The sequence below is a fragment of the Pteronotus mesoamericanus genome, unplaced genomic scaffold (assembly GCF_021234165.1).
Source record: "Pteronotus mesoamericanus isolate MK-2021 breed Mesoamerican mustached bat unplaced genomic scaffold, CSHL_Meso_final contig_317, whole genome shotgun sequence".
Taxonomy (NCBI): Eukaryota; Metazoa; Chordata; class Mammalia; order Chiroptera; family Mormoopidae; genus Pteronotus; species Pteronotus mesoamericanus.
In genome coordinates, this window is record NW_026555133.1 from 1,320,192 (window position 1) to 1,458,476 (window position 138,285).

Here is a 138,285-nt window from a genome sequence, read left to right on the forward strand (position 1 = left end):
CTCCTTCTCTACTCACATGTTAAGTCTGCGTCTCCTGAAGGAGACTGCCTGGCATACTGTGAACACTCAATAAGTATTTGTTGAGAGGGGGCTTAAATGCATGTGTGAGCAAACTGAGAAACATACCCTGTTCTCTGTGGCAACGATTCGACACTGCAAAGTGGTGGATTGTGCCCAAGTTAACGTGGGAGCACAATGCAGTACTGCGTTCAGCACAGAGAGAAGCTACCCAGATACCCTCCCTTTCAGGAAGGCCACGGTGCCCAGTGAGGGGAGTGTGGCCCGTGCAGACACCCTGGTGGGGTGACCCCATCTGGTGACTGAGCGACGTGGCTATTAAAGGCCCAGGTTCAGCCCAGTGCGGGCTGGCACTTCCGACAGGCACTGCTGTGGGAACCCGCTGCTGGCTTGGCCGAGGTCTGCGGGGTCCTCACAGCTGACTGCCTTCTCCCTCTGCCCACCCTGCCTTCTTCCCCTTCCTTTCACAGGGGCTGGTCCCCAAGGAATAGCTTGCACCCCAACTTCAGACAAAAACTAATCAGAATACCAAATGCCACGTAAAAGCAGAACAGGAAAACAATGTCCATCAATAGTGAACTCTTAGCAAACAAGTTACCGTGAACACTATGAAGTGAAATGGAGACGAGAAATCAATACAGGATGTATTATAAACTGATGCTAAGAAATGGTCCCCATACACTGTTAACGAATTAGAAAAGCAGGTACCACAGTCCCATTTATATAGAAAATATAATGTAAAATTGATTTGCTTCCTTCTCTGCGTTTAAGACACCAAAGTTCCTTCCTGTAGAAAGGATAGCGTGTATGAGAGATCTGCAGAGTGTCCGGGATGAAAGCGAACCCCTTTCACGAAGACAGTGCACGTGCAGAGAGCCCAGAGCAAGGTATCGGGCAGCAGCAGGCGTGAAGCCCGGCTCTTCTGCTTACCAGGCGAGTGATCTGGAGCAGGTCAGGCAACGGCCGCGAGCCTCAGTCCATCATCCAAAACGCGTCCCGTGGTTCTTGTGGGAACCGAATGGTCACTGTACAGCAAGTGCCTGGCAAAATCCTGATCCCAGATGTGGTGCTCATTAAAGTAGGTTCCTGTCCCCAGCTCCTCCCATCCCAGTCTGGCCAGGACGAAGCTCCTTCACCCTCTTCTATCCTACCGGGTAGTGACGAGAGCTAGGCCAGAGCCAGGGGTGCCTAGTGTCTGAGGCCCCAGAGGACGCTCAGGTGCCAGGGGACTCAGGTCGCAATCGAGCAAGACCAGAGAAAAAGGCTCCTCTGGATCTGGGTGTGGAGTGGTAGAGACACCATTAGTTCTGAGAAATTCTCATGTAGGAAGCGAAAGGGGAGTGGGGCAGAGAAGAAAGAACAAACTCCATCTGCGGGCCCTTTGGAGCAAACTCCCCCCTCCTAACGGTAACAATGAGGAAGTCAAGGGAGCGCCACAGAAGCTGAGAAGGATGAGACACACCCTGGAGGAGGAGAGCAGAGCTGGCCCCGTATATAACATCCTCACACGACAGTCGCCGCCGGTGCTCCTGTTATCATTTACTGCCCTATGTCAAGGACGCGGGGGATCCCAGATTATAGCTCCTGACCTTTCAGGCAGTGACCAGCAGGACTCCAGGCACTTACGCGACTCCTCCCTCGGCCTCCTCTAGCCCACTCTCCAGGATTTCGTTTCATCCGACGCTACTCACTGCTGCCCAACAAACCGCAGAATCACAGCCTCCAGATTTTGCACAGGTAACTGGGCTGGGGACGCAGGTGAGACCAAGGGGGCAGGGCGGGAGTCAGAGAGAGCAGGAAAGGGGGCTGTGGGTCTCAAGTGGGACAAATAGGAAAAGATGTAAAATGGCAGTTGGGAGATGTAATGACCAAGCGGAGTTTCTATTCACTTGCCTGGATTTGGATTGAAGTATGGCAGCCAAACCTGAGTCTCACACTGAGATTCACACTCAGCCCCACCTCCAGCCCTGTCTTCAGCCCCCTGAGTATCCACACCGCTAACTCTAATATTACACCAGCTTCGTCCCTTAACCTCCAACCAGAGCTTCAACCCCAGAGTCAACTTGAATCTTAACACCAGCCCCAACCCAAAGATGATCCTCAAGCCTCTTCTATTTCCAACTTCAAGGCAAAGTGTAGGCCCCACTCTATCTATGGCATCAACAGGAGGACTGACCCCGGTGCTAAGGGGAAATGCAACCTCGACTGCAACTCCAGTGTTGGATCCAGTCCTTGTAGTACATGTGGCTGCAACTTCACCTCCACCTCCTATCCCACACGCAACCCTACCACGGCCCAAAGGCCAGTCCTGACCCCACTTCTGACCCCAGCTGCAAACCCAGGCCCAATCCCATTCCTAGTCCTAACCCTGGCCTCACACTCAACCTGAATTTCTGCTCTTACCTCAACTCCAGCCCTGACCTCACCTCCAACCTAGTCCCAGCCTCCCCTGTCCCCTAATTCCAGGCCCACCCTGGTCTCTGGCCCTGCCTCCATTTCAGCTCTGAGAGCCTCGGAGTTAGTCCAAGCATGGCAATGAAGTACGAAGACCTCCAGTCCTTGGAGAGAGAGGAGAAAAGCCAGGGGCTTAAAAATGGTAAGAAGGAGAAAGGTGTCTCCAAAAACACCCTCATAATATGTTGAAAGGACCTGCTCTCACGCATATCTGCACAGCATGTGCGCTGCTGGGGTCCCCACTCTGAAGGGTCAGGCACCGGCCCCCGGGGCTCCAGCATGAAGAGCGTTCAAGGTCTTCAGGTGACAGGATCAGGGAGGCCCACAGAGGGCCTGCTGGCCCATTCTCTGGGGCAGGGCTGAGTGTCTGCCCTGGGGGACTGAACAGTCGCGTCTGGGAAGGAAACATTGGCTAAGCTGACGATACAGGTGAGCAGGGGCCTACAGAGAGCCTGGCTGTCCCGACTCTCTCCTCCTGCTCCCCTCCCAGCCCTGATGAGAAGACCTTACGTATCATCACCATCACGCGTCACGGGGGGTGAGGGGCCCCGTGTCCGAGGACTGTGGTGGTCCCTGAGCGGTCAGAGGCCTGGGCATCCCCGGCACCTCAGCCTCCCCCAGCTCCACCTGCACCAGCCTTCCTCCCTGACAGGTCCCTGCGGCCTCGCCCCTGCGCTGGCTCTCTCCCGTCCTGGTCCCCCTTGTCCTGAAGTCTCCCCTCTTGCAGGGCTGCCTGCGCCCCAGGTCCTCCTGCAGCATCTCTGCTCTGGACCCCGCCCCCTCCTGCTCTCCCTGGGCCTCAGCCTCCTCCTGCTGGTTGGCATCTGTGTGATCGGATCCAAAAGTGAGGGTCGCAGGGCGGGCGGGGGCAGGGGCAATAGTGGGGCTCAGTGACGCGGGCACTGATGATGATTGTGATGGATAATGGGCAATACAGTCAAATTACCTAACCTTCTCAGCCTTAGTTTCCTCCTCTGCAAGCTTGGGCAACAACAGTGCCTGTCCCTTTGGTTTGGGTGGCAGTGAGGACCCAATGAGACCATGCACGTCAAGTGCCCTGCTCCGTGCCAGCACGGAGGGCACCTGCTGACGCGTAGCGCTCAGTGTCCTGTCTGCCTGATCAGGTTCCAAGATTCAGAGGGACCTGGAGACTCTGAGAGCAACTTGCAGCAACGTCACTTCGCACACTGTGGCGGAGGTCCAGGCACTGCACGCCCAGGGTGAGCCTGGCAGGAGGGGGCTCTGGACGCGGATGGGTGGTGGGCGGAGGAGGTGGGAGCTGAACCCTCAGCAAAGCCCCAGTGTCCTCCAGGTGGCCGTTTGCGAGAAACGATAACATCCCTGCAAGTGGAGGTGGAAAAGCAGGGGCAGCAGCTGCAGGCAGGTGGGAGACTCTCCAGCAGCGTGGGCGCGAGGGTGGGGGCCGGGCTCTGAGCACAGAGGTGGGGCGGGAGCAGCCTGGGGTGCTGAGTGCCCTCCCTCCAGCCCGCAGCTTGAATGACACGGTGTTCTCCCTGGAGAGCCAGCTGGAGAAAGGGCAGCAGGAACTCAAAGCAGGTCAGGCCCCTTCTCCCCTCCACGGGGCCTGATGTGGAGGGAGGGCGGGAGGGTCTGGGCTGGGCCCCTGGACTGTCCCACTGACCTTCGGTGGGTGTCCCAGGCTATTCTGACTTGGTCCTGCGTGTCCAGGAGGTGGTCAAATACCAGAACTCTCTGAACAGCCAGGTGGCCTCACTCAAGAGCAATGGTGAGTGGTGTGCAGGGAGTGCCTCGCCTTATATCCAGCCCTAGTCCCACTGGGCAGCATCTCACACCCTCCCCACACCCTCCCTGCAGGCTCCCAGAAGACCTGCTGCCCCGTCAACTGGCTGGAGCATGAAGGCAGCTGCTACTTGTTCTCTGGGACTAAGAAGCCCTGGCCCGAGGCTGAGGAGTCCTGCCAGCTGCAGAACGCGCACCTGGTGGTGGTCGGCTCCTGGGAGGAACAGGTGAGGGCTGGGAGGGCTTGTCTGGGAGGCTGTTTTGTGTACAAAGAGGCTACCACCCTCCTCTTTTCTCCCCAGAAGTTTCTCGAAGAACACACATCCTATGTGAACACCTGGATTGGCCTCACTGACCAACATGGTCCCTGGACGTGGGTGGACGGGACAGACTACGAGACGGGCTTCAAGTGAGTGTGCCCTCTGCCCTCTGTGCCTCTAACTGGGTCCTGTTGTCTCTGCTGGGCGTGTTCAAGGGCAAAATGGGCTGCTCGGGTTGGCTGACGGTTTGGCTTCCTGGGCCCACATCTGTTTGATATCCTTAGTTTCTGGAGTCCGGAACAGCCAGACAATTGGCGTGGACATCAGTCCGGGGAAAGCGAGGACTGTGCCCACTTCACCGATAGTGGCCGCTGGAATGATAATGACTGCACAAAGCCCTTCCGCTGGGTCTGTGAGATAAAGCTGGACACAGCCAGCTAGAAGCCTCCTCTACCCTAATTTACAGTATTTCCTGAATGCCTTCACCTGCTAAGGAAACCTGGGATGGCGATTCTTCTTTCTGCGTGTCCTGCATCTGCTCATGGATTTTCATCCAGGATTTTAAGGGAAGGGGGGAGGATGGGGTCCGATGAATGAAAATGATGTCTGATGGGGTGGGTAGATGGAGACCATGCCCCTTTCTGCAGTTTGTAGATTATTATTGTCAATTGTATTAGAGTAAAAAGAAGAGAAATATACAAAACACTCTGAGCTGTCTGGTTTATTGCGGATTAGGAAGAGGAATGTGGTGTTGTCACTACAAAGCTGTGGGCGTGCATTGGGGTATCCGGAGAATTGTATGGGCTTTGGACCAGATAGCAGATTCATTATGTACAGGTGTATGGTTTAGGGCAAGTTACTCCGCTCTCTCTCAGCCAGAAAACAGCGTTGTAACGAGGACCATCCCTCGTCCAGCGACCCCCCAGGAAGAGAACCACCCCCATGTGTCGAGCGCTTCCAAAGCTTCAGATGAAACTCCTTGGTGTCTGTGCATGCGTTACAGTGAAGAGAAGCAACATCCACAGGCAACAAACACAATGAATCATAGCTGAGCCCCAAGCAGGAGTCACCAAAGACATGATAAAACCAGTTCATGGAGGGGAAAACTCCAGGTAAATAAAATCCACATCCCAGCGTAGGAGTTAATAGCACAAACAGATCAAGACTTACAGACACTTACGAGTATATCAGCAAAAAGTTGAGAATTAGCCACAAATAAGCCTCCAACTGTTTCTGAAAAGGAGGAATGCTCAGACCACAATAAAACACAGACATGAAGACAAAGGTAGAGCCAATAAGGATCTACAGCATCTACTTTTCCCACCATCTTCCTAGGTAAGTTTAAGAGAAAATGAAAGTAAACTCAAGTGAATTGGAAATGAACAAGGAGAGCTCCACAAACTGAGGTTGTGGGACGGTCTAAAGCAGCTCTCTTGGGAACTGTACAAGCCGTTAGCACATTTATAAAAACAAAATGGAGGAATTGAAATAAGCTAAGTTTTAACTCAGGAAACTTGAAAAGGAATAACAGAATAAATCCCCACAATAGAAGGAAGGATATGTTTTATAAAGCAGAAATGTGTGTGTGTGTGTAAAAGCTAGATATGACCAATAAAAGAAAAACCTATTTTTTGAAAAGGTGAATATAATAAACAAATATGAAGGAGAGAAAAGGAAACATAGACACATGATGTAGGTAAGGAGAAAGGTTAGAGAAGTACAGAGAGAGGATGTAATCAAAACACTTCCAGGTCTGAAATAGGAGAGTAAAGACAGCGTTTCTCCACCATTGTTGTCATTTTAGGTTAATCCCTTAGATGCACAACTTTTACCTTCCAAACTTATTAAGGGAGAAAATGGGGGGGGAAAAAAACCCAGTTAATTTAAAGGAAGGTAGGAAAAAAGAGGAAAAGAAATAAAACTGATAGATAAGGAAAGCCACAAAGTAAAAGGTTGGTGCTGAATCCAAATATGTTGTTGATTATATTAAATGCAAAAGACTAAATTATCTTGTTAAAAGATAAGAACCTCCAGACAATATAAGAAGTAAAGTTCATCCCTGGCTGGTATGGCTCAGTGGATTGAGTACCAGCCTGCGAATCAAAGGGTTGTCGGTTCAATTCCCAGTCAGGGCACCTGCCTGGGTTGTGGCCAGGATCCCAATAGAGGGGGCACATGAGAGGCACCCACACACTGATGTTTCTCTCCTTCTCTTTCTCCCTCCTTTCTCCTCTCTAAAAATAAATAAATAAAATCTTAAAAAAAAAAAAGAAAGAAAAGCAATAAAGTTCAGCCAATACCCAAGAGATACATCTAAAACAGAGAGTTTGAAAGCAAAAACATGAAAAGGATATGTTAGGCAAATTCTAGCCAAAATGATTATCCTATAAAGTACGGTTTATAACAAAAAGTGTTATCAAAGATAAAAGGTGCACTTCCTAATGATAAAAGTTTTAATTCAACAGGAAGATACACCAGTATGAACTGTATGTGCACGGAATAGCATGGCCCCAAAATATATTAAATAAATGTTTTGGAAGTACAAAAACAAATAGTTCTATAATTATAGTAGGAGCTCACAATACATCTCTCTACTAATTGATAGATTGAGCAGCCAAAATAGTTACCAAGGAAACATGTTTTGAACTCCAGGTTGTACTATTATGATCCAATGGACGTATTGAATACACCGCACTCATTACTACAGGGTGTGCATTCTTTTCAAGTTCACTGAGGCATTATTTTAAAAATGGAGCAAATACTGAGGCCCCAGAGGAAGCTCAGATGTCAGGGACTTGGATGATAACTGAGCAAGAGCAGAGAAAAAGGCTTCTCTGGCCCTGAGTGTGCAGTGATGGAGACATGAACAATTCTGGGAGACTCTGATGCAGGAAATGAAAGGGGGTGTGGAGCAGAGGAGAAACAACAGACTGCGCGGAGGGTCTTCCGGAGAAACTCCTCCCTCTCAAATGGTAGCAATGAGGAACGAAGGGGAGCTGAAAAGCAGCAGCAAGGGCAGGGACACACCGTGGAGTCTGACCACAAAACCACTGCCACCTACATAGTTCTCTGCCTGTGTCTAGTCCTAATCAATTCCCCTTTTAGTTTACTTTTTTAAAAATATTTTTTAAATTTATTTTTAGAGAGAGGAGAAGGGAGGGAGAAAGAGTGGGAGAGAAACAGCGATGTGAGAGACAAATATAAATCGGTTGCCTCTTGCACCCAACCCGACCTGGACCAAATCCACAACCCAGGCACATATGTGCCCTGACTGGGTATAGAATCAGTGACCTTTCATTTTGCAGGGCAACACCCAACCAACCAAACCACACTGGTCATACCTAATTCTCCTTTTAATTTACTGTGTAAAGTCTGGGAACAGAAGATCTAGGTTACAGAATTCTGGATTTCAGAAGCTCAGACATGAGGGACTCCGGTCATTTTTACTGACTCTCCCTCACCTTCTTTTGCTCTACTGCAGGGAATGGAGAGAGGATACAGGTGGAAAAGCAAGGGGGTTAGAGAAGCAGGAGGGTCAGGGGGGTAGGACTTTGAGTTTTAGGTGTAAACTAAAGGGTGAGAGATATTGGGATAAAGGGCTGAATTACTATATGGACTATCTCTCCACATACCTCTAGATGGGCTTGGGCAGCCCCAACTCCAGGCAGGAATTTAGCACCAAATTCAGCATTAGGCTCAGCCTCAAATCCCACCTCGAACTTTTATCTCAGGCCCCATCTAAGCCACAACCCTACTCCAAACTTAAACTCCAAACCTCAGCCTCAGACTAAGCCCCCTGATCAGCCCGACCACAGCCCCCAATTCAGTCCCACTTACCTGTGTGCACACTGGCAACTCTTTCAGCTCTCTGAGAATCACAGGTGGTTGGGACATTTCAGTAAGATCTGAGAGGCATTGTTCCAGCTGCAAAAATCAGCTCAGAGCTAAAGGTGCTTAACGAGAGGCCAACAGGGCTCATTCTTCTGTGGATCTGTAGCCAGGGAACTGCCTGGCTCAGCTGACTTAACAGCCAAGTGCGAAAGGTCCACACGTCCTCAGAAGGTCTCAGTTCTGCCTAGGGTACCATATCCGAATGAAAGGAGATTGCAGTAAAATTTTCTCTGCCATCACAGTCAATAATCTGTAGTTGGTATTGGGTGAGGATTTGTAAAGACAAGGAATACTGCATGAGGAAACTTTCTTAGCCTGGAGACCTGAGCTACTATCGTTACCAAGTGCTGTCCGTTCTTTAGGTTGAGCAGCAGGCACAGTAACACAGCCGCGAGCCCACAGTCAAAACGACCTGGGCTACGGTGCTGTGTGACCTCTGGCAAGTTACATGGCTTCCCTGAACCATGGTTCTTCACCCAGAAATGGAAACAACACTTGAGTACACACATTTTCTCTTACTCTGATCAGATCTCTTTTTCTTCATCTCCTTTCTCTCCTTTAAAATATGCTCATCCTTCAAATATCAATTTAAAGATCACTTCCTCAGGGTAGGCTGCCCTGACCCTTATAGAATAAGAAACCCCCTCCCCGACAAGTTACACATCTCTCTGTAACTCTGGATTTCCCCCTTTGGCCTGCCAGCTATTTGCAATTACTAGTTAAGCGTGTCGTACCTCATGGACAGAGCCCCAGGAGGGAGGGACCCACCTGCCCCTTCACTGAGGTGGTCTCAGCTCCTGAGGTGGAGTGGAGGGTGGAGGAAGGAGGTTCCCCAAGGAGCCGATATGACATTTCACAGTCACAGGAATCAGACATCTAAAATTAAATTTTACTCAGTTCTCTATAACCAACCCTGGCAACACTCTGGAGCACGCTATGATTCTATAACATGATATATGATTTTTTAACGTCATGCATTGGCATTTGGAAAATACTGGTTCACTGTATTATGCCAATCTTTCCAATTGCTGACTTATGAATAACAGCAATTAATCTGACCAATTTTCTTTCAAGTGGAAATGGCATTCTGTGAAATAGAAATTCAGCTTACAAGGCTTCCAGTCCAGATGGTGATATAGACAGACATGGCTTATCTCTTTGCACAAATTTGCCACATCAAAATTACAACTAAAATAAAGAAAACCATCACTCAGGAATGTCAGAAATCAAGTTTAATGGGAGTCTGACAACTACAGAATTGAAGAAACCACATCTATTTGGACTGGTAGGAGGGGCATGGACGGGGAGCAGGCTGGCCCCATACCCATGTGGATAAAAATTCAGGAGGGATATCTCAGGAGCAAGGAGTCCTAGACCCACACCAGTCCCCACAGCCCAGGATTCCAGTGCGAGGAAGATAAATACCCACAACTTCTGGCTGCGAAAACCAGCAGGGACTGAGTCGGTGGAGGAGGCTGCCGGAGCCCTAGGCTATTCTTCTTAAGGAACCCACACATGGGCTCACCTACTCAGTCTTGCTCCCTCTGAGCTCCAGCACTAGGGTGGCAACCTGAAGGGCACCAGTGGTATGCAGGGAGAGACAGAAGTGTCTGGCAGTGGGGTGAACAGAGGCCATTATTGCTTTGTTGAGCCCTTTCCCCACAGAGTCAGTATCTGAGACTCCATCAACCTGGCTAACCCTGTGTGACCCACCTTGGAGATCCACAGAGACTCTATTCCACCCAACTTATGGGCCCACCCAAGCAGCTTTTCCATAAGAATGGGTGGTTGTGGCTCCTGAATCCTATAAAACAAGCAACAGCTGGCCTCAGTGAGCAGCCAGCTTAGAGTCACAGCTTGACTTTGGGCATCTCCAAGCCCGGCACAAGCACCAGCCATCTCAGATTGCTTTACAGCTCAGGCAGGGTGCCCTGGGCAAAACACGGGCTGGGGCTGACCTTGGCCTGTACCACCCAGGAAACCCCAGGGCTTGGACACCCAGTGGGCAGCTACAGACCATGTTGGAGCCCCACCACCCTCCCCCTGCACAGCTGATCCTCCATGGATGGCAGAGGTTGGTGATCAGTGGTCACAGCCAGTTCTTGCAACTGACTGGCCTGAGTAAATCCCTCCCATTGATCTGCCAATAGCAACCAAGGCTCAACTACAAGAGGAGGGTGTACTTAGCCTACACAAATGGTACACCTCGATTACCCAGCTTGGGTGATAGGGGAGGCTGTGCCACTGGACCCTACAGGACACCTACCACATTAGGCTACACTAACAAAACACGGAGTCAAAGCAGCTCTACCTAATACATAGAAACAAACACAGGAAGGCTGCCAAAATGAAGAGATAAGGAAACATTGCCCAAATGAAAGAACAGATCAAAACTGCAGAAAAAGAGCTAAACAAAATGGAGATAAACAATCTATCAGATGCAGAGTTCAAGACACTGTTCATAAGGATGCTCAAGGAACTTAGTAAGGACCTCAGCAGCATAAAAAAATACCCAGTCAGAAATGAAGGATACACTAATTGAAATAAAGAATAATTTGTAGAGGAACAACAGTAAAGTGGATGAAGCTGAGAATCAAATCAATGATTTGGAACATAAGGAAGCAAAAAACAACCACACAGAACAACAAGAAGAAGAAAGAATAAAAAAAAAAATGAGGATAGTATAGAGCCTTAGGGACAACTTTTAAGAGGTCCAACATTTGCCTCATAGTGGTGCCAGAAGAAGAGAAAGAAGAAATTGGAAATCTATCTGAAAAAATAGTGAAAGGAAACTTCCCTAATTTGGTGAAGGAAATGGACATGCAAGTCCAGGGAGCACAGAGAGTCCCAATTATGATGGATGCAAAGAGGCCCACTACAAGACACATCATTATTAAAAGGCCAAAGGTTAAAGAAAAAGAGAGACTCTGAAAAGCAAAAGAAAAGAACCAAAAGGTTGCCAGATGGGAGGGGAGAGGGGAGAAATGGGTGAAGAGGTGAGGGGATTAGGAAATACAAATAGGTATTCACAGAATAACCAGGGGGATGTAAAGTACATACAGTATAGGAAATAGAGGAGCAAGGAAGTTATATGCATGACCCATGGACATGAGCAATGGTGGTGGGATTGCCTGAGTGAGTTAGGGGTGCTGGGTTGATGGGGGCAAAAGGGGAAAAATCAAGATAACTGTAATAGCATGATCAATAAAATTTGGCTTACAACTCAATTGCACAAATGCTTTTCTTAAAAAAAATTTTTACTGTATTTTTTCTATCACCACTTAACTCCTTTATACTCAGCTTCTCCCACCTGCAATCACCACACTGTTGTCCATGCCCATGAGTCCTTTTTCCTTTTTCCTCAATCCCTCCACCTCCTAACCCCACCAAGGCTGTCATCCTGCTCTCTATCCATGAGTCTGTCTCTATTATGCTTGTTGGTTCAGTTTGTTCATTAGATTCCACATATGAGTGAAATCATATGGTATTTGTCTTTCTCTGACTGTCTTATTTCACTTAGCATAATGTTCTCCAGGTTCACCCATACTGTTGCATAGGGTAAAATTTTCCTTTCTTTTCTTTTTTTCTTTCTTTTATAGCTGAGTAGCATTCCATTGTGTAAATGTCCCATAGTTGTTTTATCCACTCATCTATAATGAGCACTTGGGCTGCTTCCAAGTCTTGGCGATTGTAAATGATGCTGCAATGAACATGGGGGTGCTTAGGTCCTTTTGAATTAGTTTGGGTTTCTTCAGATATATTCCCAGAAGTGGGATCCCTGGGTCAAAAAGCAGACCCATTTTTAATTTTTTCAGCTATCTCCATACTGTTTTCCATAGCGTCTGCACCAATTTGTATTCCCACCAACAGTGCAAAAGGGTTCCCTTTTCTCCACAACCTCACCAGCCCTTGCTGTTTGTTGATTTATTGATGTTAGTCATTTTGACAAGCGTGAGGTGATATCTCATGGTGATTTTAATTTGCATTTCTCTGATGATTAGCGACATCGAGCATCTTTTCATATGTCTATTGGCCATCTGTATATCCTCTTTGGAGAAGTGTCTGTTCAGGTCCTTTGACCATTTTTAATTGGATTTTTTGTCTTTTTTTGGTGTTGAGCTTTGTAAATTCTTTATAAATTTTGGTTATTAACCCTTTATCAGCTGTATTGGCAAATGTGTCCTTCCATTCTGTGGGTTGTCTTTTTATTTTGTTGATGGTTTCCTTGCCATGCAAAAACTTTTTAGTTTGATGTAGTCCCATTTGTTTATTTATTTATTTATTTTGGTCTCCCTTGACTGAGGGGATATATCAAATAAAATACTGCTATGAGTAATGTCCAAGATTTTACTGCCTATGTTTTCTTCTAGCATTTTTATAGTTTTGGGTCTAATATTTAAGTCTTTAATCATTTTGAATTTATTTTTGTGTGTGGTGTAAGAAGGTGGTCTAGTTTCATTTTCTGCACCAATTTTCCCAACACCATTTACTGAACAAACTATCTTGAGTCCATTGTATATTCTTGCTTCCTTTGTCAAATATTAATTGACTATGAAGTTGTGGGTTTATTTCTGGGCTTCCTTTTCTATTCTATTGATCTACTTGTCTGTTTTTATGCCAGTACCATGCTGTTTTGACTACAATGGGCTTATAGTATAGTTTGATATTAGGTAACATGATTCCTCCAACTATGTTCTTCTTTCTCAGGATCACTATTGCTATGTGGGGCCTTTTGTGTTTCCATATAAACAAGATTGACAAACCTCTAACCAGACTCATCAAGAAAAAGAAGAGAGAGGACCCAAATAAATAAAATCAGAAATGAAAGAGGAGAAATAACAACTGAAACTAAACCTCTAACCAGACTCATCAAGAAAAGGAAGAGGACCCAAATAAATAAAATCAGAAATGAAAGAGGAGAAATAACAACTGAAACTAAACCTCTAACCAGACTCATCAAGAAAAAGAAGAGAGAGGACCCAAATAAATAAAATCAGAAATGAAAGAGGAGAAATAACAACTGAAATCCTTTCATTTCAGTTGTTATTTCATACAAAGGATTTCAGTTGTTATTTACATACAAAGGATTTACATACAAAGGATTGTAAGAAAATATTATGAACAACTCTATGCCAACAAATTGGACAACCTGGACAAAATGGATAAATTCCTAGTAACATACAATCCTCCAAAACTAAAACAGGAAGAATCAGAAAATCTGAATAGACAGATTATACCTAGTGAAGTTGAAGCAGTAATAAAAAAAACTCTCAACAAACAAAAGTCCTGGACCGGATGGCTTCAGTGGTGAATTTTAACAAACATTCCAAGAAGAATTAACTCCTTTCCTTCTCAAACTATTTCAAAAAATTCAAGAGGAGGGGAGGCTCCCAAGCTCATTTTACGAGGCCAGAATTATCCTAATTTCAAAATCAGACAAAGACACCGAAAAAAAAATTATAGGCCCATATCCATGATGAACAAAAATGCTAAAATCCTCAACAAAATATTAGCTAACCAAATATAACAATACATCAAAAAGATCATACACCATGATTGAATGGGATTTATTTCAGGAATGCAAGGTAAGTATTACATTCACAAATCAATAAATGTGATTCACCACTTAAAGAAAATGAAGAAAAAACCCCCGCATGATCATATCAATAGATGTAGAAAAAACATTTGATAAAATTTGGCCCCCACTTGTGATCAATATTTGCTACTTTAACAAGAACACATATAATTGAAACTGGTATGCTTTGTCCTGTGTGTACATGGCATGCAAGTATACAATGACCACTATTATAGTTTAATGCCACTGTCTGGATTAATGCTAATATGTAAGCTGTTTCAGACACCATGCCTTTTGCGCCATCTGTGTCAATTTTTTAAAAAATATTTTTTAAGACTATTTATCTATTCATTTATTTTTAGACAGAAGGGAAGGGAGGGAGAAAGAGGGGGAGAGAAACATCAATGTGTGGTTGCCTCTCGCATGCCCCCTACTGGGGACCTGGCCTGCAACCCAGGCATGTGCCCTGATTGGGAATCGAACCGATGACCCTTTGATTTGCAGGCTGGCGCTCAATCCACTGAGCCACACCAGCCATGGTTATCTGTGTCAATTTTAACACAGTGAAAAAGCAAATGACATTTTTGTATTATGATGAAAATAGTTTTCTTAGAAAGGTCTCAGGATGTTAAGTATTCCATGAGCTGTATATTGAGAACACTTGATGTAATGTAATTCTTTTATATTATTATCTTGCTTCCAGACACATTAACAAATTCTCATTAGAGTAACCCCTCTTATCCACAGTTTCACTTTCCATATGTTTAAAATCTACCTGCATTTTATATAAACTCTTAACCTGTGTTGTTCATTTTTTCCTCCATATTTCATACCAGATTTAATAGACTCTTTACTGATTCTTTATACTGAGAAAGAGTATTTTCATTGTTCCCTCATTCTTAAGACTAACAACAGAATTTTTGTAATCCTCAATTTCTTTCATACCCAGGAGCTCTTCTTAATTTACTTCCAGGTTTTGCTCTGCAGCTTTAATTGGAACAGTGTTTCCACAATATTTTGTTCTGAGGGGCTATTTTTCCATATATAATCTTCCATGTCTGCTTCGGTCTTATTTTTCTCCCATTTTTCAGTTTTCCAAGACTTGGTATAAAATTTTTAGCAGATACATTGTATAATCATAATTCTGTCTCTTTAAAGGGCACCTACCTGTTTCAATGGTAAGCACATCTGTGGTCTCACAGTATCACTTTCCTACAAGTTTAATAAGTTTCTTCTTTGCATGATCACCTAAATTCAAACTGGCAAGTTTTACCCTTAAGGTGACTACTCGTGCTTTGGGGCTTCGAATAAGTGCCCGATGAGGAACATAATCAGCTGTGTTAATTTTAATTAGAAAATGCTTCTTGCATTTTTCATCACTGGTGCAGATGGCCCCTCAGTGCAGAAATCTTTAAGAACTTCACAGTGCTTTTTAATTGGGGCTCTTTAAAAGTTCTAGATTTCAATTCTGGTCAAGGTGGTAAACATGTCTCGCCTTCTTGCACAACTGCAGCAAAAATTACAACTAGACTACAAGACAAATAATATCCAGAATCATCAGAAAAATGAGCTGTGTGGAAGTCCCACCAAGGAATTAAAGAAGCCACTTTCATTCAGACGGGTAGGAAGGGGAGAGACGGAGAGGCACATGGAGAGGGGCTGAGAGGCGTGGAGAGGCGTGGAGATGCGGAATGGGCAGTCCCACATCCACGTGTGGTAGAAAAAAACCAGCAGGGACACCTCGGGAGTCAGGTATCCCAGCCCCAGACCAGACCATTGAGCCCAGGGTTCCAGCACCAGGAAGATAAGTCCACATAACTTCTGGCTGTAAAAGTCAGTGAGGGTTGTGAGAGCAGAAGAAACTGCAGGAATTTCAGGAGTCTCATCTTAAAGGGCCAACAACAGACTTAGGACTTAAGCAGACTCACTCCCTCTGGGATATAGCACCAGCTGGAAGGGCACCGGTGAAATATAGGGAGAAATTGAAGTGGCTGGCATCAGGGCGATTGCCAGAAGACAGCTTCCACCTGGGCAAAGCTCCAGGGGCCAGGCAGCAGCGCTGTCCCTTCTTTGAGATCTCGCCCACACAGAGACACAAAGCAGACATGGGTTGCCCTGCCATGGTGATTACCCAGGCTCTGCCACATACACCTTACAGGTGTGCTTTTCTGCAATAGGCCACACTACTAAGACATGGAGTCAAACCAGCTCTACTTAGTACACAGAAACAGAGCGAGGCTGTCAAAATGAGGAGACCAAAACCAAAACAAACAAACAAACAAAAAACATGGCCCAAATGAAAGAACAGAACTCTAAAAAAAGAACTAAACAAAATGGAGATAAGCAACTTATCAGATGTAGAGTTCAAAACATTGGCTATGAGGATGCTCCAGGAACTATCAGGTGCTTCAACAGCATAAAAAAGACCCAGGGAGAAATGAAGGCTGCATTAAGTGAAATAAAGTAAAATCTACAGGCAACCATCAGTGGAGGGGATGAAGCCAAGAATCAAATTAATGTTTTGGAACATAAGGAAGAAAAAAACATTCAACCAGAACAGCAAGAAGAAAAAAGAATTAAAAAATATGATGTTAGGCTAAGGAGCCTCTAGGACAACTGTACTAACATCTGAATCGTTGGGGTGCTTGATGGAGAAGAGGAAGAACAAGAAATTGAAAACTTATTTGAAAAATTGATGAAAAAAAACCCTTCCCTAATTTGGTGAAGGAAATAGACATACAAGTCCAGGCTGCACAAACAAGTTCGACCCAAAGAGGACCGCACCAAGACACATCATAATTAAAATGCCAAAGGTTAAAGATAGAGAATCTTAAAAGCAGCAAGAGAGAAGCAGATAGTTACCTACAAAAGCATTCCCAAAAGACTGTCAGCTGATTTCTCAAAAGAAACTTTGCAGGCTAGAAGGGACTGGCAAGAAGTATTCAAAGTGATGAAAAATAAGGACGTATGACTTAGATTACTCTATCCAGCAAAGCTATCATTTAGAATTGAAGAGCATATAAAGTTCTTCCCAGACAAGGTAAAACTAAAGAAGTTCATCATCCCCAAAACTTTATTATATGAAATATTAAAGGAAATTATAAAAGAAAAAGAAGATCAAGACTATGAACATTAAAGTGACAACAAATTCACAACTATCAACAATAGAATGTAAAAAAAAAAAAACTAAGCAAACACACAGAAGAGAAACAGAATCATAGATATGGAGATCATTTGGAGGGTTATTAGTTGGGAGGGAAAAAGGGGAAAATAGGGGAAAAGTTTGCAGGGATTAAGAAGTACAAAGTGCTAGGTACAAAATAGACAGGGGGACGTTAAGAACAGTATATGAAATGGAGTAGCCAAAGAACTTCCATGCACGACCCATGAACGTGAACTACTGGGGGGATTGCTGGAGCAATGAGGTTACTGAGTGGAGGGCATGGGGGGAAATTGGGGCAACTGTAATAGCATAATCAATAAAATATATTTTTTTAAAAGTCCTAGCTTTCCCTGTTTTGCCATGTGCACCCCCTTTTTTACTGGACAACCTATTTGGACAGGAAGAGGCTCTGCAGAGGGTTTAAGCGCTGCTGCTACAGGGTAGCACTGGACCAGCCCTCTTCTGTGACCTGCCTGTTTATATCCCTTGCTACTTCTCTAATGCATTTCCTATGTGTTTCTCTGTCTCTAGGCTCTTTCTGTGCTGGATGCCTTCCACTTGTCCCTCCACATCCAGTGGCCTTGAAGTCAAAGCTGTATGGCTGCATCAAATTACCCCTTGCCATCTGGTTTCTAAAGGGGTTCAAAACATGTTTCCTTAGTGATATTATTTTGTCTGTGCCATCTATCAATTACTAGGGAGATGTATTACAATCTCCTACTATAAATACAGATTTGTAGATTTGTTCTTCCCAATTTTTTGTTTCATGTATTTCCCAGTTCATCTTATTCCATGCACATATATTTAATACTGGTGTATCTTCCTATTGAATTAAATCATTGACATTAGGAAGTGGCCCTTTTTATCTTTAATAATACTTTTTTGTTATACTCTGTATTTTATATGATAATTATTTTGGTTAGCATTTGCCTAACGTATCTTTTTTATGATTTTGCTTTCAAACTCTGTTTTAGTTGTGTCTTTTGGGCATATGGTTGGACTTTATTTCTTATTCTGTCTTGTCCTTTAGCAAGATAATTTAATCTTTTGCATTAATGTAACCAGCAAGATATTTGGATTCAGAACTAACCTTTTAGTTTCTGCTTATTTTTATCTACCAGTTTTATTTCTTTTACTCTCCTGCCTTCCTTTAGATTATCATTTTTTCTTCATTTTTTCCCCTTACTAAGTTATAAGCTCTGTTTCTAGGAGATAAACCTAAAAATTACAACAATGATGGGAAGCATTGTCTTCACTTTGCTGTTTCAGATCTGGAAGTGTTATATGATTATATCCTTTGTATCTGTACTTCTCTAACCTTTCTCCATTTTAACACCATGTGTCTACGTTTCCTTTTCTCTTCTTCATATTTATTTTGCTCACTTTTCCCAAGAATTAGATTTTTCTCTTATTTGTCGTATCTACGTTTTTACATTTTAGTTCATTAATTCTTGCCTTATTAAAAATAAATTCCTTCATTCTATTTTGGGGGTTTATTTTGTTATTTTTTTTCAAGTTTCTCAAGTTAAAACCTATCTTAATTCAATTCAGCCTTTCTTATTTTTTTAATCTTCACCTGATGATATTTTTCAGTGATGAGAGAGAGGTAAATATTGATGTGAGAGAAAAACATTGACTGCTTGCCTGTCATACATGCCATGACTGGGGATCGAACCCATAACCTCAGTATGTGCCCTGACTGGGAATCGAACCAGCAACATTTCAGTGCATGGGACAATGTTCCCACCAAATGAGCCACAGAAGTCAGGGCTTTTTTTTTTTTTTAATAAATGTGCCAAAGCCTATTTACAGTTCCCCCTGACCACTGCTTTAGACCATCCCACAACCTCAGTATGTGGTGCCCTCTTTGTTCATTTCTAATTCACTTGCATTTACTTTGATTTTCTCTTAATGGTATTTAGAAAGATGGTGAGAAAGGTATATGTTGTGGTTCCCTTTTGACTCTACTTTTGTGTTCATGGCTAACTGTGTTTTATTGTGGTCAGAGCATTAATTCTTTTTGGAATTAGGTGGGGACTTATTTGTGGCTAATACTTTGTCAATTTTTGTTGATAAACCCTTAAGTGTCTGTAGTCTCCATCTGTTTGTCCTATTAACTCATGTCCTGGATTGTGGATTCTATTTACTTGGGGTCTTTCCTTCCATGGGACTGGCTTTCCTCATGTATTTGGTTACTCTTGATTGTAGGCTCAGCTTTTTTGTATTTTATTCTTTTCCATTACAGCTTACATACAACATTATTTTAGTTTTAGGTGTACAACCTAGTGAATAGACATTTATGCAACTTATGAAGTGATCATCCTGATAAATTTAGTACCCATCTCAAACCATGCATAGTTACTGCAATATTATTGACTATATTCTCTATGCTGTACTTTACATCCCTGTGACTATTTTTTAGCTACCAGTTTGTACTTTTTAGTCCCTTTCCCTTTTTTACCCATTCCCCCAATACATTTGATAACCATCAAAATGTTCTCTGTATTTATGAGTTTGTTTCTGTTTCATTTGTTTATTTTATGTTTTAGATTCAGCATGAAAGTAAAATCATGTGACCTTTGTCTTTCTCTGTCTGACTTACTTCACTAAGCACAATATCCTCTAGGTCTATCCATATTGTTGCCGATGGCAACATTTCATTCCTTTTTATTGCTGGGCCATATTTTTTGTCTATATGACCATCTCTTCTTCGCCCTTTCATCTTTTGATGAACGCTTAGATTGCTTTCATATCTTGGCTATTGTAAATAATGCTGCAATGAACATAAGCATGCAGATGTCTTTTCAAATTAGTGTTATGGGCTTCTATGGATAAATACACAAAGGTGCAATTGCTGGGCCCTTCTTTGTCTCTTTTTACAGCCTTTGTTTTAAAGTCTATTATGTCTGATATAAGTTAATACTTATACTACCCCACGTTACTTTTCTTTTGCATTTCATGAAATATATTTTTCCATCTTTTTACTTCCAGTCTGTGTGTGTCTTTTGATCTGAAGTGAATGTAGACTGTATATGTAAGGGTCTCATTTTCTTATTCATTTAGCTACCTTATTTCATTTCTTTTTTTTGTCATATTACTGTCCAATGACGCTGCATAAAACTTTTTATTTGATGATCTCTTTTATTTATTTACATTTTTTAATTTAAAAAAATTTTTAAAAGTCATGTTTATTCTATTACGGTTGTCTCAGTTTTTCCCCCATTGCCCTCCTCCACCCATCCCAGCCCATTCCCACTCCCACAGTCAATTCCCACTCTGTTGTCCATGTCCACGGGTCATTCATACATGTTCTTCGTTTAGTCCCTTCTCCTTCTTTCCACCATTGTCCTCTTTCCCCATCCCCTCTGGTCACTTTCAGTCTGCGCCATGATTCCATGATTGTGGTTTATTTTGTCCGTTAGTTTATTTTGTTGAATAGATTCCACTTATGGGTGTGATCATATGGTATTTGTCTTTCACTGACTGGCTTATTTCACATAGCATAATGTTCTCCAGTCCAGCCATGTTGTTGCCAAAGGTAGGAGTTCCTTCTTTCTTTTCTTTAAATGAAGATTTTACTTATTTATTTATTTAAATGTTAAAATCCATTATAAAATATGAAAAAATTTAAATCCACTGTAAAGTCTCAGCAATTAAACCGACATGACAGCAGCACAGAAATAGTCAAGTAGATCAATGAAATAAAATGAGCATTCTAGAAACAAACATATATATTTGTCTAACAATGTAATATGTGATTAAATTGATATTTTAAATCAATGGGGAAAATAAGGCTTATTCAACAAATAAGGTGCATGGACCACTATTACTTGAAATAAAACAAATATAGAGCCCTATTTCACACATTATACAAAAAATATTCAGGTGGGTTAAAAATCAATATGTAAAATCTTCTAAGGAGTTTTAGGATAAAATACAAAATAATTTTTTTTACCCTCAAGTGAAATATTCAAACCCAGGAGCTATAAAGTAAAATATTGACAATATGATCATATTAAACATTTAAGACTATATAGTAATATACATATAAAAATGTTAAAAGACAAATAATAGAATAGGAAAGTATTGGCAACACATCTAAAAAAAAGGGTTAATAGGGTTTTTTTTAGGGAAAAAATTCTTCAAACATTTAATGAAAAAATGGATAAAGAATACCAAAACGTCATTTAAAGCTTCTTAAAAATAATAGAAAGAGGCAAGAAATCTACAAAAACAGGTTTAGTTTCAACAAATAATAAAGTAACAATTAAAATAACATCATTGTCACAATCAGATTAATAAGTATTAAAAAACATTGGTAATATCGAGTATAGGTGACTGTGAAAGGAACTGGGTATTCATAGACTCTTTTTCTTCATCTTCTTAAAGCAGTCCCTTTAGCATATTTTGCAGTGCTGGTTTGTGGAGGTGTATTCTTTTAGCCTTCCTTTGTCTGCGAAAATCTTTATTTTGCCTTCCATGTTAATTGAGAGCCTTGCTGGGTAGAGCAGTCTTGGTTGCAGGCCTTTGCTTTTCATGACTTGGAATATTCCTTGCCATTTCCTACTGGCTTGTAGTGTTCCGTTGAGAAGTCAGCTGCTAGCCATATCAAGGCTCCCTTGTATGTGACTACCTGTTTCTCCCTTGCTGCCTTTAGGATTCTCTCTCTTTGATATTTGCCATTTTAATGATGATGTGCCTTGGAGTGGGCTTCACTAGGTTCCTCTTGAATGGGACCCTCTGTGCTTCCTGGACTTGTGTGACTTTTTCTCTCCTCAAATTAGGGAAGTTTTCCATCATCATCTTTTCAAACAGGCTCTCCATCCCTTCCTCCTCCTCCTCCTCTCCTTCTGGTATCCCTGTTACATGGATATGATTATGTTTCGGGCTGTCCTGCATTTCCCTCAATGCCTCTTCATTCTTTTGGGGTCTTTTTTCATTTTCTTGCTCTTTCTGGGAGCTTTTTTCTACCTTATCCTCCAGCTCACTGATTCGATCCTCTGCTTCATCTAGCCTGCTTTTGATTCCTTCTACTGTGTTGTTCAACTCAGAAACTGTATTCTTCATTTCCTCTTGCCTCTTATTGATAGTTTATATGTCCTTTTTTCATGGTGATATAGTTTACAGTAAGTTCCTTGTAGTTTCCCTGTAGCTTTTTGTAATTCTCTCTGAGCTCACTGAGCTCATTGAGCTTCCTTAGAACCATTGTTTTGACCTCAATATCTCACAGTTTACTTGCCTCTATTTAATTTTGCTCTCTTTCTGGGGATCCCTCCTTTCCTTTTGATTGGGGGATGTTTCTTTGTCTTCCCATTATTTGTGAGACTCTTCTTTTTTGCTTCTGATTCTTAGATTGATCTGTCTTGATTTCCTGACTTTATGGTGTGGAGCCACCCTATTTCTTTTCAATGAAGATTTAATACATTTACATTTAAACTAATTGTTAATAATTATGTTTCAGGCATTACATTATTCATATTTTTACTTTTTTCTTTCTTTTTAACATTTAATTGAATTTATGGGTTCATAAAATTATATAGGTTTCAGGGGTTCAAGTTAAATCTCCTTCCTATAAGCTATAAGCTTGGTGCTGTTCCACAGGTATTTTTTATTTTTATTTTTATTTTTTGGTTGTTCTGACCAGGTCTTTTCTGCGATCTTGTCTTCTAAATTTCTTCCAAATCCCCTGCTTCATCTAATCTACTGTTGATTCCCGCTAATGAATTCTTCATTTCAGTTATTGTATTCTTCATTTATGACTGGTCCTTTTTTATGTTTCTACCTCTATTTTTATGTTTCCTATTTCTTTGTTGAAATTCTCACTGAGATCACTGAGCATCCTTATAACCAGTGTTTTGAACTCTGCATCTGGAAGATTGCTTATCTTTGTTTAGTTTAGCTCTTTTTCTAAAGTTTTGTTCTTTAATTTGAGGCAGATTTTTATGTCTCCTCATTTTAGCCTCCTGTGTTTGTTTCTATGAATTAGGTAGAGCTGTTACATCTCCCAGTCTAGGTAGAGTGGCCTTATATAGCAGATGTCCTGTGGGGCGCAGTGGTGCAGCCGCCCAGGACACCCAAGCCCAGTTGTCCAGGGGTACGCCCCAAGCATGTGAGCTGTGTGTGCCCTTATTTGTACTTGAACTTTGACTGCTGATAGTACATCTGTGGGAGGGATTTACCCCCAGGCTGACCAGCTGCCAGTACTGGCCACAGCTACAGAGGAGAACTTGTTGTACAGGGAGCAAACCCTACAGAGCAAGACTTGCTCTAGAGGGGTCTGGTACCTGCTGAATCTTCCCCTTGAGTGTGCTGCTCATGGAGGTGGTTGGTGGTGCTCCAGTGTGGTCTGAAGCTGGACACCAGGTGATCTGGCTCAGGGGCCTCCCTAGAGGTGCAGGCAGAGGTAAGTCGCCACATATGCCCTGCTCAGGGCCAATTAGCCTAGGCACAAATTGACCTGCAAATGAGTGCCACTTGTACGAGGCTTGCAGGTCTCTGGGAGAGGCGAAGCTGCCCACCAAGGCTTGCTGCTGCTAATGCCACACCTGGGGCTGCCTAGCAAGAGGTACAGGACATGCCAAGGCCATATGTGGTGTGTGCGTGTTTGTGAGCCTTTGAGAGATTTTAGGAAAGTCCATAGCATGAGCCAAGATTGACTTCAGCTTTGATTCATTGTGTTCGTTGCCTGTGGATGCTGCTTCTTCTCTTAACTGTAATACATGCAGCAGACACCAAGGAGTTTCATCTGAAGCTTCGGAAGCACTCGACACATGGGGGTGGTTCTCTTCTAGGGGGGTCGCTGGAAGGGGGATGGTCCCTGTAACAATGCTCTTTTCAGGCTGAGAGAGAGCGGAGTAACTTGCCCTAAACCATACACCTGTACATAATGAATCTGCTATCTGGTCCAAAGCCCATACAATTCTCCGGATACCCCAATGCACGCCCACAGCTTTGTAGTGACAACACCACATTCCTCTTCCTAATCCGCAATAAACCAGACAGCTCAGAGTGTTTTGTATATTTCTCTTCTTTTTACTCTAATACAATTGACAATAATAATCTACAAACTGCAGAAAGGGGCATGGTCTCCATCTACCCACCCCATCAGACATCATTTTCATTCATCGGACCCCATCCTCCCCCCTTCCCTTAAAATCCTGGATGAAAATCCATGAGCAGATGCAGGACACGCAGAAAGAAGAATCGCCATCCCAGGTTTCCTTAGCAGGTGAAGGCATTCAGGAAATACTGTAAATTAGGGTAGAGGAGGCTTCTAGCTGGCTGTGTCCAGCTTTATCTCACAGACCCAGCGGAAGGGCTTTGTGCAGTCATTATCATTCCAGCGGCCACTATCGGTGAAGTGGGCACAGTCCTCGCTTTCCCCGGACTGATGTCCACGCCAATTGTCTGGCTGTTCCGGACTCCAGAAACTAAGGATATCAAACAGATGTGGGCCCAGGAAGCCAAACCGTCAGCCAACCCGAGCAGCCCATTTTGCCCTTGAACGCGCCCAGCAGAGACAACAGGACCCAGTTAGAGGCACAGAGGGCAGAGGGCACACTCACTTGAAGCCCGTCTCGTAGTCTGTCCCGTCCACCCACGTCCAGGGACCATGTTGGTCAGTGAGGCCAATCCAGGTGTTCACATAGGATGTGTGTTCTTCGAGAAACTTCTGGGGAGAAAAGAGGAGGGTGGTAGCCTCTTTGTACACAAAACAGCCTCCCAGACAAGCCCTCCCAGCCCTCACCTGTTCCTCCCAGGAGCCGACCACCACCAGGTGCGCGTTCTGCAGCTGGCAGGACTCCTCAGCCTCGGGCCAGGGCTTCTTAGTCCCAGAGAACAAGTAGCAGCTGCCTTCATGCTCCAGCCAGTTGACGGGGCAGCAGGTCTTCTGGGAGCCTGCAGGGAGGGTGTGGGGAGGGTGTGAGATGCTGCCCAGTGGGACTAGGGCTGGGTACGGGGCGAGGCACTCCCTGCACACCACTCACCATTGCTCTTGAGCTCAGCCATCTGACTGTTCAGAGAGTTCTGGTATTTGGCCACCTCCTGGACACGCAGGACCAAGTCAGAATAGCCTGAGATACACAACGAAGGTCAGTGGGACAGTCCAGGGGCCCAGCCCAGACCCTCCCGCCCTCCCTCCACATCAGGCCCCGTGGAGGGGAGAAGGGGCCTGACCTGCTTTGAGTTCCTGCTGCCCTTTCTCCAGCTGGCTCTCCAGGGAGAACACCGTGTCATTCAAGCTGCGGGCTGGAGGGAGGGCACTCAGCACCCCAGGCTGCTCCCGCCCCACCTCTGTGCTCAGAGCCCGGCCCCCACCCTCGCGCCCACGCTGCTGGAGAGTCTCCCACCTGCCTGCAGCTGCTGCCCCTGCTTTTCCACCTCCACTTGCAGGGATGTTATCGTTTCTCGCAAACGGCCACCTGGAGGACACTGGGGCTTTGCTGAGGGTTCAGCTCCCACCTCCTCCGCCCACCACCCATCCGCGTCCAGAGCCCCCCTCCTGCCAGGCTCACCCTGGGCGTGCAGTGCCTGGACCTCCGCCACAGTGTGCGAAGTGACGTTGCTGCAAGTTGCTCTCAGAGTCTCCAGGTCCCTCTGAATCTTGGAACCTGATCAGGCAGACAGGACACTGAGCGCTACGCGTCAGCAGGTGCCCTCCGTGCTGGCACGGAGCAGGGCACTTGACATGCATGGTCTCATTGGGTCCTCACTGCCACCCAAACCAAAGGGACAGGCACTGTTGTTGCCCAAGCTTGCAGAGGAGGAAACTAAGGCTGAGAAGGTTAGGTAATTTGACTGTATTGCCCATTATCCATCACAATCATCATCAGTGCCCGCGTCACTGAGCCCCACTATTGCCCCTGCCCCCGCCCGCCCTGCGACCCTCACTTTTGGATCCGATCACACAGATGCCAACCAGCAGGAGGAGGCTGAGGCCCAGGGAGAGCAGGAGGGGGCGGGGTCCAGAGCAGAGATGCTGCAGGAGGACCTGGGGCGCAGGCAGCCCTGCAAGAGGGGAGACTTCAGGACAAGGGGGACCAGGACGGGAGAGAGCCAGCGCAGGGGCGAGGCCGCAGGGACCTGTCAGGGAGGAAGGCTGGTGCAGGTGGAGCTGGGGGAGGCTGAGGTGCCGGGGATGCCCAGGCCTCTGACCGCTCAGGGACCACCACAGTCCTCGGACACGGGGCCCCTCACCCCCCGTGACGCGTGATGGTGATGATACGTAAGGTCTTCTCATCAGGGCTGGGAGGGGAGCAGGAGGAGAGAGTCGGGACAGCCAGGCTCTCTGTAGGCCCCTGCTCACCTGTATCGTCAGCTTAGCCAATGTTTCCTTCCCAGACGCGACTGTTCAGTCCCCCAGGGCAGACACTCAGCCCTGCCCCAGAGAATGGGCCAGCAGGCCCTCTGTGGGCCTCCCTGATCCTGTCACCTGAAGACCTTGAACGCTCTTCATGCTGGAGCCCCGGGGGTCGGTGCTTGACCCTTCAGAGTGGGGACCCCAGCAGCGCACATGCTGTGCAGATATGCGTGAGAGCAGGTCCTTTCAACATATTATGAGGGTGTTTTGGAGACACCTTTCTCCTTCTTACCATTTTTAAGCCCCTGGCTTTTCTCCTCTCTCTCCAAGGACTGGAGGTCTTCGTACTTCATTGCCATGCTTGGACCCACTCCGAGGCTCTCAGAGCTGAAATGGAGGCAGGGCCAGAGAGCAGGGTGGGCCTGGAATTAGGGGACAGGGGAGGCTGGGACTAGGTTGGAGGTGAGGTCAGGGCTGGAGTTGAGGTAAGAGCAGAAATTCAGGTTGAGTGTGAGGCCAGGGTTAGGACTAGGAATGGGATTGGGCCTGGGTTTGCAGCTGGGGTCAGAAGTGGGGTCAGGACTGGCCTTTGGGCCGTGGTAGGGTTGCGTGTGGGATAGGAGGTGGAGGTGAAGTTGCAGCCACATGTACTACAAGGACTGGATCCAACACTGGAGTTGCAGTCGAGGTTGCATTTCCCCTTAGCACCGGGGTCAGTCCTCCTGTTGATGCCATAGATAGAGTGGGGCCTACACTTTGCCTTGAAGTTGGAAATAGAAGAGGCTTGAGGATCATCTTTGGGTTGGGGCTGGTGTTAAGATTCAAGTTGACTCTGGGGTTGAAGCTCTGGTTGGAGATTAAGGGACGAAGCTGGTGTAATATTAGAGTTAGCGGTGTGGATACTCAGGGGGCTGAAGACAGGGCTGGAGGTGGGGCTGAGTGTGAATCTCAGTGTGAGACTCAGGTTTGGCTGCCATACTTCAATCCAAATCCAGGCAAGTGAATAGAAACTCCGCTTGGTCATTACATCTCCCAACTGCCATTTTACATCTTTTCCTATTTGTCCCACTTGAGACCCACAGCCCCCTTTCCTGCTCTCTCTGACTCCCGCCCTGCCCCCTTGGTCTCACCTGCGTCCCCAGCCCAGTTACCTGTGCAAAATCTGGAGGCTGTGATTCTGCGGTTTGTTGGGCAGCAGTGAGTAGCGTCGGATGAAACGAAATCCTGGAGAGTGGGCTAGAGGAGGCCGAGGGAGGAGTCGCGTAAGTGCCTGGAGTCCTGCTGGTCACTGCCTGAAAGGTCAGGAGCTATAATCTGGGATCCCCCGCGTCCTTGACATAGGGCAGTAAATGATAACAGGAGCACCGGCGATGACTGTCGTGTGAGGATGTTATATACGGGGCCAGCTCTGCTCTCCTCCTCCAGGGTGTGTCTCATCCTTCTCAGCTTCTGTGGCGCTCCCTTGACTTCCTCATTGTTACCGTTAGGAGGGGGGAGTTTGCTCCAAAGGGCCCACAGATGGAGTTTGTTCTTTCTTCTCTGCCCCACTCCCCTTTCGCTTCCTACATGAGAATTTCTCAGAACTAATGGTGTCTCTACCACTCCACACCCAGATCCAGAGGAGCCTTTTTCTCTGGTCTTGCTCGATTGCGACCTGAGTCCCCTGGCCCCTGAGCGTCCTCTGGGGCCTCAGACACTAGGCACCCCTGGCTCTGGCCTAGCTCTCGTCACTACCCGGTAGGATAGAAGAGGGTGAAGGAGCTTCGTCCTGGCCAGACTGGGATGGGAGGAGCTGGGGACAGGAACCTACTTTAATGAGCACCACATCTGGGATCAGGATTTTGCCAGGCACTTGCTGTACAGTGACCATTCGGTTCCCACAAGAACCACGGGACACGTTTTGGATGATGGACTGAGGCTCGCGGCCGTTGCCTGACCTGCTCCAGATCACTCGCCTGGTAAGCAGAAGAGCCGGGCTTCACGCCTGCTGCTTCCCGATACATAATATCACATGGTGATAAGTGCTACCTTGCTCTGGGCTCTCTGCACGTGCACTGTCTTCGTGAAAGGGGTTCGCTTTCATCCCGGACACTCTGCAGATCTCTCATACACGCTATCCTTTCTACAGGAAGGAACTTTGGTGTCTTAAACGCAGAGAAGGAAGCAAATCAATTTTACATTATATTTTCTATATAAATGGGACTGTGGTACCTGCTTTTCTAATTCGTTAACAGTGTATGGGGACCATTTCTTAGCATCAGTTTATAATACATCCTGTATTGATTTCTCGTCTCCATTTCACTTCATAGTGTTCACGGTAACTTGTTTGCTAAGAGTTCACTATTGATGGACATTGTTTTCCTGTTCTGCTTTTACGTGGCATTTGGTATTCTGATTAGTTTTTGTCTGAAGTTGGGGTGCAAGCTATTCCTTGGGGACCAGCCCCTGTGAAAGGAAGGGGAAGAAGGCAGGGTGGGCAGAGGGAGAAGGCAGTCAGCTGTGAGGACCCCGCAGACCTCGGCCAAGCCAGCAGCGGGTTCCCACAGCAGTGCCTGTCGGAAGTGCCAGCCCGCACTGGGCTGAACCTGGGCCTTTAATAGCCACGTCGCTCAGTCACCAGATGGGGTCACCCCACCAGGGTGTCTGCACGGGCCACACTCCCCTCACTGGGCACCGTGGCCTTCCTGGAAGGGAGGGTATCTGGGTAGCTTCTCTCTGTGCTGAACGCAGTACTGCATTGTGCTCCCACGTTAACTTGGGCACAATCCACCACTTTGCAGTGTCGAATCGTTGCCACAGAGAACAGGATATGTTTCTCAGTTTGCTCACACATGCATTTAAGCCCCCTCTCAACAAATACTTATTGAGCGTTTACAGTATGCCAGGCAGTCTCCTTCAGGAGATGCAGATTTAAGATGTGAACAGACAGACAAACAAGGCCCTGCTCCCATAGAATTTACATTCCAGTCAGTGACAGACACAATATTGAGTAAATATATACATAATATCACATGGTGATAAGTGCTATGGAAGAAAAATATAACAGTGAAGTTAGTGGGGTCAGTTTTTAAGGGGCCATGAAGAAGAGAGTGTCAAAGGGGTCCTCCAAGCAATTACCAGAATAGAGAGAGGGAGGGAATGAGGGATTGGAGAACGCTCCAGAAGGCCAGGCCTAGCAGAACCTATCCTATCACAGGCCACCGTACCCACCTTGTTACGTGTGGAGACCCTGTGGGCATTGACCGCAGCGTTCAGATCCGCCTGTACAGGGAGAAGTGATGGAGGGTGCTCACAACCGGGGTGCAGGAGAACGAGGTTGACCAATGAGACAGAACATGTATCAGGGCTATAGCCCGCAATTCCCTAGGGGCCTTCCTCCCGAAAGACAGTCTACAGAGGACAGCAATGAAGAAGATAAGGAAAATTAAGAGCTGAAACCCAAGGTCAGCAGCCACTTCAACGCTGGTATCACTGCAACTTCAATTACCAACACAGATGCTCAGTAAACCATAAACCACAGGATAGGAAGGAGACCAAAGCAGCTGATGCACCAGCTGAGGATTTGTCGGAGTCCCAAGGCTGAGCAGGGGGACAGCTGAGTGAATACTGTCTTACCATCTCTACTATCATCCATTTAAGTTATACAACAAGAAGAAATGAATTCAAAACTTCAGCAATCAGCAATGAACAAAAGTTTGGAATTGAAAATCTTAAGCTCTTGCTTCTTGATTGGTGACCAGATAATTAGAACTATCTGTATTATGTATATAGCATGGGGCTTTTATTATTTTTACTTAAAGATATATCTTTTGGGTAATGACAAATGTGTTTTTTTAAGCCTGGTTTTTCCTCAATACATCTTTAAAGGTTTTTAAGTTGTTTCCTATTTGGTCAGGTTGAGATTTTTAAGAACCTCAAAAGGTTATTTATTCTTAAAGATAGGGCAAGGGAGAGAGAAGTGAGGGAGAGAAACCACAGTGTGTGTTTGCCTCTCGCACGCCCCCAACTGGGGAACGCGGCCCGCAACTCAGCCATGCACTCTGACTGGGAATCGAACTGGTGACCCTTTGGCTCTCTGGCCAGCACTCAACCCACTGCGCCACACCAGCCAGGTCAGTTTAGCCGTAGTTTTGAGGAGGTCGTGCCAGGAGGTGAGCCGTGTTTACCTACGCCGCCATCCTGACCAGGAGTCCTCAAGCATTTCCCATAAACTGCTGACTCCCTAGGAAATACAACTTATTCCCAATTTTTGTAATGCCAATTTCTAAAGATATGTCATTACACTGTGTGACTATAGTGATCATGGAGGAGAAGTTCTGTTTTGCCCTCATGATTTCATGGATAAAAACTTGCCAACACTGGCAATCTCGGGGATTTAAAAAAATTTTTTTTTGAGTACCCAGTGTGGTTTGTTCGGTAAGCCTGTCCCCACAAGGTCTGCTTCCCTTGTAACTTCTTTGCAAGTAACCTTCTTTTCTCTCCCTGATGCTTTTGGCTCTGACACTTCTTTCATGGTCGGCAACCCTGGCTTCCTCCTTCCACCGCATTTTCCATGGTTTCTTACACTCTCCCAGCACCTCAGCTGGTCAGGATTTGTTACCTGGTGATGTGACCCAAAATTTCATTTCTATAGCATCCAAGTCTTTAGTGGTCCTATCTCTACAGGGTCACCATGACTGGCCATAGATCACGATACCACTGCACACGGGGGTGCGTTAAGCACCCCAGGGATCTCATGGACTTCAGGTTCGGTCCTCTTTCCCCCATCATGAAGCAGCAGGCCCATTTCCTTTCTTAACCACAATCAATCACTCCCAAGAGTGCAATTAACCCTACCCCTTACCTGGTGTTTTATGAGGAGCCCAAACATACCAGCAATCTGTCTCACCTTCAAACTTAAACAAAGCCAAGGCCGTCTCCCCGCCCCCGCCCCTCCGCGGTGGCTGGGTTCTTCCTTGAGCACTAAAACTTCCAATATCCAGTGATTCCAGATTGTGCAGATGAAGAGCTAAACTTCCATGCATTGATCTAGCCATTGACTGAGAGGAGACACTACCTTGCTCTGTTATTCGGTTGTGCATATGGCTGTGAGAAAGATGGCATCGTATTGGCCACTGATTAAGATGTGTACCCACTGATAACTCAGGCAGGAGAGGATTGGAAAAAATTTAAAATGAGAAAGTTACCCATTTTCATACCCAAGCCCAGAGATAACAATGTGTTATGTGTCTTTTCAGATATATTTCTGTGCATAGTTATATACCTGTAAGCATGCACACATATGTAGTGGATTTTTACACAAAATTTTCTCTGTAACATGCTTCTTCCTGAAAACGGTTCTTGAGGACTTTCCCGTGTTGCTGCCCACCTCCTTCTGCTTAAAGGCTGCACGGTGGCCCAGAGCTCAAATGCGCCAGACCTCAGTTACTGATGCCCCCAGTGATGCATTTTTGAGAAGCTTCATCTTTTGCTTTTATAAGTAGTGCTGAAGTGAATAATATTAGATAAACGCATTGATACTAAGAAGCACACATTTCCCTAGGTTGGTTATTTAGCAGTAAAATGGCTGAGTGCAAATATTAATCTTAAAATTCAGAATTGTATAGACACTGCCAAATTGCTCTGAAAAGACATTACCAATTTATCTCTCCCCCAGCCATGCATAAGGTTATTCATTTATCCCCACCTTCACCAAAAACCTGTAAATTCTTGACAACATGATGTTTTAGAGGTATCTTCTCTGATATTATTTCAATTAGCCCTTAACTGGTTGATTACTGGTTTGGAAAGAATAAAGATTTGCTTTACGTTTTAGGTTTAGAAAGGGTCAGAAGTTCCTTTATTTAATAAAGTTAACAGGAAACAGCTGCAGTTGGAGACAGACATGTATAACAGCTACTTCAGAAGAGCAGACCTGTGTTTTATATTGAACTAAGTATATATTTTTTTCTTTTTAAAATCCTCACTGGAGGACATTTTTTCATTGCTTTGAGAGAGAGAGAGAAGCATTTAGGTGAGAGAGAAACAGCGATCACTGTCCTCTCATCGGTGCCCTCACTGAGGACCAAACCCGTAACCTTTTGGAGCACAGGAGGACACTCCAACCACTCCAACTGAGCCACACCAGCCAGGACTACTTTGTGCTTTGTTTTTAGAGTATGTGAAACAAGGGATTAAGTTTTAAGTGCTTAAATGAAAATGTTTAAACAGTGAATTCATTTTAAATTCAGTTACATCTACAGGGATTAACAGTAAGTACACTTCAAGGAGATGACTAGTTCCCACATCAGCAATGCTATGTGACTTTCCACCGCTATCTAAATAGTTCTCACAAAGCTTGATGCCCATATACACAGAGATTTGCACTTCATAAAGGAAAAGGAGGGCTCCTGAGTTAAATGAGTTGACAAAAGAATCCTTATCTTTTCATCAAATGGCTAAAAAAGAAGAAATCTGTCACAATAGAATGTGAAGATGAGTTGAATAGAATCTCATTTGGTGTCTTTTGCTCTGACCTGAGTTTTCACAAATAATTTGTTTAGCTCCCTAGGTTGTAACAGCTAGGCTCTCAGAAAAGGGCATTTGTACTTGAAGCATAGCATCAGTACTGGAAGCCCAAGTGAATTGCGTTCTAGTTCACCTTTATTCAAGCAGGTTCCCTTTCTAAAGGAAGACTTCTATTTCTGACCTCAGATCCTCCTTCTCCAAGATGGGGGTTTAACTTGATCTGTTTCCAAAAAATGTGACTTCCTCCGTAGTGAGATGTAACTTTCTTGGTTCCTCCTACAACATTTCCATGAACTTTTGCTCTCTGTGATTTAGATCTGCTCTTCTGAATACATAATAAACCATGACTCTTTGGTTGCATTTTACCTTCTATCAATCAATATGTGAGAAAAACATCTACTCCTTTTTTTGTTTTTTGTTGTTTTTTTTTAAACCTCTGCAATTATTAGTTTATTAGTATCATCCAGGACTCAGATGTTCAGTATTCTTCCTGAAATTACATAAACAAATGCAAATGGAAAGGCCCAAGTCAAATTACATAACAAAACAGCACTCCATCACAAACGCGTGTAAAATTACAAGAACGCTATTTTAAAACACTGGCACTGTAAGAGAATGATGTCAAAAACCACAAAAATCGCCAAATTGTTTCCTAAATGGCTAAGTGGATAAACATATGACCCTAATGAGTTTTGAGTTTATATTATAAAGAAAAACCAAGTTCAAATATGTTGGACAGTTCATACTGTGATACAAAGTTTAAGTATCCTCTTCCCTCCTATTTGACTTACAAAGGGGCAAAGTACAATTTGGGAAATATACCTGATTTTAAATGTGGCATACAATTTAAAGTTGGCCCAATTACTCCTTTTAATGCTTTTCATTAAAAAGTCTCTTTTGTCTTATAAAGTTTCACCTGCTCTGTTTTTATTAGCATTTTTCTAAAATATATTTCCCTTTTTTTAATTTAACATTTGGTGTTTTTATAAAATATTATGTATGACCATGGCTTATAAATATCATGTAACTGGATTTTTAAAAACCCAATCTAAGAGTAAGTTTCTATTATTTATTAGTAGATTTATTTATTTACATTTATAAAAATGTAAATAGAAAAAGTTTGGATTTATTCCCGCCATATAATTCCATGTTTTCAATCTCCTCTATTTTCTTGCCCTTTTTTCCTCTCTGATTTCTAACAGCTTTATTGTTGTGTTTTATTTCTTGCATTTTCTTTTCTGTGATTGTATAGAAATTATCTTGTTTCTGTTCTTTCAGTGATTACCTTTGAATTTTCCTCTCTAGAACTCCTATTATTTTATTGCCCTACAGGATATTCTGAAATTCATAGTAATGGCACTAAGTAATGGCCTTTTGTCATTCACTGTGCAGAGAATTTGCTGGCTCTTTTCCATTTGACATTTAAGTCATTCAGCTCTGGGGAATGTTCTTCTGATGTTTTTAAAGATTGTTCTATGCCTGATTGGTGTGGCTAAGTTGCCTGAGCATCATCCTGAAAACTGAAAGGTCGCTGGTTCGATTCTACATCACGATGCATGCCTGGGCTGCAGGTTCTGTTTCTGGTCAGGGCAGGTACAACAGGCAACGGAGAAATGCATATCTTTCACATTGACGTTTCTCTCCCTCTTGTCCCCTCTCTCTAAAAATAAATAAATGAAAAATCTTTAAAAATTGTTTTATATTATCAAAGTACATACATATAAATACACTAGGGGAAAGTAAAAAAAAAATTATAACCTAAGTGGCTGACTTGATGGAAGAACTGGAATATAAAAGTTGAGGAAGTTTCCCTGAAGTAAAATAAAAGGAAACATTTCTTTAAGCTAGGAAGAAAATAAAGCATGTTCATTGTCACCAATTCTTTGTGAGATTGTGCTAGACAGTGCAGAGAAACAGGACAAATCCATGCAACATATGAGGACCAAAAGAGAAAGAAAGTGGTCATTATTGGTACATGATGTGACTGTTTACATGAAAAGTTCCCAGAGAGTCAGTACCAAGGTTTATATCTTTTATTTTCAAATATTTGCTTTTCAGAGTTTATGTCAGATACTTGAAAACCTTTCCAGTTTGGATGTTACTGGAGTAACTGTGGCTGTTTGTACCAGTGGTAATGGTTGTGACTTTGCTCATTTCACTGGGCACCAGAAAAAATAGATTGTAGGATTGTCCTTTACTTTGCCTCATTCCCCAGGTAGTTTCAATAGTATATGAAGAAGAGCACAATGTCTTTTGGCATTCTGCCTCCACCTTCTGCCATTTTTATGTAATCCAAAAGGACTGGCATTTTTTTTTAAAGATGTTCTTTATTTTTAGAGAGAGGGAAAGGGAGGGACAAAAAGAGGGAAAGAAATGTTGTTGTGTGAGAGAGCAACTGTTGCCTCTCGCACACCCCGAACTGGGGGCCTGGCCCACAACACAGGCATGAGCCCTGACTAGGAATCGAACTGGTGACCTTTTGGTTTGCAGGCCGGCACGCAATCCGCTGAGCCACACCAGCCAGGGGGGGAATGGTTTTTTTTTTAATGGCTCCTGGTTTTCTAGTCTTGCTTACAAGGAGCTCCCCATCCTAATTTTATACACTTACCTAAATTTTGTTCCAATATTTTTTAAAGGCAATGCTTAAATTTAAATAATTAACCCACTTTAAGTTTATTATGTCTGTATCAGGTATGAGATAACTGTCAGGGTTGGTTTTATTCCAAATGAATAACTGATTTATGGACTATATTATATTTTTATGTTTTCTCCCAGTGGAGCGAAATAAGAATTTTGTCACATGTTGAGTTCCTAACTGTATCTGTATATATTTCTGAATATATTCATATATATAGCTCCTAACTATATCAGTGTATAGTCTGTTCCACTTATTTAATTTTTCTTCTTGTGCTAATTTCATACTAATTTGATTTCAGCTGATTTACAGTAAGTTATCTCAAATTTCTTGAACAAAATTTTATACATATTTAGGCTTTTATTCTTCTATATAAATATTAAGTCATTTTATCTTGTTCCCAAAAATGTTCATTGGCATTTAGATCAAAACTGCATTATGCTTATATATAATTTCTCTGGTTGATATTTATAGACCACTCCACCCAACAACAACAGAATAGACATTATGTTCAAGGACACATGGAATTTCACCAATATATACCATATCATGGATCATAAAAAAAACCTTTACCACATTTAAACAAATAGAAATTCTAAAACACATGTTCTCAGAACATAATGGAATTAAACCAGCAATCAATGACAAGAAGATAATTTAAAAATTAAGCAACATGGAGTCAAAGAGGAAGTCCCAAAAATTAAAAACAAACCCAAAAATTAAGCAACATAGAGTCAAAGAGGAAGCCTCAAGGGAAATTAGAAACTGTTTCAATCTTCTTAAATTTATCGAGACTTTCCTTGTGGCCTAAATGTGGTCTATCCTAGAGAATGTTCCACGTGCATTTGAAAAAAGTATATATTCTGCTGCTTTGGGGTGAAAAGCTCTGAAAATATCAATTAAATCCATCTGCTCTACTGTGACATTTAAGGCTGTTTTTTCCCTGTTGATTTTCTGTCTGGGAGATCTATTCAGCGATGTCAATGGGGTGTTAAAACCACCTACTATGACTGTGTTACTGTCGATCTGTCACTTTATGTCTATTGAAATTTGTTTTACGTGTTTGGGTGCTCTTATGTTGGGTGCATAAATGCTTACGAGGGTTATAGCCCCTTGTTCGATTGTTCCCTTTATCATTATATAATGTCTTTATTTGTCCCTTACTATAGACTTTGTTTTAAAGTCGATTTTGCATGATATAAATATTGCTACCCCAGCAGGTCCATTTAACTACCTGACACCTTTTGATTGGAGCATTTAAGCCTTTAACACTTAAAATGATTATTGATAGTTATGTATTTATTGCCATTTTATTCTTTATAACTATGTTCCCTTTTTTTCTTTATTCTCCTTAAAGAAGTCCAATTTTCACTTCTTGTAATGCTGGTCTGGTGGTAATAAACTCCTTTAGCTTTTTATTGCCAGGGAAGCTCTTTATTTTTCCCTCAATTTTTTTTTTTACTGTTTTACAGGGGTTTTTTTGTTTCTTTATTTTTAAATCATGTTTACTCTATTACAGTTGTCTCAGTTTTTCCCCCATGCCCTCCTCCACCCATCCCACCCCCACCCCCAGCTCCCACAGTCAATTCCCACTCTGTTGTCCATGTCCATGGGTCATTCATATGTGCTCTTTGTTTAGTCCCTTCTCCTGCTTTCCACCATTGTCCTCCTTCCCCATCCCCTCTGGTCACTTTCAGTCTGCGCCATGTTCCCATGCCTGTGGTTTATTTTGTTCATTAGTTTATTTTGTTGAATAGATTCCACTTATAGGTGAGATCATATGGTATTTGTCTTTCACCAACTGGCTTATTTCACTTAGCATAATCTCCAGTTCCACCCATGTTGTTGCAAAAGGTAGGAGTTCCTTCTTTCTTCTTTTTTTAAAATACAGGTTGATTTTATTTATTTTTTTAAATGTCAAAATCCATTATAAAATATGGAAAAAATTTAAATCCATTATAAATCTCAGCAATTAAAACAACATGACACCAGCACAGAAATAATCAAGTAGATCAGTGAAATAAAAATGAGCATTCTAGAAACAAATGTAAATATCTGTATAACAATGTAATATATGATTAAATTGATATTTCAAATCAATGGGGAAAATAAGGCTTATTCAACAAATAAGGTGCATGGACCACTGTTACTTGAAATAAATACAGAGCTCTATTTCACACATTATACAAAATTCAGGTGGGTTAAAAATCAATATGTAAAATCTAAGGAGTTTTAGGAGAAAATACAAAACACTATTTTTCTTACCCTGAAGTAAAACATTCAAACCCAGAAGCTATAAATTAAAATATTGACAATATGACTATATTAAACTTTTAAGACTATATAGTAATATACATATAAAAAAGTTAAAAGACAAGTAATAGAACAGGAAAATATTGGCAACACATCTAAAAAAGGGTTAGTAGTTTTTCTTTTTTTATGTAAAGAATACAAAAAAAATAGTTTATTGTACAAAAATTAAGGCCCTCACATTTCACTAGTAGGCTAAAGAAAGACTAGGTAATTTTTTAAAACCTACACAAAAATTTAACTTTCACTTCCTCCCACCCCCAACTAGTAAAATAGTCTGACCAAATGTTTTCAGAACAAACACTATAAATAACACAAGTCCTTGAAAGACAACTATCCCAAGTGTTATTTCTTGGCATAGGCAGTCTTCATGGCACGGGACGGCGTGATCTTAAATCCTTGTAAAGCATCCCTGGCGGCTCCCGCCTGCCCATCATTTTCAAATTCAACAAATGCAATGTCATGCCTCCCAGGTACCAAACATACTTCCTTGAAACCAGGGAACTGTTTAAACAACATGGATAACATCATCTCATTAGTCTCTTCTGGTAAATTATTAAGGAATAAAATATAGTTTAGAGAGTAATCAGGAACCTGAGGATTTGGCATTGCATTTCCTTGGCTATTAGCTGAATTTGGTGCTCCCTGACCAGGTTTCTTATTAGCAATAATTGCTGGCTGTTCTACAGTTTTGGGTTTTTTCTTTTCTTGTTTCTTTTCTTTGTCAGCAAAGGTGCCACGCATTTTAGATATTATATCATAATCTGTTTTTGCATACTGGATTCACATTGGTTTACCTTAAAATGGAAATCCTTGTAACTGTCTCAAGGCATTTGTGGATGAGCCCAGTTCTTTAAATATAACAAAGGCTTGACCTCTCATCTTCATGGTCTTTAAAGCCACAATATCTACCACATGCCCAAATTGAGAAAACAGGGCATATAGGGATCTCTTCAATTCTTCTTTTTTAATTTTGTCATTCATATTTTTGATATAAATTGAATGGTTTGGTCTGGTATCCATCTTTTGGGTTAAACTGTTCAAATACCCTGAGGATGGCGCAGTGTCCCTTCTAGTTTTTCTTTTTTTAGGGAAAAAATTCTACAAACATTTAATGAAAAAATGAATAAAGAATACTAAAAATCATTTAAAGTTTCTTAAAAATAATAGAAAGAGGCAAGAAATCTACAAAAACAGGTTTAGTTTCAACAAATAATAAAGTAACAATTAAAATAACATCATTGTCACAATCAGATTAATAAGTATTAAAAAACATTGGTAATATCGAGTATAGGTGACTGTGAAAGGAACTGGGTATTCATAGACTCTTTTTCTTCATCTTCTTAAAGCAGTCCCTTTAGCATATTTTGCAGTGCTGGTTTGTGGAGGTGTATTCTTTTAGCCTTCCTTTGTCTGCGAAAATCTTTATTTTGCCTTCCATGTTAATTGAGAGCCTTGCTGGGTAGAGCAGTCTTGGTTGCAGGCCTTTGCTTTTCATGACTTGGAATATTCCTTGCCATTTCCTACTGGCTTGTAGTGTTCCGTTGAGAAGTCAGCTGCTAGCCATATCAAGGCTCCCTTGTATGTGACTACCTGTTTCTCCCTTGCTGCCTTTAGGATTCTCTCTCTTTGATATTTGCCATTTTAATGATGATGTGCCTTGGAGTGGGCTTCACTAGGTTCCTCTTGAATGGGACCCTCTGTGCTTCCTGGACTTGTGTGACTTTTTCTCTCCTCAAATTAGGGAAGTTTTCCATCATTACTTTTTTGAACAGGTTCTCTATCCCTTCCTCATCCTCTTCTCCTTCTGGTATCCCTATTTTATGGGTCTTATTATGTTTCAGGTTGTCCTGCATTTCCCTCAATGCCTCTTCATTCTTTTTGAGTCTTTTTTCATTTTCTTGCTCTTTCTGGGAGCTTTTTTTCTACCTTATCCTCCAGCTCACTGATTTGATCCTCTGCTTCATCGATCCTGCCTTTGATTCCTTCTACTGTGTTGTTCAACTCAGAAACTGTATTCTTCATTTCCTCTTGCCTCTTATTGATAGTTTCTATGTCCTTTTTTTATGCTGATATAGTTTGCAGTAAGTTCCTCGTAGTTTCCCTGTAGTTTTTGGTAATTCTCTATGAGCTCACTGAGCTCCCTTAGAACTGTTGTTTTGACCACAGTATCTGAAAGTTTATGTGCCTCTAGTTCTTTAGTTATTTTCCTGGAGATCCCTCCTTTCCCTTCTATTAGGGGGTGTTTCTTTGTCTTCCCATTATTTGCGAGGCACTTCTTTTTTGCTTCTTCTTCTTAAATTGATCTGCCTTGATTTCCTGACTTTGTGGTGTCAGGAAATCAAGACACCACAAAGTGGTATGGTAGGAAACTGCTGTTTTTTCTTTCTGGATCTGCCTCTGATGATGTCAGATGTTGACCCTGTCTGAACTTAGGCAGTCTGTTTGAGACTTCCAGGATTCTACTGTCTGTGGCTGTCTCCTTCAGCTGTTAATCTAGTCACTCTGCACTCAGCAGGTTGCCTTAGACACCACAGGGCTGGGCAGAGTTCCTCCTGGGGGCAGGGTTATTTGGTCCTCTCATGCTGTTGTCACTTAGTGGGGTGGTCTTCCTGAGAAAGACGGCTGCTGCCGTATGAGGGAGGAGTCAGCTCTGGGATCCCTCTGGCTACTCTCAGTTCTCTCCCCAAAGCCTCCTTCCCCAGTGTCTCCTCAGGCATCTCTAGTCCACTCTGCCCCTGCCTCTGCCAGAGACCAGGGTAAGTGGCTGTAAATAAAAATTTATGTGTTGGCCCTTTAAATGGCTCTTTGAATCTCTAGACGCCTGCTCTGGCAGAGAGTAACCCTGCTGCTTTTCACTGCTGGCTGTTATCTGTGTACTTTTTGGGTTCTGGTGCTGTAGGCTGGAGATCCCCACTTATGGTTTAGACCCCGCTCATCTCAGGGGGATCCAACTAGCCATTTCAATATCCTTCTGGTGCTGCCACCTTTGGGAGCCCCTTCCACCTTCTCGAGTCTCTATTGCACTCCTTACTAGTTAGGTTGTGATAAAGCTGATTCTTCTGTCTGTCCGAGGTTATAAGGCTCCTCTTTTGCTATTGTTCAGTTGTTTGTTCCAGGTGATTTCTCCACGGTTTAGTTGTAATTCCAGATAGGTCTTGGGAGGAGGTCAGTGTGACTTCCACTCACTCCTCCACCATCTTGATTCTCCTCTCCCTCAATTTTAAATAATAGCCTTGCTGGATAGAATAGTTCTGCTTGTAAGTCCATGCTTATCATGACTTTGAATATTTCACACCAATTCCTTCTGGCCTGAGAGATTTCTGTTGAGGAATCAGCTGACAGTCTTATAGGATCTTGTTTTTAGGTAACTAACTATCTTTCTATTGCTGCCTTTAAGATTCTCTCTTTGTCTTTAACCTTTGCATTTTAATTATGATGTGTCTTGGTGTGGGCCTATTTGGGTTCCTCTTACTTGGACTCTCTGTGCTTCCTGGACTTGTGTGTGTTTTTCCTTCACCAGGTTAGGGAATTTTTCCGTCATTATCTCTTCAAGTGGGTTCTTCATTCCTTGCTCTCTGTCTTCTCCTTCTAGTACCCTTATGATGCAGGTATTTTTACATTTCATTTAATACCAGGGGTCACTTAGACTATTCTAATTTTTTTAAATTCTTTTTTCTTTTTGCTGCTCTGATTGTCTGTCTTCCTGTTACCTTGTCTTCCAAATTAGTGATTCTGTCCTCTGCCTCATCTAACCTACTGATGATTCTTTCTAGTGTATTCTTCATTTCAGATATTGTAATCTTCATTTCTGCCTGGTTATTTTTTATAGTTTCTATATGTCCCCTTTTATGCTTACTATCTTTTTGTTTATGCCCTGAGTTCATCCATTATTTCCCTAAGTTCATTGAGTACCCTTATAACCATTTTCTTTTTAGCTTTGTATCTGGTAGATTGCTTGCCTCCATTTCATTTAGTTCTTTTTTTCTGAGGATTACTCCTGTTCTTCTATTTGGGGCCTGTTTCCTGTCTCCCCATTTTTGCTGTCTCTCTGTATTTGTTTCTATATATTAGGTAGTTCTGCTATGACTCCCAGTCTTGGTAGGGGGGCCTTATGTGGTAGGTATCCTGGGGGGCTCAGTCAAATAGTTGCCCTTATCACTTAAGCAAGTTGCTCTAGAAATTTTCCTTGTGTGGGTTATGTGAGCCTCCCAACTATAGTTGAGTCTTGATTGCTGTTGCCTCCTACATGTGTGTGGTCAACCTTCAGGCTGGTTGACAGTGAGGATCAACCCCAATCACAGTGCATGAGGTGCTGTGTGAGTGCTGACCACATAAAGCAGAATTTGCCTTAGAGATTTAAGCTGGGTCTGGTGCCTGTTTAAATCTCCCTGTAGATGCGCTACTTGTGGAGTTAATTGGGTTCCATCCTGATGTGGTCTAAAACCCAGCATTGGGTGTCTTTGTTCTGGAGCATCTTGAGAGGGCTCCAGTGCAGTCAATGTCAGATGCTGCCTGTGTCTGGCCCTGGGCTACCTGTATAGAGCTAAAAGCAACCCACAGTTTATGGCTGCCTCTGCTTGCCTGGGTGTGTGTGGAAGGGCCAAGGTGGGCACCAAAGCTGGCTTCTACCAGCACAGAGTTTGAGAACAGATCAGCAAAGGGCCCAAGGCACCCCGAGATTCACTTCTACCTGCCTCAGCATGATGGCTGCCTGTTAGGCTCAGCCATTGAAAGCTCCTCTTGTGGTACACAATTGCATGAGACAGGTTCTCAGGGAGTCAAGCAGATATCTAGTCTGATTATTGTCATATGATGCAGGTAGGCAGGGGGAAGTGAAGGTGGGCTGCCTCCAAGGAGACAATTTTGTCCTTCTCATACTTTCCTACTAACATCACCCTCTTTATTTTTAATTAACACTAATTGACACCCCCCCTATATGCCAGGTACTTGTGTGGGTACAAGTAATACAGCAACGCATGGGTCCTGGCCTCTCTTAATGAGAACCCTTAGCTCTGGGGTGGTTCTTTACAGCTGAGATGCTTCCTCTGGTATGCCAGATTGATTGAACAACATAGCAATCTCCACCATTCCCTCTATCCATTCTCTACACAATATGGCTTTATAGCTCCTCCCATCAAAAGGTGGAGTCTATTTCCCGCCTCCTTGAAGTGGGGCTGCCTTGTTATCTACATTGGCGAACAAGATTTAGCTTGTTCCAAAAGTAAGACTCCAGAGTCATTGCATTTTTCTAGTTACTCTTTTAGAACCCTGCCCAAACAGTATGTGAATAAGCCAAGGCTAGCCTAGAACGACCCAGCCATCCCATTGTCCCAGCCCAGAGTCAGCCAAATGTCAGACACGAGAGTGTGACTGTTCTAAACCAGCCAGCTCCCAGCCAAACCACCAGCTGACCTCAAACACATGAACGAGCACAGCTTAGATGAGCCAAGCCTGGCTAGACCTAAAGAAAAAAACAAAAAACAAAAAACTCCCTGCTGACCTATAGATTCATTAGCTATAATAGATGCTTATTGTTGTAAGCCACTGAGCACTAAGGTATTTATTACACAATAGCTAACCAATGCACCTGGGGATGTTACCTACTTTTCCCAACAACTCTAGGATCTTCAAATAAATTAAACAATCACTTTTCCTTATCATACTAAGTATACATATCTTTTAAGTGACAGAAAAAAATAGAATTCAGTGTACGTGGAAGAAAATGCTCTTTTTGCTATAACTCAGGACTGGCAACGGCCTCACCAGCTTCTCCATTCTATTTCATGGTTGCTAAAATCAGTCTACGTGAAATGCATAAGGTTTCACAAAAGAGTATATACGGTGTGATTTCATTTATATGAAATTCTAGAATAGGCAAAACCAATAAATAGTGAAAGAAAGCAGATGTTGAGCTGTCTGGGGACAAGACAGTGGCTTAGACTGCAAAGGGGCACTAGAGCAATTTTGGGGGCGTGGAAATGCTCAATGCATTGTTGGAGTCATAGTTATCTAGGTATTTACATTTTTTTCAAAAGTCATCTCTACTCTTTAAGTGGATGCATTTTATTGTGTAAGAATTATACATTGATAAAGTTAATTTTTTAAGTTAAAAAAACTTAGGCTGGTTAAGGGTTCTCTGGAAAGGGAACCCTTATGCACTTCTGGTGGGAATGTAAACTGGTGCAGCCACTGTGGAAAACAGTATAAAGGTTTCCTTATAAATTGAAACTAGAGCTACTGTATGATCCAGCAATCCCACTTCTGGCTCTAAATCCAAAGGAAACGGAAACGGGAAAGCAAAAGGGTACCTGCACCCCCATGTTCACTGTGGCATTATTAACAATGTGCAATGCATTACTATTCATTCATGAGGCAGAGATAAATCCTGCCATTTACCACAACATGCATGGTACTTGAGGGCATCCTGCCAAATGGGATAAGTCAGACTGAGAAAGATAAGTACCACATGGTATCACTTATATGTGGAATCGAAAACAACTTAAGTTCGTAGAAACAGAGTAGAAAAGTGGTTGTCTGGGAGTGGGGAAAATAGAGAGATGTTGGTAAAAGAGTACAAATTACAGTTATAAAATGAATAAGGTCTGAGGATCCAATGCAAAACACGGTGACTATAGTTGATAAAACTGTATAGTATAGTATAATTGAAATTTGCTAAGAGAGTAAAACGTGTTTGCTCACATAAAAAAGATAACTATGTGATGTTATGGATGTGTTAATTAAGGAGATGGGGGAATTCTTTTACAATGTGTACATATATAAATCACAATGAGGTACACTTTGAGTAATTTAAAATTTTATATGTCAGTTATACCTCAATAGAGCTGAAATTTAATTTTAAAAAACACCTTAGGAGCTCTATACAGTCTTTTGAAAATTGAGGAGAAAAATTTCAACAAGATGGCAGTGCTCCGATCTCCTGGGACTTATTCCTCTCCCTCAGAGGGCTTGTTGGCAGTGTCTTGGAAGAATCCCTCTCCCCTACCCCTGCCGCTTCCATGGCTGAGGGGTCCACAGGAAGCAGCTCTAAGACTCTCCTATCTGGGCTCGCCCAGGCTGGCCTCACAGATCCAGTGGTAGGGCCTCTGGCAGACGTCATCATTCCATCTGCCATCAGGGTGGAAGTGGGCACAGTCCTCACCGCCACCCAGCCCGTGCCCTTGCCAGTCGTCTGGCTGGCCTGGCTTCCAGTTCCTGAGGGGGAGGACAACGGCAAGCTAGAAAGTTCAGGTGGGACAGAATCCAGGGCTGGGAAGAAGGGGCGGTAGGTCAGACCCTCAAGGGGCAGGGCTGAAAGAGGGAGAAGGGCATGGAGAGCATGTGTACTCACTTGAAGTTGGTCTCATAGTCTGTCCCATCCACCCACTTCCAGGTGCCTTCAGGATCACTGAGGCCCATCCAGGTGTAGAAGGAGCCTAGATGTTTCTGGACAAAATTCTGGGACGACAGAATGACAATAGTGACCTCTCCCCATCCCAGCCAACTCCTTGGACTGGGAGTTTTAAATTTTACATTTACATTAAATCAGTTGAGGGGATTTGGGATGTTTATCCCAATGCACAGGCCAATTACTGCCACACACTGCTTAACAAACGGAAAAGGCAACTTTGTCATTGTGTGAACATCATAGAGTGCGCTTAGCAAACCTGGATGATACAGCCTGCTGAACACATGGGTGGTGTGCGGTAGCCTACTGTTCCTAGCCTATAAGCCCACGTGGGCGTGCTGCCGTACAACCCACACGAGATGAACTCTAACACAAGAGCAAAGGATGCACTCAAGAGACACAATAAACACAAGATGTATATAGCTGCTGCCAGCAAAACATGGCATACTGTTTCACATCTCTCCTAAGCAGAAAGAGCGCACTCTAAAATAACAATAAAAAGTATAGTGTCATAATACACAAATCAGTAGCATCGTTATTTATTATCACTTTCAAGTATATTGCACTTTCTATAATTGTAAGTACTGCATTTTACACGTAACAGTGGACAGCACAGCAGGTGTGTTTACACCGGTGCCATCACAAACACATGAGTACTGCGCTGCACTGTATGACATCTCGAAGGCTACTGCTCCCTAGAGAGAGGAATTTTTCAGCTCTATTATAATCTTATGAGACAATTCTTCAATATTTGGGAGGCCATTGACAGAAACGTCATTATGTGGTCCATGACTATACATCTGTGAGGGTAGGCTCAGATGGCAGTGTTTTTAAAAGTCCCCTGCTGATGCCAATGTGCAGCCCCAGCTGAGAAGCATTTCCTTAATTGCACCATGTCTTAGGACCCAAGCACCAGAGCCCTCACCTGTTCCTCCCAGGAGCCGACCACCACCAGGTGCGCGTTCTGCAGCTGGCAGTACCTCTCAGCTTCGGGCCAGGGCTTCCCAGTACGAGAGAACCAATAGCAGCTGCCTTCATGCTCCAGCCAGTTGACGGGGCAGCAGGTCTTCTGGGAGCCTGCAGGGAGGGTGTGGGGAGGGTGTGAGATGCTGCCCAGTGGGACTAGGGCTGGATATAAGGCGAGGCACTCCCTGCACACCACTCACCATTGTTCTTGAGTGAGGCCACCTGGCAAATCAGGGAGTTCAGGTCTTTAACCACCTCCTGGACTCGCAGGACCATGTCAGAATAACCTGGGACACCCACCGAAGGACAGTGGGACAGTCCAGGGGCCCAGCCCAGACCCTCCCGCCCTCCCTCCACATCAGGCCCCGTGGAGGGGAGAAGGGGCCTGACCTGCTTTGAGTTCCTGCTGCCCTTTCTCCAGCTGGCTCTCCAGGGAGAACACCGTGTCATTCAAGCTGCGGGCTGGAGGGAGGGCACTCAGCACCCCAGGCTGCTCCCGCCCCACCTCTGTGCTCAGAGCCCGGCCCCCACCCTCGCGCCCACGCTGCTGGAGAGTCTCCCACCTGCCTGCAGCTGCTGCCCCTGCTTTTCCACCTCCGCTTGCAGGGATGTTATCGTTTCTCGCAAACGGCCACCTGGAGGACACTGGGGCTTTGCTGAGGGTTCAGCTCCCACCTCCTCCGCCCACCACCCATCCGCGTCCAGAGCCCCCTCCTGCCAGGCTCACCCTGGGCGTGCAGTGCCTGGACCTCCGCCACAGTGTGCGAAGTGACGTTGCTGCAAGTTGCTCTCAGAGTCTCCAGGTCCCTCTGAATCTTGGAACCTGATCAGGCAGACAGGACACTGAGCGCTACGCGTCAGCAGGTGCCCTCCGTGCTGGCACGGAGCAGGGCACTTGACGTGCATGGTCTCATTGGGTCCTCACTGCCACCCAAACCAAAGGGACAGGCACTGTTGTTGCCCAAGCTTGCAGAGGAGGAAACTAAGGCTGAGAAGGTTAGGTAATTTGACTGTATTGCCCATTATCCATCACAATCATCATCAGTGCCCGCGTCACTGAGCCCCACTATTGCCCCTGCCCCCGCCCGCCCTGCGACCCTCACTTTTGGATCCGATCACACAGATGCCAACCAGCAGGAGGAGGCTGAGGCCCAGGGAGAGCAGGAGGGGGCGGGGTCCAGAGCAGAGATGCTGCAGGAGGACCTGGGGCGCAGGCAGCCCTGCAAGAGGGGAGACTTCAGGACAAGGGGGACCAGGACAGGAGAGAGCCAGCGCAGGGGCGAGGCCGCAGGGACCTGTCAGGGAGGAAGGCTGGTGCAGGTGGAGCTGGGGGAGGCTGAGGTGCCGGGGATGCCCAGGCCTCTGACCGCTCAGGGACCACCACAGTCCTCGGACACGGGGCCCCTCACCCCCCGTGACGCGTGATGGTGATGATACGTAAGGTCTTCTCATCAGGGCTGGGAGGGGAGCAGGAGGAGAGAGTCGGGACAGCCAGGCTCTCTGTAGGCCCCTGCTCACCTGTATCGTCAGCTTAGCCAATGTTTCCTTCCCAGACACGACTGTTCAGTCCCCCAGGGCAGACACTCAGCCCTGCCCCAGAGAATGGGCCAGCAGGCCCTCTGTGGTCCTCCCTGATCCTGTCACCTGAAGACCTTGAACGCTCTTCGTGCTGGAGCCCCGGGGGTCGGTGCCTGACCCTTCAGAGTGGGGACCCCAGCAGCGCACATGCTGTGCAGATATGCGTGAGAGCAGGTCCTTTCAACATATTATGAGGGTGTTTTTGGAGACACCTTTCTCCTTCTTACCATTTTTAAGCCCCTGGCTTTTCTCCTCACTCTCCAAGGTCTGGAGGTCTTCGTACTTCATTGCCATGCTTGGACTAACTCCGAGGCTCTCAGAACTGAAATGGAGGCAGGGCCAGAGACCAGGGTGGGCCTGGAATTAGGGGACAGGGGAGGCTGGGACTAGGTTGGAGGTGAGGTCAGGGCTGAAGTTGAGGTAAGAGCAGAAATTCAGGTTGAGTGTGAAGCCGGGGTTAGGACTAGGAATGGGATTGGGCCTGGGTTTGCAGCTGGGGTCAGAAGTGGGGTCAGGACTGGCCTTTGGGCTGTGGTAGGGTTGCGTGTGGGATAGGAGGTGGAGGTGAAATTGGAGCTAAATGTATTACTAGGACTGGATCTAACATTGGGGCTACAGTCGAGGTTGCATTTCCTCATAGGACAGTCCTCCTGTTGATGCCATGGATAGTGTGGGGCCTCAACTTTGCCCTGAAGTTGGAAATAGAAGAGGCTTGAGGGTCAACTTTGGGTTGGGCCTAGTGTTGAGATTCAAGTGGACTCTGGGATTGAAGCTCTGGTTGGGGGGTTAAAGGACAAGCTGAGGTCAGTGTTAGAGTTAGAGTTAGTGGCCTGGCTGAGGGATGAAGGTAGGGCTGGAATTGGGATGGAGATGAAAGTGAGTATGAGTCAGTGTGTGACTGCGGTTTGGCTGCCATACTTAAAGCCGAATCCAGGGTAGTGAATAGAGTCTCCACTCGGTCATTAAATCTCCCAACTGCCTTTTTGTATCTCTTCGTATGCGTCCCACTTAAAACCCACAGTCCCCTCTTCCTGCTCTGACTCCCGCCCTGCCCCCTTGGTCTCACCTGCGTCCCCAGCCCAGTTACCTGTGCAAAATCTGGAGGCTGTGATTCTGGGGTTTGTTGAGCAGCAGTGAGTAGCGTTGGATAAAACGAAATCCTGGAGAGTGGGCTAGAGGAGGCCGAGGGAGGAGTCACGTAAGTGCCTGGAGTCCTGCTGGTCTCTGAGTCTGAAAGCTCAGGAGTCTACAATCTGGGATCTCCTGTGTCCTCGACTTTGGGCAGTAAATAATAATTGGAACACAGGCGGAGATTGCATGTGTGAAGATGTTATATACGGGGCCAGCTTTTCCCTCCTCCTCCAGGGTGTGTCTCTTCCCTTTTCACTTCTTTTCAGTTTTTCTGACTTCCTCATTTCTATTATTTGGGAGGTGTATCTGGATCAGAAGAGATCAGAGATGCAGCGTGTTCTTTTGTCTCTGCCCCACACCCCCTTTCACTTCCTGCATCTGAATTTCCCGGAATCATTCATGTCTCCATCCCTGCACACTCAGGTCTCCCCCTGTTCAGTCTTGTCCCGAGTCCCTGGCATCTGACCCTCATCTGGAGCTTCAGCCATCACACTGCTCCCGCTCTGGCCTAGTTCCCCTCACTCCACTCAAAGGGAGACGAGAGGGCAAGGAGAGTAGGATTCATGGCCATGTTGGAAAGGGAGGAGCTCAGGACAGGAACACAATTTATTGAGTATCAAATTTATGATGGGATTGTGCCAGACACTTGCTGAAAATTAACCTTTTAGTCCCTCCCAGGATCATGGGAGGCTCTTTGAATTCTTAGCACAATTGCAAAAATAATTTTGACCTTGTAGACCCCTGACGAGTTCCCATGGACCTTAATGAATCATGGCCACAGAATGAGTGCCTTGGTGTAAAATAACTAATATTTTATAATGACTTTTATGCAGGCACACTGACAAATTATTTTGTTAGCTCTAGAAGCTTTTGTTATACTAGCTTCTTGCATTTTAAGGTGTCATTATGGCACCAGTGATCAGAGAAAATTATGTCAAGACATTTTACTGTATATTTCCCTCCATGTATATATTCTGATTTACACATTATATTTTTAAAGTCAGTTAAATGCATTTACCTCATTAATGAGGGCATCAATGGCATGATAAAGCTAATAAAGTGGAATGTACCATAAACAGAAATATTGTTAGAAATAGAAAAAAAGATTACTGGGATACCATTCCTAAACTCGATGCAAAACTTACTTGCTCTACTGGGCAATAAACCCATAATCTTTGGGTTATTTTCCTACCAAACAGAAGTCATTTGCATTGCTATTGGACAAGAATAATTTGCCTTGCTATCAGCTTTATTAGAGTTTTAACATATGCTAATCCATATAACGTATAAGTTAAGCAAAGGTATATTTCCCCTAAAGAGTTAGATAATTCTTGAGTGAGTCTCTTAAACAATATTGTCGTATGACAATTATAGACACACATATTCTGTTTTGCCTATCTTTAAGTGTTGGATACCTTTTCTAAAGAGTCTCCCTTGTAATAATAAATAATCTTGAAACATTTTCCTTGATCACTAAAGAAAGGCTGACTTGTCCTGATTCATTTAAATAGGTGCAACATGAAGTAGCAATGGATGTAATAAGCCTCCTGTAGCATGGCCGGCAAATCTGGAGACGTGTAGTGTTAAACTACCAAAGTCTAGGAAAATCGTGCCCAAGGAAAATTATAGAACTTGACTAAGTTGTGATACAATTGTAAATAAGTTTCAAGATAAATGATCTTTACTGAAACAATTCCACACATTCACTGGTACCTAAGACTCATGTATTTACTTATCAAATGCTTGGTAAAAAAAATTCTATTAACAAAGATAATGAGAAACAATTTTCCTTCACAGCAAAACACAGCAGTGCACATTCACTGTCTTGCTTGTGTCAAAGCTACTGTTCTCTATCATAATATATGAGCTATGTCAACTCCACTGTTCAACACTGTGCTGACTCCACTGCTCTTTAACATGATATAGTCTGGAGGGCATCTGGGACCTGCATCACCTTGCTGTTGCACAAAATATCATGGTACTATTATATATTAATAACATCATACTGGTTTCACCAGGCCAGGAGGAAAGAGCGAGTACCCTTTATGTCTTTGTCAGACATACGCATGCTGGAGGAAAGCGATAAACTCTGCTGATACTCCAGTGGTCTTGGACTTGTCAGGCTGCCCTTCAAATATTAGGGCCAAAAACCATCTTCAAACAAGGGCCCCTCACGGTGAAGGAGGCAAGATGCTTTGAAAGTCTTTGAATTTTTGAGAAAATATATAGCACATGTGTGCTTATTGCTGTGAGCCATTAACTGAATAACCTATAAAGCTACAGTGTTACGATAGGCCTAGAGCAAGAAAAGGCTTTGTACCGGATCCAGACTGAAGGGTAAGATTTTCTATTATTTAGGCCTTACAACTGAGCAGACCCAACAGTATTGGAATTTTCTAAGTTAAGTAAGGGTACTATATTGAGTCTCTGGCAAATCCCAGTGTGGGAATCACAGTATAGACCTCTAAGATTTTGGAATAAAATGGTGCCCTCTTTTGTTTACCACTGTTTTCCATTGGAAAAGCAACTCCCGGGCTTGCTCCTAGGGCTTGGTAGAGGTCCAATAACTAACTACAATTTAAGCGACTAAGCAACCCAAAATCTCCTTCACAATCTGGGTTTTCCTTGAAGATCAAATCCATGGATTAAATATGGGTTGCAATAAATTATGAAGTAAAAATGTTTCATACATACAGGATGAGTCCAGAGGACACAATTGTGTTGGTAGGCAGCTGACATTTCCATTGTACCTGTTTGTGATGCTTTGCTGCAACTTCTTCAGTTCACACCTAGGACCTCATGGAGAGCTCCATACAATCAGTTCACAAAAGGATGAAAACCTTGGTCCTTGTTTGAAGATGGTTTTTCAAGCTGTACTAGCAACTATAAACAAGTGTATGGCTGCTACAGCACAGCCTTATATAGGGGATGCCCTGAAAAGCAACGGTGAATGAAATTCTTCTCCAAAGGCAGATCTCTGGGCAGTGTATTTGGCTGTCTATTTTAGGTGGAAGGAGATACGGCCTGAAGTATGGATCCATACTGATTTATGAGTAGTGTTTTAATGAGTTCACTTGCAGGTCAGTGCCTTGGGAAGAACAACATTGGAAAATTGTTGAATTTGGGTGGGGGGACAGATGTAAGGCTTCAGAACAGCAGAAAAGGTGAAGATATCCGTAACCCCTGTAAATGCCCACCAAAAGACAGCCACAGATGAAGTGGCTCTCGATAACCAGTGAGTCACATGACCTCTTTGGGGATGCCAGTCCACTATACCTGGTGCTTACTCAACTGACTCACGTAAAAAGTTACCATGAGTTACCAGGGATGGAGGCTATATGTTACTATCTCAGCAACATGACTGTTGCTACTGCTGAGCGCCCAACCTGCCCAAAGCAGAGGCCAACACTGAGTCCCTGATATGGTGTCATTTACCCTATGGCAGGCTAGTGATTGTACAGTGGACCCCTCACAACATGAAGGGAACAGCAATAAATCCTCAGAGGAATAAGCACGTTCTCTGAATGTGGATATGACTTCCTTCCCCACAATGCTTCTGTCAGCATCTCCACTCATGGACACATATGTAGCATGCTATTCTTCATGCTATCATCCCCAACTAAGGAATTCAGTTAATAATGAAGGAAGTAGAGCAGTGGACTCATCCCATGGTATATCCAGGTGTCTGGCACTCAATGGATAGCTTGACTAAGTGGTGGGATAGCTCTGCAAAAGCTCAGTTACAGCACCAGCTAGGAGATAATACCTTACAAGGTTGAGGGTGCTGTTCTACAGAATATGGAATATGCCTTAGACGATATATGATGCCATCTCTCTTGGAGGCAATGCAAAGTCTGGGAACCAAGGTTGGGGGTCAGAGTGTGCCCTCTCACTAAAATACCTAATACTCCATTTATGGATTTTTTGCTTCCTATCTTGCAATCTTGGGCTTGGTGAGTTTGGAGAACAGAGTGCCCAAATAAAGAATGTTCCCATGAGGAAGTAGCCATTGTTCCATAAACTTGACATCTACAAATAATTCCTGTTCACTTAGGCTCATTATGCCACTGAATCACAACAGGCAGAGGACAGGGTTCTTATTCTGGTGGAAGAGATTGATCCTAATGACCAAGGGAAAAATGGGAGGTTGATACATTTTGGGGGAAAGAGGCCTATATCTGAAACCCAGGGGAGTTACTGGAGTGGCTTTAGTACTTCTATGACCAGTAATAATGGTCAGTGGTAAATAGTGGCAACCAAGACAAGGCAGGAATTCTAAGGACTTGCATTGTGTGAGAAGGAAAGTTTGGTCAGCCCACCAAGCAAAAGACAACCCTGCTAAACTGAGGTTCTAGCAGAGGATAAAAAGACCATGGAGAAGAAGATGGAGGAAAGAAACTATGTATACCATGTTATGTCTCATGACCAGCTACTGAAAGAGACAGTAAAACTGTAGTTCATGTTAATTAATCCCCATTCCCCCCCTGCTAACCTATATGAAATGTACTTATCAAGACTAATATTATATTAAGTGAAATAAAGAAAAATATACAGGGAACCAACAGTGAAGGGAAGGAAACCAGGACTCAAATCAATGATTTGGAGCAGAAGGAAGAGATAAACATTCACCCAGAACAGAATGAAGAAACAAGAATTCAGAAACATGAGGAGAGGCCTAGGAACCTCCAGGACAACTTTAAATGTTTCAACATCCACATCATGGGGATGCCAGAAGGAGAAGAAGAAGAGCAAGACATTGAAAACTTATTTGAAAAAATAATGGAGAACTTCCCCAGTGTGGCCAAGGAAACAGACGTCCAGGAGATCCAGGAAGCTCAGAGAGTCCCAAAGAAGTTGGACCCAAGGAAGCACACACCAAGGCACATCCTAATTACATTACCCAAGATTAAAGATAAGGAGAGAATCTTAAAAACAGCAAGAGAAAAGGAGGCAGTTACCTACAAAGGAGTTCCCGAAAGACTATCAGCTGATTTCTCCAAAGGAACCTTGCAGGCAAGAAGGGGCGGCCAAGACGTACTCAAAGTCATGAAAGACGAGGACTTACATCCAAGATGACCCAATCCAGCAAAGCTATCATTTAGAATGGAAGGGCAGATACAGTGCTTCCCAGATAAGGTCAAGTTAAAGGAGTTCATCATCACCAAGCCCTTATTATATGAAATGTTAAAGGGACTTACCTAAGAAAAAGAAGATCAAAACTATGAACGGTAAAGTGAGAACAAACTCACAGCTATCCAACTGAACCTAAAAAATCAAAAACAAAAACAAACTCAGCAAACAACTAGAACAGGAACAGAATCAGAGAAATGGAGATCACATGGAGGGTTATCAGCGGGGAGGGGGAGAGGGGAAAAGAGGGGGAAAGTTCCAGCGAATAAGAAGCATAAATGGTAGGTACAAAACGATAGGGGAAGGTTAAGAATAGTATGGGAAATGGAGAAACCAAAGAACTTAGACGTATGACCCATGGACATAAACTAAGGGAGGGGGAATGCTGGTGGAAGAGAGGATGCAGGGCAGAGGGGAATAAAAGGGAGAAAAAATGGGACAACTGTAATAGCGTAATCAATAAAATATATTTAAAAAAAGACAAATATTACATTCAGATTCCAGCTGAAAATGTGACTGATTAATCATCACCGCTTAATGACACATAAACCATGTGTTTATCCCCTGTTGTTGGGGACATGAATTTCTTCAGCCAAGCGAAGAACAAGAACAAATGCTGAGTGGTGAAAATAGAGAGCTGTGCTGATATTCTGTGGGTCTCTGTCCAGAACCATCCTCCGGGCTGTGCTGCCCTGCTGCGCTCCGGGAAGCTGATGGTCTACATCGTGAAAACTCCCTTGCCACGTGACTTCCTTTTGGGGTCCTTCCGATGGAAGGCAGGCACTGGGTGGAGCCCAGAGGGCAGGAAAAGAGAACTGCTGTGGACCGGTTCCCCTGCTCTCCTCCAGCTGGTTCGGCTCTGGTGGAACCGCCCTCCAAAGCTCCCTCCAGGCGGCCTGCTGCCAGGCTGCAGGGCCTCTCGGGCTCCGGTGTCATGGCCCTTCCTCCTCTGCCTTCCTCCCAGGTGCAGTAGCAGCGTTGCTGCTCCCACTCACAGGAGGCGTCAGGCACCTTTGCTGGGTGCTCCCACTCTGTAAATGTCCCTTCATTAAACTCTTCGGTGCTGTGCTGAATTTTTCTGTCTGCCCTCTGTATCTTGCTGGGGCTGACTAAACCTTTTTGAAGAAATTATCAATGTTCACCGAAGAACCCAGGGAGAAAAAAGAATACATCTTCACTGGGAAGTTCACAGGCTGTTCAAATTCAACACGCCCAAAACAAGGCTTCCGTCCCCATCCCACGCACAGAGCCCGCTTCTCTCACCCCCCCCCCCCCCCCCCCCCGTCCTCGTCTCAGTCAGCAGGGACTCCAGCCTTCCGGTTTCTCAAGCCGCAAATCTCAAACTACCCTTGGCTCTGTCATCCTCTCAAACCCCTCGCTCAGTCCATCAGCAAATCCTGGCAGCTCCACCTTAAAAATACGTCCAGAATGTGAGGGCTTTTCCCCGTCCCGTTCTCATTACCCTGGCCAAGCCATCACGGCATGTCTCCTGGAATATTGCACTGGCCCCACCTCGACGCTCTCAGACTTGCCGCCCTTCCTACAAGTCACATACAACCCAGCAGGCAGAACGGTCCTGTTATAGTGTGAGCTCATCATATGATTCCTGTGTCAAAACTTTCCAAAACTTTCCAAAACTTCCTGTTGGACTGAGGTTAAAAGCTAGTCCTTTCCAGCGGCCTTCAAAGTCCAGGCACGGTACACCCCTGGACCCTCCCAGCTCATCTGCGGCTCCTTTCCCCTGCTCAGTCCACTCCGGCCACACCGGCCTCCTTGCCGTTCTCTGAACACGGCAGTCATTTCCCTGCTGAAGAGAGAACAAATGAGACACGATACAGATGCTAAAATGAGTGGAATATATTCTTATTTCTGATATGGAGGGAAGTTTATGCAATATTGTTCATTTTAAAAAGGCAAGGTGCACCCTGGCTAGTGTGACTCAATGGACTGAGTGCCAGCCTGTGAGCCCAGAGGTTACCAGTTCAATTCCTGGTCGGGGCACATGCCTGGATTGTGTGCTGGGTCCCCAGCTAGGGGCATGTGAGAGGCAACCAATCAATGTATCCCTCTCACATGGATGTTCCTCTTCTCTCTCTCTTCCTTCTTTCCTCTAAAAATTAAAAAATAAAATCTTTTTTAAAAAAGAGGCAAGGTGCAACCCTGACCAGTGTGGCTCAGTTGGTTGCTGCGTCATCCCGCAAAGTGGAAGGCTGCCAGTTCAATTCCCAGTCAGGGCACCTTATGGTTCAGTTGTGGTTCAGTGGTTCGGTGCCCAGTCAGGGCGTGTATGAGCGGCAACTGACTGATCTTTCACTCTCACATTGATGTTTCTCTCTCACACTGATGTTTCTCTCCCTTTCCTTTTTCCTTCCTTCCCCTCTCTCTAAAAATAAAATAATTTTGAAAAAGGTGAGACGTGGAAGCAGGGGCTTTAAGGGGACTAAATGGTAATGGGAAAAATACAATAGAGATTAAATTTAAAAATAAAATAAAAAGGCAAGGCACAGATGATCTTATTAATATGTAATATATAAGCCACAACATATTTGCTTTTCTTCTTCACTTCTCAAGACACTTAAGTTCCCTCCTGTTGAAAGGGATGTGTGTATGGACTCAAGGAAGCCCTCTTAGCAGGGCTTGCAGGGGTCTCCGGTGGGAACAGGATCCCTTCGTGAGGACAGCCCAGGCCAGGATGGTGGGCGACGCTGTGCCTGACTCCCGGCTCTCCCCTTTTTGGGAGTTTGAGCACACCACTCGATGAACCCACATCCTCCAAAATGCCTCCCAAGGTTCCTGTGGGAATTAAATGGTTAAGGGACAGCAAGTGCTTGGCTCAATCCCAATTAGAGACCCGACGCTCAGTAATAGTTTGCTCCTATCCTGGGCTTCTCCCCTCCTGGCCCAGCCAGGAGATCCTGTTCTCTGTCACCCTCTCCTCCTTCCCCATGGTCTTGAGCTCCCAGTTGGCTTTTACTTCTGAGTGGAGGAAAGCCCAGAGCTGGGCGCCCTGAGGGCTGGGCCACCTAATGAAGCTGGATCAGAGGTTCAGATTCTAGAAGCCCAGGTTTGCTCTCGGCAAGAGAAGAGGAATGGGTTCCTTTGGACTCGAGTCAAAAGTATCTGAAGCTGTCAACAATTTAGGGGAATTCAGAAGCAGGAAGTGAAAAAGGATGTGGCAGAAGGAAAAACCAAACTTCACCCTTGGCCTCTTTTGGTCCTGTTCCCCGACACAAACAGTAAAAATGAGGAAGCTGGGGAGCTGGAAAGAAGGGGAAAGGAGAAGAAATACACCCTGGAGGAGCGGTGCTAAGTAGGGCTCATCCCCCACTGCCACCTACATAACCCTTTTTCTGTGTTCCACTCCCTTCTGGTTTCACTGTCCACAGCTAGGGCCCGGGAGACCTCAGGGTGCAGGATGCCAGGCCCCTCCTCACACAGGCAGGAGGGACCCAGTCACTTGAGTGGAGTCTCAGTTAACGATCCTGCATGCAGAATTTCCTGACCCTGGGTCCTTGCTGCCCGAGGAATCCAAGAACCATGTTCCCCAACGTTCTGCAGGTAACTGGACTGAGGAGGCAGGGAGGAGGTGAAGGAAAGGAGGAGAGGGAGACTTTGTGTTTGAGGTGGAAATAAATGGGAATGTAGACCACAGAGTGAATTCCTAATTGGAGATGATTGAGACTCTGTCTCTCTACTAACCTGTAGACCGGGTTAGACAGCCCCAAATCAGCGCAGTTGCAGCTCCATCTACTGCTCCAGACTCAGCTCCAGCCTGAACCCAACCCCCAGCCCAAACTTCGTCACAGCCTTAGCTCTGAATTCATCAGTAAATTTAAGCTCAGCCCTAAATGCAACTCCACCCTGGTCCTACCCCCACGCTCAACCCCAAACTCAGTCCCAGGCCCAACATGAGCCCTCTCAGCAATTTTAGCCTGAGACTTAATCTCACTTTTGGCTTCAAACATCAAATCTAATCCTACCCCCATCTTAAGTCTAACTTCAGTCCCAACCCCACGCCAACCTTGGATCTAACTCCAATCCTGATCCCGGCTTCAACCTCAGCTCCAAATCCAGCCCCATCCCTGTTTCTAGTCCCAACATCCAGGCTTAGTCTCCACCAGATCTCATTTCCTACCTCAGAACCTGTTCTAGACCCACCTCCAGCACTCGGCTCCGGCTCCTCCCAGGGGGCCCTAACACCTGCCCTGGCCAGCCCCTCTCTGCCTCCGCCTCATCTCCAACAGCCTCGGAGGCCACTTTGGCCCAAGGATGCCAATGAATTATGAAGACCTGAAGTGCTTAGACAGTGAGAAGGAACAGAGATTTAGGAAAGATAGGAAGACACCCTGGCTGACGTGGATCAGTTGGTTGCAGCGTCATCCGTAACGGAAAGGTTGCCTGTTTGATTCCCGGTCAAGGCACATGCCCAGGTTGAGGCTCAATCCTCCATCGGGGTATGAGAAGGAGGCAGCCGATCAGCATTTCTCACATCGATGTTTCTCTCTCTCTCCCTGCTCCTTTCCCCTGTATCTCAAATGAGAATAAAATAAACCTAAAAAAAAAAAAGCCTTGATGGTGTGGCTCAGTTGGTTGGAGTGTCCTCCCGCGAAGTGAAAGGCTGCCTGCCAGCTGATCCCCGTCAGAACACATGCTCAGGTTGCAGGTTCAGTCCCTGGTTGGGGGCATTTGAGACACAACTGATCGATGTTTCTCTTTCACATCGATGTTCCTCTCCCTCTCTTTCTCCCTCCCTTCCCCTCTCTCTAGAAATAAATTAAGTATTTTTTAAAAAGAAAGAAAAGACAAGCAGAAGATCTCAGAGGCAGGCCCAACCCTAAAAGTTGTCAGGGCGTCCGTTAGTCCCTCTTAAGCCTACCCACCCCCCACACTCATCTCCTCTGGCTCCATCCTGCCCCTTGAGGAACCTGGGGGCACATGTAAGGACATCCCCAGCACACGGTGCACACCCCACTCCCCTTGCAACTGCTTCCCACGCTGCCTTGCGGGGGCTCAGGGTGTGCACACCAGCAGCACCAGCAGCCCAAGAACACAGACCCTGGGAGCTGATGCCCACAGTCCCTTGAAACAGGCTCAGGGTGTTTGAGGCAGGTGATCCAGACTTCCAGGTATCGTGGTCCAGAAGGGCAGCATGGCTCAGGGTGAGCACGCCATGCCCCCTTGGCCCTGCAGATTTCTCTGTCCATAGGAAGGGATGGAGCAGGAGGAGGGCCATTGAGGTTCCCCCTAAAATGTGAAGTCCAGAGGTTCTTTTTTTAAAATATATTTTATTGATTATGCTATTACGGTTGTCCCATTTTTTTTCTCCCCTTTATCCCCCTCCACCCTGCCATCCCCCTTCCCACTAGCATTCCCCCCTCCTTAGTTTATGTCCGTGGGTCATACATATAAGTTCTTTGGCTTCTCCATTTCCCATATTATTCTTAACCTGCCCCTATTTTGTACCTACAAGTTATGCTTCTTATTCTCTGTACCTTTGCTCCCATTCTCCCCCGCCCCCTCCACTCTGATAACCCTTCATGAGATCTCCATTTCTGTGGTTCTGCTCCTGTTCTAGTTGTTTGCTTAGTTTGTTTTTGTTTTTGATTTTTTAGGTTCAGTCAGTGATAGCTGCGAGTTTGTTCTCACTTTACCGTTCATAGTGTTGATCTTCTTTTTCTTAGGTAAGTCCCTTTAACAGTTCATTATAATAAGGGCTTGGTGATGATGAACTCCCTTAACTTGACCTTATCTGGGAAGCACTGTATCTGCCCTTCCATTCTAAATGATAGCTTTGCTGGATTGGGTCATCTTGGATGTAAGTCCTCGTCTTTCATGACTTTGAGTACGTCTTGGCCGCCCCTTCTTGCCTGCAAGGTTCCTTTGGAGAAATCAGCTGATAGTCTTTCGGGAACTCCTTTGTAGGTAACTGCCTCCTATTCTCTTGCTGTTTTTAAGATTCTCTCCTTATCTTTAATCTTGGGTAATGTAATTAGGATGTGCCTTGGTGTGTGCTTCCTTGGGTCCAACTTCTTTGGGACTCTCTGAGCTTCCTGGATCTCCTGGATGTCTGTTTCCTTGGCCACACTGGGGAAGTTCTCCATTATTTTTTCAAATAAGTTTTCAATGTCTTGCTCTTCCTCTTCTCCTTCTGGCATCCCTATGATGTGGATGCTGAAACATTTAAAGTTGTCCTGGAGGTTCCTAGGCCTCTCCTCATGTTTTTGAATTCTTGTTTCTTCATTCTGTTCTGGGTGAATGTTTATCTCTTCCTTCTGCTCCAAATCATTGATTTGAGTCCTGGTTTCCTTCCCTTCACTGTTGGTTCCCTGTATATTTTTCTTTATTTCACTTTGCATAGCCTTCATTTTTTTTCCTGTATTTTGCAACCATACTCAACCATTTCCATGAGCACCCTAATTAACAGTTTTGAACTCTACATCTGATTGGTTGGCTATCTCCCTGTCCTTTAGGGGTTTTTTTTTGGTTTTTTTTTTTGAGTTTTGATCTGTTCTTTCATTTGGGCCATATTTCTTTGTGTCAGCACTCCTGTTATGTTGTAAGGAGCAGAGCCTAGGGTATTCACCAGAGCAGGGCAGGGCAACCTGCTTCACTGGGTTGTGGTGCTGGATGTGGGAGAGGGGTCAGAGAGGGAACAATGTCTCTTGCTCAGCTCTCACTCCACTTTCAGTCATAATGTCCAGAGGTTCTGACTGGCAGTTTCAGGATGGTCTTGCTCTAAAACAGGATATCTTTCCCTATATGCATGAAGGGTTCCTCATGTCGAGTCTTCACTGGAGTGCATCTCTGGTGTCCTGGTTTTGTTCCTTCATGTGACTTTGGCTGTTGTTATTGAAAGTCAAACTTTTGGAATTCAAAAAATCTTCCTCAACACCCTGGCTCTTGCAAATCCAGAATCACCTTCCTCTTCAGAATGTTGTTTCTGTTGAGAGTTTTAAAAATCCATTCAGAAATCCAGTGGGATCTTTTGTCTTTGTGTATGTGCCTACCTGCTCCCAACTCTGGGCAGAGACTGGAGAGCACAGGTGCTGTGCCTGAGCGGTGGCAAGACCATGGTTATACCAAGGTTTGATGCCGGGAACCACATCTACTGCAGATACTGTTATTACATGCTTTCCATGAAATATCATTCTGTACTCTTAAATTTTCTAACTGCATAAAGTATTTTTAATTTAAAAACAAACAAGTAAGTGACATGAAAACTATCTAATTAGCAATTTCACCAATTGCACAAGGTCTGAAAGTTTGGAATAAGTGAGTCAATTTGACACTGTAATTTTCACCCCCTCCCCGCCTCCCACAGCAAAGAAAAAATCAAACAATTCTGGCCCAGTCAGGGTGTCACAGTGTCACAGGCACTGCAAAGGGGGGGCTCCATCAAGTCAGAATGCTTCCAGTGGGTCAGGTCAGGCGAGGGCGTGCGGCTGGCGACCAGCTCTGCGTATTAAGAATAGCAACATCCCGAAAGAGGGGCAGGGGCTGGGAGGAAGCACGACGAATCCGGCACACCAGGAAGCCTGCAAACTGAACAAAAATTGTTATTTAAAAGCTACCTTTTCACAAATTAAAACAACCATGGCCACCCTGAATTTTCTGCTGTCAGAAAAGAATACATTTTAAAAAAAGACCGTTCCTTAGTTTTAGGAAACTTCCAGTGCTGGTTCTTATGCAGACAAAACCATTTGTTTTTCGAAGTTATTCTAGACCCTCTTCTGTAAAAGGAATTTGGTTCAAAGGAGATAAAACTGCTCTTGGACAATCATATAAAGTTTTCCAAGTTGCTTCTGGAAACCAAGAGTCTTAAGTAAGGCGGGAATGAGCCAGAGGAAGGGATGATGCGACGTTTGTTTATTCGCACTAGTTTGGATGCTTCTTAGAGTCCTATGAGTCCTATATTAGATGGACTTTTTGGTTATAAACTACAGAAGATCTCTGGCTTTAGGTAATGTAAAAAGACCTCTTCTTCTCACACAGTCTGTTATAGGTTGAACTGTGTCCTCTACAAAGATGTGTTGAAGTCCTTACCCCCAGTACTTGTGGATGTGACCTTCTTCAAAAATAGGGTGGTTGGAGATGTAATGACTTGAGGTCACTAGAAAAGGGTGGGCCTTTACTCTCTCCCACATGACTGGGGTCCACATAAGAAGAGAGGAGACATGGACCCACACGGGAGACGGCCATGTGGCCATGGAGGCAGACTGAAACACTGCAGCTTGCAAACCAAGGAATGCCAAAGATTACCCCAAACCACTGGAAGCCGGCAAGACGCAAGGAGGGGTTCTCCCCTGTGGGTTTCAGAGGAAGCGTAGCCTCCTGATTTCAGACTTCTGGCTTCCAGAAATATGAGATGGTACATTTGTGTTGTTTTTGTGGAACTTTGTTAAGGCAGCCCTAGAAAACCCACAGGTGACTCAAGGGCAGAGAAGTGGCTGAAGCCCTGAGACAGACTGGAAAGGGGACCTGGAACCCCAAGGGTCTCTTTCATTTCCCCACCACCTGCTTTATTCCTCTTTGTCACTGCAGATCATCATCCTGGGCTCTTTGGCCAACACTCTCCCTGGGCATTTCCAATTCCTTCCTGGCAGGTCTGGGACAGGAACTAGTCCCAGGTGGTCCCTTCCCCTCTTTATCACTGACGGCTGAGTTATGATTATTTTAGACCTATTAGGGAACTCCCACTCTCTTTTGCTGTATTGGTTTAGGGAAAGACATATGACTCAGTTTTGGCCAATGACACTTGAGGATCTGGAAATCTACTGGGGCTTCTGTGAAAGATTTCCTTCCCTGATGAAAAAAGAAAGATATGAAAGAGGAACCCTGCTTGTTGCTGTCTTGCTGAGGCTGTTTCTTTGTTGAGGTCATGATGTTTAGAGCTGTGGCAGCTGTCTCATGTTTCTGAGGGAAAAGCCAAGAGTATGGAGCCTACTTCACTACTGTGGCCCTTTGGGGGAATGCAGAGAGCTGGGTGTTTAGAGGATCCAGTACTGGCTTAATAACTCTATGAGTCAAGTACTGTGCTCTGTACATCCTGCTTCTCATGGAATGAAAATATGCACTGTTCTTAGAGTTCATCTACTTGTGGGTTTGGAGAAAAAGAAGGACAAGAATCTGAACACATATGAATCATTGGCTAGAAGAAAAGACGAATGCCTCTATTCATGCCTCCAGAATTACTAGGATTTGAAATGTCAGAATGAGTCATTGCTGGTCATGTTTTATAAGTGAAAAGCAATTCCATTGTGCATTATTATTCAGGTGGTCATGATTATTTCAGGGGGTGGATGGAACGGGGTATAGTCATTTAGCAGAAAGGTTTCACACTGAGAAAAGAAAGTCATTAAATAAATCAGGATCAGCAGTGTACAATCCTCCAGATTCCATCAGTTTTCCACTGGTTGATTTGCAGTCCCCAAGAATAAGGGGCAAGACACTATCCTTTCTATACACGTAGGCATAGCCCCTACCACTTACAATTAGCCAATTCAGAAATTTACACCTGAACTCTCCAGTTTCATACCTTGACCACGGTGAACTGCAACTAGGAATAGAGTGATTCTGTCCTAGAAGATCATAAAGAATGCTGTTTGTAAACTAGACTGCCTTAGACGTCTGTAAGATTGTACAGATGACAGTTGCAAAAAAGACTAAAAAAGATTGCTCCCTTTTGTCAGCAAAACTGTTTTTTGAGCTATGCTCTGCCGGAGTCCTCACTGAGTCCTGTGGATCCAGCAGGTGGACATCAGTGAACAGGAAGTAACCTCATGTGCATTACACTTCCCTGCCATCTTACCACTCACATTAATCCTGAGACCTTTACCAGTTCACTGACCACCATTTGGAGCTGATCCTGAGACGGACGTATGTCTATATTTTTCAACATAAGGGACTGGGACTAACACCCTCTTGTTTTTGCTATTATCATTGCACCACGGTTCTTCAGGCTTTTCCTGGATTCTCAGGGTGTCTCCTTTCTTAAAGGCGAGATCTACATCACATTCAGGAAAGTCAAAGAGGGGTTGGGTCACACAGCCTTTGAGAATTATCCCACTTCCCGGCCTGGCCCTGGAAGCTGCTTCTATCGACATTGTAGTGTCCAAACAATGCATTTTGTAGAATTCCAATAAAGTAGGCCATTAATCAAACTCCTGATCTTCTGTTTGGAATCTGAGGGGACCCAACCCAGCTACTCCACCCCTCCGAGTGGGAGTCGTCCAACTTGGCCGACTTCCACACCAATGTTCTGAGACACCGTTACCATGCGCAGCCCCCTGGCCCCAGGACTTCCCGCTCAGTGGACCAGCTCAGGTCTTGGCCTCACTGTTGTGTCTGAAATGGCAGTGGCAGCTGTAGGCACTCCTCGTTGGAAACCTCTCTAGTTCTTTCGATAGTTTCTTTTTTATTATTAATTTTTTAAGCTCTCTTCTATTTCTTAGATATGCTTATTTTGTATTTTCCCAATAACTCCAACATCTGAACTCCACACAGTTCCATTTTGCTGTTTGTTATTTTCGCTGACTTCCATTTCTGCTCTCCCGTTTTATATTGTGTTTTGAGGTTTTTTTTGTTTTGTTTTGACACTATAGGCTCTTTGTTTTTGGAATTTTATCTTCTAAAATTCTTTCTGGTCTGGTCTGGTCTATTCTTATAGAGAAAATTTGTGTTGCTTTCTGCTAAAGTACGTAAGATCCTTCCAAGCTGAGTCTGCTAAATTTAAATAAATCACTCAGCAGGACATTTCTTAGACCTCAGATGACTGTGTGTCTGTGCCCCTGGATTCCGCTTAAGGGCAGGCTGCGGTTATGAATTTTTACGGGATCTTTCCTTCTCTGGAAGATCAGATTCCTTCCTGTCTTTTTTTGTCATTCTTCTGGAAGCTGCTATTGTCTGACTCCACACCTCCTGTGGGCTGACCACACCAGCATTCAGTTTGAAACCCTAAATTATTCAGCAGCCCAGGTGGCTCTCTGCTTTAGCCTGGCTCACATCTCTAGGTTTATGCCTCAGCTGTAAGAATCTGACTTTTTGTTTCCCTAGCTAAACTACTATTTAAAAGAAAAAAAAATTAATCAAGTACTTCTAGGCATTTTGTCCTAGTGCTAGAAAAATAACTTACAGCTACTGTTTTACATTTATACAGTCACCTTGCCAAATTTTCTTATTAAATCTGATTTTTCTTTTTTTTGTAATAGAGCCTCTTGTGTTTTCCAGGTATTCAGTCTTACAGTGTGTACTTTCATTTTTGTACTTGCTAGAACCTCTGGGTGCTGTTGGGTAATAATGGTGATAATCCCTGCTTTTTAATGAAGTCGATTTTCTCTTTAGACTATTTGCCTTTTTTGAGAAAAGGCCTTTATAAAATGTAAGACTTTTCCTTATATTTCTATTTTATTTAGAACATTTAAGTCAGAAAATGACTGCTGAAGTATATACCCAATGCCCGCTCAGAATTTATTGGTGAAACTGATGTGAGCTCACTTTCAGCCACACAGCTGAAGTGGAGGGAGAGCAAGCTCTGAAGACAAGGTTTTCAGGCTGGATTCAAAAGCTGAAGAGCCTTGTGCTCCTGGCTTAAGGAGTCTGGAGTTTGTCCTGAGGGCGGTGGGAAGCTTTTGTGAATAGATCAGATCTCAATTTTGAAAAACACATCACTCTGTTGCAGTAAGCAGAAAGGGTGGCTGGGAGCAGCTGGAGTCAGGGAGATCCCTTAGGATGGGGGTACGGTCCCCTAGACTGGGCGGGGGAGAAAGAAATGCACGCATTTACTTATTTATTTAGTTGCTGTTATATTGATGCTCACTTCGTCCCAGGCATTACATCAGGTCCCTCACACAGAGCATGGGTGTTTCTTCCCACTCCTTGCGTACCAGTGTGGTGGAAGAGGGAGGCGTTTGTGGTAAAAATTAGAGGGAACAAATCACAGTAAGAGTAATAAACAAAAAGTCCCCACCAGAGTCCCAGGAATGGACGCCCCCAGAGCAATCTTTGGTTTTCCAGCCTCTCCAGGTTCCTTTGGGCGTCACTGGGGAGTTCATCGATGGTTTAGGCCACATGTTCGGCTTCCTATGCAGCCCTGATTCTTTTTCCTGCTTCCTTACTGACCCTACATGGCATTTAGAAATCCACCCTATTCCATACAGCCGTCTGCTTCAGCTGCAGGTGGCCCCAGCCCCGTCCCGGAGGTCATGGCGGTCCCACCCTCCTTGTCAGTGGCTGGTTTAATGGGATATAAATCTGGCTGTGGGTGATGGACTACCTGCTGGCAGCTGTAGGCAAAGATTTCCTTACTGCTAAGGGGGACACCCTGGAAGAACATACACCTTCTCTTCTGTACATTGTCATACCTGGATGCTGTATCTGAACCTGCTGTAGCCACGGTGCAGGCTTACAAGGAAAAAGGCTAAGACACTGAGGCAGCAGACCGAAAACAAGGGAAGGACCCGATTCCTTGATAATGTTACTAAGCCACCGTTAGTTAGTCTTGGGTATTCCTACCTCCAGTTTTAGTGATACATGAAATATTATGCTTTGTTATTGTTCAAGCCAAATTAAGTTGGACTCTTTTGTTACTTCGTAGTAACTTCGAAGTTTAGAAACTTCGTAACTAATAGAGATAGTTTATTTATTTATAGCCTACACTGCCTGTGCTCTTCAGAAGGGCCTGTGACTCACAGCCAACACAATCTTCCTTTCCTCCTGTGCTGATGTTACCAGAAACTGGCATCCACTGAGCTTCCTGGACACTGTACTTCTCATCACCATCCTCAAAACTGAATGGCATCGCGGGAAGTTAAACTCATAACAGGAGACAAACACAAACGTGAAAGTGAGAGAGACCCTCGGATATTGGAGGGGTAACAGGTAGAGTCAAGGAGGCGTACGTGTGACATGGGGTGGGGTGGTCAGCAGAACCAAATGCTGTTCAAGGGTCCAGCAAGTCAGTGCCAAAATGGGTACTTAGATTTGGGGTGAGTTAAAAAGATAGCTTCCTTAATTAAATCGAACTGGAAACTCCATGGGTTAGCCCAGGTAGAAGCACAAAATCTGGGCAGCAACTCTCTGGCCTGCGTTTTCCCTTCTCCTTGGGGCCCTTTGTGCTCTGCCTCCATCCTGAAGGCCCAAGTGTACACGGGCCCTCTCGTGGCTGTGACCTAAAGCTGCACACAGAGCTCGTTAGCTTCACTAGCCTAGGTGAGATGGGATGGAAGTTTTTAAACACTTGTGCAAATACTCAGGGATCAAAGCTCACTACAAGTTTAACAAGTTGTGCTGATAATAACATGGCGCTATTATCATCTTCATCACGTTTTTTTCCTCAGGAGTAGATGCTATTTTATCATCATCTGATTTATGAGCAAGGGAACCATAGCAGAGATAGGTTAAGTGATTGGGTTTAGGCCATGAGGCTGATAATGCAGCAAAGCAGAATTCAAACCCAGGTAGTCTGCTTCCGGGGTCAATGCTCCTACCCTTATGCAATATTACCTCTCAGTCCTGAGTGTATTAAACACACTCACATTTCACACTAAATAAATCTTTGCTGTTAAGATTTTTGAAAGCATTTTGTTTTTTACAATTGTCTACAAGGAACTCAGTTGAGTCTATGACTGGCTCTGATTTCTCAGCATTCATCATGAATATTGAGTAAATTCTGAGAAGTGAGGAAAAACTAATTTGCAAATTGTTTTCAAATGTAATGAAATTTTAAGAATAAAAAGTTTAACAAGGAAGTTGATTAACTAATATTATGTTTTGCAGAACTTTATTTAAAAATTTAAACATTCATTATTTTAGGTTTTTTTCCCATTGGTCATTTTTTAAATTTATTTTTTATAGTTTTTTTAAATTTATAAATCATGTTTATTCTATTACAGTTGTCTCTATTTTTTCCCCTTTACCCCCCTCCACCCATCCTTCCCCATCCCCCACTCCCACAGTCAATTCCCACTCCGTTGTCCATGTCCATGGGTCATTCATACATGTTCTTTGTCTAGTCCCTTCCCCTTCTTTCCACCATTGTCCTCTTTCCCCATCCCCTCTGGTAACTTTCAGTGGCATGTTTCCATGCCTGTGGTTTATTTTGTTTGTTAGTTTATTTTGTTGAATAAAGTCCACTTATAGGTGAGATCATATGGTATTTGTCTTTCATCAACTGGCTTATTTCACTTAGCTTAATATTCTCCAATTCCATTCATGTTGTCACAAAAAATAGAAGTTCCATCTCTCTCTCTTTCTCTTTCTTTCTTAAATGCAGACTGATTTTATCTATTTTTTGGTGTCAAAGTTAATTATAAAATATTAAAAAATTTAAAACCATTATAAAGTCTCAGTAATTAAACCGACATGACACCAGCACAGAAATAATCAAGTAGATCAATGAAATATAATGAGCATTCTAGAGACAAATGTATATATCTATCTAACAATGTAATATATGATTAAGTTGATATTTCAAATCAATGAGTAAAATAAGGCTTATTCAACCAATAAGGCACATGGACCACTATTACTTGAAATAAAATAAATATAGAGCCCTATTTCACAAATTATACAAGAAATACTCAGGTGAGTTAAAAATCAATATGTAGAATCTAAGGAGTTTTAGGAGAAAATACAAAATAATATTTTTCTTACCCTGAAGTAAAATATTCAACCCCAGAAGCTATAAAGTAAAATATTGACAATATGACTATATTATACATTTAAGACTGTGCAGTAATATACATATACAAAAAGTTAAAGGACAAGTAATAGAATAGGAAAGTATTTGCAACACATCTAAAAAAGGGTTAATGATTTGTTTGTTTTTTTTAGGGAAAGAATTCTACATACATTTAATGAAAAAATGGGTAAAGAATACCAAAAAGTAATTTAAAGCTTTTTAAAAATAATAGAAATGGGCAAGAAATCTACAAAAACAGGTTTAGTTTCAACAAATAATAAAGCAATAATTAAAATAACATATCATGTCACAATCAGATTAATACATTTTTTAAAATATTGGTAATATCAAGTACTGGCAACTGTGAAAGGAACTGGGTATTCAGACTCTTTTTCTTCATCTTCTCAAAGCAGCCCCTTTAGCATATTTTGCATTGCTGGTTTGGTGGAGGTGTATTCTTTTAGCTTTCTTTTGTCTGGGATACTCCTTATTTCACCTTCCATTTTAACTGAGAGCCTTGCTGGGTAGAGCAGTCTTGACTGTAGGCCTTTGCTTTTCATGACTTGGAATATTCCTTGCCATTCCCTCCTGGCTTGCAGTGTTTCTGCGGAGAAGTCAGCTGCTAGCCGTATTGGGGCTCCCTTAGATTTTACTACCTCTTTCTCCCTTGCTTCCTTTAGGAGTCTCTGTTTGTCTTTGATATTAGCCATTTTAATGATGATGTGTCTTGGAGTGGACCTCTTTGGGTTCCTCTTGAATGGGATCCTCTGTGCTTCCTGGACTTGTGTGACTTTTTCTCTCCTCAAATTAGGGAAGTTTTCCATCATTACTTTTTTGAACAGGTTCTCTATCCCTTCCTCATCCTCTTCTTCTGGTATCCCTATTTTATGGATCTTATTATGTTTCAGGTTGTCCTGCATTTCCCTCAATGCCTCTTCATTCTTTTTGAGTCTTTTTTCATTTTCTTGCTCTTTCTGGGAGCTTTTTTTCTACCTTGTCCTTCAGCTCACTGATTCGATCCTCAGCTTCATCGATCCTGCTTTTGATTCCTTCTACTGTGTTCTTCAACTCAGAAATTGTATTCTTCATTTCCTCTTGTCTCTTATTGATAGTTTCTATGTCCTTTTTCATGCTGATATAGTTTGCAGTAAGTTCCTCGTAGTTTCCCTGTAGTTTTCTGTAATTCTCTCTGAGCTCACTGAGCTCATTGAGCTTCCTTAGAATCGTTGTTTGGAACTCAATATCTGATAGTTTACTTGTCTCTATTTCATTTAGTTCTCTTTCTGGGGATCCCTCCTTTCCTTTTGATTGGGGGATGTTTCTTTGTCTTCCCATTATTTATGAGACTCTTCTTTTTTGCTTCTGATTTTTAAATTGATCTGTCTTGATTTCCTGACTTTGTGGTGTGAACTTCTGTGGAAGGAGACTGTTGTTTTTACTTTCTGGATCTGCCTCTGATGATGTCAGATGTCGTCCCTGTCTGACCTTAGGCAGTCTGTTCAAGACTTCCAGTAACCTACTGTTTTTGGCTGTCTCCTTCAGCTGTTAATCTAGTCAGTCTGCACTCAGCAGGGTGCCTTAGACAGCTCAGGGTAGGGCAGAATCTTGCCTGGGGGCGGGGCTATGGGGTCCTCTGACATTGGTGCTGCTCAATGGGAGTGGTCTCTGCCTGAGCAAGATGGCTGCTGCCACATGGGGGATGAGTCAGCATCAAGATCCGGCTGGCTACTCTCTCAGTTCTCTCCCCAAAGACTCCTTCCCCAGTCTCTCCTCTGGCATCTCTAGCCCACTCTGCCCCTACCTTTGCCAGAGACCAGGATAAGTGGCTGCAAATAAAAATTTTGTGTTGGCCCTTTAGAAGGCTCTTTGTGTCTCCAGCCCCATCTCTGGCAGAGAGCAACCCTGCTACTTTTCGCAGCTGGCTGTTTTCTGTGTACTTTTTGGGCTCTGGTGCTGTAGGCTAGAGATCCCCACTTTTGGCTTAGACCATGTTCTTCTCAGGGTGATCCAACTGGCCATTTCAATGTCCTTCTGGTGCTGCCGCCCATGGGCGCCCTGCCTGCCTTTTGGAGTCTGTACCGCACTCCTTCCCAGTTAGATTGCGCTAAAGCCGATTCTTCTGTCTCTGGGGTTACAAGGGTCCTCTCTCACTATTGTTCAGTTGTTTGTTCCAGGTGATTTCTCCACAATTTAGTTGTTATTCCAGGTTGTTCCTGGGGGCGGGGGGGGGTCAGTGTGACTTCCACTCACTCCTCTGCCGTCTTGATTCTCTCAATTTTAGATTTTTATAGGTTTTGTATTTTGGAGTCAATTAACTTTATTAGGCCTATTAACATTGCTATAAGCACACAGAAATCTTTAACCCTAAGTGTTGTGTACTCAGGATAAATCAGCTCTCTTCAAGGAAAACAGGGAATAAACCAAGAAACCAGAAGCCACCTAAGAATAGCCAAGCTTTATATATTGTGGGGCTCAGGCTCTGATATTACCCCACCTTGCAGCTCACTGGCCTCTGTCCTGGAACATTTACACCTGAGACTTTGAGTAAATTCATGATACATAAATCAGGATGCCACTCCCAGGCAGCTGGTTGACCAGATGCTCAAGGCCTTGCCCTCACTCCTCTGTGGGCTTATGCAGTTGTGACCTCCCGCCAGGCCAGATCCTGCCACCACACTCTTCAAACTAGGCAATAGGTATCAGGCTCAAAATGTGCTTTAAATTAGGATTAGTCACACTGCAAGACTCCTTGTTGTGAAATCAAGAAAGAGATGTGGCCAGAGCTTGAGGCAGAGATGGATAAAGCCTGGAAACTCTTTGAATGGGATAGACAACTAAGGGGTCAGGTTGCCCACGATTTAAACTGCTTTGAAAGTAAGGTAAAGGCAGGGAGAAGGCTTTGCAAAGGAAATGGCATTGAAGTGTAGGGAGGGGTAGAAGAGATTCGAGGCAGACAAGAGGAACTCTGTTCAGAAGAAAGGGCACTGAAAGGAAAAGACCCACTTTGTGCATGGACAAGAGGCTCGTGCGATGTTAGCAGCAGCAACCATGAAACATCCCTACAGCTGCAGGAAAACCCGTCTTCCTTCCACCTTGGCTTTCAGTCCTGGTTAACATTTTTCAGCTGAGAAGCAGATTCTGGACACCCAGGGCCACTGCAGCCCTGGGGCAGAACTGGGGGTGGTCAACAAAGTCCTCAAAGAGGCTGAGTCTCTTTAAGTCAGATGTGAGTTCTCAGGCTGAGGCTAGAAAGGCAGACAATGTGCCCAGAAAATTCAGAGGTAGCTAAGAGGTTGGGTACTGCCAAGGAGAAAAGACAGGCATCATCCCTTGCCCCTTCTGGTTTGAATCCTGCTCTCAAATCAAGACATGAGGAGCACAGGGAACTGGAGTAGAGATTGGACTGAAGGAGAAATGAAGGGGTGACTACCTGTGGCCAGAGAATGGGAAGAAATGAAATGGAAGGGAAACTCCATTTGCAGAGCGCCTACCATGTGCCTGGAATTGAGCTGGTCCTTTCCAAGCCTTATTTCACTGAAGCCTCACCAACAGATTAAATGCCTCAAAAATGTTGGCATTAAGAATCAAGAACTATGCTTTTAACTAATTTACCATGTCCGAGTTGCTTTTGCAGGATGAGGTGAATTCACACTGCTGTCTCAGTTCAAATCCCATTCCCATCCTGACAACCTGTTTTTAGTGGACATTGTGGGATGTCTTACATCTGAAATTCTTCCTTTTTCTGAGAAAGTATTATTATATTTATTTCACTTTATTGACTTGTGATTGACATGCCCCGCCTTATTATTTCTGATGGGAGGCAGAACCCATCCTACTTGTACACACTGAAAACACCAGGTGCTCAGCCTCCTGGCGTCCCTACCAGCTAGGATGAGAGCACATGACCAAGGTACAGGTGTTCGGGATACTGACCCTGGACTTGGATTTAGAGCTAATGGTGAGAAGCAGCAGTTTCTAGGCCCTGTGAATGCAGAGGGCCAGCAGTGACATCTAGTGTCTCTGATGGGGACAACGGCATTGTTGGAAACCCATTCAGCCCTGTGGCAGTCTGTGTTCCTGCCAAACCTAGTTCTGTAGCTTTCTTGATAATTCTGAGAAGTATCCAGTATGTCCTGTAATCAATCAGCTCTCTCTTTAAATAATTACTTGGACAGAGTGCCTATGGCTTACAACAAAGAACTTTGACACAGATATCAGCCAAAGTTCCAGAAACAGAAACTGCCAGAGAAGACACATTTGGATATTTAGACACAGACCAGGCTCAAAAACTTAAGGTAGGCACTCCCCCAACTGTTCTGACCCCATGTGCTGGGGACTGTGCTGTCCAGAGAGATCCAGGAGCCAGAAGCTCCGTATCTTCAGAACTTAAAAGGTCTAGAGAGGTGGGGATGCGTGACAGAGGGAAGGAATAGAGACTGAACGGGAAGAGGCACTGGAGACAGACTTGGTAGAGGGGGTAAGAGAAAAGTAATGTGGGGTGGGACTCCCATCCCACCCCAGGTCGTGGATCCAGCCTAGCTCTAGCCTCAGCTGTATCGTCTGTGCCAACTTCAACCTGACCATGGCCTCCCCAGCCCCAAGCTCAGCACACCGCTTACCTGTCTCAGCTCCAACACAGGTCCAGGAGACCCAGCTCAGCCCTCTGTTCACATGCGGTCATCCAAGCAGACTTGTCCCCTGCACACACTGAGCCCCACTGTTCTGAGTGGGTGCCTGTACCCTCTCGCTCCATTACCCACCCCTGTTTCAGGCCATCTCAACAAATGTGCTCCCCTGGCCCCAAAGCACAAACCCTGAACTTGTGACCTCATTCCGTTTCTGGTTCATGTTTTCCTTCCACTTTTCCAGATTCTGAATCTGGGCTTTGAGGTCTACGTCGACTCCCCATGGCCTGGTCCCTGGGTGATCTGGGGAAGGAGAGGATTCTGGGGGGTGAGGGGAGGTAGGCAGCTCTGTTAGGCACTTAGAAGCCCCAGATCAGCTGAACCAAACACCGGAAGTCTCATATTTTTGTGCACTTCAAGTAGAGCCGTGTTTCCTATGGGTAAGGCCATCCATCCTTGCCTGTCCCCTTCCATCCCTGTACAGAGGGAAAGCCCAGTGGATGTACCCAAGGAATGGCTGGGTTCAGTTCAGGGCTTCCGCAATGTTGCAGATCCCTGAGGCCCCCAACTCCTTCCACTGGGGCTCCCATGAGAAAACCCCAGAGCAGTTTGAGTTCACATACACAGATACACTCCCAGATCCTGTGGTCCCCAAAGCAAATTATTTACAGACCTTGATGTCTCTTTTGACCTCCCTAAAACCTGACCTCGCTCAGTATCTACCTCTGGGGCTTTCTCCATGGGGACAAGCATTACCAGTTTGGTCCATCAGCAGCCCCTTCTTGTGACACTGCCACACCCCGTGGAGCAGTAGACTCTGAGTCCACTCATGCAATGAGTCCCTTGTTCAGCGTTCCTCTCATTCAGTCATTTGTCATTCACATTTGGCACCATAGGATGTCAAAGATCCAGAATCAATAATACAAGGTTCCACCTCCAGGGCAGTGTGGTGTACGGGGAAGAAGACAAAAACGGATGATTGTACCACAGACTAAGAAGTTCTCTGATGAGGGTTGATTAGAAAGAGGGGGAGGTATCTAATGTCCTTTACGAGTTGGTGTGGTCAGGCAACTTTGTCAGTAGAGACAACTTGGGGTGTAAATCTTATCCTGTCACATAAAGCATTATTTTACTATGAAAACAAGCATCACAGCCCTGAGCAGAGTGGCTCAGTTGGTTGAACATTGTTCTGCAAAGCAAAAGGTCACCGGCTCAACTGCCAGTCAGGACACATGCCTAAGTTACATGTTCGATTCCCAGTCAGAGTGTGTAGGAAAGGCAACCAATCGATGTTTCTCCCTCACATCAATGTTTCTCTTCCTCTCTTTCTCCCCCCCTTTCCCCTCTCTCTAAAATTAAATAAATAAAATCTTTTAAGAAAATAAAATACATATCACAGATTATGAGGTAGGATGCAAATTTCCGCATACATTTTTGATGTAAAACGAGACACTTCAGAGAAATTTCCTACACATAAAAGGTCTATAACCTCAGACTCTACTGCCCCTCTGACTGCGGTATCAGGCCTCTTTCCTCTGTGCTCAGCTCCCAGTATCAGTGAATATTAGTGAATGCTACATGAGTAGAAATTTTTGAGAAGCATCATTCTCCGGGGAAACATCTAAATTCCTTAGCCTGGTCTTCAAGACCTTCCATGATGGGACCCTCTGCCCCAGAAGTTTCATTCTATGTTATTCTACACGCTCTCTGTTCTCCACACAACAGCTATGCATGGCTCCCCAAGCTATAAACAACATGCCAAGCTGGTTCATGCCTTTGTGATTTTTCCACAAGCTGCTCCCTTTGCCTGGAATGCCCCTGCCCACACATCCATCTTGCAAACTCCCACTCACTCTTCAAGACCCAGCTCTAAGGGCTCCTCTTCCATGAAGCCACCCCAGCAGAACGAGTCAGTTCCTCCCTTGCACCACTTCATGGTGTCTCTCTCCTTGTGGTGCTGGGATTTCTTTATTTCACTTTTTTCTCTAATTTGATTATGAGAGCTTGGAGGGGAACTATTGTATCATCCACATTTGTATCCCCAGCCCTAAGCATTGCACTGGCATGGTAGGTATCTATAAGTAGTTTCTATGAAGGAGCAAAGGAACAAATACTTTGACTCTTATCTTCTCTTTTATTTTTAGAGTCAAGATGGGGAGACCAGCATTTTCTTATAAACCTTGGGAAATGCTAAGAAAAACACTCACCACATAGAAAAAAAATCCCATTTAACCTTTTTTTTGGAGCATTCACATCTTATAACTGGTGTAGTTCTACTGAGAACTCACCAGACCAAGAAGTCCTTTGACCTTGAGGCATTTAAATATAGCCAGGTGGCAAAAGCGCAGTGGTGCTGAAGGGTCTAGTCAGGTTCCTCCAAGTCACAATAGTAGCGATAAGGACTGACACATGTCATGTTCCATGTACCATTCGAGGTCCCTTATTAACATATGTATATGTGGTGACTCATTTAATCCTCACCAAAACCCTATCATGTAGCTACTATTATCTCTATTTTAGAGATGAGGAAACTGAGGCACAGAGAGATTGAGTAACTTACAATAACACAGCTAAGTGGCTGAGATGAGATTCAAACTAAGGAAGTCTTGCTTGGGACTCCATTCTCCCAGACTCAATACGATATTAGCTCCACGAAGAAACCTTTAATGGTGCTCAGCGTAACTGCACAGAACTCCCAGACCCGGAGGGCCCAGTCTCCTCTTTGACGGCCCCTCACGTTGGCTTCACCACGGAACGGGAGAGACTTGTCTCAGCTGACTACATTCAGCCTGGAACAGGATCTCCACCACCTGTCTCAAAAGGTGAGCTGGCTTGCTGCCCTCCTGGGAGGCCGGTGCCTTTCACAACAGCAACCCAGGGTAGGAGAAGCAGCGAGACCACTTTTCTAGGGCGTATTTGGCAGCACTTTAAACCTACCCAGGGTAAGCAGAGGGTGTGACATGGGCACGAATTCAGGAGTGAGAAAAAGACAGGCTTATCCACGGAGAGGGTGAGACTCTGGCTGATGGAAGGGCGTGTGAGAGAGGGGAGGGGAAGGAACGGAAAAGCATCCTGGGTCTACTTTTGGTTGTGAAAGGCCTTATACCCAAAGCAGGGAAAGTTGATTCTTCTTCTCCTATAGACAGTGGAGAGCCATCAAAGGTCATGCTGTATTTGTTAGGTTTACAGTTTCTCACACCGAAAAAGCTGGTTTTTTCTTTAGTTGCAGACACTTCTCAACTATTAGGAAATACTGCCATCATGTGGCTTTTGGTGAGGCATGCTCTGAACAGTAATGTGCCAAATTTTCTAATACTGTTTAACACTGAAACCAAAGAACAGATCTCTTGATTCAAATGGTTGAAGTTAAAGCAATGGTGACCTTAATTCTAATGTAAAAAGGATACCCTTTTTAAAAAAAGATTTTATTGATTTATTTTCAGAGAGCAAGGAAGGGAGGGAGAAAGAGAGGGAGAGAAACATTGAAGTACAGGAGAAGCATTAATCAGTTGCCTCTCACACGCCCCCAACTGGGGACCTGGCCTGCAATGCAGGCATGTGCCCTGACTGGGAATTGAACCTGTGACCTTTTGGTTCTCAGGCTGGCACTCAACCTACTGAGCCACACCAGCCAGGCCAAAAGGATACTTTTACTAAAAAGTTTTTGCACAGCAAAGGAAGCCATAAACAAAATAAAAAGACAACCCATAGAATGGGAGAACATACTCCCAATGATACATCCGATAAAGGGTTAATGCCCAAAATTTATAAAGAACTCATGCAACTTAACACCAAGAAAACAGACAGTTCAACTAAAAAATGGGCAGAGAACCTGATTAACATTTCTCTAAAGAGGACGCACAGATGGCCAATAGACATATGAAAAGATGTTCAATGTCAACAATCATCAGAGAAATGCAAATTAAAACCATGATGTGCTGTCACTTCACACCTGTTAGAATGGCTGTCATCAATAAATCAACAAACAAGTTTTGGTGAGGATGTGGAGAAAGGGAACCCTTGTGCACTGTTGGTGGGAATGCAGACTGGTAGAGCCAATGAAAAACAGCATGGACTTTCCTCAGAAAATTAAAAATGGAACTGCCTTTTGACCCAGCAATCCTACTTCTGAGAATATATCCGAAGAAACCCAAAACACTAATCTGAAAGAATATATGCACCCCTATGTTCACAGCAGCATTATTTAAAATAGCCAAGATCTGAAAACAGCCCAAGTGCCCATCAGTAGATGAGTGGATAAAAAAGCCGTGGTACATTTACACAGTGGAATACCATTGGCCATTTAAAAAAAAAAAATGGAAATCTGATCCTGTCCATCTCGGTCGTAGGTCAGCCTCCTGCGGTCTCCTGTGCAAATGGGCTCCGTGGCCTAGCGCCCCCATTCCCGCCACTCGTGATCGTGCACCGAGGTCCGCGAGGGGTCGCCTCCGAGGTATCCACCAGCGCATAAGCAAGAGCATGGCAGCCATCCCCTCCAGCGGCTCGCTCATGGCTACCCACGACTACTACCAGCGTAGCCTGGGCTCCTCTTTCAGTAACAGCTCCTGCGGAAGTGCCCAGTGCCCCGCGGAAGCCATCCCCCACCACCCTGGTCTTCCCAAGGCCTCCCGGGTCACTGGTGGGCAAGCTTCTTTTTTGGGAAGTCCACTATCCCGTTCATGGCCACCGTGTTGGAATCCCCAGAGCCCTCGAAATCTTCCCAGGCCTCCAGCAACATGATCGCCTGTGACCTGGCTCAGGAAGCCAGGAGGAAGCCACCTGGCGGCCAGCCCGGCAAAGGCAACGTCGGGCCTCCCTCCTGAGCGACCCCTGGCTGCAGCCAGGCTTCCGAGGCGCTAGGCTCTTTTGAGCCTCTCCTCCACCTATCCTGCCCCCCCTCCCCCTCATCGTCCCTCTCCCCATAGACTAGTCAGGCTGCAGCAACAGAGGCAGCTGGGTTATGTCAAAACTGCAAAACACCAAATAGGAAGCTGCAAGAGCCCTGCTGTTTACCACCGCAGCCCTACCTGAGCCTCCCAGACGCCCCATAACCGCCTGCCTTGCACCAAATGGAAAATAAATAAGCAGCCAAATCCCCGAAAAAAAAAGAAATAGAAATCTTATCTTTTGTGACAGCACAGATGGTCCTAGAAATTATCATGCTCAGTGAAATAAGCCTGTCAGAGAAAGACAAATAGTATATGATCTCATTCATATGTGGAATCTAATGAACAAAATAAACTGATGAACAAAATAGAAACAGAGGCATGGATACATGGGACAGACTGACAGCTGGCAGAGGGGAGGGGGTTGGAGAGCTGGATGAAAGACAGTACAGGGATTATATATATATAATCTCACATAGACACAGGCAACAGTGTGGTGATAGCCAGAGGGAAAGAAGAGTGGCAGCAGGTAGAGGCAGGCAATGGGGGGATAAATGGGGACAAAAAGAGACTGTGCTTTGGGTGATGGGTGCACGATGTTGAATTATACACTTGAAACCTGTCTGGTTTTGCGAATCGATGTTACACCAATAAATTCAATTTTTAAAAAAGATGTGGTACATATATACAATGGCATATTACTTGGCCATAAAAAAGAATGAAATATTACCAGTTCTCATATGATCTCATATAGTATTTGTCATAAGCCAGTCAGAGAAAGACAAATACCGTATGATTTCACTTATACATGAAATTTAAAGAATAATATAACCAAACAAAGCCAAAACAAAAACAAAATAGGAACAGACTCAGAAACAGAGACCAGACTGATGGTTGACGAGGGAAGGGGGTGGGAGACTGGGTAGAAAAGGTGAAGGGATTGAGATGCACAGATTGGTGCTTACAGGACAGCCACAGGGATGTCAAGTACAGCATAGGGAATATACTCAATAATACTGTACTATGTACAGTGTCAAGGGGGTACTGGAAATATCATAAAGAACACTTTGTAAAGTACAATATGTGATTGTTTAACCACTAAGCTGTATACCTGAAACTAATACAAAATGATATGGAATGTAAAAAATATATTTTGATTAAATGAAGAAAGTCTATACATTGCTTAAAATTGCCCAAATTACATCAAAGTTAATCAAACTTAAAAACATTAAAAAATGTAAAGGATACTTTTAATAAAGTTTTTCAAGAAACAAATACCTGGGTTCAATTCTCAGGTTTCTTTGTTTTTTAGTATCCTAATCTCTAAATCTTTAGCAATTCTGATCGCAAAGATCCTTTCTATTCTTCCCGTGCCTCCTATCTTAGAATCATAAATTCTCTGGCTCTGAAAAGACTCCAGCATTTCCAGGCCGGCTTGGCGGCGACTCTCCCGGGCCATGCCCCTCCACTGCGGCAGATTCTGTTTCAGTCCCGGTCTGTTCTCCGTGTATGATCCCACAGTTGGGCAGATCCAAAATTCAAATACGTATATCCACCATCTTCTAGCTGAGTGATTTTGGGCAAGTCACCGAACCTCCGGAAGCTTCAATTACTTCATCTGTAAAATGAGGACGACACTGTCTTCACAGGGGGTCACGGTGAGGGTGAAAAGAGGACATGTGTGAAGAGTGCCTGGCACATCACAGCTCCTCAGAGCAAGGGAGTCCCTCCTCCTTCCCCTAAGTCCTTGAGGACAGATTATTGTTGAGCACAGAACAAGAACTCGGTGGAGGTCCGTGATTCGATAGGCAAGATTTACCCCTGGTCTTCTAGCAACGTTTTCTGAAAAGGAAACGACTCATCCCCTGAGCTCTTGGGGGACCCACCCCTGTTTCAGCTCACTGCTACCGACCTTGGACTCGCTGGGGATTGCAACCCACCCAGCTCCTCCGTGAGCAGCAGGCAGCAGGTGCGTGGCTGTGGGCAGGCGCCTATGGCATTCATTCCTAGCCTGGCCCTTTTCGGGGGGGTTGGCGTGGCTGCACTTGTGTGCACGCGCGTGTGCGCGTGTGTGTATAATTTAATCCCTGTGGGACTCAGTGTCTGGTCTCACCCTCGGCTCGGCTGATTGGCTGTCTCAGCTAGCCCCCGCCCTCCCCACCACAGCGTCCCAGGTGGCTCAGGCCCCCGCGGTGATCTCTGTTTACCGAGAAAGCCTGTCCAAGTGGCGCTCCATCGCTGCGCTCTCTCCCCTCTGGGGTTCCCGCCCGCCTAGGAAGCAGGGAGAAACCAGGCCGAGCCATTCCTCGCCCTTTTCCCCACCGCCTGGAGAGGTCGGGTAAGGGGTGTGGGGGGAGAGAGGGAGTCCCAAGCCAGGGGGATCCCCTGCCACCCCGTCCCAGTATCTCGCAGGTAACTCGCGCCCACCCAGAAATTCCCTGCCTGGGCCCAATCCCGCTCCCTCTGCTCCCGCACTATCGTGCTCAGGGTGGTGTGCCCTCCCTCCCTGGGAAGGCAGCCAGAAGCTGGCTCTCTGGTCCCCAGAGGAGGCACAGACATGGAGACTTCACTCACAGATGTTCCTTTCTCCCTCAGACGCCGATGACCCCTAAGCCTGCCCGAACCCCAGACGGGGGCTGGGGCTGGGTGGTGGCAGCTGCAACCTTCACGGTGAATGGGCTCTCCTACGGGCTGTTACGTTCCCTGGGCCTCGCCCTCCCCGATCTCGCGGAGCACTTTGACCGAACCTCTCAGGACACAGCGTGGGTCAGCGCCCTGGCTCTAGCCGTGCAGCAGGCAGCCAGTGAGGGGCCCCCACCCCGAGGCGAGGGGGGGCGCTGGGGCGGGAAGCAGGGTGGAGGGGCCCTTGGTTTAGTGGTGGGGGACCTACCTGCTTACCAGATAACCTGAACAAGGACGACGGGTATCATCAAGTTCTAGGAAAGAACGGTTTGAAGTTAAAAAGAGAAGCTATCAGGCTGGGGAAGAAGTTTAGGGCCAGGCAAACAGCCAACGAGAAGCACTGGAGGGAGTTGGGGCAGGGGCGTGTCTTCTATTGACTCCGCCTCCTTCTAGGCCCAGTGGGCAGCGCCCTGAGCACCCGCTGGGGGGCGCGCCCAGTGGTGATGATTGGGGGCATTCTCACCTCACTTGGTTTCGTCTGCTCGGCTTTCTCTGGCAGTCTGCTGCACCTCTACCTTGGCCTGGGCGTCCTCTCTGGTGAGGGGAGAGGACATCTCAGTCCTAAAGGGGTGATGGTGGAGATGGGAGCTTGTTGGGGGCTGGAGGCCAATCGGGCGGGGGATGGGGTGGGGGCTGGGGCCCTCTCCCCACAAGCAGGTCTGGGATTTCTGGGCCAGGCCTTCCCGGTCCCTGTCCTCACCGGGTCTTATCCATTTGAAGGCTCCGGCTGGGCCTTGGTGTTCGCCCCTGCCCTCGGAACCCTCTCTCATTACTTCTCCCGCCGTCGAGTCTTGGCCGTGGGACTGGCACTTACCGGCAACGGAGCTTCCTCGCTGCTCCTGGCGCCTACCTTGCAGCTCCTCCTGGATACTTTCGGCTGGCGGGGCGCCCTGCTCCTCCTTGGCGCCATTACCCTCCACCTCACCCCCTGCGGTGCCCTGCTGCGACCCCTGGAGCTCCCTGGCGACCTCCCAGCCCCACCCCGCGGGCCCCTCGCTGCCCTAGGCCTGGGTCTCTTCACGCGCCGAGCCTTCTTAATTTTTGCTCTGGGTACCGCCCTGGTTGGGGGCGGGTACTTCGTCCCCTACGTGCATTTGGCCCCTCACGCTTTAGACCAGGGCCTGCGCGGGTACAGCGCCGCACTGGTGGTGGCGGTGGCTGCGGTGGCAGATGCGGGCGCCCGGCTAGTCAGCGGGTGGCTGGCAGACCAGGGCTGGGTGCCCCTCCCACGGCTGCTGGCGGTGTTTGGGGCTCTGACAGGTCTGGGGCTGCTGGCCTTGGGGCTGGTGCCGGTGGTGGGGAGCGAGGAAAGCTGGGGGGGCTCTCTACTAGCTGCAGCGGGGGCCTACGGGCTGAGCGCTGGCAGCCTCGCCCCGCTGGTTTTCGGAGTGCTCCCGGGGCTAGTGGGCCTCGGAGGTGTCGTACAGGCCACGGGGCTGGTGATGATGCTGATGAGCCTCGGTGGGCTTCTGGGCCCTCCGCTGTCAGGTAAGGGCCTGAGCCAGCAGATGGGCCGGCCGCCATTCTCTGCCCCTGGGGTTCGAGGCATCTAAAGTCCTGTCCTCTTCCTTTCAGGCTTCCTAAGGGATGAAACAGGAGATTTCACCGCCTCCTTCCTCGTGTGCGGCTCCTTGGTCCTGTCCGGCAGCTTCATCTACTCGGGGCTGCCTGGGGCGCTGCCCGCCTGCAGCCCAGCCTCCGGAGGAGCCACTCCTCCCCCTGAGAGCGGCGAGTTGCTCCCAGTTCCTCAAGTTGCCCTGCTCTCCCCAGCAGCCCCTCTTGCCACTCGGGAGACTACTTGTTGACCATTTTCTTTTGGTTTAAGCCTACCCCCCAATAAAAAAAATTCCCAATTTTCCTGCAAGATCCCATTGTTAGCCAATCTAAGACACTGACAACTTTCTACTTAAGATATTCAAAAGGCTACTGAAAAGAAACAGGATCCCACTAAGCCCTGGGAGATGGGGAGTGTATCTACCTGTCAAATCAGTCCAATTCTCTTTGCCCAAGGTGCTGCCATTGTAACAGGACTCTTTAAGAAGTTGTCTGCCTGTCAGCTTGTTTGTCTGGGGGAGAGGGAGACCCATGAGTGCTATGTGCCCCATCCTCGTTTCCTTTACTCAATCAAACTCTCCCTGTACCTCAATCTCCTTCTACTGGCCCAAGGTACATACGAGAATCCCAGTCCCAGACTTAAGCTCTCTCAGCTTCAGCTTCCCCTATCAAACTACGCCCTTCCCCCATACCATGTCCCCACCATTGTCTTTATTTCTTTCTAGGTCACAGGGGATGGTAAAAAAAAGGAGGTCAGTGGGCAAACAGGAGGAACTGTGGTCTGGAGTGTAGAAACTGGAGTTAAAACGCGGGGTCACCAGAGCGGCTGGACACCTCCCCATCATCCCCCAACCATGACCCCGTTTGGCCAACCCAAGCATGTGGGCTCCGGCTCTTTTTGAGGTTCTGATTATTACCCAGCCTTCAGATTCGGTTTTATTTCAAAGGGGCACCCCCCGCCCCGCCCCGTTCCCAAACATCAGTCTTCAGAGAAGAAATGAACTGGGCAACACTAGAGATCACGTGTAAAACAGAGTAAGTCTCTTGGCCTTTGATTTTCACAGTTTGATTCACAGCTCAGCTGTGCAGGGCGAACTCCTGGATCCTGCAGAAAAGGCTGTGGAAGCACAGCAGAGAGAGGAGTCCTCAGCTAAATACCAAGGATTGGCACACACACATCACAGGAGCCCTGGGTCTGCTGTGGTGGAAAATAAACCAAGATGCTTAAGGCACTGTGGTTCTGTGGGCACCAACATGAGGCAGGAGGAGAAGACCTGGAGCTGCCAACCTTGGCTTTCTGTGTCTAACAGCCAGCCTCTTTCTGGAGTTCAGTCCTCCCCCAGCCCTTCCTTGGGCAGGGGGACTTTGGTATTCAGTGCCTCTGTGGCAAGGCTCTGGGGCTTGGAGGTAGGAGCTGAGAAGCCAAAGAAGTGGGGCAGGGTGATGAGAACTGCGCTCCCTGCAAGGAGGAAGGCCCCGGCCACCACAAAAGAAGCTGTGTAGTTGCCTGTCACATCCCGGAGGTAGCCTATGTCCAAGAGAGAAAAAGAATACACGTGAGTGATGTGTTTTCTGGGACTGATGGCTCAGGCGTATTTTTGGGTGGGGGAAGAAAATAATCTTTATCTCATCATCTTGGAAGAGTTAGAACTCCCCAGGTAGGGCTGGATGAGCGTGAGAACTCTGGTTTCCCAAGGGCTTCAAATGGTCATTTCCATCACCTTCCTGCCTTCAGAAAGGACCTCCTACTCAGCCAGCAGGAATGTGGGGATCCAGAGCTAGTCGGGCACGCCCGTGCCTTTCTTTCTGGCACCTGCAGCCCTCCCATCGACACTTTCAGTTAATAGTTAAGAAAAAGTGTGAAGGGTCTAAAGGTCCTGGCATGTGGAGGCTGGAGAGCTTTGACCCCATGGCTCAGACACCTGAACTGGGGCCAACTGGGCCAAGGGAAACGGCGAACAGTGACATGTTATGTCTGGCCAGGTCCAGCCAAGTTCTCTGAAAACCCAAGCTGCGGGTATCCTGCCAAGGCCCCACGGCCTGAGCTTCTTTGCCCCATGGACCCACCTCGGGGCGGCTGCGCCTGGCCGCACAGGCCGTGTAGTATACCCTACTAGAGGACAACATTTACATCAACTGTAATGTGAATAGTCCCCTCCCCGAATGGTACCCGATGGCATCCCTGGCCCGCCTGGAAACCTCATTCCCCCCTTACCTGACAGAGGAGCCCCCAGCAGTCCCCCGATGCTTTCTACCATCTGCACCAGTCCCAGGCCGCAGTATATCCTTCCAGTCCCCACCAGTTCAGGCAGCATGGAGAAGGCCACTGGGGTCAGGGCCCCTGAGGCAAAGCCGTAGGCCAAGGCCAGAGCCACCACGGCTGTGGGAGCTTGAGCCACAGGAAACAGGGCCAGTGACAACCCAGTCAGGGTGGTCCAGAGCATCAGGAGTCGTGCCACCGGCCCTGGGACAGCATCCCCTAGCCACCCAGAAACTACACGCCCCACAAGGTCAGAAATAGCAACCACTGAAAGTAGGAAGGCAGCCGGCAGTGGATCCCAGTCTAGGTCCTGGAGATGGGCCACCAAGTGCACGTAGGGGATGAAGTAGCCAGTGTTGATCAAGGTGAGGGCAACAGTGTAACGGAGGAAGGGGCCATGATGGAGGAGGGAGGTGAGCTGGGCGCCAGGGCCACCCGTGGCAGGGTCCTCAGTCAGGGCGAGTGGGCGGAGGAGAGCACCACAGGCCACCAGGTGGAGGGAGAGCGCAGACACCAGCAGTAGGGCCCCCCGCCATGCATAGCGGCTAATCAGCCATTGGAAGAGTGGGGCAAAGGCAAAGGAGGAGAGGCCCACGCCAGTCAGTGCCAGCCCCGTGGCCAGGGATCGCAGGCGATCAAAGTACCGTGACAGGCAGGCCAGGGTTGGAGTGAAGGTCAAGGCCCAGCCAGAGCCTGCCCAAAAGAAAAAGAAGAAGAAATGGTGGTTGGGGAATCTTATGAATGTCCGGGCATTCAGTAATCACAGCACAGTCGGGCAGCAGAATGTAGCACAGGCCTGGTTACAATCCTTACTTTGATACTCTGTACATTCTGGCTTTTTGGCTTTACTTAATCCCCCAGCCTCAATCTCCTCATCTGCAAAATGGGAGTAATATACTTTATGGTACTGTAAGAAGTGTAGAGATAATGTTTTTTAAAGTAACTAGCACAGAATTTTGGAGTTAGACCTGGGCTCTACCATTTCTGGCTGTGTAATTTTCATTTGCCAAGTTCCGTAAGCTTCTAAAGACTTGCTTCATCTTAAACAGGATCTCTATTTCATAATCACGGTACCGGACACAACTTCATAGTATGTAATTCTTCCTCTTACGCTCCAGTCCTACTAGCCCTGGGTTTGCATATTCTGGACACATGATCTCTGAATGTCCTAATTGCCCAGCCAAGTTTATCTGTTTAGTCATCCCTCTTCATTTTCTTCAGGGTACATGTGCTATTCAAAAGTTTCCCTCAGCTTCGCCCTAAGTCTTTTGGAAGGATCAGGAGGAAGGTGATAGCCCAGAGGCCAAAACCTCAGGCATTTGACTCTCCTGCCCCTGCTCAGGGTCTCACCTGAGAGCAGCCCAATACTCAGGTACAGGTGAGTCAAGGAGGTAGCAAAGGAAGCGAGCAGCATCCCCAGCGCTGCCAAGATGCCCCCAGCCATCACCACGGGCCTTGGCCCGAACTTCGTGCTCAGGGCACTGCCCACCGGGCCTGGGGAAGAGGAAGGAGTTCTGTGAGATGACCTCGGTCATCCTTTCCCAGCATCTTTCCCCATCCCCGTCCCCATCCTTCCCCTTTACTGTCGCGCATTCCTCCCTCCCTTCCGAGCATCTCGGGACACCAGACCCAGGCGCAGCACTCACTCCCTAACTGCTGCACCGCGATTCCGAGGGAGGCGATCCAAGAGACACGCGCTGCCTGCTCCTCAAACGCCTCCACAAACTCCACAAAGAAGACGCCAAAGGAGCGGAGCACCCCGAACACCAGTGCCGACTGGAAGAACGCTGAGAGCACCACCATCCACCCCCAGCCCCCGTCGGGGGACACGGCCCCACGTGCCATCTGGGAGGCAACAGAACCCCGTCCACCGAGAGCCCCAGTGGGAGCCAGGCTCAGGACGCTCCACCTCTGCCCACTCGGTCAGCCAGCCTGACCGCTGCGGCCCCGCGAGGGCAGGAAAGGGTGGTAAAGAGGTGGGTATTGACTAGGGCTTGAAAGCTGCAGAGAGGCTGCGTGAGGCGCCTGCGCCTTTCTCCCAGGCTGGGGTACGGGGGCGGGGGCGGACATTGGTGGGGACAGTCCGCCCGCGTTTGCCTGGGCGATTAGCGCCCGGGGGCGGGGCTCCGCGGGCAGCCAGTCAAGAATCCAGGCCTGGGCAGGGTGGGCCAAAGTTCAGTGGTGGAGCCAGGAAGCGGCGCTGTGTTTGGGTGCTAGCCTTGAGGCACATCATTTTCCGTGGGGATTATCTGTTTTGTCATTGCAAGGGACAGCACCTGGTCTCCCTGGCCAGGGCCGACATCCCTGCCGATGGCTCGCGGGACTCCAGACCAGGGACGGAGCGAGAAAGGCAGGGCGGGGCTTAGAGCATTGTTCTGGACCCCGGCAGGGAGTGGGGAGCATGCGTAAAGAGGGCACTTTAGGGAGACCGAATGGACTGGGCCCCAGGTGACGCAGGGACCTAACAAGAGGCTGCTTCCGTCTCCTGTCTACCTAACTGGCCAGTTCGTCCAGATTCCAGCACCAAGACCTGCACGTAAGGAGTACACAAGGGTTGGCGGCGGGTAAACTGGTTCTGGAGAGGAAAACTTTTGTTCAATGAGGAGCCCAGGAGTTGCAAGGCCAGGTGGGGACTAGTGAAGGGATTGTGAGATTCAAACAAAACACTCCAAGCTCCTGAGGTCACTACGGTCTAGATGCCTGGATCCCTGAGGAGTTCAAAGGCCAAAGAAAGAGACAAGGGGAATGGGTTGTTGGACTCCTGGTCTCAACTAACAGGAAACCTACAGGTCACAGAGACCAAAACAGCTGGGGGGAGGAAGCACGGGCCCTACCAGCATCACCTACCCCTTCTTCAGCCGGGCTAAAACCCCTTCCTCTGTCCCTGTAGTAAAAACCCGCTTCCTAATCAGGTTTTAATCTCAGGATTAGATAGACTAAAGAGACACACCTTGACCACAGGAACAAGGAACAATCTGCCCCTCCTACCCAGTCCCTCCACCTCCTATTGCACCCATGGCTTGGCTTCCTGTTACTTTTATAATTCAAGCTCCCTGGGACCCTGACCTTGAAACTTGGACTCAAGGAATTATACCCAGACTCATGGGGGATGGGGAGGGAGAATTTGTCATTTTAAAAAGCATATTGAGTCTTATAATTCTATACATGGGAAATAAAAAGTCATACTCCAAAAAACTGGGGGTTTTTTTGCAAGTGGAGTCTAAATTTTGGGTGGTGGGGGAATATGCCAATGATGTAGAAATTCACTGCTACATCATCTCTCCGGTTCCAAGGCTGACAAAGTCCCCACACCCATGGCCCTGGAAGGCGTTTATTATCTCTACTTCAGGTGCGCCATAAAGGCTCCCATAACCCATGAAGAACAGAGGAAAGCCTATCCAGTTCTAGCCTGCTAGAGAGTGTATAATATCCAGAACACCAGAGAGGGTTCCTGACCCAATTCCACACACCCACACGTTCCCAGGGCTGCCCTAGATGGTGTGGCGGTCTAACAGTAGTTAAGAGCGCAGTCTTTAGAATCATGGCTCCAACCTTGGCTTCATCACTTATTAACTTGGCTGGGATATTGAATCTTAGTTCATTTCCCTATCTGTAAATTGAGGATAATAATAGCACCTACTTTCTAAGGTTCTCAGGGGAATTGAATTAGAAAACCTCTGCACTAAAATGTTTAGTTTAAGGCCTGACATGTACCAGGAGTAATATTAGCTGGTCTCATTTTCAACAGGGAATAAGCTATAGTGGGAGGAGAAGGAAGGTTTTAGTTTCTTTCTTTCTTTCTTTCTTTCTTTCTTTCTTTCTTTCTTTCTTTCTTTCTTTCTTTCTTTCTTTCTCTTCCTTCCTTCCTTCCTTCCTTCCTTTCTTTCTCCTTTTTTTTTTCTTTTTGCTTTGTAAAAATCTAATCCAGGTCATGAGTTTTAAAAGACTGAGAAACACAACCACAAACTGTAAGTGTTGGAAGGAACTGCAGAGACCCTGTTAATGGACCTATTTCACAGATGAGTAATTCAAGTCCAAAGGGAGGTAACTTACCAGAATTAGTGACCTGCTACCCTCTGCCCACAGGGTAGAACAGAGCTGTGCACCCAGGACACACACAGGACAGGGGATAGGGTGGGAGAGAAGCACACACTGGGCAATAGATACTGGGGGAGGGTAGAGTTGGCATGTTGGCTCTGACCTCGCAGCTGTCTTACTGCCACCTCCAGCTCCTATTGTCCTCAAGGGACCCAAGCTCTATGCATTTTTTTTTTTTTTTTTTTTTTTGGTAGTGATGATGGTGGCAGGAGATATCCCAGTACGGATGCATCCCCCAGTCCCTTGGTATTATTAGTGGCTTCCTGGTTTCTCCCTGCCGCCTCCACACTTCATGCAGGAAGTGACTTCAGAGCAGCAGGATGCAGGTGGCTCCGGAGAAACTTCATGAAGTCACTGGTTCCTACACAATGAACCAGAAGGCAAGGGCAGGGAAGGGGAGAATGTCTGGTGGAATGGGCACAAAATCCAAGATGGTATCCAGGAGGGAAGAACGCCCTTTCCCCAGCCCCCAGACCCCCCCCCCCCCCCCCAGGTAAGAACCCAGGACACAGCATGCAGCACAGAGAGGCTTCTTTATTCCATGATTCTAATCTTGCAAGACCTAACATCTCCACCCCTAGGCACTCTCCACCTGCGCATCCAATCTGCTTTAAAAAAAAAAAAAAAAATCATGGTTCCTTCTCACGTCTCTCTTCTGCTTTCCCTTCCTCCTTCAAGTCTGCAGTGGAAGCAGTAGCTTTCTCGCCAGTTCCTAACTGACAGCCACTAGTACTGACCTATCTTGAGGAAGTTCCCCACAAACTCAAAGTGCTTCTTACCCTCTTCCCCATGCCCCATAAAGAAACAGGCTCCAGGGCAAACAAGAAAGGACTGTAAATCAAGACTTCAGGGTATCATCTCACATTCCAGACCTTCCATCAGTTAAGAGGCAACTGCATTCCTAACATTCTACCTACTAGGCCTACACCAGAGACTGCATCCCTCAACCAGCCTTTTAATTTTAGTATATTTGGTTCACCGGATATTTGGTTCACTAGAAGGTCCGCCAGTCAGTCAGTCTCCTAAATCTTCTAAACCTCTAATCTCAACAGTGATCCCAATCATAATCCCAAACTCTAGCAAACCCCAAATGGAACTCAGCCCCTTTACTTTCCCTGTGGAAGGGTCTAATGCATTCACTGGTTCTAGACAGGAATGCAGTGATGGGAAGACCAGGTCACAGACCCAGCTTTTCTAAAGTAAGAGAGCTACCAAGCACCTGTGACTCCTAGAGGCGAAGAAGTTCCTGGAATCTGGACATGTGCCAGAACATGTCCAAAAACCCACTGAGGGAAGAGGAGTTTGTCTCAGGCAAAGAAAACTGCAAGGAACATTCAAGCCCAGATGGCTCTGCAGCAAAGAACTAACTGGTCATGACATGCTTAGTCCAGGTTGAGTTTCGTAATTCTCCCCAGGTCATAACATTCTTAGAGACTGGGCAGAATCAGAAAAGGTAGCATCACCTCTAGCAAGGAATTTCCGATCTCTCCCCCATGGAGGGATCAACTCAGTGCTAAGAGCAGGCCCTACTGGGAGAGTTGTGGGCTCTATCATGACAGACACAGCTGAGCCAAACCTAGCGGAACACATGGATGAGACAGTGAGAGGTATAAGAAAAGCCTCTCCAATCATCTCTCCAGTTCGAAGACTGACGAAGTCCCCACACCCATGGCCCTGGAAGGCGTTTATTATCTCTACTTCAGGTGCGCCATAAAGGCTCCCATAACCCATGAAGAACAGAGGAAAGCCTATCCAGTTCTAGCCTGCTAGAGAGTGTATAATATCCAGAACACCAGAGAGGGTTCCTGACCCAATTCCACACACCCACACGTTCCCAGGGCTGCCCTAGAACAAATAAAGGTTCCAGACCTAGAATTGGAGAGGGCAGGACACAGGGAACCCCTTTCTCCACTTTAAACAAACCAACGAGCACGCAAATAGGAGAAAGAACAAGTCTAAAGAAGTTATGGCAATAATAACAAAAAACACTCAAGCCAAAGGAGACAGCGAAGTGCTAATCTCTGCCCGCAGAGCTGTGACCTCACAATCTGTTTCAGGTCACTTTGATCCCACTGTGGAAGAGGGAGGTGGGAAATGCAAAAGAAGGAAGGCCCTGGTGCTACCCAGAGGCCTAAATAAATTATATTTACAGATAAACCAAATGAGATGGGAGCTCCAACCTCTTCTCTCCCCCAGCTCCTAGCTTGCTCTCTCCTCAGAAATAATTTTGATTGTGGGGAAGAGGTTTTGACCAGCAAAACAGAGGCAGATCAAGTCGGGATCTGCCACCCCTGCTCTCCCCAGTAAGGAATTAAGGTGGTGGCAGTTTCTGACGACGGTGGGACCTTGCACCCCTCCATGCCCAAATCTGGCAGCGAAGCCAGGCAAGGGCCAGCAGCTTTCCTGACTTCCAGGAAGTGACTGGGGTCTGGGTCGTCGCTCAGCTAGGGCCCCCCCAGAATGTGGTAGTGCACTTTGGTGTTGGTAGCAGCTCCGTGTTTCTGGCGCAGATGCAGCCGTAGTTGACTCTTGTGCCGGAAATGCAGGCCGCAGGGGTCGCACTGAGGGGGAAGGTTGGGGGGAGGGTGTTGAGGCAGCCAGGTCAGGTCCCTCCCCATCCACAACCACCTTTTAAGTGTTGAGTGAGGAAGAATTGTTAGTTCTCGCTGGAGAGAAGCTCTTTAATCTTCATGTCCTCCCAAATCCTTAGGGAGAGGCCAAGGAGAGAGGCGCCCTGCTCTTCACCAAAGGTATTTCCATCTCTTAGTTCCTCTTCAGGAGGTAGCGTCCAGTCCAGGAACCTAACTTCCCATACCTGCCCGTCGCAGCCGCCTCTCCGCCCTTCTGCCCCTCATTCACATTCCTATCCCAGGCCCCGCCCCTTGCGCACTTGGACTTTCCCGGACCCCGCCCATTTGGAAGAGACCCAGAATCCCCGGGCAGCTCCTCTCCGAGCCCCAACCCTAAGTATAGGGGAGGTAAGTCTAAGGTTTGGGTCAGGCCAGGTCCAGTACTCACGTGGTAAGGCTTCTCCCCCGTGTGGATGCGAACGTGGCTTTTGAGGGTCTGTAGGTGGCGGAAGCGAGTCCCACAGGTGGGGCAAGGATAGGGCTTTTCCCCAGTGTGGATCAGCACGTGCGCTCGCAAATGCGCTACCTGGGAAGGGAGGGGACCTCAGACAGCGCCTCTGAGAAAGACAGAACCCCCGCAAAGCGGTCCACTCTGCCCTCTTGCAAATTCGCCTTTGAACCACTTCTGAGACTGGCTCCATACCTGCACGAAGCGGGAGCCACACGTCTCACACTTGTAGGGCTTCTCTCCCGAATGGATGCGGCTATGCGTTTTCAGGTTAGCCGGCCGGTTAAAGCGGGCTCCGCAGATGGAGCAGTGGTAGGGCTTTTCCCCTGGAGGCAAGGAGGAAGCGAAGTCAGACACTCTGTCTTAGGACCCCTGTGAGCAGGAAGGTCAGGGCCCTTTCCTCCCTGCTCCTCCCCTACCTGTGTGCACCGTGCGGTGACTGGCCAGGTTGCCCTTGTAGCGGAAGGCAGACCGGCAGAGCTGACACTTGTAGGGCTTGTCCTCATCCCCAGGAGCTAAGGGGTCCAGCCCCGATGAGCACCCAGCCACAGACTCGCAGTTTTGGCAGCTGAAAAATTCACTTCCTGGGAAGGGGGGTGGGTAATGACAACAATACCAGGGAATCCTCAGATCAGACAGTAGCAGGTTTTCTTTTTTCCCAATTTACTGTTAAGACTTCTGGGGCTCGTTTTATCTGCTCATGGTCACATGATTAGTAAGAAGGGAAGCCAAGATCTGACTCCATGTTTGTCTGTCTGTCTCCAGAGTACTCTGCTAATCTCTTCAATAGTGGTGGTGGTAGGTGGGGGTCCCTAGTAGTAGGTGGGGGTTTCTGTTTCCCTCTCCTCTCTTGCAGCACTCTGACAGCTTGTCAGAGAAGACCTGCCGAGCTCTGGGCTGACCACACAGCCCTGGACTGGGATGGGCCAGAAGTTTCCAAACACTGCTGCTCACTGGAAGCTTTAAAAAATACTGATGCCTTCCCAATACACCAAGGTTGCGGGTTTGATCCCCAGTCAGGGCACATACAAGAACCAGCCAATAAATACATAAACAAATGGAACAACAAATTGATCTCTCTCTCTCAAATAAATTTTTTAAAAACTCAAAAAAGATACTGATGCCTGACTTCCACTTCTAGACATTTTGTTCTATGGGTTATGACCTAGGCTATGGGATTTTTTTAAAGCTCCATAGGTGATTCCAATTTGCAGTATGTTATTAGAATAGGTCTTCCTGAGGTCTTTTGGCCCAAACTGGTCTTGTGCAGCCCCAGGGGAAAAGCCCAGAAGGAGGTAAAAGGAGGTGCTCTTACCTGGTGGTGGATGAACCCTCCCAGAGGGTGATGATACAGTGGCTTCCTGAGCCCAGGGTGTGAGATGGGGGGCATTGACTGGAGCCCCACATTTAAACTGTACAGTGGTAGCACTTGGAGAGAGCCTAGGTAGAGTAAAAGGTCAGGAGACATTATGTGGAGGGGAGCTTTTCTGCTCGAGAACTTGGAGCCAAAGGCCTATCCTCGGGAAGTGAGCCAATACTGACCAATGAGCCATATACAGTTGTGCTGCCAATGACCCAAAGCACTGAGTAAGCCTGGGCTCTGGCCGACTTCCTAAGGTGGGCTAGTGTCTCTGGAGCCCACCCACTCCCTCCCCCTGACCACCCCTGCCCAGTGGCTCTCCCTGCCTCCTAGCTGAGGTTAGCCACTACAGGTTCTTGGGGTTCCAGTTTCTGTACCTGCTCTGAGGACCAGGAATGGGCCCTTCTTCGCTGCCACTGCTGCTGCTGCTGCTGCTGCTGCTAGAAGCCTCATCTCCACTGGGGAGCCCAGCTTGGGGGCAAAGTTGACCAGAGCTCCTCTCCCCAGCCAGGCTCCCTGCTTGGGATGCCTGAGAGTTTAGCACGATGAACTTGTATTTTTTCCAGTTGCAGGCCTTGGGGTCTGGGCTGCCTGGACTGGGGGGGCCTTGACTGCAGCTGCGAGACTCAGTAGGTGGGTCTGGGTGCCCTTCGGAGCGCCTGGGACTGCCTGGTGGAGGGGCCGTTGGGGGCGTGGGGGGTTCTGCCTCCAGGGGCCGCGGGGAGATGCCCAGAGGTTCATAGCTGGGAAAAGTGGGATGGACATTAGTGCTATTTCCTAATCTTGGCCTCTGCCCTTGTCGCCTGGGATACCAACCACCGCACCCATGGAGAGCACCAAGCTGGGGCTCCTCACCTGGCCTGAATGAAGCGGTGGCATGCCTGGACCACATGATCCATCTGCAAGTAGGTGGCGGCCGCAAGAACGGCCGGTGCAGTGGTGGGAGAGAGTCGTAGGCGCGAAGTGTACATGAAGTCCAGAAGAGGAGCGAAGCCTCCGGCCTCGGGGCCCCCGGGCAGAGAGAGCACATCCACCCCAACTCCTGCACGGCCTCGGAAAATTGAATAGAAGAAGCCACTGGAGAAAGGGCAGATAAGTCATGTTAGGGGTTAGGGAACCAAGGAAGTAAGTGTCCCTACAGAAAGCCACGCCCCATGGAGAGCCCCGCCTCCTCCCCACTGTCACCCCGCCCCCAATTCCAGGACGCTCCGCCTCCTGCTTCTGAAGGGCTGGGCTTGGATTCAGTCCCAAAGACTTTATGGCTCCACCCCTTTCCTATTGAGTCCCACCCACTCCATCCCAAGAGGCTCCCCTCGAACCTGCAGGCGATGAGAACTGCCTTGTGAGCTCGAAGAGGTTGCCCGCCCACCAAAAGCGTGACGTCAGTGAGGATCCCGCGCAGGCGCAACTCGTTGAGGTTGCCGAGCACGTCGGAAGAGTGGCGCGTGAACTCGCGGACGTAGCCCAGCGCGCGCTGCGGGGTAGCGGCAGAGCCCATCGCGCCGCAGGCCTGCGGGAACCAGGGGTCCAGGCAGTCTCAGGACGCCTTCCGTCCAGCAGTTTGCCTCTGCCTCCTGAGGTGCACCTGGAGCCAAGCCCCCCGCCCTGGCTCCCGCAGCCTCACCTAATTCACCTTCTTTCTGCCCTCGACCGCACCATTGCTCGCTTTCCTCCTCTAGATTTGAAGGCCCCCGCACCGCGGTGTCGATGGCGAGCGTGGGAACTCCAGCCCACAGCGCCCCTAGTTCGACTCCTAGTGCCCTTCCAGCACCCCCCACTCCCCACCCCCACCCTACAACTCCCCTCCGCTCCACCGCGCTCCTGCGTCCCAGGTGTCCGACCCTGTCTGGAGCCCCACCTGAAGTTCCCTCCCCGAACCACGAATTCTACCACCGACTGTATAGTCCCGAAACCCTAGCTTCGCCCAGTTGTGGGGCTTCAACGTTCCTACCATCAACAAACCCCAGCCCTCTTCGCGGACCCAGGAGCCTGGCTGCCTCGGTCCCTCGTTCTTACCCCCGTCCTGCAGGGGCTGCGGCTCCTCTTCTCAAGGGGGTGGGGCCTCTCTCCCCTTTTGGCCTCGGCTCCTTTATCTGGCCGGGATGTCGGGGGCGGGGGTGGAGGTGGGGTGAACGCCTGGGTCTGTATCCTTCCTTCCTCCGTGGCTCTCCAGATGGCGAGCCCGGGGCGGGGTCTCGGCTCTAGGGCGGGACCTCAGCGACGCTGGGTGGTCGTAACCTAAGGGGTCTTGGGTCACCGAAGGTGGAATAATAGAGGATGGGACATTAGAATTGGGGAGAACGTTGGGGATATCCAGAGTAGAAATATGGGCGACTGGGTCGTGGACGGGGCCCGTGGGAGGAGGATTGTGTGGGGCCGGGACAGCGAAAATTGGTGTATTAGCCGTTGAAAGGGGCGCAAGGAGCCTGTTACAGGACAGCAAATACAGCAAAACTCCCTTTCCAGGGTGCGGTATTACGGGGTATAAAGGAGAGCTGAGCGAGGCACCAGGTTTGGGGAGGCGAGAGTGGGTTCCTGTGGAGTCCCAGCCAGCAGGAGGGGTGGTGTGAATGACAGGTTCCTCTAGCGGGGCCTACCCAAAGGGGGACTCTGACCGGGCGGGGTAGGGAAAGGGCGGATATGATTTCTAGTTTGTTTCCTTCCATTGTCCTGCGACCGGACGGCTCCTCCAGCTGCTTCCCCTCGAGGAGGTGGGGAAAGTCCCGGGTGGGAGCTCAGGAGACCTAGGCGTCCGGACTCTCGCTCCCGACTCCCTTCAGAATCCTTTTAGGGATCCAGAGAGAGAGATTCCCGCCCAAAGCCCGCTCGCGCTCCCCCAATCCCAGCCCACTAGGGCCTCGGGCACCCGCCGCTCGGCTACACTAGGAGACTGGCGGGACGCCGGGGTCCAGCGCGGCAAGCCGGCGAAGCTCGACAATGTCCGCCTCCTTCCACGAGGGGGCGCACGAACACTAGCTTCGCCTCGCCGGGTCGCTTCCACCCTGCAGAGGGGGGTCCACTCTGACAGGGGCTCAGGATCAATTCGGCCTGGACGGCGGAAACCTTCGTCCTCGTCCTTTTTGCGCTGGCTTATTTTGCCCCTCTGTCTCCTAGGAGGGAACTAGGGTTGGACAGAGGGAGGGAGAGTTAGGCGACAGAAGTGACTTTCCTCCGAGGCTGGGGTTCCTACCTGGGGTGAGAAATCCGACGGCTTTGGGAGCAAGGGAGATGGGTGGGACAAGGAGTGGGGTCTAAGCCCTGGGAGCACAGGGTTTTCCTTTTTTTATTAGTCTAGACACTATTGTCTGTCTTTAGAGGTGAATTTTTAGTGAACATTAATATGAAAGTTGGGTGGGGTGAACAAAGAGAAGGGTAAAACAGGGAGGTTCTCAGGATCAAAGAAGGGAGAGAAGGCAAGAGGGGCCTGATGACCCTAATTTTAAGTGCCTGACCTGGGACATAGGCACGGGTCAAAACTTCATATTTTGTTTGAGGAGATATTGGGTTGGTGGCGGGGGGGGGGGGGGGGGGGGAGGTGGGGAACAAGGTATATTTGGAGAGGGGAGGCCAGAGTGGAGTCCGGCTGCAAAGCAGGACTTGGATTTGAGTTTAGGAGTCTTCCGTTGCCCAGGAATGACTGACCATTTCCCGTGGAGTTGCATATCCAGGCCTGGGGCCCTCCCTTCAGATTTGAGGGTGTCTTTATTGGATGCACATAACAACTGCTGAGAAACTGGGAATTTGGAACCGCTAAGGATCCGGGACTGTTGGTGGCTTTTGATGTGAGGGTTACTTTGATTTCTGCCCAGTGAGGAGTTCCCTTTGGTGTCAGGATGGAGTTGATTTTGTGTTATCTGGTCAATTGTGGGGTGCATGTTTATTATGGGATGTTGAGTTACTTTGATTATTCTGGGCACTGGTGGGGATGCATTCAGGCTTGAGAGCAAATGGTAAGTTTGAGGCATGGAGCTGATTTTGAAGTTACATTAGTTTTGGGGATTCTGACACCCACAATTTGGAGATTGTCATGTTGAAGTATTAGAAGAACCTGCCAGGTGTTCTTGGGGAAGTGGACGAGGGTTTTGTTTTAAGGGATTAATAGTCATTGATGTATATGGACAATCTGATTTCAAGTACAGTAGTCATGCTGATTTGGGGGGGCATTAAGTTTTGGGGTGCCATGTATGTTTCAAGCCTCGAATTAGATTTGGGGAGACATGAAATTCAATCTGGAGTCTTTTATTAGCTTGCATTGGAACATAACAGGAACCTGGGAGTGTGTTTGAAGGCCGTCTATGATTGTGGGTTCAAGAGGGGGAGCAAAACTTTACATTTGAATGTTGTGGAAACTTATTTTGAGGAGGGGAAATTCCTGTGTATGCACAGACAGCCAGGAAGTTTTTTTTCCCAGGGATAGACACAAGACAAGGGTCCAGGATAGGAAATTAAAGTTTTGGGGTGTTCTTATTTGATGGTGTTTTGCAACAATTTTGGTGAAGCTGAAGGATGGATCATAAGGTGAGATTGATTTGGGGGTTCACTTAATTTGGAGCATGATGCTGGTTTGGGATGTCCTTTGCTTATAGCTCCCTTTTACCCCAGATTCTAGACATCTCTTTCTTTAGTGAACCCCAAATATGCTCAGGATTTGACAGGAGAAATTTGGAAAAGGGGTGTATTTCCTCTTAGTTCTATGTGGCCTAAATAGATCGGAGGGAGAAAAGGTGTTTTCAGACTCCAGACCCCAATTTCTTAAGGGAGCACACTTCAGTTTGTGAGAAAGTGGAGGAAAACGGGGTATCTTGTGATAAAGTGGACACCCCTGACTAGGTCCCTGCTGTTGGAACTGTGGTAAGGAGAGGTGGTGGGGGGGTACAAGGAGGTGGTTCTTGTACCCTGATTTTCTAGGATAAGAGCCCCAAACAGAAAGCAGACAGAGGACTGGGATTGTGGGTGAGATCGGGGGAGGGGTTCCTCACGGCAGCAGCAGGGGCTAGGGGGTCAGCCAGGCCAGCTCTGCACGCCTGGGTCCCTGCTCAGTTCGGCTCTCCTCCCCTCTCTCCCTCCCACCGCCCACCCCCACAACCCAAGGGAAAAAAACTGCCTGTGCAACAGCAATGGCAGATTCCAATCCTCCAGGCTTTCCTGAACCACCACGGAGACCAGCCAGGGGGGAGGGGAAAGGAGGATCGGGCTTTTCTGCTTCCCTAAGACTGGGGCTATGAGCTTGACCTCCTGGCCCCTAGCCCTTCGAGGAGTGCCCCCCCGGTCTGGAAGCCAGGTGTCCTGGACCCTAGCCCCCGAGCGGGGGGGCCTGGAGAGACGGGGAGGAGGGAGGAGGGAGTGACTTCCAAAATTGGCATCGGGACAGAGCAGGGCTGGCGGGAGGCAGGCGAAAGACGGAATTTTCCTGAAAAAACGGGGGTATCTGAGGACCCCAAATTTGGAGAGCTAGTCCAGGACTGTCCTGCCAACATCCTAGATTTTTTGGGGATTTTTTGGGGCCCCCGGGACCCCTCTAGATGGGGTGAGGAATGTAGTGTTGGGGGAATCTGACTGGGGCATTGCAGCTGCCTCTCCCGCCGAGTTGGACACGGATGGGCTGGGACGGGTTTGGGGGGGTGTCCCCAATTCTGACTGAGAGTGAAGGAACCCCCTTCTGAGCTCTCTTGTGGGGGTCCCCCCTCCCTAGGGCACTCCCCACTCCCTGAGCCAGCCGAGAGGAAGGAGGCCAGCGATGCGACTGGGGCAGCTCCTTTCTCCTGCACCCCAAATGTGAGGGATGCACCCCAAATTTTGCTCCCTTCAAAATAGGGGACCAGGATCTCAGGGGAGAGTAGCTGAGGTAAGTGGGGAGGAAAGTGTCCCCTGTTTTCAGGAGAGACGTGGCGGTTGGGGGGGAGGTTTGGAGGTGCGTGCTGGGGTGGGGTTGGGCTTTGTCAATCTTGGAAGTGGGGGGACAATTGGAGAGGCTTTCTCTTGTGGCCCTGAACTGCAGTCCCCCAGGTGAAAACCAAAGGCTGAGACCAGAGAGACCCCCAACATCCCCAGCCATTAGTAAAGTGCTTGATTTCTGTTTCACCCCCACAAAGGCTCTGCCGAGGGTGGGAGCTGGGGGCAGCTGTTCAGTTTGGGGGCCGTGGAGGGTGGGATGAGGAGCAGGGGCCTTGGCAGGACTTGATGTAGGAGAGACAGGGGTGTCAAGGGAGGGGGTCTGGCATCCCCAGGGCCTAAAAAGACTGCTTACACCTACCATCTTACATCTTTTTGATTGCTAAGAGTTTTGGGGGTGTGTCGAAAGGGAGGGTGGTAAAGGGGGTGATGGGAGGTGGGAAGAGAACTTTTGGATTTTAGAAGGTATTATTTTGACTTGCGGAAGGGACTTTGGCCCTTGGATTTTGATTTCTGGGGGCTGCTTTTTAAAAACCAAGCCCTGGGCAGGAGAAAGAGGCCGAGGGAAGGCCTAGGGTGGGGGTGGGGAGAGGCATGTTTGTCTCAGCTTAAACGTGGCTTTCTGGGGTGGGCCCGCCTTCCAGGTCCTGACGGATGGGCTGATGGGGGTTGTTGCGCCGGGTGGGACTTGGGTCTGGGGGACCATGGAGAGTGGAACAGAGCTGGGGGTCGGATACCTGGCCCCCAGGTCCAGAAGGTCCTCTTCCTGGGCCCTGCTGCTCCCCTTTCCCCCGGCCTCCATTTCCTGCCCTTGGCCTCCATCTTGTGGCAGGCCCAGGGCGACTTCCGGCCCCCCTCTCCCAACCACGTGCCGGCCCCACCACCTCTGGATTGCCAACTTCCAACCCTGCTGTCCTTGGCTTCTTGTCTCTCCTTGCTTTCTCTTGGGTTCTGACCCAGAGAGGGGAGGAACGGACACAGGAAGCCTTGGGTCCCTGCCCTTGCTGACTCGGGAGGCAGTCTCTTGGTCCCCCATAGTCATTCCCTATTTCCTCCTCTTCTGACCCCACCCAAGGGATCCCCTGAGCAGTTTCCGCAGAGGGAAGATGGTTCCAGTCTTATACTGCGGACCCGCCCCTTAGGCCTCTCTCCCTCCATTTGCCTGCGCAGGTCCCAGCCCTGGTTTCTTGTTTTTCCCAACCCCTCTTGGGGCCATGTTGCCTTTTATGCCTTCTTTGTCTCCCCGCTCTTGGTGGTGGGGGTCTTCCCAGCACTGTCTCATGCTCCCTTCCTCTCAACCCACCCCAGTCCTGCTCCCGCCCCAGCAGCACACTGTGGTTTGTACGGCACTGTGGCCACGTCCAAACCACACTGTGGTGTTAGAGCGAGGGTGGGGGAGGCACCGCTGAGGCTTGGCCCGGGAGGCCACCCTGGAGAAGCGACACAAAGGACATCTGGGGCCTGCTTTTGAGGTTGGGGTTAGGGGGCGGGGGAAGGGAGGTATGAAAGCAGTGGAAACAGCCCCTCTGAAATCCCCAGGGCAGTCACAGGAATACTGACTGCTAGAGACCCTGGAAGGAAGTTCTGCCTCCAGAGAGCAAAGTGAAGTCTTTGTTCCCCACGCCCAGCTCCCCTGGCTCTAGCAGCACAGAAATATTGGCACTGGGAAGAGTGCCTGCCAATATTGGCTGAGCTGCTCCAGGCAGGGCGGTGAGAGCTGCCGAGCAGGGGCTGAGCCCCAGGGGGCTAAGGGGAGAGCGAATGGTCCCTTGTACTCCAATGATGTTAAGTGAAGACACCAAGCTGAGGGAAATCTTTATTATTCTCTGTATAAAAGTGTCCATCAGATGCAAATCGAAGGGGTAAGGGGCAGGTGCTTATACAGGAGCGGCAAGGGGACAGCCCCGGCAGTCTTTCGACCCTCTCTCACGTAGGCCTTGGCCAGAGTCCTAGGTGACCCACAGCTCCAGGGTGAACGCTGAGAGGGGTCAGAGGCGGAAGGCTCAGCGAGACAGCAGAGGAGGTTCAGCAGAGGTCATGAGAAGGCCAGAATCCAGGGTCAGGCTGTCTGGAACAGGAAGTAAAATGGGCCGAGATGGAGCGAGCCTCAAGTAGGCCTCCAAGACAATTCCTGCCTCCCCAAAGCCCCCGGCTCTTTACTGATCCAACCGCCTGCACTGTGTATGAGAGACCTTTCTCTTCCAAAGCCCCTGTACAAGGAAGGGGACTCCTGCTGAGACCCTCCCCTACCATCCAAGTGACACTTCCTCCCCAACCCCTTCAGCTGGTGTGGGAGAAGGACTCCTACCCTGGTCGAAGTTGAGTTTCTTGGATGGAGGAGTTTCTCCTAGCCCTTCAATGTCCACCAGGTCACTGTTGGCGTCGGAGTCGTTCAGAGCACTGAGTGTCACATCTGGGAGGGGGGCATAAGCTAGGTTCTAGGTTCCCTGACTGTGGTCCTGGTTTCCCAAAACTTCAAGCTCTCCCTCCCTCCCCGACCCCAGCCACTCTCTGGGAACCTTCAGTGGGAGAGGAAGACAGGTGTCCATCTTTGACCCAAGCCCACTTCTCTCACTGAACCTCTGGTGGGACTTTAACTGCTAGGCAGCAACTCCCAGCCCTCACCAGCTTTCTGTTTCTTTATGGGGGGACCCCCGGCCTCAGGGACACTGGAGCTGCTTAGTGGAGGGGCAGCTGAAGGAGGCGACAAGACACCAGATGCCACCTTCTTGGGCCCTTTCTTGGGTGACTCAGCTGGAAGGGGGACACCAGAGTCTTCATATACTTTGCGCTTCACAGTGGCCTTTATCTGAGCCCTGAAGAAAAGAGAGAGCAGGTTAGGGAGTCATCATTAGAGAGGCTTAGGGAAGAAGGGAGGGGAGGGGCAGGGATAACGGGCCACTCTGAAGGAATAATGGGGAGCCCCTTCAGAACCTGGATAAGCATCCAAACTAGGGTCCTAACCCTTTGGTAGGGTCTCATTTTCCTGAAGCTTTTCTTACTTAAAAGACTCACTTAGGGCAGATGGATTGTAAAGAGTGAATTCCCTGAATCGAGTAGTGGGAAGGGCCCATCTCTGAATTCTCTTCTGGGAGAGAACTACGGATGTGAAAGGCTAACAGGTAAGCCTTGCTGATCTACAGGTAAATTCTGATCAACTAGTTCAGAATCACAGTATCCCTGGAAACATGGCAGCAGAGTCTCAAAAGATCTGTGTAAATAGCCAGGCAACTCCTGTTACCAAATTAAATTATCTTAGGCAATATAAAATCAAAATCTTGGGAGGTCCTGATTACCATAGTATTTTAATAACTTCTGGCCAATTGTGACAATTCTTTTATCATTCAGTCCTCAAGGGGATACTAACGAAGCTAGCAACAAAACAGAAAGTATGTTGAGTTGGAAGTTTTGAAGATGGAACAATGGGTATGGAGGAAAAAAGCCACCCACCCCCCTCTTTCGCTACCAGCCACCCCTCCCTCACACTGTCCGTTCCTTGATGACACAGCTGATGTGATTAAGATCGTCCCCAAACCGCTTCACAGCAGCCCTCAGCATCTCTATCTCCGTCTCCGTCCACTTGGCACTGTCAGAAGGGGAGAGGGGAACAGCGAAGTGGGAGGAGGAGGGGTGTGGAGCCAGCCTCCAGGCAATGCATTCCACAGCAATCAACCTCCTCCCCCTAATCCCTGGGGCCTCTCCCAGGGATCCATAAAGAGGTCCTCCTTAAAAAAACAAACAAACAAACAAAAAAAAACCTTAAGACCCCGTGGGACCCCAGGACCCCCAACCACATGATATTGCAACAAGGGCTACCTTGTAAGAAAGCCTCCTCCCCATCATCGTAAAGCAGCTTCTGTAAACTGCCCACTGAAACCAATTCAACACGGGGGTGGCAGGTGGGGGGACTTCTTACAAACAGAACACCTGAGCACAGTCTGCAGCAATTTGAGGGAATTCCACAGGATTTGGGGTGGGTGGGTAGTGGTGGTGTCTATGGTCTGCAGGTTCGGGTTGTGAGCCTCAGTCTGGTTTTATCTGTCGTTCATTCAGCAATCATTTAACATCCACTCTGCGCTGTGCCAGGCACAAAAGCAAACTAAAACTACCATCTGTCCTTGTCCTAGAGAATGTCCGTGTCAGTGATCGAGTCCAAGCATCCGCACTCCGCGTGCACGTCCCAGCCCGGGCTCACGTACCCCGCGGGGGAGGAGTCGGCCACGGGATGCAGCTGCATCGTCAGCTCCCCAAGCTTCGTGAAGGCGGCTCCCGCCGCGGAGAAGATCTCTCCGACCTGGGGGCGGGGCAGCATTACGGGGGGCCGGAGCACACCCCCGCGCCGTCCCGCCCGGAGCCCCAAGCCCCACCCCAGGCTCGATTCCCGCCCGCTTCCCACCCGCCTCCCGCGCCCCACTCTCCACGCTAGGCGGAAGAGCCGGCAGCCAACGGGGTGGGGGCGGGAACGCCCTCCCCTGGCCGCCAGGGAGCGCTATCCTCAGGGCAGGTCGAACCTTTGTGGACGCTGACGTCATGGCCCCGTGCGCCTCCGGCACGGAGACGCTGCTGCCACCGCCGCCGCCGCCGCCGCCGCCGCCACGGAGCCGGGACCACAGAAGGCCAGAGGATCAAAACTGCTTGGACACGCGCAGGAAGTCCCGCCCCTCCCTGCAGATGACTGGCTCAAACTGGACGGCTCAGCCTCACCAGCTGCAGTTACTGGCGCTGCCTTGGCGCACGGGGGCAGTGGCAGACCCCGCCTCACTTCCGGTCCGGCTTCCCTCTACTTCCGTGGAGGAGTTAAGAGTTCCCTACTTGGAGGCGGATTCCAGCCCCAGTGCCCTCCTCTCCCAACCCAAGCACAGACACAAGGCTTAGGAGAGCAGTTTCTCTTTATTGTGGTACAGGAAACGGTGAGGGAGCCGGAGGGACAAGTGACAGCCAGCCCCAGTCTCCCTCCACTGGAGCCGGGCCCCAGAATGGGATTAGCAAGGGGTAGGGAGAGTCTTAAATAGAAGAGGGGGCTGAAGAGCGTAAATACTACCAAGCTCTATCGCACCATATATTCCTTGCGCTTATTGAGCCGAACTTGACAGAAAGAGAAGCCACCGAGGAGGAGGTAAAGGCCTGCAGCGATGAAACAGTTGTAGCTGACTTGTTCGTATAGGTCGTATATGTCCTGGGGGCCATTCCTAGGGGTGGGAATTAAGCCGAGAAGTGTCAGAAACATTAAGAGTAGCCAACATTTACTGCGTACTTACTATGTGCTAGGTACGGGTTCTAAGTGCTTTTACGTGTATTGTCTTGTTCAATCTTCACCCTATGAGGCGAGTTCTATTACAGCATCCACTTTGCAGAGGACAGAGGCACAGAAAAATCAAGTAATATACATAAAGAAGCCTCAACTAAAGTGGTGGGTTTAGGCTGGCTTCAGAGATTCGCCTCCCAAGAAGACCAATGTGAACTGTATACTAAATAGAACAGTTCTCTGCACCCAGTTCCTCAGCCACGGAGCCCCAAGCATCCCGCCTCCTGCAATTCCCCGCCCATAATTCTGACCACATACTCAGCCACTTTCCACCTACTCCCAGTCCCACCTCTCCCACCTAACACTTACTCAAAATCTTTCTCCGTGAAGGGAACGTCCTCAATGAGCACAGCGGAATGGACGTTGAAAAAGATTCCGAGCATTATCTGAAAACAGGGAATGGATAGGTTTGACCTCAGGCACCCGACCCGGTCACTCATTAAACTCCTTCCACTTCTAATGTTGCCACAACATCTGGGTTTGAGAATTAACAGGATGCGCTGGGATTAGCGGTGGCTATTGCTGAACGTCTACTCAGTCACCCGGCACAGGGCATGAGGTGGTGACAAAGAGACGACTTGGCGGGGGCAAGGGCAGGAATAGCGAGTAACCCAGGAACCCAGATTATTCTCCTCTCCAGAGGCGTCATTATCACGAGGCAAGGCAGAAGGGATCAGGGGGAATCGGCCCTTACTTCTTCCTGGAGTGGGGCGGGTAGAGTCTTGGGGGAAACAAGGTCCCAGCTACCCATTTCGGGAACAAGCGCTCCCTTTTCTCCATGCCCCTCCATTCAGTTTAAGCATTTCTCAAGAACCCAGCTCTTCCTCTTACCTTGAGGGGGTCTCCAAATTTACCAGCCAGGGATCTCATTCCAAGCTCCAGCTCCCTCCCCCACTACCCGCCCCACTCCAGTTCCCCATTTCTCAATCTCAGTTCTGTCTCGTTCTCCAGCGACTAACCAACCATCCCCTCCAACCTGCGTGCTGATTTCTAAGGCCTGAAGTCTCCTAGCCTTCCATCCCTCCAACACCAGGCCCCTCAGTCCCTCTCCAGTTCTCGTCGGCTAGTCCCCTCACCAACATGATCACTCCCCAGGCGCTGAGGACGATGCCGCAGGCGGCCAGCTTGGGCCCACAGCACAGAAGCGACGCCATGAGAACCCCGCCAAGGGATTCGGGGATGGTCCAGATATGGACCAAGTTAAAGGCGGTGAAAGGAATCCCCGATGGGCCCGAGCAGGAAAACCGTGGTGGATTCGGGGTCTAGCGCTGTGTGGATAGAAGGACCGGACGTCGGCCGAGGGGCGTGGCCTCGGGCCGAACCTTCGTGAGAGTTGGGGGGTGGCGCCAGGAGGAGAACGCTGGGCGAGTTGGGCTCCTTCCCAGACTTTGGAGGTAAAAGGCGGTGTCTGAAATAAAGCAGTCTCTCCGGAGTCTCCTATTGACCCAAGTAATTGGGACGCGAATATAATAGTAGCAAGGGACTAAGGATTCTTGGTTCCCCCTCTCTAGGTTGGAATGGAAAGAGCCTCCATGTCACCTGACCCATTTTGGCAAGTCACGTGAGGAGGAACCCCAGTAGGTGTTTGGGAGCTGAGGGCGTTGCAGAGCTGCTGGTAACCTTGGCGTTGGGGGTTTGGTAGCGGACGATCGAAACTGCTATTCCCCTCACATACTGTAGTTTCGGGTAGTATTCTGTGCTGGGGAAACGGTAAGTGAGACACAGAAATTAATGCCGAGAAAGAACGCCTATATCTCCTCTCGTCCCTACGTTTAACATTAGATAGTCTGACACTGTAAAAGGAAATAGGAGACCCTTCCTGAAGTCAAGCGTGCTGTTCTGGCTAGAACGCTTTAAAATTGCAAAGGGTTCTTGGCATTGGAAATACTTAAGTAACTTTTTGTTACCAAACATGGAATACTAAGTAGCTTTGGATGCCAAATCCAGGAAAAATATGGGCGTTAGGGAAAAGCCTAGGGGAAGTAGACTTTGAGTAAGTTGTGAAGGTGAGTGTCTGCTAAATGTAGTGGAGGAAGAAATAATACACAAAATGTCACTTTGCTTCCCTATTGTAAACTAAGGAAACGGGTGATAGGTCCGTTGAGTAAGATAGGGTACACGATTTTAAAAATAGGAACTGATCATCCACTCCAAGGAAAATGTTTGTATACTTCACTGGTTAGAGAGGTTTGTAATAATGATTTAGGAAAACGGGTGTTTGAAGGACACAATTTTGCTCTGAGCTTGTACCCAGTCCAGTGAAGACAATGATCATAGCATAATTGAGAGGAAGCATTTTGATCCCAAGACCCTGGAACTAGACAGAGAAACAGTGGCTAGCGTAAGTTCATGATATTTTTCCATTTATTTTGTGCATACGGTTCTATAAAGGGTAGTGAAAGAGAATTTGGAACCCGGGGCATGTGTAGAGACTCCAGTGTCCTAAAGGAGCTGGGAAAGTGTCCTTGAGACATGAATTTCGTGTCTCTTCTCTTTGAGACTTTGGGGAAGGAAACAAAGTTTTTATTCTGCTTTAGGAGCACCATTCTTATTCCAGGACTTTTTAGGGGGTAGGTGTGTGAATAGGAGGAATAGGGGTGGAGGGAAAGTTGTCAGAGAACAGAATCAGGAATTTTTAAGTTGGCCACCAAACATGAAATCTAGCTCCTGGGAAAGGAGAAGAGGCTGAAGTAGTTCATTTCTCTAAGAAAGCTCCTCCACCTGCCCCGAGGGCCTTCTCTGGGTGTTTGCAGGCAGGATCAGCGCCTCAGGCTAGAGCAGGGCATCCTTGTCCAGGCACTGCCACCAAGGGCCAGATTCAGCCTGCAGCTTGTGCATGTCTCTTTGGCAAGCACAGGGGTTCTTATTTGTTTGTTGCATTTTTAAGTGGTTCACTAAACCAAAAGAATTATTTAGTGACACTGTCCATATTTCACTGTCCATGAATAAAGTTTTATTGGAACACAATCACACTCATTTTCGTATTGTCTGCAGCAGCTCTTTGCTACAGCAGCAGAGTTGAGTAGTTGTGACAGAGACTGTGTGGCCTGCAAATCCTAAAATTTTTATTTGGCTTTTAACAGAAAAGGTGTCCCCCGCTCCCGTCCCCTGGCTAGTGGGATACTGATGTAGAGGATTTAATTGGGAGAGAAAATAGAGCCCTAGCAACAGAGACTTAGCAAACCATGAAATTCAAGCTAGAAATGGCAGTCCTAGTTTTCCAGGTGTGGGCACCTTAGAGCTCAGCTAGTGATACTGTTCTCTATGTTACTGGGCTTTAAGTATTCGTAGGGTAGGTCACGTTGCTCATTCTGTGCTGTAATTTCCCTTTCCAGGTTTTCCAGGTCTGTTTGGAATTGCTTCAGTACAGCCTCAGCCTTGGAGTCTGAGAAATACTTCTCTTTGTGATGCCCCAGAGGCACCTAAGATAGAACAAAGGGTCAGTCAGTTTCTCGTGGGAAGGCAGAAGCACCTATAGCCTAGCCCTTAACTTTGATGTTTCCCTTCCATTGTTATCCCTCTTTCCCTAGAGTCCTCTCTTACCATGCCTGGCTGGCGTCGACTGAGATGCCATGTGATGGCCATTTGAAGACAGGACTTGTGGACATCAGGTAGGGAGTCCATTACTGTCGCCATTGTCACATCTTCCTTGGTGGTGGGTGGGGGCATTCGCATTGTGCATGGGGCATTAGGAACCCAGGCATACCAGTCCAGCTGGGGGAAGAAAGTACAACTCTAGGATCCCGGTACTTAGGGTTCGAATCCCCACCTCTCCCTTGGGCATTCCAGGGTCCTGACTCTTGCCTTCAGGGACCTGGGCTTTCAGCTCTTCATACCTGGCACTGGTTGATGGCTGCGTGCTGGGCAGTACATGTGAAAATGCACATGGTTAGGAAGTGGCAGAGTTGACTTCGGGACTGGAGGGAAACAGGGAAACCTGGGCAGGAAAGGAATAGGATTTAGAGGGTACAGCATGAGAAGAGAGAAATAAAGGTTGATGTCTTTGTATTTCTTCTGTATTTTGGAATTGATGGGTATTGATTCATTTATTCAAATGTATTTGCATCAGACGTGTGTTTCAGTTCAGGCTCAAGCAATATAGTTTGGTTCCCTTAGGCCAGTTAACTTCTCTGAACCTCAGTTTCTTCACAGGTAAGTTGTAGATGATACTTACCTTATAAATGAGATAATGTATCTGGTACGTAACAAGTGCTGAGTAAATAGTAAGTATTGTCATTATGGAAAGATTGGGGGCTGAAAAGGTTGAGTGGTCCTCTGCCTTAAAAAGTGGTTAAGAATTTAGGGCTGCTTCCTCCTATTCTCAGACATAGAATTACAAGTGCCCGAGTTATAAGAGGAATAAGAGAAGCCCTGGATGGTCCTGGCTGGGTAGCTAGGTCGATTAAAGAGCATCGTCCCAATACGCCAAGGTTGCGCATTCCATCCCCAGTGAGGGCACATACAAGAATCAACCAATGAATGCGTAAAGGAGTGGAACACCATATTGATGTTGCTCTCTCTCTTTCCCTCTGCCCCTCTCCCTTCCTCGCTCTAAAATTAATAAAATGAAAAAAGAGAGACAGAAACCATGGGTTTCTAGTGTCACAGCCAAGAGAGGCTTCCCACAAAGGTTATCTCAGGCCATTCATTTTTACAGTGGAGGTGGGGACTCAGAGACCCCATAATCCTGTCAGTTAAGTAGAACAAATAAAATCACTCCCCTTTGATAGATTTTTTAAAAAAATCAAAGACCAGAAAGAATAAACTGCTTGTCAGGACACAGCTGGGAAAATGTAGAGGCTGAACTCAAATCTCAGACAGTTTTTAATTTTAGCACATTTCCCCTACAAGTCTGTTGGGAAAATTAGGCAAAGGTCACCTATGAGAACTGGGGGATAGAGAATGAGGGGCACTGAGTAGAGTTCAAGTTAACATGTGAGAGGTTTATTTTTTTAAATGTAGCTGAAGCTAGTTGGGGAAAAGATGGCCAGAGAGAAGAAGAGACTTTTGAGGGCCTGTGGCGCCTAAGGGACAGTGCTGAGATGTCCTAGGGAAAGTTTGGTTCGGGGAGGGTGGGGCGGCACAGCCTCAGATTCCTCAGGTGCGGGGACTGGCTTGGCGTTCACTGCATCCCCAGGGTGTGGCCATAATGGCTCCCCAGTAAATGTCTGTAGTTGTCCCACAGAAGCAGAGATGTTGGGGTGAGGCGTGAGGAGCAGGGACTGAAGGACGAGTTGAAGCAGTCCAGGTTGGCCCGTGTGTGTGAGGGAGAGCAGAATGAACCTAGGAGAGCCCAAGAAAGGCTGTTTCCTCCCTAGTAGTTCAATGTGGCTTGGGGTGCTAGAGCTAGTCCCGGAATCCTGCGCTAGTGCTGGATCCTAGTAGGGGCAGGGGAAGATAGATTAGCCAAGGAATGTGAGCCCCAAGGGACAGGGAACCAAGTGTGAGTTTGAGGCAAAGCATGCGCAGTCTTGAGTTCGCACCTAGAAATGCCCTGGCCCTGGGGTGAAGCGTGCGGTATGCCTGGGCCCTCTGTGTGTGCTGGGCGGTAGCAGGAAGGAGAAGAGAGGGAGCATGGAGTGGGCCATTGCGGGATTTGGTGGAAAAAATCTTCCCATTCATATCCTCAGGTAGGAAAATAGATTCCATGAAGAGAGATGTGAGTCCCAGCTGGACCTGGCCAGGTCCCCCACTGGCTGTGGTTGTGGACCCACCGGGCCCCGTGCTGTGGCAGGTTGGGGCATCTGTAACTAGGCATGGGGGGTGGACATAAAGGCTGATGGCCAGGGTCTCTGAGGAGGATAATCTTTGTGCTTCTAAAATTGTCCTGAGTCCTAGGAGGTGGGAATGGGATCTAGATGCTTCATGTGTGGAGGGAAAGGGGGTGACGAGTGGTTGGGGTCACGTCCCCAGAAGGGCGAGGCTGACAAGGGGCTCTGGGCAGAGCGTCCGAGGAGTTCCTTCTCTGGGGAGGAGTCTCACCTTTGTCCTGGGCCTGGCAAAGCCCCACCTCAGTGATCTCCCGACACCAGGCCTGAAGCTCAGGGTCCCCTCTCACAACATCATCCCCGTGGTAGAAGAGGTGGACGATCCCCTCCACGTACCTGCCCGTGGGAGAAGGGAGTTGAGCTCCTTGAGAGTAGAAGGCTGTAGCCTCTGACCGCTACTCCTTTTCTGTGGCCTCTAACAGATTCTTACTATGTCTGGATATAGATCCTTCTAGACTTGCCTTTTGGGACATTCCCCAACTCTTTCTACACACTAATGGGAAAAGGAATGAAACGTGGGGCATTATTTCTAGAAATTCTCTATACATGGTCGATAGCCATTCTTCCTGACAAGACCCCTGATTTGTCCAGATCCCTCAGCCTCCCCACCCATAGCTCTCCCTGCCTAGGCTGTCTACCCCCATCCTGGTCTCCTCCTCTTCAGACTCGACCCACTGACTCCTCGATGTTCCTCATCTCTCCCAGAACTGAGTGCTCTGCTCCTTCTGTCTGGACCTTCTTGTTTCATGATCCTTCTGCCCCACGCTGACCTCAAACCAGAGCCCCACTCTCCCTCTCCCCAGTGCCCGTCCATTTCTTCACTCCCACCGTCACCCACCGGGCAATGACTTCCCACAGCCGTAAAGCATCGTGGGCATAGAAGGCACGCGGGATCCCCAGGAGGCCCCGGTCAGCCAGATCGTCAGGAGGACAGAGGGAGCGGTAGGTCAGCTGAGCCGTAGCCCGACAGAGCAACTGTATGTGGCCCCCACCACCTGTGCTCATTCCCTGGGAAAAGAGACCAGAGGCCTTGAGGAAGACAGAGCATGGTATACAAGAGGTTCAGTTGTGGGGGTTCTCACATTTAAACACATGAGTGTAAGCCCTGGCTGGTGTGGCTCAGTGGATTGAGTGCCAACCTGCGAACCAAAGGGTCGCTGGTTTGATTCCCAGTCAGGCTCATGCCTGGGTTGCAGGCCAGGTCCCCAGTGTGGCAACGTGAGAGACAACCACACATGGCTGTTTCTCTCCCTCTCTTTTCCCCCTCCCCTCCCTTTCTCTAAAAATAAATAAATAAAATGTTTAAAAAATAAACAATTTAAAAAAATAAACGTGAGTATAAAGGGACAAGGCTCCTGTGGTTAAGGGTCAGGGCATTCACACCGGTCAGTCTGGAATCTTGAAAGTGACAGGCGGTCATGCAGAGTTGGATGATTAAGTGACCCCACACTCCGTCCCCTCCTTACCATGTCAAATATACCTCCTTCTTCGATGAGTTGTTTCCGTCCCCGGGTGTTGATCTCCATGGTGTAGCGGGTGTGTGGCATCAGGAGCTGGATGGAGAAGATTGGAAGAGTGGTTTGTGGAGGACACGCTTGGGCCCTTCTTAGCGAAAGGCACTCAGCATGGTGGCCTTCTGTCCTCTTGATGCTCGCCTCGCTGCTGGTGCCTTTGCAGGCTGGTCTCCTGCTTCTCTGAGCATGCATTCCCGTGCTCTGTATTCCCCCGTGAGTCAGGCTCTTGAGCCAAGTGGACCTAAGTGTTAATCTACACTTCACCGCTCACTTTGATCCTTGCCCAAGGCAGTGGCCCCCTGGGTGTTAACCTGTCTCACCCCCGATCATCCAGCTGCCAGCAGAGGGTGGTAATAGGGTTTCTTACCTCAGGAGGCCGTGGTGATGCTTAGGTGAGTGATACTTGAAGGAGTCCACGCCTCAGCTGTTACCATTTATCTTATTTGCACCTTGGATGTTGATGATTTTTAAGAATCTGCCCCTTTTGATTTTTTATACTTCTATCATTTGCATCCTCATAGCTTATAATTACCTCTCTACTCATCATCAAAGCCACATCGCCATCCTCTGGTCGCTTCACTGTGGGTTTTTGGGGGGTAAGTACCTTTAGTCAGAATAAGAGGAGCTGTTCTGAGCTCCCTACTTGAGCAGTAGAGGGGTTGTTGTCACATCTGTCCCACTCCCAATTAGGCCCTCTGTATTTTTTTTTAAAGGTTTCATTTTTTATTTATTTTTAGAGAGGGAAAGGGAGGGAGAGAGGGAGAGAAATATTAGTTGCCTCATGTATGTGCCCTGACTGGGAACCGAACCCACAACCCACACACGTTTCTCTGGGAATCGAACTGGCAACCTTTCACTTTGCAGGTCGATGCCCAACCAACTGAGCCACATTGGCCAGGGCTACCCCCTCTATTTTGAATAGCTTTAAAAAAAATAGCCTGGGTATTAAAAAGGCCACCTGATCCTCACATTTCTTTTTATGTCAGACTATTTTGTCTTCATTTCCACCCAGTTTATATACAGGTTTCGTGTAGTGTTGGTATTTATCTGAGTTGGAACTGGACACAGGGAATGACCCAATGATACCTCTGGTGTCAAGATGTCAAAGTAGCTCATATTAGTCTGAAACTTTTCAGAAAGTTCATGAAAGACACTGAATGTCGTAGAAAGCCCAAAGTCCCCTTGAGGAGAGGAGGTATCTGAGGACAAACTAAGAAGAGTAATACTAATTGCAAGAACTGATGGTTTCTGTAGCTTTCAGCCTGTTACATTGTTATGTCATTTTATCCTTAAACAACCCACGGTGGAGCTCCTGTTGTCCTCATTTAGAGATGAGCACACTGAAGCAAACGTCTGGTAAGTACTGAGGTCAGGATTCAGGATTTAGACCCTGGCAGTCTGCACCAGAGCCTGCCTACGTAAGCTTCACGACATTTGCAGGTTAGTGCTCTGGTGGGGTGAGTGGATATAGGCGTGGAGAGGGATGAACTGGTAAAGAGGGATTTCAACTGTCAGCAGAGCCTTAACCTATTCAGGATGAGCAGAAGATGGTGATGCAGGAGCACCATGAGATCAGTAAAAGCCAAGATTCTATTAATCACACTAGTTTCTATCTTATCTGTGTTACCCCAGACTCAGTGAGGCCATAGCTACTACTGGCCAGGGTAGAGGGGTCAGGGTATAGGCCCCGAGCTTGAGACATTCACTTCTCCTTACCCAGGTAAGTACGAGTTTGCGGTGCTCATTTGCATATCTTGCCAACATTTCAAACTCCATGAACCTAACACTGAGTACCTCATATTTGTTTCCAACCTGGCTTCTTACAATGACTTTGCTGTTTTTGACAATCACTCTGGTTCATAAGCTCATATCAGTATTGTCCTGTCTCTGCCATATTCCCTATATCTGAAATTCACCAAGGTTTTGGGGAAACCTTTCAGCAAGCACAGTTTTATTTTGCTGCTTTCTGTCTAGCAGTAGATACTGAGCTCGCTCTTTTTATAAAATTACAACACACCTACCCTGTGGGCTCCTGGTTGTTGCAGCTTAGATCTCTGGCCTTTCTTCAGTCTTATTCTCAGGCATGTGCACCCGCTGTTTCCTCCCTTCACCAAGTCTTTCTTTTTTCCCCCCTTCTTGTTCCTGTTACCGCCTTACATGTCTTTCTCCATCTCTCTCCTAGGAAGGTATAAGTAACCTACAGGGGTGCCCTCCTTGCCTTTCCATCTGCTCCTGCAGCAGACTTCTCGGTTCGGGTGGGACATTCTCCATTCATACTATTAATGTTTATAGGCTGTCTCTTGTGATTTTAAATTCTAGTTCCAGATACTGCTCTCTGGTTGATTCTTACGGGCATCACTTGCCTTCCTGGATAAACAGTAAATATCCTAAGACAGAAGCAAGGATTTTGTTTTACGAACAATATTCCAGCAATACTCCAGGCTCATTGCACGAATTGTCAGTTCTCTGGAACTTCAGAGGGTTCTCTTATAACATGTTCTGAAGAAACATTAAATGACTTGATGCAATTAAAATACAGGTCTTAAAATACTGATACAGTCTTCTGCTTGTCCCTCTTTCTTTCACAAATTGGCATAACTATTGTTTGCTGCAGCAGTACCATTTGATACTGGCTCTTTCCTCTCTCAGATGAGATGGGACTTGAAGGGTAGGTTTACCTTGAAGATGGGGTGCAGTCCTGGGAGACACCTCATGGTGGCGACAGCGATAACTTCAGCCACCAGATGAGTGTTCAGTAGATGGTACTGGAGCTCGTGCAGTTGGAAATCTGAACTTCTGACCCAGGACTTTGCCAGGAGCCAGGCAAGTGGCGGGTCTGAGGGCAGGAACAGCGTTGGGGTTGGGGAGCTGGGGTTGGGAGGCTGGATCTGGGGAAAATAAACATTTGTTGAACTTCCACTTGATGTGTGACAGTATGGTCAACATTCAGAGAGAAACAGAGAGGAGTAAGAAAGATTATTATTTTTCCAGGAGGTTATAATGCAGTAGGAGGAATGAGGACCCTCCCACCCTGCCTCTCACTAGCTGTGGGTCATATTGGTACCGTAATGGTCAGGTTGAATGCAGGAGAGTCAGAACAAGAGTGCAGTAAGTAGATTCTAACAGTGGGAGAAACATGGTGGGGTTCTGAGTTAGAGTGGGGGAATGAGAAGGAGAAGCTGGGCCCTGCCTGGGTAGCTCAGTTGGTTAGAGCACAGCCCCGACACGTCAAGGTTGTGGGTTTGATCCTCAGTCAGGGCACATACAAGAATCAATGAATGCATAAATAAGTGGAACAACTATTCAATGTTTTCCTCTCTCTTCTAAAATAAATTTAAAAAAAAAACAAAACAAAAAAGGAGAACCTGGATGTGTGAGATAATTGACAGTACTTTTTTACTGACTGTTGAGAACTTTGGGAGAAGACACAGTCAGGAAACAATGGGTATTTAGAGTCAAGGCTACTGAGAGATTAAATAGTGATTCTCGCTGTGCATTCCCAAACTAGCAGCAGCATCATCACTTTGGAACTTGTTAGAAAGGCAGATTCTCAGTTCCTGCCCCGGGTCTACCAAATCAGAAAATCCAGTGGCAGACGCAGCAGCCTGCGCACTAATGCATCAGGTTTCCTAATGCACACTGAAGTGAGAACCACTGAGTGGAGCATGGGAACTCCAAAAGGCCACTATGACTCCTGAACAAGTACTACCAGTTGGGTGAGTCAGGGGAAACCAGGCTGCAAATAGCGACATGAGGACATGCTCCACTGTGTGAGGATGGAAGTTGGCAGCCAAGAGCCAGGGGGCTGGGCCCCCGAGAGCAGAGGTCGGGGTGAACAGAGAGCAGTGCTGGGAGGAGGATGCCCGGGACACCTCACCTGGATGACCATGGGCAGCAGCTTCCCACTGGGTTCCATCTTCAGCATCACGAGGGGGGCAGCCACGTACTGCTGCTCTCCTCGGATCACGTTGGCTGGAATTCCATCCAGCAGGATGAAGTCAGCCTCGAACAGGGAACCCTTCTGGGGAAAGGAGGCATATATCCATGGTTAGAGTTCAAAGTCTACTCCCAGGGGGACAGGGAAAAGGGGAAAGACATTTATCTTTTATTAACCAGTGTCACCCCAATAAATTAAAAATAAAACCATTTATCTGACTTCTTAACATTATCCTCTATCAGTACCAGAGTCCTATGGGCAGAACCAGAGCATCAAAATGGTCCAATTCCTCTCATTTTAAATAAAGGAAGAAACAACCTGGTGCGGGTTAATGCCTTGTGCAGGTTTTGTGGTGGCAGATACGAGTGGAGAGCCAGGCCTCTCAGTTCAGTCTGCATTACAGGCATTGCAAACTGTCCCATTGTCAAGAGGCTGTGCCCCTTCCCCATCATCCCCTGGTGATCTTCTCCCTCTGTTTGGCTCCCCTCAGCTCAGCAAACGCTCTTTCACTACTTGTCCAAATCTCACCTGCTCTGCCAAGTAGTCCATAGAGGTCCCCTGACTCCCACTGCCGCAGGACCCAGGCACGCGCCCGTGGACATGTATGTGCACACTGTGCCTTGCTCGTCTGCCTTTCATCCAGCCCATCTTTTCTAAACCCAGCTTTCCTCCTCCGGGAAACCTCTTCAGTTCCCCCCACCAGACAGTGCATTCTTCGCCTTTCTGGCTGCCCACGAACACCGGTGTTGGGAGCGCTGACATCAGCTGGCGAATGTCATTGTCCCAGCTGACATCCCTAGCCCCACCTGCGTTCGCCTTCAAAATCCATGCTGGGAATGCCTCATAGTTTTCCCTACATGTTTCATCATCTCTGGGTTTTTTCCAGCCTAGGACTCTGCACCCAGGGACAGCAGGTTACCACAGCCTCCCCTTCACCACTTCTCCTCAGCCAAGGAGAGGACAATGTAGTGTGGGAGGAGGTACCTGGAGTTCTTTCTCCAACTGAGCCTGAAGCTCCTCCATCCCTGAAGGCAGCACCAACCGGGAGGGCAGAGAGGTGGAGCGTCTCAGCAGCATGGGGTTGGCTCCATTGAGGAACTGGTAACCGAAAAACTCATCATCCTGCCAACGCTGGCGAACCACCTCTGTGGGGTCAGGGGGGAGGGTAGGGGGAGGATGTTCGCCACAACCCGATATCCCTCCTCCGGGCTCTACCCGAGGGATTCAGACACATGACCACCCTGTACCCAGCCCTTCTCAGAGATGACCAGGCATGATACGGCCCTATCTGGCAAGGGGTTGGGGGGACTATGGAGTGTGAAGGTCGGGTCATCAAAAGAGGGCTATCAAGGGGTCCCTGAGACCGGGGGGAACCACTAACCAGCCAGGGTGCCCTTCTGGCCCCAGAAGATCTGATCGAAATCCTCCAGTTGGCTCCAGGATCCCAGAAGGGTATAAACACGTTTGAGGACCATCTCCATTGCCCTGGGACAGAGAGTGAGGCAAGAACCCATTTGCTAATTCCTCAGCCCCTCACCGTTCACCACCATTCCTGGATCCCCCCCGCCCCCAGCCTTCATTTCACTATGAGCTCCAGGCCCTTCCTCACCCTGCCTTCATTGTCCACTCAAAGTCCAGCCTCTTCTTCTCATGGAATCTCATGTTTGGAGGCAGGTCCTCCACACGGTCTGCAGCTATTGCCAGGGGCATCCCTTCCTTCCAGAGGGCCCAGCTGGGAGAGGACAATGAGGCTTCAGGGAGGGTGTGCAAGTCAGTGATGCGGGTAGGGTCAGGGGAGGGCGGGGGTCTGAAATTTTGGGGCTCTCCTGTGGGTGGGTGGTCACCAGTATATTTGTTGTCTTTCCTTCAGTTCCTTCTCCCGATATTTCTGGAATACATCCAATGCATTGTCTCCTGCCAGGCGGGCTGGGGAGATAGTGAGACAATTGGCCATACAGTTTCATATGGTCCTGTGCCCTCCCTGCTTGTCCTCACCTTCCTTTGCGTATGGCAGTCCACGTGCTCTGCTGCTTTCGTCTCTGGCTGTGCTCCTTTCCTTGATTCCCCAGGCACGTTTATCCCAGCTTTGCTCCTGGTTTCACTATGTCACCCTCCCCTTGTCCTGTCAATCATCTTTCTCTACCTGATCCTGTTTCATCAATATCTATGATAGGATGAATCACCTCCATTAAAGTGATGAAATCTTAATCACCCCTCTGCCCACACCTGTTTTCTACTTTCTATTGCTTTGGGGAATTTTCACTTCTTGAACCTCGTCGGCCGCCCCTTGAGCTGTCCTCAGAAGTTATCTTTGGTCATCTTTCTTAGACTTAACGTCAGAGTCTGTGTTCACTGCCTTCTTCCAGCCCTTAGCAGTATTTATACTCACCTGTATCAAAGCCGCAGGTTTCCTGTTTCCCTCCTGACTTGTTCTCGCCCTCCTTGCCCTGTGTTCCTCTGTCCCGTTTCCCGCAGTAACTCACTCTGCGTTTGCCGTCCTCACGCATCCCGACTCCAGCCAGTCAGTGCGCCCGCGCCCTCCCCGTTGTCCATGTTGTCATCGCCAAACCAGCTCTGTCTTCATGTCACACCATGCGTTTCCCTGGCCTGTCTCCTCTCAGGGGTCACACCCACTGTCTCCTATCTCCCGTCAGCCAGGCCTGTCCCTGCCCTAGTTTGTTCTCAGTCACACAGAGACGGCCTCTCCACGTGTACTTCTGCCCTTCTGATTCCCAGCGTTGCCACAACTCACATTCCCTGTCCTCGCCTTCCTGAGGGGCGGGATCCACACGTCACTTATTCCCTCCCGAAGTCCCACTCCCAGCCTTTTTAATTCTATGTATAACTTGGGGACTTTAAAACTTTCCCCTCGTTTCCTATCTTTTCCACCCTTAACCTGCTGAGCACCCACTTTTTCAAGACCCATGAGCCTTCCTCAGGGCCAGCCCCGCCTGGCCCGCGCCCGCTCCCGCGGCCGCCGCTCACCGGTGCCCTCGGGCAGGGTCACCGCGCCCTCGCCCTGCACCCAGCGGTAGCACGGGAAGCTGGCCTCCGCGCCGGCTCCGGGGCCCTGCACCGTGATGCGGTCGCAGAACCACGCGTCGTCCACCAGCCAGTGATGTTTGCGCAACTTCACGAACTGCAGCGGCCCCAGGTCCTCGGCAACGTCGTGCTCAAACTCCTCCACCTGTGGGGACCCGAACGCGGTGGGGTTTAGTACTGGGGACCCGGGAGAGGCCGTTTTACTGAGGGTGCGGGAGACCTTTGTGAAGTCCGGGGACAAGGTCTCCGAGGACAGCCGTTTCTTCCTCCCAACGCCGGCCCGCGGGGGCGGGGTCCTCATACGCCCCATCGCACCGGGAGGACGAGGGACTAAGGACGCGGGGCGAGGCCCTCAGAGTCCTGAACGGAGGACTGAGCATCACCACCGACCTCCGTCCATTAACTGAGCTCTCGGCGCGCCCGCGCCCTCCCGGGACCTTCCCTCTTTGACGCCTGACCCCATACGGACGCCGGACTGGGCTCAGGTGGGGAAGTAGCGGAGGCTGCGAGGACCACGGCCAGGGGCGGGAGAAGGGGTCTGCCCCTCCTGGGCCTTGGCTCCGACCCTCTCCCGGCCTAGGCGCAGGCGCCCCTTCTCCCTGGAAGTCCCGGAGGGCGCGTGGGCGCTGTCACTCGCCCCCGCGCCGCCGCAGGCCCAGGCCGGGGTCGGGATCCCGGGTACCCCGGTTGACCTGGCCCCGCGCCGGCCGCAGCTGCAGGTCTAGCTCCGCCTGCCCGTGCTCCCCGACCAGCCACAGCCGCACGCAGTTGTGCGACCCGGAGAAGAGCCAGGCCCCGGTGGCCACGCGGATGCGGTAGATGCCCATGGCGGTTCCCTGGTAACCCAGACGAGAGGGAGCCGGGTCCTGCGCTTCTCGGGACGCCCGGGGCCGCCGGAGTGAGTCTAGCGCCGTACGGACAGTTCGGGCCTTTAAAGGGGAGTCTGGGTCCCCGCCCTTCTCAAAACTTCCCGGCGCTCGCCCGTCTCCGCCCCAAACTAGCCCCAACCTGCGAGCGGCGGAGCGGATTGCGGGGAGGGGCCGCGCCTCCCGGGCCGAGCGTGGCTGCGGAAAGATGTAGGGGCCTTTGGCCTGGGTGAGGCCGAGAGGGTGGCTGCCCCGGGGCTTCTCTGAACCTCCCTGCGAGGTTTGGAGCCAAGAGCCTCGAGCTTGGAGTGAGCAAGGGTGAGGACACGTTCTCAGATCGGTTGGTCCTTTGGAGAACGAGGTGGTAGAGGGGGTGGGTCGGCCTTCCAGAGAGAAAGTTTCCGTTTTTCTGGGCTGGGACCTTGGGAAGGCGGTGGGCTGACTTCGAGGGCCAGCCTGGGAGGCTTCGCTGGGCTGCTAGACGCTTTATGGTCCAGTAAGCCTTAAGTTCCTGATTTCTACCGCATCTAAGCCCAGTCCTTGGATAAGTGAACAGACGTTCCCAGGCCCCCTAGAACCTGGAAAAGTAACAGCTCAAAGACTTGCTCCCTGCCTCTCCCTAAACCTGGTTTCAGCATCGCGGCATTAGAACCCTAGTTACACCAGACATTGAGAGAGACCTAACTGAATGAGGCCAGTAAAAGCCTCCTTTTGTCCAACCTTCATAATGGGTGCAAGAGAATGTTAGGGACCCGGGTGTTAGGGTGCAGCGTGAAGTCACTGAGGGACCCAGCATTCATGGGCAGTTCCCATGAACTTTGCCCTTTCTAGGTAAATGCAGCTTTTTCCCCTTCATTATATTCCAGGTAAATATTTATAATGGCCTCATTTTACTGACTGTGGTGCCTGCTTCTTCTACCAGAATCCAGTTTTCCTCTAAAAAATTATATGTAAACAATTTTTATTGGGCATAAAGTTCCATTTCTTCTTCCCTCTTGTCTTTATCCCACTCAACCCCAGCTATTTCCGGGTCCTTTCATCACACTCAGCAGAGACAACCAGGGAACAGCAGTGGGGCCGGGGTTGGTTAGGGACTTTGTAAACATTAGAAGGATGACTCAAGGCTCAGGCTTTGTCACCCACCCAGGAATGAGATGAAGCTTCGTGTAGGTCCTCTCTAGATCTTCTTGGTCTAAGTCAATGTAAGCTTTTGGCTTGCACTGAGTATGGCTGGGTGCCTGGGCTAAGCCAGGGCAAGGTAAATCTGCTTTCCTGAGCCAAACCCTCAAAAATGACTTAGACCCTGGCTGGTGTTGCTCAGTGGATAGAGCGCTGGCTTGTGCATCAAAAAGTTGCCGGTTCCATTTCCCATCAGGGCACTTGCCTGGGTTGTGGGCCAGGTCCCTGGTTGGGGGCGAGCGAGAGGCAGCCAAATGATGTTTCCGATGTTTCTCTCACACAGCCAGGTTTCTCTCCCTCTCTATCTCCCTCCCTTCCCTACTCTCAAAAAAAAAAAAAAAAAAAAAAAAAAAGGCTTGGCATGTTGGTTATTGATGAGGTTAAAAGGGATTCTAGTCCTGCCTTCCAGCCTCCAGACTTCACCAAGTGACTGATCCTTACTGGGCACCCCTCCCCTTCTGATCTTCTAGGCCACTCCTGCCTACATGCTCTGTGTTCAGAACTGGCCCCCAGTTTCCTCCAGTTTGTGGGGGAGGACCATCTGGCCCTATAATATCCAAATAGAACGGCTCACATTCCCATCCTGTGAAGTAACTGAACTGGCCTTTCTACATACACCCTCTCGGGGTCACTTCTGCCTAGAAAAGAGAGTTTTGTTTCATCCTTACTTCCAAACTCAGTCCATACATCAGCCTGCTTCTCTGCTGGTGGCACCTCTGCCCCCACTCTAGTGTACTGTGAGCTCACACGGCAGTGGGGGGCCAGGGACACATACTTAGGAACGATAATCCAAGCTACTGTGTGAGCTAAATGAGATAATGTTTCAAACACTTAGAACAATACCTGGCACATAGTCCCTGTATGAATTAGCTGCTATTATTCTATTATTTACAGAGTGGGAGCAATTTCCAACTGAATGGCAGTCTCACTCCTAGAAATTCCTCTGCCTTTCCCCACCACACATTGTTTTTCTACGTCCACAGGCCACAGCCTCCCACTAGGGGTCTTGCTCCTTCAGACCCTTCCTCCCACTTTTTCTCTCTTCCCTTTTTAAGCAGAGGCATGATGTCGAGGGAAAATAATTAAAAACAAAATTTCCCAGCCTGGAAAGAAAAGTCTTTCCACAAAGGTAGTACAAAAAGAAAACAGATTTATTATTAAATTAGCATTAAACCAGTGCAATGTGCATCATGGGCAACCCACTAAGAAACTGTAGAGACAGAGAAATCTCCCCCACTTTATGCAGCCAAGCAGATACAACCTATTGCACACATGTTCTCAGGACAAACAATAACCAGTCCTCAGGTAAGAGGTGTGACGCACCCTTTGTCATGCATAGTCCATTCTAACTTCGCCTGGTATTTGGTGACTATCTATCTGAGTTATTAATATGCTTAAGCCTAGGAAAAACAAAATTCTTGTGTCTTTATGATGGATGTAGTTTTGCAACTTGGAGCAAGGAGTCCATCTCAGGTAGACTCGTCCGCTCACAGAAACTGGGATGCAGGGCTGCTGTCTCCCTTGATTTCAAAGTGATGGCTCCTCGGTCCTTGGGAGAGAGATTCCTGGTCACAAAGCTGCCCAGAAGCTTATCTACCTTATAGAAAGAGCTACACGCATTTCAAAGAGACAGAAAGAACTTACAAGTTTTCTAAAAGAGATGCCCTAAGAAGAGGGAGAGCAGGGAGAGATCTGCTCTCTTTCTTTTCTATTTTAAATTATATTTTATTGACTATGTTATTAGAGTTGTCCTAGTTTTTCCCCCTTCGGCCCCCTCCACTCAGCACCCCCCACTCCCTCAGACGGTCCTCCCACCACTGTTCAAGTCCATGGGTCACGTGTATAAGTGCTTTGGCTGCTCCATTTCCTACGCTGTACTTTACATCCGCATGGCTATTCTGTAACTACCTATTTGTACTTCTTAATCCCCTCACCTCTTCACCCATCCCCCCACATCCCCTCCCACCTGGCAACTTTCCAGTAACTACTTTCCTCTTGCTTTTAAGCATCTATTTATCTTTAATCTTTGGCATTTTAATTATCATGTGTCTTGGCCTGGGCCTCTTCGCATCCATCATAACTGGAACTCTCTGTACTTCCCGGATTTGCATGTCTATTTCCTTCATTCAATTAAGGAAGTTTTCTTTCACTATTTTTTCAGATAGATTTCCAATCTCTTGCTCTTTCTCTTCTTCTGGCACCCCTATGAAGCAAATGTTGGACCTCTTAAAGTTGTCCCAGAGGCTCTTTATACTATCCTCATCTTTTCGGTTCTTTTTTTTTTTCTCTTGTTCTGTGTGGCTGTTTTTTGGTTCCTTCTGTTCCAAATCATTGATTTGACTCTCAGCTTCACTGTCCTGTTGTTTCCCTGTAAATTGTTCTTTATTTCAATTAATGTATCCTTCATTTCTGACTGGGTCTTTTTTATGCTGCGGAGGTCCTCACTAAGTTCCTTGAGCATCCTATAGACAGTGTTTGGAACTCTGCATCTGATAGATTGCTTATCTCCATTTCGTTTAGCCCTTTTTCTGCAGTTTTGATCTGTTCTTTCATTTGGGCAATGTTTTTTTGTCTCCTTGTTTTGGCAGCCTCCCTGTGTTTGTTTCTATGTATTAGGTAGAGCTGCTTTGACTCCGTGTTTTGTTAGTGTGGCCTAATGTAATAGGTGTCCTGTAGGGTCCAGTGGCACAGCCTCCCCTATCACCCAATCTGGGCACTCAAGGTGTGTCCTTTGTGTGGGCTGAGTACACCCTCCTCTTGTAGTTGAGCCTCGGTTGCTATTGGCAGATCAATGGGAGGGATTTACCCAGACCAGTCAGCTGCAAGGACTGTCTGTGACCACTGTCCACCAATCTCTGCCATCCGTGGAGGATCAGCTGTGCAGGAGGAGGGTGGTGGGGCTCCGACATGGTCTGTAGCTGCCCACTGGGTGTCCAGGCCCTGGGGTTTCCTGGGTGGTGCAGGCCAGGGTCGAGACTCACCTGTCTTTTGCCCAGGGCACCGTGCCTGAGCTGTAAAGCAATCTGAGATGGCTGGTGCTTGTGCCGGGCTTGGAGATGCCCAAAGCCAAGCTGTGACTCTAAGCTGGCTGCTCACTGAGGCCAGCTATTGCTTGTTTTATAGGATTTAGGAGCCACAACCACCCATTCTTATGGAAAAGCTGCTTGGGTGGGTCCATAAGTTGGGTGAAATAGAGTCTCTGTGGATCTCCAAGGTGGGTCACACAGTGTCAACCAGGTTGATGGAGTTTCAGAAACGGCATCAGCCTCCCGGCTCTGTGGGGCAAGGGCTCAGCAAAGGGACAGTGGTCTCTGTTTGCCCCGATGCCAGACGCTTCAGTCTATCCCTGTATACCACAGATGCCCTTCAAGCTGCCACCCCGGTGCTGGAGCTCAGAGGGAGCGAATCTGAGTAGGTAAGTCCATGTGTGGGTTCCCCAAGAAGAACTGCTTAGGGCTCCAGCAGCCTCCTCCACCAACTCAATCCCTGTTGGTTTTCACAGGCAGAAGTTGTGGGGATTTATCTTCCTGGCACTGGAACCATGGGCCGGGGGACCTGGTGTAGGTCTAGGACCTCTCACTCCTCTGATATCCCTCCTAAATTTTCATCCACGTGGATGTGAGACCAGCCTGTTTGTGTCCATGGCCCTTCTACCAGTCTGGGTGGATGTGGTTTCTTCAGTTCTGTAGTTGTCAGACTCCCATTCAACTCAATTTCTGACATTCCTGAGTGATGGTTGTTCTATATTTTAGTTGTAATTTTGATGTGGTTGTGTGAACAGGCAAGCCATGTGTGCCTACGTTGCCATCTTGACCGGAACCTGAGAAATCTATTTGCAACAGGGAGAATCAAGACTGTCATTTAAGATTTTTTATTTGTCCTGCCCTGCCTGGTGTGGCTCAGTAGACTGAGTGCAGGCCCTTCAACCAAAGGGTTGCTGGTTGGATTCCCAGTCAGGGCACATGCCTGAGTTGCAGGCCAGGTCCCCAGTAGGGGGCGCATGAGAGGCACCCACACATTGATGTTTCTCTCCCTCTCTTTCTCCCTCCCTTCCCCTCTTTCTAAAAATAAATAAATAAAATATTTTAAAAAATGAAATGAAAATTTTTATTTGCCTGTATAGTTACCATTTAGTTCTTACATATGCCACAGAAAGGATCAAGGGCTCGATTTTTGCCTGGGCCTTTTGCAGCAGGGAAGCCTGCCTACATTTGCTACATGTGCACAGCAAAACTGAACTCTTTTTCCTGACCTCCAGGACCCAGTGTCAGTAACTGACTACCACATTCTCATTACCTCTTTATGCACAACAATTTAGTTTCTTGATCAAAGTTCTCTCACTGTTATTCCCCAGACGGTGTGGATGAGGGGAGTGGATCTTACATTTTGTAGATAAAAAAAGATTGTTAAAGTGTCTTTCTAAACACAAGAATAATTTCATCCCCTTCCTTTCTTCTATGCCAATGTGGCTCCAACTGCAGTCAATTTAGACAGGTGTCCAACCTTTTGGTGTCTCTGGGCCACACTGGAAGAAGAAGAGTTGTCTTGGGTCACACATTAAATACACAAACACTAATGAAAACTGATGAGCAAAAAAAAGGTTTCAGTAAATTTACAGTTTAGTGTTGGGCCACATTCATAGCCATCCTGGGCCATATGGGGCCCGTGAGCCACAGGTTGGACACCCCTGAAATTTAGAGGATAACTCCACTGCCCCTGCTACATAAGTGTTTGGAGCCCATATTTGGCATGGGGCTACCTTAATTTATATTTGTTCCTTGAGGACAAATTGGACGTACACGTGGTATTATAAACTATGCAACTTTGAACTATGGAAATACAGGATCTGGCCCTGACTGGTGTGGATCAGTGGGTTGAGTGTTGTCCTGCAGATGGAAACGTTGCTGGTTCGATTCCCAGTCAGGGCACAAACCTGGGTTGCAGGCCAGGTCCCCAGTTAGGGGCGTGCAAGAGGCTACTGATTGATGTTTCTGTCACACATTGATGTTTCCCTCCTTTTCCTTCTCCCTCCCTTCCCTTCTCTCTAAAAATAAATAAATAAAATCTTTTTCTTAAAAAAAAAGAAATACAGGATCTGATTTCAGAGTAGAAATGGTATCATCTGTTTTTCCAATTAGTAATTTGAGTTTCCACCCATCCCTATTTGCAGGGAGCCCAGCACTTCCCTCTCTTACTGCTGTTACTTGCTTCTATCCCTGTAACTGGGGGAACATTATTCTGCACAACCTAATGGGTCACTTTCTAGTGCTGCAGGAACCCTGTATAGAACACATGAGTGGCATGTACTTGAGCTCCCCAACTCTTAGTTCGCACAGGCGTGGGCAGGGTCCCCAAGCTTGACCGTAGCGCTCCGGGGCTGTGCCAGGGCCCTGTCCAGCCTCAGCCTGTGAAAGCCTTGGTGCCGAGTGTGGTCATTGAACCAGATCACTTTCCTCACAGAGGGTTCCCTCTTGGTACTTTTAGTGTCCTTTCCTGCCAGTGGATCTCTACTAGAACCTTTTAAATCTTTCTTAATTAATATTGATTAATAATTAATATCGAACAATGTAAAAAATAATTCAAGTTTCAATTTCTTACGGACCCTTTATGCAGATTTACCCCCCTCCTCTCACTCACCAGCTCTGCACCCCAAGCGGGTACTGAGGTGGGGGTGGGAGATGGGGAGGGTGTGCTGGGGAAGGGACACCTTTGTAGGACCTCCAAAGGGTGGCAGAGAGGGGACACTTGAGGCTCAGAGAAGAGTCAGTGAAGGTGTTCTTCCAGAGAGCTACGTCCATTCAGAGAAATAAGAGCTGGCAGAGTCTTGTGCATTTGCTGCCTGTCTCCTTCTTTCCCCTATCGCTGCTGCCCCAATCCTAGCAGGCACTCCCAGGTTAAGCCCAAAGAGTCTGCTCAAATTTTTATGCACTCATAGAATCATCTTCAATCACGACTACACTTCTAAGAGTGGATGGTTTTGGTTGTTTAAAAAACCTGTGCTGCACTGCATACATTTCCCTGAAGCTCACTTTTCTCACTTAAAAGATATGCCCCTTGGAAACCTCTGTAGCTGAGTAGTTATACGTCCGACTCATTCTTTTAAACAGCTGCATGGTGCTCCACTGCGCTCAGGCATACCTCTGTCGGTGAGCATTCAGTTGTTTCCACTTTTTTGACATATCATGAATGCTAAAAAGGGCATGTTTGTACTTATATCCTTATATACTTCATGGTTTTATTCCTACGGATCAAGGACGAAGAAAAGGATACAAAGGATAAAAGACTACTAGAATTAAAAAAGAAAAAACAGTAACAAAATAAAACAAACAAATAAAAGAAAAACAATCAACACAGCTGTCTTTACTTGTTAGATAGAGGAATACACCATGCAAGACATTGACTGAGTTGTCATGGAGAGAGAGAAGTCAAGGATTTTTAAAGGGGGGCCATGGAGGGGCTGGATTGATACACAGGTTTGTATACCTGTGTATCAGTGGGTTGAAATAAGTCCTGTTGTTCTTTAGTTGATGGAGTCTTACGTCCACTAAGGATTAGGCATACCAGTGTTACTCAACATTCATGGTTATTTACCATTTCCAACTTGCTAGAAACAGCTGGAGTGAACACTCAGCATTCGGTTCCGCCATCTCCTAGGCAAGTGGTGGGGGGGACGCAGTTCATGTGTGGGGTTATGGGAAACAGGCTCCACAGAGAGAGGGAGGCAGCGTGCAGGTAAGAATGCAGCATGCCTTCCAAGAAAAAAGGTCAGGAAGGGAACAGAGAGAGGGCCTTAGCTGGAAGTGGGTGACCAGTAGAGCCAGTGAGGGGAAGAGGCTGAGATGCAGGAGAACAAGGGTAAGTGAGGAAGAAAAGACCCTGAGGGAGGAGACAGAATCTGGAAAATGTGTGAAGGAACTGGCCTTAGATGGCACACTCTCAAAATGGGGCAACAACATCTTAGCTATCGCAGTGGTTTGTGGTTAGCATGTACCTAAACAGACATGCTAACATATTAAAATTTCATGGAACCAGAGGAGAGAGTGATTAAGAAAAACATGTCTTAAAGACTTTGGAGAGAGTCTAAGGGGAATAAATGGTAATGGACAGAAGTACAATAAACAATAAATTTAAAGAAAAGACTTTGCAAGGGGGGCAATATGGGGAAAAAGGTAGAGAAACAGGGCTCAGGGGGGTGATTTCCTAGCAGTATGCACTTCTTGGTTAGTGACACAAGAGAAATGAAAGGTTGGATTCATCCAAAACATCAAGGAGTGGAACAGGGATCTGGAGGTGCTGTCCAGCCAAGGATGGCACGAGCCCTCCCCTGTTCCGACCTCCCCGGCTTCAGGGCTCGAGTAGGTACGGACCCCAGGCTTCATTCTCATGTGCTATCAATTTGCCTTTTAAACAAGCCTGGTGTCACCCAGGCTGGTGTGGCTCAGTGGATTCAATGCTGACCTACGAACCAAAAGGTCGCTGGTTTGATTCCCAATCACGGTACCTGCCTGAGTTGTGGGTTAGGCCCCCAGTAGGGGGTGTGTGAGAAGCAGCCACACGTTGCTGTTTCTCTTCCTCCCTTTCTCCCTCCCTTCCCCTCTCTCTAAAAATAAGTAAATAAAAATATTTTTAAAATATATATTTTATTGATTATGCTATTACAGTTTCCCATTTTTTTCTCCCCTTTATTCCCTTCCACCGTATACCACGCCACCCCCCAGAAACCCCCCACCCTTAGTTCATGTCCATGGGTCATACATGTAAGTTCTTTGGCTTCTTCATTTCCTATACTATTCTTCACTTCCCCCTGTCTATTTTCTACCTACTATTTATGCTGCTTATTCCCTGTACCTTTTCCCCCCATTCTTTCCCCTCCCACTCCCTTCCGTTTTACTGTTCATAGTTTTTAATCTTTTTCTTAGATAAACCCCTTTAACATTTCATATAAGGGCTTAGTGATGATGAACTCCTTTAACTTGACCTTCTCTAGGAAGCACTTTATCCACCCTTACATTCTAAATGATAGCTTTGCTGGATAGAGTAACCTGGGTTGTAGGTCCTTGCCTTTCATGACTTTGAATACTTCTTGCCAATCCCTTCTCTCCTGCAAGGTTTCTTTTGAGGAATCAGCTGATAGTCTTATGGGAACTCCTTTATAGGTAACTGTCTCCTTTTCTCTTGCTGTTTTTAAGATTCTCTCCTTATCTATAATCTTGGGTAACTTAATTATGATGTGCCTTGATGTGCGCTTTCTTGGGTCCAACTTCTATGGGACTCTCTGAGCTTCCTGGATCTCCTGGAAGTCTATTTCCTTGGCCAGATTAGGGAAGTTCCCCTTCATTATTTTTTCAAATAAGTTTTCAATTTCTTGCTTTTCCTCTTCTCCTTCTGGCACCCCTATGATTCAGATGTTAGATCGTTTAAAGTTGTCCCAGAGGTTCCTAAGGCTCTCCTTATTTTTTGAATTCTTGTTTCTTCATTCTGTTCTGGTTGAGTGTTTATTTCTTCCTTCTGCTCCCAATTGTTGATTTGAGCCCTGGTCTCCTTCCCTTTACTGTTGGTTCCCTGTATATTTTCCTTTATTTCACTTTACATAGCCTTTGCTTTTTCCTCCATTTTGCTTCCATACTCAACCAACTCAGTGAGCGTCCAGATTACCAGTGTTTTGAACTGTGCATCTGATAGGTTGTCTATCTGTTCATCGCTCAGTGCTATTTTTGGAGATTTGATCTGTTCTTTCATTTGGGCCATATTTGTTTGTCTCAGCGCGCCTGTTATGTTGGAAGGGGCAGAGCCTTAGGTATTCGCTAGGGTGGGGCAACCCAGGTTTGCTGCATTGTGATGCTTTCTGTGGGGGCGGAGTCTGAGAGGGAACAGTGCTGCTAGCTTGGCGCTCGGCTGGCTTTCAGTCACTTCCCCCACTACCCAGAAGCAAATTGGGCCCTTCTGGTGCTGATTCCTGGGTGGGTGGGTGGGTGGGTTTGCGTATGTCCTAAGACCCTGTGGGTCTCTCCAATGAACTCTCCTGTGAGGCTGGGAGTTTCTCCTGCCACCACAACCCCCACTGGTTTTTACAGCCAGAGGGCTTGAGGCTTTCTTTTCCTGTGCCGGAACCCTGGGTTGTGCTGCCCGTCTTGCTCCCCAGCTGTTCTTCCGAAGTATCCATACGCGAATGTGGGACCGCCCGTCTGCCAGCCGCCACCTTGCTGCACATCCTCTCCGCCCCAGCCGCCTCTCTCCGCCTCTCTGACTGGTCTGAGTGAACGTTTCTTCTTTAGCTCCTTGGTTGTTGGACTTCCATAGAGTTTGATTTTCTGGCAGTTCTGGTTATTTTTTGTTTTTAAATTTGTTGTTGTCCTTCTTTTCGTTGTGCGAGGAGGCGAAGTGTATCTACCTATGCCTCCATCTTGGCTGGAAGTCCCTGTAAAAAATAAATAAATAAAAGTCTTTAAAAAAGAAAATATTGTTAAACAAGCGTGGTGTCAAGATAAACCTCCTGAACCCCGCAGCCATGAGATTGACATCTCTAAATTACTTGGATTTCCTTGTCCTGAAGCTGGATCTTCTCAGCCTCTCCATAAAGAGGTTGAGAGGTTAATCCTGGTCCCTCCATCCAGCTCTGAATGGAATCTTGGGGATCCAACATCCACCCCCTGCCTCTCTTTTCAGGACTGAACTGCAAGGCCAGACCCACAGCACCTTGGGCTTCTCACTCCATTTTTGAGAAGGAAAGGTTAAAGGGCAAGTGAGTTGTGTGTCCAGCAGAGGGGACAGGGGATATAGAAATTCCATTCCTTCTCTGGGATCCCTGCCAACACCCCCTAACCATCCCGAATTCTGTTTATCTTTCTCTTTCTAATGTTTACCTGGCAATCCTACATTATTCAAATTTCTTATTCACACTGATTTTAGATAATTTTTATAGCTTGCCTACTGTTGATGGTCTTCTTGTTTTGCCCTGTGCTGAACCATTTGTAAAAGCTATCGTTAACCCAAAGCTGTTCCACCTAACAGACTTGTACTGAAGGTTTGAAAAGGTCACACTGGGTGGTGTGGCTCCATGGATTGAGTGTTGGCCTGTGAACTGAAAGGTCGCTGGTTCAGTTCCCAGTCAGGGCATAAGCCTGGGTTGCAGGCCAGGACCCAACTGATCAATGTGTCTCTCACATCATCCACACATCAATGTTTCTCTCCCTCTTGCTTTCCCTCTTTTCCCCTTTCTCTAGAAATAAATAAATAAAGTCTTAAAAAAGAAAAGAAAAGCTAATAGCTAGGGCAGAGACTAGAGTGAGGCGAGTGAGGTACTGAACCTCTGAACCTCATGTGCAACATTTAAGGGGTCCCACAAAAAAACCCTAGTAATCAAGATGATATTTTAATGCAATATTTAAAAAATCAAAATTAATGTAAAAATCCCTGATGAACAAAATATCAAAATTTGAAATAAAGAACAGAACCATTTGTAAGGGCTAATGTTAGCCATCCATATTCTTACCATTTTTTGCAATCACTCCTGCCGCCAGAAATTCCTCTCTGGCTGGCTTGACCCCCAGCAACCCCATGGCTAACCCACAGCTTCCTTGCTGTGAAGATATCTTCCTTTATCTTCTTTTTGCTTATTCCCAGGCTGTCTCACCTCTCCCTCCCTCCCTCCTCCCCCCAGCAATGGCTCACTTGAGGAAAGGCAGCATTCTTGTTTTATTGCGTAAAACAACTTATTTCTCCTTTGCTTTGCCTCCTGGTTTAACAAAACCAAAATGACTCTTCGGGTGTTTTGTAAATAGCAGGCCTTTTGCTACTTTAGCAGCGTAAATAATTGATCTTTCAAAATTAATTCTTAGGCAGTACTGTCTTTTTATTAGTGTCTGTAAAATGAAGAAAGCAGAGATTGACTTTCCTAAGATTCATACACTGTCACCCCACCTCCAAAAAACGATTGGCCATTGGCTAACAGTCAGGGGTGTGTGAGAGAAGAGAAAGAATGTGTCTATTTTAATCCCATCAAACTCCAAATAGGTGTTGTTATCCCTGCTGTATAAACAAGGACACCGAGAAACCTAAGCGGGAGGGACGGGAGGAATAGCCCAGGAGTGTCGTGGGCTCGATTCACATTCTCGTCAGCGATTCTCTGACACTCAGTGTAGCCCCGCCCTGTCCTCATCGCTGTGATGAGTCGGTGCCCCAGCCTCATTTACGACCTCATCGTTCCCAAATCCCTGTGTGCCCATTGTTGTGAAAGTCTCTTTTGCTTTGACGAGGGCTGCCCTTAGGAGGTGCAGGGTCTCAAGTAGGTAATTTTTTTGGTAGGCCCTTTATCTATATAAACAACTTGATTAAAAATGTATTACGCAATTCATGGGCCCATGTGAGGGACGGTGGTTTATCAGTGAATATTTAGAATACTGGTTAATAAGGTAGTACTTACATAATTGTGTATTGTGCAACCAGTGTACATGGAGTCTGGCATGAGCATTTGTTCTGGAAGTTTTCTGAGAAGGAGTGCTTACGAGGTCCATTTTTGCATATCTTGCATATTTGAAAATGTCATTATTCAGCTCCCACTTGATTGGTAATTTGCCTAGGATTAGAATCCTGGGTGGGAAATAAAGTTGCTGCAGAATTTTGAAGGTATCCTTGTTAGTGAAAGTATAGGCTAAGCTCCATAACAAAGAAACCCCACAATACAGTGACTTAAACATCTAATTGATAGTTCCTGTTATCTCTTCTAATTTCTAGCTCTCTTTCAGTACTTTCTTGGAGATTTCTTCAACTTCTGCTACACTCTTCTATTGAATTAAAATTTTTCTGCTATTGAATCTTTTCTGTCCTGCTCTTTGTCACTTTTAGAAAATACTTTGTTAGATGCTACATCTCTAGTATTTCTGAACATGGCAATTACAGTTAAAAAAAACCCTTCTATTTCTGCCCTGCTCCTCTTTTCCTGAGTCCCTTTCTTTTTTCAAATGTCGCAGACATTTGGTTTTTCTCTTCACATATAAGAAGGAAGCAGTGAATTTCATAAGTACAAATTGGCAGTTACAAAATAGTCACAGAGATGTAGAGCACAACATAGGAACGTAGTCAATAATATTGCAGTAACTCTGTATGGTGCCAGGTGAGGACTAAACTTATTGGGAGATCACTCCATAAGGTACGTAAATAAACGTCTGACCAATATGCTGAACACCTGAAACTAATACAGTATTGAATGTCAACTGTAATTGAAAAAAAAATTTTAGGAGGCACTAAAAAAGGTATTTGTGCCCACTGGGGGAACAGTTTTCAGAGGAAGGGGCAGGGATCTGGCCACCTGGGACGGCAGCCTCAGCCTCAACCTCTTCAGGTCTTTCCCAGTGTGCTGCTGGGTTTCTCCAGAGACCGACATTTCACTTTCCTGTTTGGGGTGTAAAAGCATGACCGTCAGCATTCTGGGTAGCACTTGGAGAAAGAGAACTGGGAATTCACTATTTAGTGTGTTGGCTTTTACTTAGATTTTCTGTTTTCAATAGGACACATCCACCGGATGTCCCAAGGCCAGCGTCCCCTTGCTTTATCAGAGGATAAATGTTTAGCCTTTTGTTGGGGAGGAGGGAGAGTTCCCTGAGTGGGTTGACAAAGGAATATGGGGGCCGTTTGCTTTTCATGCAGATTTTCAATCATTTCTGCTGAGTTCCGTCTCACCTGCACGCCTCCCGTCAGCAACCGTTGGCTCCCATTCCTGAGCCTTCCCGGGACCCCTGCCCCTTCCTTTGAAAAGACTGTCTGCTCTCCCGGCTTTCACAGCCCTCCTGGGCACAAGGGCCGGCGCGCTGTCCGCACTGCAGTCTCCCTCTTCTCATCGAACGCTGGAAGTGGGTGGGCTGTGCTGCTGGGCAGGTGCGCGGGAAGGTGGACTACAGGCTATGACTGCCCCACATGCACTGTGGGAGGCGTCCATGTGGCTGCCACGCCTCAGAGCGCGGGTCTCATCTCCTTCTGAGGGAGAGAAGAGTCCTCTCTCCCAATCCCTGCTCGTGGCCTGGGCCACAATTTTCCCTTTTAATCTAATCTAATCTGACTTCTATTTTTAGCAAGTATTTGTTTGTTTGTTTGTTTTCAGTTCTCTCTTTCTGTCCTACCAAGCATTCACTTTCTTAGTTTCGGAGAATAGTTATTTGTTTATAATATATTTCCTATTGTTTCTGTGGTTGGGGCTTGGTATAAGAGCGTATACTTCAGTATCTATCAGTCCAACATCTTGTAATCACTATTGGATATTTATTCTATACCAAATTCCTTTGTGTTCGTGACTGAAAAGATGTTTTAAAAGTCTTGTCATTCTCGAGCTGTGAATCAAAGAAGCAAAAACACTTGAGCCTGTTTCACCAGTTTATTACAAAATTCAGTCACACTTCCTCTCAATATTTAGATTAAGCAAACTATTCCTCCACCTTGCCTGTTAGGATATGTTCTTATTCCTTTTCCAGGGTTCTTCTTCCATGATGGTAGTTATGATAGTTAACAGTTCTATAGTTCTTACTTTGGGCCAAACATTCTTCTAAGTGCTTTTTACATATATTAACTTATAATAACTCCAGACTCCTCAGGGAAGCTTATTAAGTTTAATGGGTTAGTACTTGTTACTATTATCGTCAGAAGAAGAAGAACAATATCTGAAAACCTGCTCAGAAATTTTTTCTTCCAGAAATTCCTTTTTTTTTTATACTTTTGTTGCTTTTATTCACATGTAGTATTGCCAGTGAATCATGATTTTGCTCGTTGTCTCCTGCTTAATTAATGGATAAAATCTGGCCAATGAAGGTATTACATCCTCCTGGACAGTGATTGGTCAGGAGGTAGATGCATGGCCCAGGATGGACTAATGAGAGTCAAAGAGGCTTACTTCTGGAACTTCGATGGAAACAGAGAGAATGAAGTCTTTGTTTCCATCCTGGTTGCCACGCTTGTCGGCTATATAGTCATATTGTCAATATTTTACTTTATAGCTTCTGGGTTTGAATATTTTACTTCAGGGTAAAATATTCAAGAAAAATAGTGTTTTGTATTTTCTCCTAAAACTCCTTAGATTTTACATAATGATTTTTAACTCACCTGAGTATTTCTTGTATAATTTGTGAAATAGGGCTCTATATTTGTTTTATTTCAAGTAATAGTGGTCCATGCACTTTATTTGTTGATAAGCCTCATTTTCCCCATTGATTTGAAATATCAATTTAATCATATATTACATTGTTATATATATACATTTGTTTCTAGAATGCTCATTTTATTTCATTGATCTACGTGATTATTTCTGTGTTGTGTCATGTTTTAATTGCTGTGACTTTATAATGTATTTAAATATTTTAAATGGGTTTTGGTATTTTATAATGGATTTTGACATTTAAAAAATAAATAAAATCAATCTTCATTTAAAAAAAAAAGAAAGGAGGAACTCCTATCTTTGGCGACAACATGGATGGAATGGAAGAATATTATGCTAAGTGAAATAAGCCAGTCAGTCAAAGACAAATACCACATGATTCAGCAAAATAAACCACAGGCATGGGAACATGGCGCAGACTGAAAGTGACCAGAGGGGATGGGGAAGGAGGACAATGGTAGAAAGATGGGGAAGGGACTAGACAAAGAACATGTTGAATGGCCCATAGATACGGACAACAATGTGGGAATTGACTGTTGTCGGGGCGGGGTGGGGGCGGTGGGTGCAGTGGGACAGGTGGAGGGGGCAAAGGGGAAAAATTGAGACAATGTAATAGAATAAACATGATTTTAAATAAATTAATAAAGATGGGGAAAAAAGAAATATAGCCTACAGTAATAACTGTATATACCAGGTGGATACTGGAAATATCAGGGGGAATGCTTTATAAAGTATATGACTGTCTAACCATTGTGCTGTTTACTTGAAACTAATACAAAATAATATTGAATGTAAAAAATAAATAAATAAAAATGAAAAATAGAGAAATACCATAATTTGTATATCCACTTACCTGTTGATGCACATTTGGATTGTTTCTAATTTGGGGCTTTGTGAATAATGCTGCTTTAAACGTGATTCACTACTTCTATGAACATATATATCATCAAGTTTTTGTGTGGATGTGCATTTTCGTTTCTCTTGGATAAACACTTTAAAGTGTAGTTGCCAAGTCATACGGTAATTACACCTTTAACTTTATAAGAAACTGTCAAACTGTTTTCCAAAGTAGTTACCATTTTACTTTCTGATCAGCAATGTTCCAGTTTCTCTCCATCCTCATCAACAGTGGATATGAAGTCTTACATTTTAATCACTCTAGGTTTAATTTGAATTTCTCTGGTGACCAATGATGTCATGTGCTAATTTTCCATTCATAGATCTTCTGTGGCAATGTGTCTATTAAAATGTTTGGCCTGCCCTGGATGGTGTGGCTTAGTGGATTGAGCACTGGCCTGCGAACTGAAAGGTCGCTGAGTCAATTCCCAGTCAGGGTGCATGCTGGGATCATGTGCCAGATCCCCAGTAGGGGGCATGTGAGAAGCAAGCCATCAATGTATCTCTCACACATCGATGTTTCTCTCCCTCTCTTTCTCACTCCCTTCCCCTCTCTGTAATAATAAATTTTTTAAAAATCTTTTAAAAATAGAATACTTGGCCTATTTTGTTTTATTGAGCTGTTTGTCTTCTGATGGTGGAGTTGTAAAAGCTCTTTATGCATTCTGGATACAATGTTTTTATTAGGTGCTATATGCTTTACAAATATTTTCTCACAGTCTGTGGTTTCTCTTTTCGGTGTCTTTTGATGAGAATCGTTGCTAATCTCTCAGTGGCCTTACTGTCCTGTGTTTGGCCTCTCAGCTTTGCCATTTCCTGTGTAATAAATTTCTTTTATTTGGTTCAAAAAACCCAGGGCGGTGTCTGTGTTCCTGACTACACACAGACTAGTACAAGTAGGGTGTTCATCATCCATGGACCAACCTGAGTGACTTGTGGAATGGGGTTACACAGGGCATAAACTAAGACAGCATTAGTGTCAGCGGCTCCCAGAGGGTAAATTGCTTTTGAAGGAGGAGTAAGTATTGCAGGTCTCCTCCCTGGTTATACAGGAAGGGAACGTACAAAAAGGTAACATTTCTGTATGGTAGAATTTTGGATGATTTTAATATTATTTTTTCTTCTGTTTACCCAAATTACCTATGTTCTCTATAATGGACATGTATTGTTTTGGTGTGAAAAAAATTGCTAGCATGCAATTTTAGTAAGCAAAGAAAATGGTGAACATGTTGTTCAAAATAAGGTATATATGGAAGTGGCTAACCCCCATAAAAGTACGTTGGCCTCCAAATTATTTCAGCTTTATTGAGGTATAATTTACAAATAAAATTGTAATATATTTAAAGTGTATACCATGATGATTTGATATATGTATTTTTACATAGTGAAAGGATTCCCATAATTGAGTTAACACACCATGACCTCACATAGTTCCCTTTTATTTTTTGGTGAGACATTTAAGTTCTGCTCTCTTAGCAAATTTTAATTATACAATGCAGCATTATCATCTATAGTAACCGTGTTATATATTAGGTCCTCAGACCTTATTCATCTTATAACTGAAAATGTGTGTCCTGCCTGTGCTGTCAAGTTCCCCCCATCCTTTAGTACTTCCTTTCGGATGGGTTATTGTTTGTTAAATGTATATTAGACCCTCTCACTGCTTGTCTCTTTTATCTGTTCCATCTCCTGGTTTCCTTTGATTGTATCTGTAGTGATGACTAATGTTTTATCTTCTACTAATTCTCTCCTAAACTGTGTCTAACCTGCTGTCAGACCTAGTCATTGAGTTTTAATATCTTGTATTTTTTAATATGATATATTCGTTTTACTTAGTTCTTTTTCAAATCTACTAGGTTACATGGTATATGTAGTTTAGGCCTATTTATGTTTCTTAGACAAACAGACCAAATTGCAATTTAGAACAATATTCTGTAAAGGGTTCAGGAATATTGGAATGAAAATTCCAAACAAGGAATTATTTGTACCTGCTGCTAGGTGTGGCCACCTGTGGAACCCTCAGGCCGTCTTCAAGAGCTCACTAGTGAAGGAGACTTGACTTGGGGTGGTGAACACACAATGCAATATACAGATGATGTACTATAGAATTGTACACCTGAAACCTGTATAATTTTATTAACCAATGTCACCCCAATAAATTCAATAAAAAGAGACCACTAGTAAATTCATCTCTGCCTTATTCCCAGTCAATGTACCTCAAAGAGGCCACGTTATCCTTATCACAAGGCAAGTGTCCACCCGTACATCTGCCTTGTCTGGAATCTGGGGCTGGATAATTACAGGATCTGAGAGAAAGGAAGAAACTTCCCCTGATTCCAAGTTCTGCATGCCAGTAATCACTTTCTGCTAGATTTAACTTTTCCTAAAAGGCACTTTGCTAAACTCTTTATGTAAATTATCTCCTTTAATTTTCACA

General features: G+C 46.9%; 10 protein-coding genes and 2 pseudogenes across 15 annotated transcripts; 3 read left to right on the plus strand and 9 right to left on the minus strand.

The window, feature by feature from the left end:
• The first annotated feature begins 2,547 nt into the window (after window positions 1-2,547).
• Window positions 2,548-4,954, plus strand: LOC129072320 (C-type lectin domain family 10 member A-like). Its single transcript, XM_054575779.1, has 9 exons — window positions 2,548-2,614; window positions 3,200-3,316; window positions 3,597-3,692; window positions 3,785-3,856; window positions 3,958-4,029; window positions 4,133-4,219; window positions 4,309-4,460; window positions 4,536-4,642; window positions 4,778-4,954. The coding sequence occupies exons 1-9, from the start codon at window positions 2,548-2,550 to the stop codon at window positions 4,932-4,934; spliced, it is 927 nt and encodes a 308-aa protein (XP_054431754.1). The 3' UTR covers window positions 4,935-4,954.
• A 9,832-nt stretch (window positions 4,955-14,786) lies between these two features.
• On the minus strand, window positions 14,787-16,081 carry LOC129072253 (28S ribosomal protein S35, mitochondrial-like; annotated as a pseudogene).
• An 8,294-nt stretch (window positions 16,082-24,375) lies between these two features.
• LOC129072318 (C-type lectin domain family 10 member A-like) lies at window positions 24,376-26,840 on the minus strand. Its single transcript, XM_054575778.1, has 9 exons — window positions 26,716-26,840; window positions 26,015-26,131; window positions 25,639-25,734; window positions 25,474-25,545; window positions 25,301-25,372; window positions 25,111-25,197; window positions 24,870-25,021; window positions 24,688-24,794; window positions 24,376-24,552 (listed from the first exon to the last, which is right to left on the minus strand). Exons 1-9 carry the CDS (start codon window positions 26,780-26,782, stop codon window positions 24,396-24,398), a joined length of 927 nt encoding a protein of 308 aa, XP_054431753.1. The 5' UTR covers window positions 26,783-26,840; the 3' UTR covers window positions 24,376-24,395.
• An 11,380-nt stretch (window positions 26,841-38,220) lies between these two features.
• On the minus strand, window positions 38,221-38,934 carry LOC129072199 (U2 small nuclear ribonucleoprotein B''-like). The gene is given in 1 exon segment (XM_054575621.1): window positions 38,221-38,934. A coding segment is annotated over 1 exon segment (678 nt). The 5' UTR covers window positions 38,899-38,934.
• Window positions 38,935-44,726: 5,792 nt separating this feature from the next.
• Window positions 44,727-49,175, minus strand: LOC129072327 (C-type lectin domain family 10 member A). Its single transcript, XM_054575787.1, has 10 exons — window positions 48,915-49,175; window positions 48,055-48,149; window positions 47,353-47,469; window positions 46,977-47,072; window positions 46,813-46,884; window positions 46,640-46,711; window positions 46,450-46,536; window positions 46,209-46,360; window positions 45,227-45,333; window positions 44,727-45,090 (listed from the first exon to the last, which is right to left on the minus strand). Exons 2-10 carry the CDS (start codon window positions 48,119-48,121, stop codon window positions 44,934-44,936), a joined length of 927 nt encoding a protein of 308 aa, XP_054431762.1. The 5' UTR covers window positions 48,122-48,149; window positions 48,915-49,175; the 3' UTR covers window positions 44,727-44,933.
• A 28,586-nt stretch (window positions 49,176-77,761) lies between these two features.
• LOC129072326 (pancreatic progenitor cell differentiation and proliferation factor-like) lies at window positions 77,762-78,213 on the plus strand (annotated as a pseudogene).
• A 2,664-nt stretch (window positions 78,214-80,877) lies between these two features.
• On the plus strand, window positions 80,878-82,876 carry SLC16A11 (solute carrier family 16 member 11). 3 transcript variants are annotated; one of them, XM_054575784.1, is made up of 4 exons: window positions 80,878-81,079; window positions 81,352-81,495; window positions 81,679-82,446; window positions 82,534-82,876. In XM_054575784.1, the coding sequence occupies exons 1-4, from the start codon at window positions 80,878-80,880 to the stop codon at window positions 82,761-82,763; spliced, it is 1,344 nt and encodes a 447-aa protein (XP_054431759.1). In that variant the 3' UTR covers window positions 82,764-82,876. The 3 variants fall into 3 exon arrangements, with proteins under 3 accessions (XP_054431759.1, XP_054431761.1, XP_054431760.1); XM_054575786.1 differs by having other exon boundaries at window positions 80,913-81,042; window positions 82,534-82,874; XM_054575785.1 differs by having other exon boundaries at window positions 80,951-81,038.
• Window positions 82,877-83,481: 605 nt separating this feature from the next.
• On the minus strand, window positions 83,482-86,725 carry SLC16A13 (solute carrier family 16 member 13). The gene is made up of 4 exons (XM_054575622.1): window positions 86,419-86,725; window positions 86,123-86,266; window positions 84,728-85,465; window positions 83,482-84,040 (listed from the first exon to the last, which is right to left on the minus strand). The coding sequence occupies exons 1-4, from the start codon at window positions 86,615-86,617 to the stop codon at window positions 83,841-83,843; spliced, it is 1,281 nt and encodes a 426-aa protein (XP_054431597.1). The 5' UTR covers window positions 86,618-86,725; the 3' UTR covers window positions 83,482-83,840.
• A 4,136-nt stretch (window positions 86,726-90,861) lies between these two features.
• Window positions 90,862-95,369, minus strand: BCL6B (BCL6B transcription repressor). The gene is made up of 9 exons (XM_054575623.1): window positions 95,325-95,369; window positions 94,628-94,818; window positions 94,164-94,385; window positions 93,686-94,051; window positions 93,264-93,388; window positions 92,368-92,532; window positions 92,144-92,274; window positions 91,889-92,026; window positions 90,862-91,431 (listed from the first exon to the last, which is right to left on the minus strand). The coding sequence occupies exons 2-9, from the start codon at window positions 94,804-94,806 to the stop codon at window positions 91,315-91,317; spliced, it is 1,443 nt and encodes a 480-aa protein (XP_054431598.1). The 5' UTR covers window positions 94,807-94,818; window positions 95,325-95,369; the 3' UTR covers window positions 90,862-91,314.
• A 5,644-nt stretch (window positions 95,370-101,013) lies between these two features.
• On the minus strand, window positions 101,014-103,841 carry CUNH17orf49 (chromosome unknown C17orf49 homolog). 4 transcript variants are annotated; one of them, XM_054575625.1, is made up of 6 exons: window positions 103,712-103,841; window positions 103,400-103,494; window positions 102,685-102,786; window positions 101,826-102,016; window positions 101,509-101,613; window positions 101,014-101,264 (listed from the first exon to the last, which is right to left on the minus strand). In XM_054575625.1, exons 1-6 carry the CDS (start codon window positions 103,730-103,732, stop codon window positions 101,260-101,262), a joined length of 519 nt encoding a protein of 172 aa, XP_054431600.1. In that variant the 5' UTR covers window positions 103,733-103,841; the 3' UTR covers window positions 101,014-101,259. The 4 variants fall into 4 exon arrangements, with proteins under 4 accessions (XP_054431600.1, XP_054431599.1, XP_054431601.1 ...); XM_054575624.1 differs by having other exon boundaries at window positions 101,014-101,268; XM_054575626.1 differs by lacking the exon at window positions 102,685-102,786 and having other exon boundaries at window positions 101,014-101,268.
• A 230-nt stretch (window positions 103,842-104,071) lies between these two features.
• RNASEK (ribonuclease K) lies at window positions 104,072-105,801 on the minus strand. Its single transcript, XM_054575628.1, has 3 exons — window positions 105,582-105,801; window positions 104,815-104,891; window positions 104,072-104,389 (listed from the first exon to the last, which is right to left on the minus strand). The coding sequence occupies exons 1-3, from the start codon at window positions 105,657-105,659 to the stop codon at window positions 104,248-104,250; spliced, it is 297 nt and encodes a 98-aa protein (XP_054431603.1). The 5' UTR covers window positions 105,660-105,801; the 3' UTR covers window positions 104,072-104,247.
• A 1,720-nt stretch (window positions 105,802-107,521) lies between these two features.
• On the minus strand, window positions 107,522-119,638 carry ALOX12 (arachidonate 12-lipoxygenase, 12S type). The gene is made up of 14 exons (XM_054575629.1): window positions 119,459-119,638; window positions 118,710-118,911; window positions 117,569-117,650; window positions 117,334-117,456; window positions 117,106-117,209; window positions 116,709-116,869; window positions 115,665-115,808; window positions 114,466-114,675; window positions 111,740-111,826; window positions 111,112-111,281; window positions 110,488-110,609; window positions 108,342-108,442; window positions 108,049-108,219; window positions 107,522-107,927 (listed from the first exon to the last, which is right to left on the minus strand). The coding sequence occupies exons 1-14, from the start codon at window positions 119,591-119,593 to the stop codon at window positions 107,748-107,750; spliced, it is 1,992 nt and encodes a 663-aa protein (XP_054431604.1). The 5' UTR covers window positions 119,594-119,638; the 3' UTR covers window positions 107,522-107,747.
• Window positions 119,639-138,285: the final 18,647 nt, after the last annotated feature.

Coding starts and splice junctions, on each gene's coding strand:
- CUNH17orf49 (XM_054575624.1), bottom strand. CDS start 103,732: ATGACGTCAGCGTCCACAAAG. Junction 102,787..103,399: donor GCCGACTCCTCCCCCGCGGG/GTACGTGAGCCC, acceptor CCCTTCTGACAG/TGCCAAGTGGACGGAGACGG. Junction 101,614..101,825: donor CATAAAGAAACAGAAAGCTG/GTGAGGGCTGGG, acceptor CCCCCCTCCCAG/ATGTGACACTCAGTGCTCTG.
- SLC16A13 (XM_054575622.1), bottom strand. CDS start 86,617: ATGGCACGTGGGGCCGTGTCCCCCGACGGGGGCTGGGGGTGGATGGTG. Junction 86,267..86,418: donor CGCGGTGCAGCAGTTAGGGA/GTGAGTGCTGCG, acceptor CCTCTTCCCCAG/GCCCGGTGGGCAGTGCCCTG. Junction 84,041..84,727: donor GCTGGGGGCTCCTCTGTCAG/GTAAGGGGGGAA, acceptor TCTTGGACATAG/GCTACCTCCGGGATGTGACA.
- LOC129072320 (XM_054575779.1), top strand. CDS start 2,548: ATGGCAATGAAGTACGAAGACCTCCAGTCCTTGGAGAGAGAGGAGAAA. Junction 3,857..3,957: donor GGGGCAGCAGCTGCAGGCAG/GTGGGAGACTCT, acceptor CCCTCCCTCCAG/CCCGCAGCTTGAATGACACG. Junction 4,030..4,132: donor GCAGCAGGAACTCAAAGCAG/GTCAGGCCCCTT, acceptor TGGGTGTCCCAG/GCTATTCTGACTTGGTCCTG.
- ALOX12 (XM_054575629.1), bottom strand. CDS start 119,593: ATGGGCATCTACCGCATCCGCGTGGCCACCGGGGCCTGGCTCTTCTCC. Junction 114,676..115,664: donor TGCTGCCCATGGTCATCCAG/GTGAGGTGTCCC, acceptor TATTTTCCCCAG/ATCCAGCCTCCCAACCCCAG. Junction 111,827..114,465: donor GACTGCACCCCATCTTCAAG/GTAAACCTACCC, acceptor TTCTCCATCCAG/CTCCTGATGCCACACACCCG.
- BCL6B (XM_054575623.1), bottom strand. CDS start 94,806: ATGGGCTCTGCCGCTACCCCGCAGCGCGCGCTGGGCTACGTCCGCGAG. Junction 94,052..94,163: donor CACCGCTTCATTCAGGCCAG/GTGAGGAGCCCC, acceptor CACTTTTCCCAG/CTATGAACCTCTGGGCATCT. Junction 92,275..92,367: donor TCACCGCACGGTGCACACAG/GTAGGGGAGGAG, acceptor CCTTGCCTCCAG/GGGAAAAGCCCTACCACTGC.
- LOC129072327 (XM_054575787.1), bottom strand. CDS start 48,121: ATGGCAATGAAGTACGAAGACCTCCAGACCTTGGAGAGTGAGGAGAAA. Junction 46,712..46,812: donor GGGGCAGCAGCTGCAGGCAG/GTGGGAGACTCT, acceptor CCCTCCCTCCAG/CCCGCAGCTTGAATGACACG. Junction 46,361..46,449: donor GGCCTCACTCAAGAACAATG/GTGAGTGGTGTG, acceptor CCCTCCCTGCAG/GCTCCCAGAAGACCTGCTGC.
- SLC16A11 (XM_054575784.1), top strand. CDS start 80,878: ATGACCCCTAAGCCTGCCCGAACCCCAGACGGGGGCTGGGGCTGGGTG. Junction 81,080..81,351: donor AGCCGTGCAGCAGGCAGCCA/GTGAGGGGCCCC, acceptor GCCTCCTTCTAG/GCCCAGTGGGCAGCGCCCTG. Junction 82,447..82,533: donor TCTGGGCCCTCCGCTGTCAG/GTAAGGGCCTGA, acceptor TCTTCCTTTCAG/GCTTCCTAAGGGATGAAACA.
- RNASEK (XM_054575628.1), bottom strand. CDS start 105,659: ATGGCGTCGCTTCTGTGCTGTGGGCCCAAGCTGGCCGCCTGCGGCATC. Junction 104,892..105,581: donor CCTGGGGAGTGATCATGTTG/GTGAGGGGACTA, acceptor CCCTGTTTTCAG/ATAATGCTCGGAATCTTTTT. Junction 104,390..104,814: donor TTCACGGAGAAAGATTTTGA/GTAAGTGTTAGG, acceptor TCCCACCCCTAG/GAATGGCCCCCAGGACATAT.
- LOC129072318 (XM_054575778.1), bottom strand. CDS start 26,782: ATGGCAATGAAGTACGAAGACCTCCAGTCCTTGGAGAGAGAGGAGAAA. Junction 25,373..25,473: donor GGGGCAGCAGCTGCAGGCAG/GTGGGAGACTCT, acceptor CCCTCCCTCCAG/CCCGCAGCTTGAATGACACG. Junction 25,022..25,110: donor GGCTGAGCTCAAGAGCAATG/GTGAGTGGTGTG, acceptor CCCTCCCTGCAG/GCTCCCAGAAGACCTGCTGC.